This window comes from Bubalus kerabau, chromosome 12 (assembly GCF_029407905.1).
Source record: "Bubalus kerabau isolate K-KA32 ecotype Philippines breed swamp buffalo chromosome 12, PCC_UOA_SB_1v2, whole genome shotgun sequence".
In the NCBI taxonomy this organism is placed as follows: Eukaryota; Metazoa; Chordata; class Mammalia; order Artiodactyla; family Bovidae; genus Bubalus; species Bubalus kerabau.
The window spans coordinates 25,090,205-25,212,100 of NC_073635.1; the positions used below are offsets into that span (position 1 = coordinate 25,090,205).

At 39.3% G+C, this 121,896-nt stretch overlaps 1 long non-coding RNA gene across 3 annotated transcripts; it reads right to left on the minus strand.

The window, feature by feature from the left end:
* Positions 1 to 52,733: 52,733 nt before the first annotated feature.
* On the minus strand, positions 52,734 to 115,903 carry LOC129624421 (uncharacterized). Of its 3 annotated transcripts, XR_008700940.1 has the most exons (5): positions 115,783 to 115,903; positions 80,342 to 80,431; positions 75,197 to 75,302; positions 66,152 to 66,298; positions 52,734 to 53,120 (listed from the first exon to the last, which is right to left on the minus strand). It is a non-coding gene; the product is annotated as an uncharacterized LOC129624421 (long non-coding RNA). The 3 variants fall into 3 exon arrangements; XR_008700941.1 differs by lacking the exon at positions 66,152 to 66,298; XR_008700942.1 differs by lacking the exons at positions 52,734 to 53,120; positions 66,152 to 66,298 and adding an exon at positions 63,003 to 63,481.
* Between the last annotated feature and the right edge of the window lie 5,993 nt (positions 115,904 to 121,896).

The window sequence follows — 121,896 nt, forward strand, 5'->3', positions numbered from 1 at the left end:
TAAAAGAAATTACAAATCTTTATTTCTACAGAAATTATAATATAGTCCTGATTCTTTATTGAAAGATTAATATTATAAAAATACCAGTTCTTCCTAAATTACTTTATAGCTTTAATTTGATCCCAGTAAGAATGCCAAAGTTTTTAGAGAATTTTAATGTGCAAAAAAGGATTTTGAGTTTTATCTGGAAGAATAATCAGACAAAAATAGCAAAGATCCTTTTTTTAAGGAAGCATGAATTCACATGTAGCAGTTACTAAAATTTATTATGAGACTATAGTAATTTTTAAAATGCAGTTCCAACATGAGAATAATTAGGCAAGCCAAATTATTTTATTTATTTATTTAAAAATTTTTATTGTAATATTTACCAATAAAATTTAGCCCACCAGACTCCTCTGTCCTTGGGATTTTCCAGGCAAGGATACTGGAGCGGGTTGCCATTTCCTACTCCAGGGAACCAAGCCATTACTGATTACTGTTTTGTTTTTTTTAACTGTATTTTATTTTACCATGGTTTCCCCTAAGGTTTTCAGCCACCTTGCATAGTGGTAGAGCCATTTGACTAGCTCCAGCCAATGAACAGAAAGCGATAGGAGTCAAGACACACAAGGGTGGGTAGGTGTTCTCACTTAGTCTCATGCCCTGCTCCACCTAGGAGTATACACATTCAAATGGAAACATCCCAAGTTGGAACATCTAAACCAATCATCATATGAAGGATAAAAGATGAAGAGTCATCCCTAGAGAGTTATCTAATTCTCACTGAATGCTGTGTGAGCTAGAAATAAACCATGGTTGTGTTTCATCACTGAGATTTGGGGGTTGACTTGCTATCACAGTATATATAACCTATCCTGACTAATAAAATAAATGGTGAATAATAAAGGTGACTTTCAATTTTAAAAATCTACCTGAGTTGAATACCATGAAACAGTACAAGGGCAATTATGAACAGACCTCCGAAACCTTCAAAATAGAGGATGTGAAGTTGCCTTTAAAAGTTAGCCCAAAGAATTAACACTTCTGGATCTGAGAAAAGACTCTTGAGTCAGAGATGTAAGACATTTTTACTCATGGAAACGGATCTTTATGGTTGAGTCTTTCCCCTTGCTCCTCAAATCCCACGAGGCTGATCCAGTGTAGGCCAGGTGGATACTACACACACCATAAACCAGTGCCACAGCTGAAGTAGGCTGAGGGTAGGTAACCCAAACCTTCTATAATGGGCAGTAAGCAAACCTGCCTGATCTTTGCTCTGGAAGGGGACATTATCTTTATTACACTGAAAAATAAGGACATCTGTGATCTGTTAGAAGGAAAGACAATATCTTCATCTTTCAAAGATATTCTCTGCATGAATATCCTTGAAAATATAATGTGGAATTAAAGGATGTCAATGGCACCCCACTCCAGTACTCTTGCCTGGAAAATCCCATGGACGGAGGAGCCTGGTAGGCTGCAGTCCATGGGGTCGCTAAGAGTCGGACACCACTGAGCAACTTCACTTTCACTTTTCACTTTCATGCATTGGAGAAGGAAATGGCAACCCACTCCAGTATTCTTGCCTGGAGAATCCCAGGGACGGGGGAGCCCAGTGGGCTGCTGTCTATGGGGTTGCACAGAGTCAGACATGACTGAAGCAACTTAGCAGCAGCAGCAACAGCAGTGTCTTGCTCACAAGATGTGCAGACAAAGGAGAGATTCATAGAGTATTGTCTCCCACCAGTCATAATGGTAAATAACCAATCCAATGTCTAAATACCTACTTTGTATGGGTCTATAATAATCTACTCAGCTCTATCTCCAATTTACTTATAAAGAAAATGTAACTGTTTCATCTCCATAAAGAAATGCCTTTGGTTACCTTTCTTTCAGTCAACTTCTGTTATAATGGTATTATGGAAGAGAGGAGAAATTAAGTTCAAATTTAAGTTTTATCACTACCCAAATGCCCTTTTGATCAACTTATTAACCTCTATCTCAAAGATTCTCATATTTCATAGATATATCAACAATTTTGGCAAATTTTCATGTGCAGTATTTCCCTCTTTCCCTTGGGTAAAATTTCCCTTCAGTTGATTTAAATGGGAATAGCAGGGCTTTTTTCCATACTCATAAAATTACAAGAAGCGAGACTACATGCAAATTCCAGCCAATGGCCAAGTGAGTTATCGAGTCGCTGGCAAAGTCATTAAACGAGAACAGCAGCTGTCAGACTGGGCTCAGCAACACCTATGTGTTCAGTAAGAACTTGGCAAACCCCTCAAAGCACTGTGCCTGAGTAGAACTAGAAGCTTGTGAGACAGACTCAAATACAATGGAATAAATGGAGTAATGGTCTACGTACAGAAAACCAAATGTGTGTGTGTCATCTATGATAATGGAAACTCTGAGGATTAGATAGCTACATGATACTCTGACTAATTTGTCAGCATTTCAGTGTATTAAGGGCTTTAAAACTATCTGGGGACTCAAGCCTCAGACACCAGGCAGTCTTTGGTGTAACACAGTTCTGAAGGGCATTGCAATTTAGGCACATTACTGCTTAAAGAGAAATCCTTTTACTTTTTAAAAGGTTTGCTTTAAATTTTATTTTATAGATATCTTAAAAAGTTAAACTTCTCTTTGCTTTAGCCCTGTAGAAAGAAATATCCCTCTACCTCAACAACATGCAGTAAAATAGAGAGTATATTCCCAAATTAAATATAAAAAAATCAAAAGACAGAACAATAGTAGTTAACTCTCCCTTAGCTTTCATAAAGTTGATGGGGAAAAAAATACTTAGAAAAAAGAAAATGAATCAAAATTTAGATAAAAATGTGAATATTTCTTTGACAAAATAAAAAACACTTCTAAAGTAATAAGATAAACAACTTATTAGGGACTATATTTGTAGCAAGTATTTAAGAGTTTAATCACAGAAATGACCTACAAATTGCTAAGAGAAATCCTAAGATGCTTAAAGTTCAACCATTAAAGGACATGAACAAATAACCTGCAAAAGAGAAAATGAACTATAGTTTATATATTAATGGTAGTGGAAAATATTATTATGAGGAAAGTAATTTGGCAACATGTATCAAAATGATAAAATATCCACTAATTTTATAAATCTATCTCAGTGAAATAATGTTAATATCAGAAAAGGCTCATGTACATTATATGTAGCTATTTGGAGACTGTCTAAATGATCAGTGATACATACATGGTTAAGTAAACTATGAACTTGATTACCCAACTATTTTACAGGGTGGCTTAGGAAGTTTATATGACACAAAAAGCAATTATGACTAATTAACAGAAGCTGTTTAGCACTTACGTAATTTGATTGCAATTATGCATAAAAGAAAATGACTAAAAATAAAGATATTCAAGTCACAATCATTTCTTTCACCAGGACCTGTGTATGATTGATATGTATCTTAGGCACTTAATATTTGAATTATTAAACATTTCAATTAAATACATCAAACAGACATTTGGTAGCCTTGTCCATCTATATATTTCTGGGAACAACAGGTTTACAAAAAGTATAGATTGAACTATCAAAGCATAAAGTTATATAAATTAATTGCTTTCTGTATATATATATATATGCATTGGCTCCCTCATAGCTCAGTTGGTAAAGAATCTGCCTGCAATGTAGGAGACCTGGGTTCAATTCCCAGGTTGGGAAGATCCTCTGGAGAAGGAAATGGCAACCCACTCCAGTATTCTTGCCTGGAGAATCCCATGGACAGAGGAGCCTGGCGGGTTACAGTCTATGGGCTCGCAAGAGTTGGACACGACTTAGCGACTAGACTACTGCTACTACTCTCTGGTGGCTCAGATGGTAAAGAATCTGTCTGCAATGCAGGGGACCCAGGTTTGATCCCTGGGTTGGGAAGATCCCTTGGAGTAGGAAATGGCAAACTACTCTAGTGTTCTTGCCTGGGAAATCCCATGGACAGAGGAGCCCAGTGGGCTAAAGTCCATTGAGTCACAAAGAGTCAGACATGACTGAGCAACTAACACATACTATCCATCAAAGCATAAAGTTATATAAATTAATTTCTATGTGGTAATATTATATTCCATCATAATTTATAAATACTGCAGTAGTTCTGGTTTTGTCATTTTAATACCTGATAAGTACTTTTTAAAATCTTTTCCTCTCAAAACTTATGATCTAACACTGAAGTTTAAAGATATTTTGGGGAAAGGTACAAATGTGTTTTTTAATTTTTCTCTTCAAATGATATTACCATGAATAACCATTTAAATATCAGAAAACTTAATGAACACACCCACTCATAGCATTACAAAGTCAAGATTTAAACAGAAAATCCTGCTGCTGATGTTTCAAACACACACACACTTCATGAACAAAGTATAACATTGAAAAAATGACTTCACTATAAAATGGGACAGACAAAAGTAATGTCTAAAAGGTTACAGTGAGGATTAAATGAAATCACATGTCTAAAACATTTGACAATGTGCCTGGTATGTAGTAAACACCCACTACAGATTATAAAGCCCTTGGTCAGGAACAATTTGGGTCATATTACTGCCCTAGTCCTGATCTTGCTCTACTTATGTCAAGCCTGCAGTTTCCAACCTGCATCAACTTTTTTGTTTTTTGCAGGTTTGCTTTCCCCATGCCAATTCCCACTGGGCAGGTCATTTTCCTGATACAAACACTGATATATCAACTGAAGGAAGGAAGAAAGCAAGAAAGAGAAAGAAGAGAGGGAAGGAAGGAAGAGAGAGTATTGTCTTCAATTGCTCAAAAGTATTGTCTGCAATTGCTCAAAGCTCAATTAACAAGACATGACTCCAGTGACTCATCTATATGTAGTCCCTCAAGTGTATTTCCATCACTTGTATGCTAGTATTTATTGTCTCTCTTTCTAGATACTTTTGCACCAATCTGTATAACCCAGGAACTACAGATGTTATAGAGCTCTCCAAAACAAACTGGTGTTTATGAATGCCTTCTGAGGCATGCAGCTGTAAAGCGAGTAACCCTTAGGTGAATACACTCCTGTCCATACAAAAGGATTTCTCTGAGACTCTGCTACATTCTTTTGTTTCATAAAGTTCATTCACTTTTTATTATTTCCTGCCTCTTGATACAAATATTTATATGACTGGGGATTCGTTTTCTCTTGGAACTGAGCCTAGTCTATCTAACACAGGGCTTTTCTATTTAACTGTTTCACATTTAGTACACGTGTGTTTACTTATATTTGTTAGAAAAATTCAACCACTTACCATATTACTGGATAATGGAGTAAAAAACATAAAGCACAGTCAATCCAAATTTAAGACCTAATTACTTGGAAGTATTTATCCATAATTTCGCTCACTGAATCTATGCAAACTGAATTAAATAAATGTCTTCTATGTGTTCTTGTGGAGTTCATAACCCAAAAAAGATGCTGCTAATAGGTTATATTTTTTGAGTGCTTACATACCCCAGGCATTATTCCAAGTGCTTCATATATATCATTTTATTTAAACTCACAAAAACCCTATGACTTTGGTACCATTATTTCACAAATGAGAGAATCATAACTCAGTGAAATTATTTTTTCCAACAGCATAATCAGGAAGAGATCAGCAAGTTTGACCTCAGAGCCCTGGTGCATACTTGCTGTCCGCTACTCCATTATGTAATAATGGTCAACCTTTGCAGAGTACTTACTATCTCTTTACAGTACTACACAGCTACTCTTCTCAGTATCATATAAGTATGACTCCTTTTGTCGTAACCACAATCCTATAGTCATAATATTATAATCTCCATTTTAGAGATGGGGAAAATGAAGACAGAAAAATTAAGTAATCCCACAAGACCATGCGACAGGAACTTTGTTTATTGTTATAAACAATAGTGAAAGAAGTGGAAGTGTTAGTTGTCCAGTCGTCTACAACTCTTTGTGACCCCATGATTGCAGCCTACCATGCTCCTCTATCCACGGAATTCTCCAGGCAAGAATACTAGAGTGGATTGTCATTCCCTTCTCCAGGGGATATTCCCAATCCAGGGATTGAACGCAGCACCCCCTCCCCACACTGCAGGCAGATTCTTATAAACAATGCCTATTATTAAATCCAATAGTACAGAAGCACCCCAAGCACCTGATTCTTGTAAGCAGTGTACTTATGTAGGAAAAATTCCTTTTTCTCCTACCCTTTTGTTATCTATCAGGATGACGAGAAGGAAACTGAATAGTTGTTTTAATTACATTTTTATAAAAATGGAAATTATTTTGGTCAATCAAACTATTTATGCATTTTATTTACAAATACTGAATGTTACCAAAAGAATATGAATTACTGAGATTACAAAATCAAAAGACAAATCTAGCCAAAAATAAAACATCACAAACTGTCCCTGCAAGGAGAAGAAAAGTGTTACCACTGATGATCTAATTATGTTCCTGTTTTCCAGCAAAATTTACCAGGAGTAACAATAAGATTCCAATGCTTCTTTCTAAAATCGAATTCTTCAGCTTCATCATTTAAAACTGTAAATATAAAGATATGCTATATAATGTGTACAAGCCTTAAAAGTATTTTTTCTTTTTTCCTGGTAGAACTGATATTGTGAAATTTTGCAAGCTACCTATGATCAATTTCAGAGTTATTCAGAAAAAGAAGTCACTAAGTTTTATTCGTCTGCTTTAATATTTGTTAAAAAATCTGTTGTTGTTGTTTAAGTCATGTCCGAATAAGTGAATACAAATGGAATTAGGTAGGAAAAAACACAAACTTATGTCCATAAAATATTAAAAATATTAAACACTATACCTATATAAGCTGAAGTCTTACAAATTTAGAACAATATTCTAAGTATGGAAAAGTGCTCAAGAATAAATGGAACTTTAAATTTTCTAAGAAAAAAATTTAAGAGCTAATACTGGCTACCAGTCATATGTATAAATCATCCCAAAAATCTAAAAATAGAAATGTCTTAAACAGAATGCAAGAAGACATACAGAATGGCTCATCAAGCTTTCCCAGCTAGGAAAATGTGGCTTTCCCATACATCATTCAATAAAAAACAGATGGGGAAAATTGGTTGCCAGAAAGAAAGAGAAGATATACAGCATGTTATAATTATGAGCTTCGAATAAACAAAGAGAGGGAGAAAAATATTTCAAGACAAAAATGACAAAGTTTCTTCCATGAAAGTTATCTCTCCTGAGTAGAGCAAACTAAGGATAAAGTGACATCTTCTCAGAAACATTAAATACCCCTGAAGTGGACGTTTTTCAATCATCTAGAGGCCACCCCTCTTCTTTGGTTATAACCAGCAAATGCTCTGTCACTCCTGGTACTTGTGGCTCAGAGGTCCCATCCATGCTCTGGGGACAGACTAAGTGAGTCATGTTGGTTCAGCCCCTCAAGTCTCATGATCAAATCAGGCCACATCAGGGATAGGCATGTCCCTCAAACTGGTCCAATTTAGAGTTAATCTTAGGCTTTGTGCAGAAACTCGGAGGAAGCGGCGCTGTTTTTCACTGGGGTTGAACATAGGAGGCTGTAGATCTAGCATTAGTGACAGCCATACTGACACCGCATGGAAGTAGATTGACACCACCGTGCAGGACAGCAGACTGAAGAGACAGTGAGACCCCATGACAGCACTTCAGCCCCTTGATCAAACGGCTCCTACAGCAGATGCTCCTCTGGAATTCTGAGTCATGTGAGCCAACAAACGTCTCTTTTAGCTTAAGCCAGTTTGGGTTGGATTTTCTCTCCAGTGATCCTAGAAAAGTCCTTAATGGTCAGACTTCACGCTCAGCAAAAATACTGAATAACAAAAACTAGAGTCACTGTGGTTTACATAGCACAGTTTCCACACTTGTCAAATTGTCAATTGTAGCAACACAATTCCCATTTTATAGATAAGGTTAAATGGGGTCTTAGTCTGTGGGAGCTATGAAAAGAGTATACCACTGGGCAGCTTATAAACAACAGGAACTTCTCACAGTTCTGGAGGCTGGAAGTCCAAGATCCAGGCGCCATCATGAGCCCTCTTCTGGGTTGCAGACTTCTTGTTGAATCTTCACTTGAGGGAAGAGGAAAGTAGCAAGCTCTCTGATACCACTTTTATAAGGTGACTCATCCCATTCATGAGAGCAGAACCCTCATGACCTGGTCACTTCCCAAAGGCCCTATTTCATACCATCGTTTCAGGCTTTAGGATTTTGATGTTATGAATTTTGGAAGGACACAAACATTCAGACCTTAGCATATGTCTTGCCCAAGATTATACAGCTGGTAATGAGCAGCACCCAGATCTTTCTCCTTTTCAACTTTCAATTAAGGTTAAAAAGACAAAGGAATGCTCAGTGCTATGTCAGGTGGCACAAAAGACATGGTTTAAGTGTAACTTATCGTTCTAGAATTTCCAGGAACACAGACCTACCAACCAGTTTTAGACTCTGGACCCCAGAATTACAGCATTATAAATTTGTATTGTTTGAAGTCACTAAGTTTGCAGTAATTTGTTACAGTGAAAATAGGAAACTAATACAGGGGAGCTATATTTTCTTATAAAAACATAAAAATACAAACATTGAAATACTGAGTAAAGTAGGAAGAGTCTCCCTTGCATAGGATTTCTGGAAGCCAAATTCTAATCGCCCAGTATCTGTTCTGCATCACCCAGTTCACTTTTTACTAGCCTACTATTAATATTTCCCAGTCAACATTCAAAAACCTGCTTTATTCTGTATGACATGGAAAACTTCAGGTCAGAAAATAAAGTTTTTAAACATACTTTTACAATAGCATCTAAAATATGAAATGTCCAGGAATAAATCCAATAAAATATATAAAAGACTGCACATGAAACCTTAAAACAATATTGAAGGAAATTAAAGAAGACCTATATAAATATATAAATCATAACTGCAGATTAGAATAACCATATTATAATGTATCATTTATCCTCAAATTGATCTAATGCAATCCACATAAAAGTACCAAGGAAATTTATAAGACAAATTTTAAATTTATATGGAAATGCAAAGGGCCAAGAATAGCTAAGACAAACTTAAAGTAGAAGAAAAGGTAGGAAGAGTACTCTACTGAAAATCAAGACTTAGAAATAGAATAAAGGAATAAACAGAGGCCAAGACATGAGCCCATACAAGATGGCCTTTTGGTCCATGACAATAGCAACTTTGCAGAGGCTATCTTTAACAAAAGGACTAGGACAGTTGATTATCCATATGGAAAAGAAAATTAACTTGACCCTTTCCTCATGTCAAACACATAAATCAAAGGAAGTTAGGTTTATATGCTAAGGTAAAAAACAATGGAGGTTTTAGAAAACAATTTAGGATAGTATTTTCATGATCTTGTGCTGAGAAAATTTTATTCATAAAAATTATTTAACAGTAAAAGTTTTTAATAAATTGGGCTAATTATAATTAAGAATCTGGTCATCAAATGATACCACTAAGAAAGCAAAAAGACAAATGATGAGGACTATGTGCCATATAAATAACCAGAAGAAGATTGATTCAAAACACATAAAGAGTATTGAAACTGGAACCTATTATACAGAGTGAAGTAAGCCAGAAAGAAAAACACCAATACAGTATACTAACTAGCATATATATGGAATTTAGAAAGATGGTAACGATAACCCTGTATGCGAGACAGCAGAAGAGACACAGATGTATAGAACAGTCTTTTGAACTCTGTGGGAGAGGGAGAGGGTGGGATGATTTGGGAGAATGGCATTGAAACATGTATAATATCATATTTGAAACGAATCACCAGTACAGGTTCAATGCATGATACAGGATGCTTGGGGCTGGTGCACTGGGATGACCCAGAGGGATGGTACGGGGAGGGAGGAGGGAGGGGGGTTCAGGATGGGGAACACGTGTACACCCGTGGCGGATTCATGTTGATGTATGGCAAAACCAATACAATATTGTAATTAACCTCCAATTAAAATAAATAAATTTATATTAAAAAAACGAGTTGCTTATTAGAATAACTAAGTCATGGGGATCTAATGTACAAGATAGAAGCTATAGTTAATAATGTTAAATTGCATGTCTGAAAGTTGCTAAGAGAGATCTGAAAAGTCCTTATCACAAGAAAAAAATGTAATTATATATGGTGACAGATACAGACTAGACCTATTTTAGTGATTATTTCTCAAAAAACTTGATCCTTGAACAACATGGGTTTGAACAGTGCAGGTATACTTATTCGTGAATATTTTTCAAAAAAATAAACTGTTCACCTTCCAGATCCATAGGTTCCACATCCATGTGCCTCGATTTAAAAAAAGCATTCTTCCAAATCAAAATGTACAGGAGAAACAGTCTAATGAACAAAATGAACAAAAGTCTTGAGCAGGCACTTCACAAAAAAGGAAATTCAAAACCAAATAACATAGGCAAAGGTACTCAACTTTATTATTCAGGAGATCCAAACTAAGCCATTTCACACCCACTAGACTAGCAAACATTTAAAAAGCTAACAATACCAAATATTGGCAGAGATATAGAGTAATAATTTATGTGCGATGCCGGTAGAATCATAAATGGATGCAACCAATTTGGAAAACAGCTTATTATTGAACATACATACATTGAAAATATTCTATGACCAGTAATTCCACTCCTACACATATGACCCATATAAATATGTACATATATGCACCAAGAGATATATAAAAGAATGTTACTAATAACATTATTTTTCAGTGGTCAAAACTGTGAAACAACCTAAATGCCCACTGACAAAAAAATGGGTAAAGCGGGACTTCCCTGGGGGTCTCTTGGTTAAAACTCTGTGCCCACAATGCAGGGAGCCCAGATTTGAACCTTGGTCAGGGAACTAGATACCACATGGTGCAACTGAAGATCCTGCATGCCTCAGTGAAGACCCAGTACAGCCAAATAAATAAATAATAGTTTTTAAGTGGGTAAAGAAACAAATATATTCATGCAATAAAATGTTTCAGTAAAAATTAACAAATATCAGCTACACAAAACAACATGGATGAATCTCACAAATGTAATATCAAGCAAAAGAAGCCAGGCACAAAAGAATGAATATCATATAACACCATTTACATAAAATTCAAAAACAAGCAAGACTAGACGTAGTGTTAATGAATGCATATTAGATGACAAAGCTATAAAACACAGAAGTGATTATTATTATCAACAGAATGTTTATTTTTAAGAATAAGAATGAAAAGTGTGAATAGGTAGGGTAATGAAAATGTTTGCTCTTGATCTGGCTCATTCATTTGTGTCACATTTTTTTTCAAAATTAAATAATTTTTTTAAAGTTATGCAGAAAGGGAAATAATTATATTTTACCATGTGGCTTAGATCTGAATATTATACATACATTATAACATGATAATGTAACATGATAATATTTACCAATATATTAATCTGGAAAAAATTAGAATATAACTCTATGAAGAGAATGGGGGCCAAGAATATGTATTTGTGTGTTCAGGGAAGGGAATTAAAGAAAAGTAAGTCCTTAGCTTCCTTAGTGCAAAATCAACAGATAATACCTAAAATTGAGAAAACCAGAAGTAGCAATACAAGCATGTTATTTAGAGATATGGAGATAAACAAAAAAGATATTCTAGAAAAACAAAAAATTACTACCTCTGGAAGAGAAGAAATTAAGAGCCAGAGACAAGTGTTATAGACCTAATGGACTCTTTAAATTATGTTCATATCAGGCAGAAAAGGCCAGGTTATGATGTGATAACAAGCAATCTTCAACCTTGGACACAGAGCAAAAGCAAGAAGTAAACTTTTTCTGATTAAGGTTATTGAAATATACAAATTTAAGATTATTGACTTATATGAATATCTTTAAACTTAGTTGTATTGTATGTTTCAAGATGGCCACAGCAAGATCTCTCGTTCCACATGTTCTTCTCTTAATGTGATATTGCCACTCTTTCTACAGGGTCTGTGGGCCTCTGTTCCCCTTGATTCTGGGTGAGACTATGACTACAGCCTATAACAACTGGCCAAAACTCACACAAGAAGGAAACAATCTGAATGGGATCACCTAATATTACAGAAATCGAATCAATAATTAGTAACCTTCAACACAGACAGCGGCATGCACAGATGGATACACTGGTGAATTCAATAAAATACATAATTTAGAAATAACCAATTCTCTACAATTTATTCCAGGACAGAGGCAAAGGGAATGCTTTCTGACTTATTTTATGAGACCAGCTCTACCCTTATACCAAAACCACACAGAGATATTACAAGAAAAGAAAACTACAGACCGTTATGTCTTGGAAGCAACATATGGCCTTCATTAGGAGTGGGATAAATGGCCTTCAGTAGGAGTGGGATAAATAAAATGGGGTACATCCAGACAATGGAATATTATTCAGCATTAAAATGAAGTGACCTATCAAGCCATGAAAAGACACAGAAAGGAAGCTTGAATGTATATTACCAAGGGAAAGAAAATAATCAGGATAGGCTAATTACTTACTGTATGATCCCAACTACATGACATTCTGAAAAAGCCTATGGGACAGTAAAATATTCAGCGGTTGCCAGTAACTGGGGGAAAGGGGTGAGGTGAATAGGCAGAGAATTTTTAGGGCAATGAAAAATTGCCCTAAAAAAATTGCCCTATAGCATCTGTATGATGCTATAATGATGGAATCATGTCATTAAACATTTGCCCAAACCCATAGAAAGTACAAAGTACAGGGATTCCCTTGTATCTCAGTCGGTAAAGAACCTACCTGCAATGCAGGAGACCTGGGTTCAATTCCTGGGTTGGGAAAATCCCCTGGAGAAGGAAATGGCAGCCCACTCAAGTATTCTTGCCTAGAAAATTCCATGGGCAGAGGAGCCTGGAGGGGCTACAGGCCATGAGTTTGCAAAGAGTCAGACACAACTTGGCAACTAAACCACCAATAGAAAGTACAACACCAAGAATGAACTTTAATATAAACTGTGGACTTTGGGCAATTATTGTATGTCATGTAGATTCATCAGCTGTAAAAATGTACCACTCTTGTGGGGATGTTGATAATAGGGAGGCTTGGTTTGTGGATAGGCTGAGGTTATGCAGGAAATCTCTTAATTTTGATTAAGAGATTTTAATAAAATCTCTTCCTCTTAATTTTGTTGTGAAATTAAAATGCTCTAAAATAAACAGTCTTTAAAAAAGCAAACAAATATGTCATAAAAGGTAGCTAATTTTAAAGTAATAAATTCATTTATTACAATACAAACCCTCTCTCATGATATTTTAAAATATCTAGTTAGAAGAAACCATTCTAAAACACGGCAAAATTTCTGCCATTCAGTGTTCCTTCTTTAGGTGATAATCCAAACATTATTTTCTGAGAGTTCATTCTTGTCATCCTACTTAGTTATAACTGGATCTGACAAACACTTTAGTCACTCTGAAGATCCCTTGAGTTTCAGGTGTATTCCCAGTAACCCTCATGAAGAAGCTGTGCTCTGCTGTGTGCTTAGTCGCTCAGTCGTGTCCTACTATTTGCAGCCCCATGGACTGTAGCCCACCAGGCTTCTCTGTTCATGGGATTCTCCAGGCAAGAATACTGGAGTGGGCTGCTGCCGGGAGCCGACATATTGCATATTGAGTGCATATTGCATATTGCATATTGAGTGCAGCACTTTCCATAGCATCATCTTTCAGGATCTGGAATAGTTCAACTAGAATTCTATCACTGCCGGGAGCCATCGTGAGGAGCTCCACCCATGACAAAGGTCACGAGGAAGGAGCCTCAGCATACGCAAAGGCGGGATTGAGCCTCAGGAGTCCCCCTGGAAATTCTCGAGCATCTACCCCCCAAAACCAGAGTCTGCCTACTTTCTGCTTTGTGTTTTCACCTACACCTCTGACTTTACGGGGGCTGTCCCCCACTACCTCTCTCTGAAAAAAGAGTTAACTTACAGCTCCAGTTAATAAAGTTCCTGGGTGTGATAGTGTTTCAACCTACAAATTCCTTTGGAAGTCCTCTAGCCTGCCTGAATAGGTTTTTCTGGCCACATGTGATTGCTCAGAGCCTCCCAACTGTGAGAGGCATGAGATGTTCTAAACCGTCTAAAAATTGTATTGGTGAAGGGATTTTCACTTGTTGGGCCAATGTTTGCTGCTAAGTCTCCATATCCCTTACCTGCTGTGTCCCTGGCAGTGTATTGATTAATATAATTGGTGTAAGTAGTAGCTTTAATGTTTGTAACCTGGGACCCTTGAGTTAATTCTTTTTCTTGTTACAGCCCACCACACCTTTGCTCTGTAGGAACGCAACTTTATCTAATGCTTTTGGAGGGTGGCTCCTGACCAATCACCTTTAGAGAAAAATAAGTTTTCTGAAGAAAGGGTCTTAAAATGTTAACAGGCCTCCAGGCCAGAAGATGATGCAAATCACCTAAGCTTTTGCATATGATAAGTTTGCAGGAAGAAAGCCTGGCTTGCTGCATGACTCTACCGCTTCCCCCATTATCCTCTATGCATAACTTAAGGTATAAAAACTACTTTGGAAAATAAAGTGCGGGCCTTGTTCACCAAAACTTGGTCTCCCCATGTCGTTCTTTCTCTCACCTTTTGGCTGAATTATTCAGCCTCTTTTCTCCACTGAATTTCCTCACTGAGCTATCCTTATTCTATTACTCTTTATATCCTTAATTAAAGTTTAATTAAGCAGTTGTTTCCTGATCCTCGCCGACGCCGTCCCCGCTTCGAATTCCCTGGATCCACCGGGGCTGGACCCCAGCAGGCTGCCATTTCCTACTACAGGGGATCTTCCTGACCCAGGGAAGGAACCTGCATCTCTTGCATCTCCTGAGTCTCCTGCATTTGCAGGGAGGTTCTTTACCACTAGCGTCACCTGGAAACCCTCAAGAAGAAATTTCTAAAATCACCTTAATAATCAGGACCAATCTCATCCATGTCACAGGATCAGACTCATCAGAGCTTTGTTTCTCAGGAACAACCTCCAGAATCACATCATAAAATTGACCTGCTAAGAGAGCTGCTTCTACTTCTGTGGAAATGGTTAATCTATTTAAAAAAAAAAAAAAAAACTTTACTAGTTTTCCCTTTCAAATTCTCTCAGATACCTGAGTTCAAAGACTACTAACTCTCCACATTAATGAAAGCTAAGAGAGCTTTGAAAAATTCTTAAGGAGATGGGAATACCAGACCACCTTACCTGCCTCCTAAGAAATCTGTATGCAGGTCAAGAAGCAACAGTTAGAACCGGACATGGAACAACAGACTGGTTGCAAATTGGAAAAGGAGTACGACAAGGCTGTGTATTGTCACCCTGCTTATTTAACTTATATGCAGAGTACATCATGGAAAATACCGGGCTGGATGAAGCACAAGCTGGAATCAAGATTCCTGGGAGAAATATCAATAACCCCAGATGTGCAGATGACACCATCCTTAAGGCAGAAAGCGAAAAAGAACTGAAGAGTCTCTTAATGAAAGTGAAAGAAGAGAGTGAAAAAGCTGGCTTAAAATTCAACATTCAAAAAACAAAGATCATGGCATCTGGGCCCATCACTTCATAGCAAATAGATGGGGAAACAATGGAAAGTGACAGAATTTACTTTGTAGGGCTCCCAAATCGCTGCAGGTGGTGACTGCAGCCATGCAGTTAAAAAATGCTTACTCCTCGGAAGGAAAGCTATGACCAACTTAGAAAGCATATTAAAAAGCAAAGACATTAATTTGCCGACAAAGATCCATCTAGCCCAAGCTATGGTTTTTCCAGTAGCCATGTATGGATGTGAGAGTTGGACCGTAAAGAAAGCTGGAGCACTGAAGAATTGATGCTTTTGAACTGTGGTGTTGGAGAAGACTCTTGAGAGTCCCTTGGACTGCAATAAGATCAAACCAGTCAATCCTAAAGAAAATCAGTCCTGAACATTCATTGGAAGGACTGATGCTGAAGCTGAAGCTCCAATACTTTGGCCATCTGATGCAAAGAACTGACTCCTTAGAAAAGACCCTGATACTGGGAAAGATTGAAGGCAGGAGGAGAAGGGGACAAAAGAGGTTGAACGGCATCATCGACTCGATGGACGTGAGTTTGAGCAAGCTCCAGGAGTTGGTGATGGACAGAGAAGCCTGGCGTGCTGTAATCCATGGGGTTGCAAAGAGTCAGAAATGACTAAGCGACTAAACTGAAGAGAGCTGTATTTGAAATGCTAAACATTAGAGTGAAAAACTTTAGCAATAGAAATAAACTGTGAAAATAAATAAATCAGTCAATAAAGAGAAATAAGTGCATCTGGTTTTTAAGGAGCAATAGCTACCAGCTAGAACATTTACTCAGTAGTCAAATATTCTCCATAGAAAACAGCAAATAAGTAATTGGATTCTGAGTAACTTCACTAAACAATCTATTCTGTCATCACTTGTATGCTAAAGTCAAATGTCTTATTGATTAATACATTATATAAATTTGGCAAATCTCTGTTGTCTATTCTGTTCACATCAAGAGATTACAAATTTTATTAAAAATGTATTTAGCAAGTCATTTCAGGACCTAACAGGATAAAGTGAATAATGTTTCAGAAAAGTTGATACAACAAGCAATGCATTCCTTTATTTTTATATGTCTGGAAACTTTAATCATATACATAAATGGTTTTAAAATCATATTTAAGTTTATGAATCACATGAACTAACTGTTATTATAACTGACATGAGAATTTAAAATGTGAGTTCTTGCAATAACCATAATGGATCAAAAATACATTCTTCCCTTCTGTATTGAATAAGCAATAGCCACACACACACACACAACTCTACTAATCAGCCCAAAAAACATTAATTTTTCTTAAGTTAACAGAGTCGTAGGGAAATTCAATACTTTTTCTTACTTTTTTCCTTTCTCATGTTCTCCCCCTAAAATGAAAATCTATTGTAGTAAGAGTTAAAGAACACTGAAAAAGCAATCTTGACCATAGAATTTGATAGATTAAGTCTGAATTATTACTTAAACTTCCAGTTGTAAAAACAAATCCCTGCTACAAATTTATCTAGGCTTTTTTTATTATGTGTTTCTCCCACTGCAGGCATAAATATCATTTGAGTCTTTCTGCATGTGTGTCCTTCTTTGATAGATGGCTTAGTACCAAAACCTTTTTATTTTTTCAGAGTAAGCACAATTTCCAAATCCTATGTAGTCTGATAAATATGCTATGAAAGATTGGTCAGCACTGATGCAGACAGCCAAGTTCTGCACCGGGAAGAAAGAAAATAAGGTGATGGAGAAAGAATCTGTCCTCTGTCTCTACCCAGAAACACTAGATATTGTGAATTCTAGGGGCCATGAGCAGCAACTTGCAATTTGAGAATTACTCACACCAGTAGAATATCAATGATGCAGAAAACAAACTGCCTTTGGCTCAGGATTCACTTGTTACCACCATCTATTCCCTGACTCCCATAGAGGAGTGGGAGAAATATAGGAGTTAATGTAAACATATGAATCTGAGCCCTATCTGGCTCCATTATACTTTTAACAGCGAGTGGTTGGCTTCCATATGCAATGAATAAAGAGAAGATTAGTAACTCTCATCAATCCAATTCATCTCCTCCATCTACACAAATTCAACCCTCTAGGTGGAGTCCTGAAGCACCACCAGGACCCTCTATTCAGCCAGAGTAAGGCTGTGGGTACTTGATAAAATTCACCTTTAAAAAATCTTTACAAATGCTTTTTGCTCAGGCTTCCTCTCTACACTCCTTATTCTCTCATCCCAGTCTGATTGTCCTGTTTCCTTCCCATTCTCTCTTACTGGACTCTCCACTTGGAGTGTGACCTAGTTGTTTATCTCACCTGGACCTGATTTCACTCCTGTCCCTTTGTTGTTCAGTTGCTAAGTCATGTCCGACTCTTTGCGACCCCATGGACCACAGCACACCAGGCTCCACTGTCCTTCACTATCCCCTGGAGTTTGCTCAGACTCATGTCCATTGAATCAGTGATGCCCTGTCCCTTAGATACAGCTTTTTAGACCACTGACCATGGTTTCTGGGGTCCCTGTTGCCACGCCAAATCCAGTTCCTATAACTATGATGCCCAACACAAGTCTCAAGAAGAGTTTCAATATTTCCTCAAAGAAAGTACAGAGTACAAGGAGAAAGAAGCAGTCTGTTTCCCTAAGTCAAAGCACCCCTGAGTTAATAATAATGAAAAGTGGAGTTAGATGCTTCACATATGACCTTCATCTGTAATAGGTATTTAGCCTCAGAAGCATAAGACTGCAAAGAAAACAAAAGCATCTTTGAATGGAGGAAAAGTAATACAAAATACATTTTCATTAAACCACTGCTCTCACCAGTGGTAACCTTTTATTGGTCCCTTCATAGAAAATGCTCAAAAATTAATCTCTATAATTAAACTTTTAAAATAAATCTATTTAAAGAGATGCATTAAAATTTAAAATTGCACTTTAAGTAACAACCACGTAACAGCTTAAAAGGAGCTGAATTGGAATTCTATGATCTACATCACACCCGAACCTATAGGGGAGATTTAAAATATGTTCCTAAATTGCATCCCAACCTGCCAAATCAAAATCTCCATGGGTCAAGATAAGAAGTCCTTTTAAAAAGTGGTATTAGCAGGCCCTGAAGGAACCTTTGTCAATCCCTGCTCTAAGAGTGATACTGTAGTTCTCCATTTTATCTTGTGCACCTTGCCTCAAAACTGCCAAAAAAACAAGGAATCGAAATGCCAACCCCAAGGAAATCAAAATGAAAGACTTAACATAAAACTACTGATTTTTATTGACTCTAATTGATCAAAATGTTTTTGATACCTATTTCCCATTTTACAACCTTGTTGTAGTACAATACTTAAGAATGTAAAATTGAGATACCAGTGATCTGGTTCCACTTCAGGCTCAGTCACACCCTAGCTCCATGACACTCAGAAATTCCCTCTGTTCTTCATTTTCCTCAGCTGAAAAACCCAAAAATAATGTTAGTATCTGCTTCACAGAGTCACTGACAAGACCAAATTACTACTGCTGCTGCTGCTAAGTCTCTTCAGTCGTGTCCGACTCTGTGCGACCCCATAGACGGCAGCCCACCAGGCTCCCCCATCCCTGGGATTCTCCAGACAAGAACACTGGAGTGGGTTGCCATTTCCTTCTCCAAAGCATGAAAGTGAAAAGTGAAAGTGAAGTCACTCAGTCGTGTCCGACTCTTAGTGACCCCACGAACTGCAGCCCACCAGGCTCCTCGGTCCATGGGGTTTTCCAGCCAAGAGTACTGGAGTGGGGTGCCATTGCCTTCTCCAGACTAAATTACTAAATACATGCGAATTGCTATAAATAATTCCTAGAATATAGAAAGCATTCAAGAATCTGAGTTATAATTAATATTATTTTCATCATAGCATTGGCGTGGGAGTTAAACAGTTGGAAATATATCAGGTTCAAGTTAATGTATATCAGGCTATAAAATACTGCATATTACTGGGACTTCTCTGGTGGTCTCTGTGGGACAGTGGCAAACAAACAGATCCTCAAAAACAGTCCCATTAGAACTTCTTGGTGGTCCAGTAGCTAAAATTTCCCCTTCTAGTGCAGGAGATGAGGGTTCCATCACTGGTTAGGGAGTTAAGAACCCACAAACCTCACAGCCAGAAAACCAAAACACAAAACAGAAGCATTATTGTTACAAATTCAATAAGGACTTTAAAAATGACTCACATCAAAAAATATTTTAAAAAGCCCAAATGTTGCAAATTACTATTTCCTTTCATAGATATTAAAATGTCTTTCTAGTTTATTGAAACCAAAATGTTCACACACAAAAGTAATGAATAATAATGGAGTACAGCATATATCCCACTTCCGACACATTCTTGTTTGGGCTTCTTGGTGGCGCTAGTATAAAAAACCCACCTGCCAGTACAGGAGACATAAGAGATGCAGGTTCAATCCCTGGGTCAGGAAGATCCCTTGAGGGAGGGCATGGCAACCCACTCCAATATTCTTGCCTGGGAAATCCCATGGACAGAGGAGCCTGGCGGGCTATGGTCTATAGGGTCACAATGAGTCAGACATGACTGAAGCAACTTAGAACACACACATAGCATATTGCTAAGTCACTTCAGTCGTGTCCAACTCTGTGTGACCCCATAGACGGCAGCCCAACCGGCTCTGCCGTCCCTGGGATTCTCCAGGCAAGAACACGGGAGTGGGTTGCCATCTCCTTCTCCATTGTGCGAAAGTGAAAAGTGAAAGTGAAGTCGCTCAGTCGCATCTGACTCGTAGCGACCCCATGGACTGCAGCCCACCAGGCTCCTCCATCCATGGGACTCTCCAGGCAAGAGTACTGGAGTGGCCACATAGCATATACATATACATATATATATATGTATATATACACCCTGTATACTTGTATACTTCCAAGACTAGTAAAATTGAGCACATAATTTTTAAAAAGTAGAGAGCGGTTTTGGTGAATTTATTTTCAAATTGTCTGTTTTGCTCTAGAGAATCTTAATCTCTCAAAAGTAATTCTTGCCCAAGTAAATATGCCCCATGACACATGAATGATAAACACATGAATGATAAATGCATACTATGGAAGATTTTCTTTCCAAAAAACAGTTATCAACTGCTTAAATAAAGTCCCACAGGGAGAAGAATACCATATGCGTGGTCAAGTCCTGTGTTTCTCATTTCTGTCATTTAATTGCTCTGTATTTGTATCTGGCTTTACTGCAGGAAAGTTTGATGCATGGAATTTGCCTCAAAGCTGAGGATAATAGACTCTCTTCTTTCAGATTTATTCTATACAGCACAATTTTCTGGGGGAAAAATGTGTAAAACTGCTTTGTGGCAATATATATGGAATCAAGAGTAAAATAATAAAAAGAAAACATTGTCCAAAGGAAATTTCAGTGACTGAGTGAAACCCTCTGTCAGACATATTTAACTTCATTTAAACTCGCCACTTATTATTTATAGTTTTTCAGAGTATAGATGTGAGTCATGAACCAAAAGTGAATTTATTAAGTAGGGATACTTGAAAGTCATGTACACGTGTCAAAAATGTATTGTGTTAAGAATTGAGGAACCCTACTAACTCTCACCCCTTCAAAAAAAGGCAGGCTACCTGCTATTCTTTTATATTCTCGACCAATTTTGTTATTTTACCCTGTACCTTTTTACAAATGCATAAGTTTTTAAACAAAAGATACAGAATTACAGAAATCTTTCCATCTTAGCATGAAAACGTAGGACTAAAACTGCTTCTCAATCCCAAAAGAATTAACATGGAATACTGATTACTACTAATTTATTTTTTATTCATGTCCTCATTTTTTATTTTAAATTTGTCTTAATTACAATATAAAACATGCTAAAAAGAAACAACAGAAGACATATATACACCAAAAGACATTCCAGAATGCTCAAACCAGTGCTACTCAACATAGCACTAAATGAGAAATTATCCAAATCTCTAGAAACAAGAGAATGGATAAATTAATTCTCACATATTCATACACTGAGATACTAAAGATCAATGAAAACAATCAGAAAAATCAAAACATGATGAATGAGTATTACAAACATCATAATAGGAAAACAGACACGAGAGTATAATCTCTATTGTTGTTTTTCTATAGAATACAAAATAAGTTTAATTAATTGATTTTAGAAATCAATTTGGGATGGGGAAATAGTGCTTTTTTTTCGGCGGTAGGTGTATTTATTTTTATTGGAATATAACTGCTTTACAATGTCATTAGTTTTCTGCTGTACAACAATGGTAGATCAGCTATATGCATACATATAACTTCTCCTTCTTAGAACCTCCCTCCCACCCCCTCAGCCCAGTCCCTCCCCTCTAGGCCGTCATAAAGCACCAAGTTGAGCTCCCTGTGCTATCCAGCAGCTAGCTTCCCACTAGCTATCTATTTTGCTACTAATTTAAATCTATTTTGAGGGTTCCTATTCTGACATAGTACCTCCCTAGTTTTTCAAACATCCCCCTCTTTCTTAAAACTCAAGAGCATGTGGGTGCTTGCAAAGATGTCTTGAGGGAACTTGTCCAAGAAAGATGATGCCAAATAGGGAATTCCACTGCAAAATAGGACTGAGTCTGAAAAAACATTACAATAAGTTTGCTATACACTACACCACTTGCCTTAGGGATCAACTGGTGTAGAGGTAGGGGGCGTCAAAATGAGATTGTCTAAGAATAACATTCCAGAAAATTCTCTGGCTGTCCAGTGGTTGGGACTCAAAAGATTTCAATGCAGGGGACATAGATTCGATCCCTGGTTGGGGAATGGAGATCCCAAGCACTGCACACTGCAGCCAAATAAACAAATAAGAAGAATCTTCTAATAACTGAGGAGACAGCATTTAGATTCATGCCCTTCCTTGGTGGCTCAGAGGGTAAAAGCGTCTGCCTATAATGAGACAGACCTGGGTTCAATCCCTGGGTCAGGAAGATCCCCTGGGGAAGGAAACAGCAACCCACTCCAGTACTCTTGCCTGGAAATCCCATGGATGGAGCAGCTGGTAGGCTATATAGTCTATGGGGTCACAAAGAGTCGGACACGACTGAGCGACTTCACTTTCTTTCACCTCATGAAATCTTGACATTTAGCCAGTATGAGCCAAAGAAGAAAGAGCCCCAGCTAAGGAAAACAGGTTCTCCTTTTCCCTCTAACCACCATTCTCTTTGCTTAGACCCTGAACTAACCAGAAGTGGGGTTTTTAGGTATGTGAAGGAACAATTACTAGTAGTCCTTGAGCCCCAGATCTGGCTGGGCAAGCGTGGGAGCTGAGACTGTGAGGAGAGGAAACAATGATTAAGACTCCGAGCTTCCAACACAGGAGGCATGGATTTGATCCTTGGTCAGGGAACTAAGATCCCACATGCTGCACCATGCAGCCAAAAAAAAAAAAAAAAGTCAATTTAAAAACCAGGAAAAAAAAAAAAAGGAGAAACTTTGAATTGAGTATGAGATTAAAACGTCAATGTAATCTGGGCTGGATATATTTTTAGTATTAATATTTTACTTAGTATATATATTGTTAGTATAATACTTTGAAAAAAGAAAATCCTCAAAGCTGAAATTTACTAAAGGTTATAGGATCTTCCCTCCTAGCTCAGTTGGTAAAGAATCTGCCTGCAATGATGGAGACCCAGGTTTGATTCCTGGGTCTGAATAGATCCCCTGGAGAAGGAAATGGCAACCCACTCCAGTATTCTTGCCTAGAAAATCCCATGGACAGAGGAATCTGGTGGGCTACAGTCCATGGGGTCACAAGAGTCAGACACGATTTAATGACTAAACCACCATAGGATCTTCCAGAGCTGCCATCCACAGGCAGCGAGACGTGGTGGAGCATTTTTTAAACTAGGGGAATGTGGGGAGGAGGGTAGAGGATAGTCGTTTCTTAGTTTGTACACCTCTAAGCCCAGGCCATTTAGCAAACAGGTTACATTTAGAATAAACCTTCAATCACTACTGTAAACTGTTTCTTCATGCTGTGAAAGAGCCCAAACAAAACAATTTAGGTATTTTCATTTATACTATCAATTGTGAAATAAATAAGGACACATATATCTTGTTATAGCTTATCTTCCTTTTTTTAAACTTCAAATTCTAAAGCCGTGAAAGATTATTATTGTTATTACATTTTTTGGAGGTGAGGCATGCAAAATAAATTCTAATTTTATTTTTTAAATGATAAAAAGCAATAAGTATAAAAACAGTAAGTATAAAAACCACAGGTATTCTTAGAGCTCACATTTTCCTTATTCAGAAGCTTATCAGAGAACAGGCTTTGTGTTACTATCTATAAGTAAGCACTTACTTCACAGTAAGCAAATACTTCTGTGTTCATTTATCTAGATGAAAGTGTGACTTGACAAAAAAAAAGTTTTTGTTAAGGAAATTTATGTTTAATAAAAGTACACATATTTTCAGTAACTTGAACTAAATTTTTAGTTCTTGTCTTCCATAGCCAACGGAAAAAATTATTTCCTGCACCAACATCAGGCTGTGTCTCACCATGTATTATCAAGGGGATGAAATCTACAGTCTATATACTCAGACATGCAAGTGTATGATTTTCTGTATTTTAAATTACTTACCTCATCTTGGCTCTCGAGCTGCCTTTCCAACTTTGCCAACTAAATGTACCCTGGTGGTTTTATTTGAAAATTGTCTATTTAGAGTAATTACTCATTTCCAGATTTGTGCTTTTCCTGGAAGAGATTTCCAGATTTCTTCTCAACACAGTCTCTAGGCAGGAGAAGAAGGGGATGACAGAGAATGAGATGGTTGGATGGCATCACCAACTCGATGGAGATGAGTTTGGGTAAACTCCAGGAGTTGGTGATGGACAGGGAAGCCTGGCATACTGCAGTCCATGGGGACTGCAGAGAGTCCACAAAGAGTGTGTCCGCAGAGAGTCGGACACAAAACTGAGCTACTAAACAGAGGTATAAGATAAACTTAAATTTCCAATCAGCAAAGGGTAGGAAGTGACTGGTCCTTATGATTTTCTCTGACAGGACAACTCATCCCATTTGGTGAAAGCACTGACCCCTGTTCTCACTGTATCTGATAAGATAAAACTGGTCTGTCTGGTCACTGCTTACCCTAACGTAGCACCCACAGGGAGGTAGTTGCTCCCACTTGGTCTGTTTAGAATTAGGCTCATATGTGCTGCTGAGAAAATCATAGAACTTTGCCTTGCCTCCTGAAATGCCACATACTCTATGGCCTCATTATCCCAACCTCAGGCTTCTTATGACTGATTCTCTCAACACTCCTTTCCCATCCTCAGCCTCTATTTCAATATTCAAGGTTCTTTGTTGTAAACAACAGAAGTAGATTTTCCCTGAATAGGGCAGTGTAGGTGAGGGAGAACAGCTAAAGAATATTTGCATGACTTGAAGAAACACTGAAATGATTATAAGCCAGACTTGAATCTGGGCTTCTAGAAACAGAATCCAAACTATGCCATAGAACTTCTACTTCTGAGTAGAATATACTAGGGATGCAGCAGGTCAACATTCCCATTGAGGCAGCTGAAAAAAAAAAATGAATGAATGAACAAGAATTATACTCTTGGGGGGGGCGTTCCTAAGGTGGCAGAGGACTAGGACGGGGAGACCACTTTCTCCCCCACAAATTCATCAAAAGAACATTTGAACGCTGAGTAAATTCCACAAAACAACTTCTGAATGCTGGCAGAGGACATCAGGCACTAAGAAAAGCAGCCCATTGTCTTCGAAAGGAGGTAGGAAAAAATATAAAAGATAAAAAGAGAGACAAAAGAGGTAGGGATGGATATCCATCCCAGGAAGGGGGTCTTAAAAAAGAGAGAAGTTTCCAAACACCAGGAAATATTCTCACTGGCGAGTCTGTGGCGAGCCTTGGAAACTCAGAGGGCAACATAACTGGGAGGAAAAATAAATAAATAATTAAAACCCACAGATTATGTGCCCAACGGTAACTCCCAGTGGAGAAGCAGTACAGACGCCCGCATCTGCCACTAGCAAGTGGGGACCAGGCAGGGAGGCGCAGGCTGCATTGCTTAGAGTAAGGACCAGGCCTGAATGCTGCGAGGGCAATCTGAGGGAACTAACTTGAGATAGCAAACCAGACTGTGGAATAGCTATCCCGCAAAAAGCCCCAACCTAAGACAACACCAGGCCTGCTCACAGAACAAAGGACTGAGCAGAGCTAGCCGGCTGCAGGCTGGCCCATCCCCCTCTGGAGACAGGCAGGCGAGGGCAGCCAGAGCCAGAAAGGGGGCAACCGTGGCCCCAAAGAGGCATCATCTACCTCAGAGAGGCATCATCTATGGGCAGGCGAGGGCAGCCAGAGCCAGAAGGGGGCAACTGTGGCCCCAGAGAGGCATCATGCTACCTTGGTTAGCAGGCTTCATTGCTAACCAAGACTTCTTGGGATTCCGGATGGTCGACATCCACCGGGAAGGTCACAGCCAGAAATCAGTTCCCCAGAAGAGACACACGGCACACCTGAGAAGGTGCGCCAGTTGTATACCCAGAAAACCGAGCAGCAGGGACGGGGGAGGCAATAAGTCACAGTGACTGTGTTCACCAAGCACCTAGTCACCTGAGCTGCTCAAACCTGGAAAGGGCACAAAACGCAGACCCAACCGAGTCTGCGCTTTTGTGGAGTACCCGAGTACCTGAACCTGAACGGCTTAGACCTGGAAAGTGCATACAAACCAGGGTCGGCCTCAGACAGTTCCTGGCAGAGCAACCTAGAGCCTAAGCAGTGTAGACAGGGAAAGCACACACGCCATGAGCCGGGGCAAACCCAGTGTGGCTGAGACACTGCGAGCACACACCAGTGTTATTTGTTTGCAGTGTTCCTGCCTCCCCACAGCACGACTGAACAAGTGAACCTAAAAAAAAGTGTCCACCACCGCCCCCTTGTGTCAGGGAGGAAATTAGACACTGAAGAGACCAGCAAACAGAAGCTAAAAAAAACAGAGGGAACCGCCTTGGAAGTAACAGGTACAATACATTAAAACCCTATAGTTAGTACCCACTACATAGGAAGGGGCCTGTAGATCTTGAGAAGTATAAGCCGGATCAAGGACTATCTGAAAATGAACTGACCCCACACTCCACAACAACACCAGAGAAAGTCCTAGATATATTTTTACTATTATTATTTTTTTAATTAAAAAATTTTTTTTATTTTTAAGTCCTCTATTACTTCTTTAATTTTCATTTTTATAACCTACTATTACTTTGCAAAAAAAAAGATCCTATTTTTTAAAGCAAACTTCATATATATATATTTTATAATTTTTGTGACTTTGTTGTTTTCTTTAATATTGTATTTTTGAGAATCCATCCTCTACTCTAGATTTTTAATCTTTGATTTTTGGTATTTGTTATCAATTTTGTACCTTTAAGAACCCAATCTTCAGTACTCATTTTTACTTGGGAACAAGATTACTGGCTTGACTGCTCTCTCTCCCTTTGGACTCTCCTTTTTCTCCACCAGGTCACCTCTATCTCCTCCCTCCCCCTTCTCTTCTCTGCCCAACTCTGTGATTCTCTTTGTGTGTTCCGGGCTGTGGAGAACACATAGGTAAATGATTACTGGCTGGATCTGTCTCTCTTCTTTTTATTCCCCCCTTTATCCTCCTGGCCACCTTTGTCTCCTTCCTCCCTCTTCTCTTCTCTGTGTAACTCTGTGAACATCTCTGAGCAGTCCAGACTGTGGAGCGCACATAAGGAAGTGATTACTGGCTAGCTTGCTCTCTCCTCTTTTGATTCCCCCTCTTCTCCTTCTGGCCACCTCTATCTCCCTCCTCCCTCTTCTCTTCTCCATGTAACTCTGTGAACCTTTCTGGGTGTACCTCACTGTGGAGAAACTTTTCATCTTTAACCTAGATATTTTACCAAAGGTGCTGTATAGAAGGAGAAGTCTTGAGACTACTGTAAAAATAAGACTGAAAACCAGAAGCAGGAGGCTTAAGTCCAAATCCTGAGAACACCAGAGAACTCCTGACTCCAGGGAACATTAATCAACGGAGCTCATCAAACGCCTCCATACCTACACTGAAGCCAAGCACCACCCAAGGGCCAACAAGTTCCAGAGCAAGACATACCATGTAAATTCTCCAGCAACACAGGAACAGAGCCCTTAGCTTCAATATACAGGGTGCCCAAAGTCACACCAAACCCACTGACATCTCATAACTCATTACTGGACACTTCATTGTACTCCAGAGAGAAGAAATCCAGCTCCACCCACAAGAACACCGACACAAGCTTCCCTAACCAGGAAACCTTGACAAGCCACCTGTCCAACCCCACCCACAGTGAGGAAACTCCACAATAATGAGAACTCCACAAACTGCCAGAATACGGAAAGGCCACCCCAAACACAGCAATATAAACAAGATGAAAAGGCAGAGAAATACCCAGCAGGTAAAGGAACAGGATAAATGCCCACCAAACCAAACAAAAGAGGAAGAGATAGGGAATCTACCTGATAAAGAATTCCAAATAATGATAGTGAAAATGATCCAAAATCTTGAAAACAAAATGGAGTTACAGATAAATAGCCTGGAGACAAGGATCTAGAAGATGCAAGAAAGGTTTAACAAGAACCTAGAAGAAATAAAAAAGAGTCAATATATAATGAATAATGCAATAAATGAGATCAAAAACACTCTGCAGGGAACCAACAGTAGAATAATGGAGGCAGAAGATAGGATAAGTGAGGTAGAAGATAGAATGGTAGAAATAAATGAAACAGAGAGGAAAAAAGAAAAACGAATTAAAAGAAATGAGGACAATCTCAGAGATCTCTGGGAGAATGTTAAACACCCCAACACTTGAATCATAGGAGTCCCAGAAGAAGAAAACAAAAAGAAAGACCATGAGAAAATACTTGAGGAGATAATAGTTGAAAACTTCCCTAAAATGGGGAAAGAAATAATCACCCAAGTCCAAGAAACCCAGAGAGTCCCAGACAGGACAAACCCAAGGCAAAACACCCCAAGACACATATTAATCAAATTAACAAAGATCAAACACAAAGAACAAATATTAAAAGTAGCAAGGGAAAAACAACAAACAACACACAAGGGGATTCCCATAAGGATAACAGCTGAACTTTCAATAGAAACTCTTCAGGCCAGGAGGGAATGGCAGGACATACTTAAAGTGATGAAAGAAAATAACCTACAGCCCAGATTACTGTACCCAGCAGGATCTCATTCCAATATGAAGAAGAAATCAAAAGCTTTACAGACAAGCAAAAGCTGAGAGAATTCAGCACCACCAAACCAGATCTCCAGCAAATGCAAAAGGATCTTCTCTAGACAGGAAACACAGAATAAACTCGAACCCAAAACAATAAAGTTAATGGCAACGGGATCATACTTATCAATTATTACCTTAAATGTAAATGGGTTGAATGCCCCAACCAAAAGACAAAGACTGGCTGAATGGATACAAAAACAAGACCCCTACATATGTTGTCTACAAGAGACCCACCTTGAAACAAGGGACATATACAGACTGAAAGTGAAGGGCTGGAAAAAGATATTTCACACAAATAGAGACCAAAAGAAAGCAGGAGTAGCAATACTCATATCAGATAAAATAGACTTTAAAACAAAGGCTGTGAAAAGAGACAAAGAAGGACACTAGATTATGATAAATCCAAGATTATGATCAATCCAAGAAGAAGATATAACAATTATAAATATATGTGCACCCAACATAGGAGCACCGCAATATGTAAGACAAATGCTAACAAGTATGAAAGGGGAAATTAACAATAACACAGTAATAGTGGGAGACTTTAATAATCCACTCACACCTATGGATAGATCAACTAAACAGAAAATTAACAAGGAAACACAAACTTTAAATGATACAATAGACCAGTTATACCTAATTGATATCTATAGGACATTTCACCCCAAAACAATGAATTTCACCTTTTTCTCAAGCGCACACAGAACCTTCTCCAGGATAGATCACATCCTGGGTCATAAATCTAGCCTTGGTAAATTCAAAAAAACTGAAATCATTCCAAGCAGTGGAATGATTTCTGACCACAATGCAGTAAGATTAGATCTCAATTACAGGAGAAAAAATATTAAAAATTCCAACATATGGAGGCTGTACAACATGCTACTGAATAACCAACAAATCACAGAAGAAATAAAAAAAATCAAAATATGCATAGAAACAAATGAAAATGAAAACACAACAATCCAAAACCTGTGGGACACTGTAAAAGAAGTGCTAAGGGGAAGGTTCATAGGAATATAGGCATACCTCAAGAAACAAGAAAAAAGTCAAATAAATAACCTAACTCTACACCGAAAGCAACTAGAAAAGGAAGAAATGAAGAACCCCAGGGTTAGTAGAAGGAAAGAAATCTTAAAAATTAGGGCAGAAATAAATGCAAAAGAAACAAAAGAGACCATAGCAAAAATCAACAAAGCAAAAAGCTGGTTCTTTGAGAAGATAAAGAAAATTGACAAGCCATTAACCAGACTCATCAAGAAACAAAGGGAGAAAAATCAAATCAACAAAATTAGAAATGAAAATGGAGAGATCGCAACAGACAACACACAAATACAAAGGATCATAAGAGACTACTATCAGCAACTATATGCCAATAAAATGGACAACTTGGAAATAATGGACAAATTCTTAGAAAAGTACAACTTTCCAAAACTGAACCAGGAAGAAACAGAAAATCTTAACAGACCTATCACAAGCACAGAAATTGAAACAGTAATCAGAAATCTTCCAACAAACAAAAGCCCAGGGCCAGACGGTTTCACAGGTGAATTCTACCAAAAATTTAGAGAAGAGCTAACACTTATTCTACTCAGAAAATTGCAGAGGAAGGTAAACTTCCAAACTAATTCTATGAGGCCACCATCACCCTAATACCAAAATCTGACAAAGATGCCACAAAAAAAAGAAAACTACAGGCCAATATCACTGATGAACATAGATGCAAAAAGCCTTAACAATATTCTAGCAAACAGAATCCAACAACACATTAAAAAGATCATACACCATGACCAAGTGGGCTTTATCCCAGGGATGCAAGGATTCTTCAATATCCACAAATCAATCAATGTAATACACCACAGTAACAAATTGAAAAATAAAAACCATATGATTATCTTAATAGATGCAGAGAAAGCCTTTGACAAAATTCAACATCCATTTACAATAAAAAAAAAAAAAAAACCCTCCAGAAAGCAGGAATAGAAGGAACATACCTCAACATAATAAAAGCTATATATGACAAACTCACAGCAAACATTATCCTCAATGGTGAAAAATTCAAAGCATTTCCTCTAAAGTCAGGAACAAGACAAGGGTGCCCACTCTCACCACTACTATTCAACATAGTTTTGGAAGTTTTGGCCACAGCAGTCAGAGCAGAAAAAGAAATAAAAGGAATCCAAATTGGAAAAGAAGAAGTAAAACTCTCACTGTTTGCAGATGACATGATCCTCTACATAGAAAACCCTAAAGACTCCACCAGAAAATTACTAGAACTAATCAATGAATATAGTAAAGTTGCAGGATATAAAATCAACACACAGAAATCCCTTACATTCCTATACACTAATAATGAGAAAACAGAGAAATTAAGGAAACAACTCCATTCACCATTGCAATGAAAAGAATAAAATACTTAGAAATATATCTATCTAAAGAAACAAAAGACCTATATATAGAAAACTATAAAACACTGATGAAAAAAATCAAAGAGGACACTAATAGATGGAGAAATATACCATGTTCATGGATTGGAAGAATCAATATAGTGAAAATGAGTATACTACCCAAAGCAATCTATAGATTCAATGCAATCCCTATCAAGCTACCAATGGTATTTTTCACAGAACTAGAACAAATAATTTCACAATTTGTATGGAAATACAAAAAAACTCAAATAGCCAAAGCAATCTTGAGAAAGAAGAATGGAACTGGAGGAATCAACCTGCCTGACTTCAGGCTCTACTACAAAGCCACAGTTATCAAGACAGTATGGTACTGGCACAAAGACAGAAATATAGATCAATGGAACAAAATAGAAAGCCCAGAGATAAATCCACGCACCTATGGACACCTTATCTTTGACAAAGGAGGCAAGAATATACAATGGATTAAAGACAATCTCTTTAACAAGTGGTGCTGGGAAAACTGGTCAACCACTTGTAAAAGAATGAAACTAGAACACTTTCTAACACCATGAACAAAAATAAACTCAAAATGGATTAAAGATCTAAATGTAAGACCAGAAACTATAAAACTCCTAGAGGAGAACATAGGCAAAACACTCTCCGACATACATCACAGCAGGATCCTCTATGACCCACCTCCCAGAATATTGGAAATAAGAGCAAAAATCAACAAATGGGACCTAATTAAACTTAAAAGCTTTTGCACAACAAAGGAAACTATAAGCAAGGTGAAAAGACAGCCTTCAGAATGGGAGAAAATAATAGCAAATGAAGCAACTGACAAGGAATTAATCTCAAAAATATACAAGCAACTCCTACAGCTCAATTCCAGAAAAATAAATGACCCAATCAAAAAATGGGCCAAAGAACTAAACAGATATTTCTCCAAAGAAGACATACAGATGGCTAACAAACACATGAAAAGATGCTCAACATCACTCATTATCAGAGAAATGCAAATCAAAAAACCACAATGAGGTACCATTTCACACCAGTCAGAATGGCTGTGATCCAAAAGTCTACAAGCAATAAATGCTGGAGAGGGTGTGGAGAAAAGGGAACCTTCTTACACTGTTGGTGTGAATGCAAACTAGTCCAACCACTATGGAGAACAGTGTAGAGATTCCTTAAAAAACTGGGACTAGAACTGCCTTATGACCCAGCAATCCCACTTCTGGGCATACACACTGAGGAAACCAGAATTGAAAGAGACACGTGTACCCCAGTGTTCATCACAGCTCTGTTTACAATAGCCAGGACATGGAAGCAACCTAGATGTCCATCAGCAGAGGAATGGATAAGAAAGCCATGGTACATATACACAATGGAGTATTACTCAGCCATTAAAAAGAATACATTTGAATCAGTTCTAATGAGGTGGATGACACTGGAGCCTATTATACAGAGTGAAGTAAGCCAGAAAGAAAAACACCAGTACAGTATGCTGCTGCTGCTGATGCTAAGTCGCTTCAGTCACGTCCAACTCTGGGCAACCCCATAGATGGCAGCCCACCAGGCTCCCCCATCCCTGGGATTCTCCAGGCAAGAACACTAGAGTAGGTTGCCATTTTCTTCTCCAGTGCATGAAAGTGAAAAGTGAAAGTGAAGTCGTTCAGTCGTGTTCGACTCTTCAAGACCCCATGGACTGCAGCCTACCAGGCTCCTCTGTCCATGGGATTTTCCAGGCAAGAGTACTGGAGTGGGGTGCCATCGCCTTCTCTGCCAATACAGTATAATAACATGTATATATGGAATTTAGAAAGATGGTTACAATAACCCTGTATGCGAGACAGCAAAAGAGACACAGATGTATGGAACAGTCTTTTGGACTCTGTGAGAGAGGGCAAGGGTGGGATGATTTGGGAGAATGGAATTGAAACATGTATATTATCATATGTGAAACGAATCGCCAGTCCAGTTTCGATGCATGATACAGGATGCTCAGGGCTGGTGCACTGGGATGACCCAGAGGGATGGGATAGGGAGGGAAGTGGGTGGGGGGGTTCAGGATGGGGAACATATGTACACCGGTGGTGGATTCATGTCAATGTATGGCAAAACCAATACAATATTGTAAAGTAGCCTCCTATTAAAATAAATAAATTTATATTTAAAAAAAGAATTATACTCTTAAAAACATTGTAGAGCTATGAAAACAAAGAGCACTAGAAGGACTAAAAGTCTTCCCAAGACTTGAGAAGAACTAAAAGTCCTTCCCAAGTGAGCTGATAATCTTTTTTGTCTCTGGGGGAATCTGTTGATTTTTAAGAGCAGTCCTGAGGATCCAGCTTGAATGAGGTAGAGGTATTCTATGTGGAAAAGAAATATACCAAGCCTTTGAAGTTCACATGGACTAGGATGATATAACAGATGACTAGAGTTGAAATCTGTTATATCATCCTAGTCCATGTGAACTTCAAAGGCTTAGTTTATTTCTTTTCCACATAGAATACCTCTACCTCATTCAAGCTGGATCCTCAGGACTGCTCTTAAAAATCAACAGATTCCCCCAGAGACAAAAAAGATTATCAGCTCTCTTGGGATATAACAGATGACTAGAGTTGAAATCCGGAGAAGGCAATGGCACCCCACTCCAGTACTCTTGTCTGGAAAATCCCATGGACAGAGGAGCCTGGTAGGCTGCGGTCCATGGGGTCACTAAGAGAGCAACTTCACTTTCAGTTTTCACTTTCATGCATTGGAGAAGGAAACGGCAACCCACTCCAGTGTTCTTGCCTGGAGAATCTCAGGGGCGGGGGAGTCTGGTGGGCTGATGTCTATGGGATTGCACAGAGTCGGACACGACTGAAGCGACTTAGCAGCAGCAGCAGCAGCAGAGTTGAAATCATAATCTGTTTCACCCCAAATGATAATTCTTGAGTTCTGGAGTAGCAAAAAAACCAGACGTTCTAGACTGGAAACAAAGTAAAATATAAGTCTACTAGAGAGAGAAAGCCTGCCTCAAACACTCCACTGGTCTCCCCCTCAGGATCTTTGCCTGATTTTGAAACTTGTGATAGGAAATCAAAGAATCAGACTCAAAAAAAATCTGAAAGGCACAACTGAATCTCTAAGTTTCTCAGGGCTGAAAATGTAGAGATTTTCCAGGTTCTCAGTCACAAACTTGGGAGGCAATGCCTAAGTAAGAAAATCAAAACACATATTGGATCAGATCAGATCAGATCAGTCGCTCAGTCGTGTCCGACTCTTTGCGACCCCATGAATCACAGCATGCCAGGCCTCCCTGTCCATCACCATCTCCCGGAGTTCACTCAGACTCACGTCCATCGAGTCAGTGATGCCATCCAGCCATCTCATCCTCTGTCGTCCCCTTCTCCCTCTGCCCCCAATCCCTCCCAGCATCAGAGTCTTTTCCAATGAGTCAACTCTTCACATGAGGTGGTAAAAGTACTGGAGTTTCAGCTTTAGCATCATTCCTTCCAAAGAAATCCCAGGGCTGATCTCCTTCAGAATGGACTGGTTGGATCTCCTTGCAGTCCAAGGGACTCTCAAGAGTCTTCTCCAACACCACAGTTCAAAAGCATCAATTCTTCAGTGCTCAGCCTTCTTCACAGTCCAACTCTCACATCCATACATGACGACAGGAAAAACCATAGCCTTGACTAGACGAACCTTTGTTGGCAAAGTAATGTCTCTGCTTTTGAATATGCTATCTAGGTTGGTCATAACTTTCCTTCCAAGGAGTAAGCGTCTTTTAATTTCATGGCTGCAGTCACCATCTGTCGTGATTTTGGAGCCCAGAAAAATAAAGTCTGACACTGTTTCCACTGTTTCCCCATCTATTTCCCATGAAGTAGTGGGACCGGATGCCATGATCTTCGTTTTCTGAATGTTGAGCTTTAAGCCAACTTTTTCACTCTCCTCCTTCACTTTCATCAAAAGGCTTTTGAGTTCCTCTTCACTTTCTGCCATAAGGGTGGTGTCATCTGCATATCTGAGGTTATTGATATTTCTCCCGGCAATCTTGAGTCCAGCTTGTGTTTCTTCCAGTCCAGCGTTTCTCATGATGTACTCTGCATATAAGTTAAATAAACAGGGTGACAATATACAGCCTTGACAAACTCCTTTTCCTATTTGGAACCAGTATGTTGTTCCATGTCCAGTTTTAACTGTTGCTTCCTGACCTGCATACAAATTTCTCAAGAGGCAGATCAGGTGGTCTGGTATTCCCATCTCTGATAGGTATTCCTAAAACTGCAACCCAAACCAACCAACTGCAATCCTGGACTGGATTGATATAATGATTTATCTTATTATCTGCCTAACAGAGTAAAGGAGATGCTATCTCTGGAAGAAATAACATCATTGAATGGACATTCTGGATCTAAAATATATAATATCAGAAATTAAGATCTAGTGAGAGGTGCTTAACAGCAAAGTAGACACAGCAAAAGGTAGGATTACTGAACTCAAAGGTAGGTCAATAGAAAATCTGCAATTTGAGGGACAGAGTGAGAGACCAAAAAACAAAACAAACAAACCTAAAGGGCATAAGAAACATGTAAGACACTCAAAACCTCTAATGTACATGTAAACTGAAGTTCAAAAATAGAGGGATTGGATAAATTGAGTCAGAAGTAATATTAGAGAAGTAATAGCCAAAACTTCTGCAAAATGCATAAAAGATAGCCACAAAAAGATTCAAGAAGCTAGCAAGCCTACAGCAGAATAAGCCCAAACACATCATGGCTCAAAACAAACTGCTGAAATTCCAAGCCAGAAAAAAAACTTAAAAGCAAGCAGAGGAGAAAAAAAAAAAACAAAAAAAAACCACATTATTTCCAGAAGAGCAACAGCAAGACTAACAGCTAACTTTCCAATGACACTATGGAATCTAGAAGATAATTAAGTGGCATTTTGTAAATGATGAAAGATTAAAAAAAAAAAAAAAGCAGGCTAATTTACAATTCACTATCCAGCAGAAATATCCTCCAAAAATGAAAACCAAAATACAGATATTTTCTATAAAAAATAAGAGAATTTTTCACCAAAAGACCCACCTTAAAAAGACATACTATTATTAAAATAACCTTTTTTTTTCACTTTGCAGTTTGCTAGGAAATCTTTACATTTTTTAATTTATGTTACAAAAGCAGGATCTGAGTTTTATGTTGCCATCAAATACTTCATATGTTCACAAGATAATTTCCCTTCTTGGGTCCCTATCATGTCTTTCTACAAAGATATTGAGTACATAGTACTTAAAAAAAAAAGCTGATATAATGACAACAATTAATTTTGCATTTTGTGTACTGTTGTTCTTGTTTAGCCACTAAGTCATTTCCATCTTTTTTGAGATTCCATGGGCTATAGCCCATCAGGCTCCATCCTGGGATTTCCCAGGCAAGAATACTGTGGTGGGTTGCCATTTCCTTCTCCAGGGGGTCTTCCTGACCCAGGGATCAAACCCATGTCTCCGACATTACAGGCAGATTCTTTACTGTTGAGGCACTGGGGAAGCCCCTAGTAGGCATGCAGTAAATAAATACAGAAATGTATGAGAATTTCTTAGTTTTCAGCCCAGAGGCATTGAAGCAGAAATTAAAGAAAATGCTAACATCTATTTTTAATTGCTTTTTAGAGTTTAAAAATAATTTTCACATACATGATGTCTTTAATGCTTACAAACTTCTAGATAAATTAAGAGTATTCAAATATTATATATAAGAAAAGTGCATCTCCAATGAGTTAAACATGTTGAGTAAAAGTGCATCTTTTCTCAAGCTGGGTGGCAGAAAGTTTGAGAAGAACAAAATAAAGCTAAGCCTCAAAGAGATGAAGTACCCAGCTTTCTTTAGCTAAAATAATCAGTTCTGTCTACTACATGAAGCAAACAACATATGTATGCATATATGGTATGTATATCAGTATATGTATTTTTAAACATAAAAATATAAATATTTATATTCTAAAATCACCATGTATTTAACAAATGCAGTCTTTCAATTAGAGAATAGATAAAAGCAAAACCATACGAATAAAATTTTAACTGTCTAGGAATAGACAGATTTTTGAGTTATTTTAATAATGAAGCTAATGATTCTCCATTATTTTAAAGTACCTAAAGCAGATTTTTCCTTAATTTCAAATTTGAGGTATCTGAAATAGAAAAGTAATACAACAGATATCTGTGTACCCACAATCAAGTTTAAACAGATATTAAAGTTTAATCATTTTTCTTATTTCTTTTTATTTTAAAGAAAAAATAATTCCCCCATGACTCTCCTCATTTCCTCCCCTAAATTAGCCAATATTCTGAAGTTGATATATTTTATACATTGACTGTATATACATGGATCTATGAACAACTAATCCTAGTGTTTTTAAACTTTATATAAAAATAAGCTTTGTGACATATTTAAAACACAGTATGTTGGGTATTTACCCATGTTGCCGGCATGTGAAAGTGAAAGTGAAAGTGAAAGTCACTCAGTCATGTCCGACTCTTTACGACCCCATGGACCATACAGTCCATGGAATTCTCCAGGCCAGAATACTGAGGTGGGTAGCCTTTCCCTTCTCCAGGGGATCTTCCCAACCCAGGGATCAAACCAGGTATCCCGCATTGCAGGCCGATTCTTTATCAGCTGAGCCACAAGGGAAGGCCATGTAGATCTTGTTTACTCACTTCATTTTTTGTGTCATGTTCCACTATAATAATAAACTGCAGTTTACTTAGTTCTTAGACTGATGAACAATTAGATTATTTCCATTTCCTGCTATTGCGAAAGCATTGTATGAATATTTTTGGCATGTCTCTTTTTGCCACATTTGAGAGTTCTCCAGGGTAGATATACCTGGGGAGATGCCCTTGCTGAATGGAAGGTATGTTCATCTTTAATTTTATTAGATATTGATTAATGGCTCTCCAATTGTGTTATATTAATCCATACTCTCAGTTGTAATATTATTAACCAAGCCCCTTTCTTACATCCTCAACAACTCCTAGGTTTACCTGACAATATAATATTTACCATTCTGTGTGCATGCTAAGTCATTTCAGTTGTGCCTGACTCTGTGACCCTGTGGACTGTAGCCCACCAAGCTCTTCTGTCCATCAGATTCTCCAGGCAAGAATACTGGAATGGGTAGCTATGCCCTCCTCCAGGGTATCTTCCCAACCCAAGGATGGTACCCAGGTCTCTTATTCTCCTGCATTAGCAGGCAGGTTCTTTACCACTAGCACCAGCCCCAGGAAGCCATCTACCATTCTAGAGGATGTGAAAGATAATCTCACTATTCTTACAGTTTTAATACACTTGTTTGCATCTCCTTGTCTGTAAATTGTCCCTATATGCCCTTAAGTCATTTTTCCTTTAGGTTGTTGGCCTTTTCTTTATCAATATGTAGAAATTCTTCTAGAGAATTAGTCCAAAATTAATCTAGAAAATGGTCCTTTTTATTTGTACTATAAACATTTTCTCCCAATCAGAATAAATAAATAATATGCCACAGGTCTGGGCCAATGAGAAAAACTTTACCTTCCACTAAGCAATAGATCCTACAATTTTCACTGCTCTAATTTCTCTGCCAGGAATACAGGTGTATTCCACGTGCTAATATGACCAGCACCCCCATACTAGAAATTTAACCTGATAATCATTTCTAATGTCTCTTTTAAGAAAAAGAAAGAGTTCACTTCTCTCTTTGCCCTCTACATCCCTTGGTGTAGCCATCCTTTGATGGCTTTTGTGTGATGATGAAGCTACAAAATAAAGTGAATATCTAGCATTTTCAGCTTTTTCTAGGCAAGACCATCTTTATTTCACTAAAAAAGAGAAGGCTCTCCCAAGCATAAAATAGTTTAGATGCTGTATGGACTAAACAAGTAACAAAGATCCACCTCATTGTCCTTTATTAGCATTAATACTTAAAAGTATCCTACAAGCAAGTGAAACTGATTCTAGCCCTGCTTTCTTGGAGTTTTTGATCTAGAATAATTATTATTTTTATTGCAGCAAAGATAAATAAAATAATTTTCTATGTTTACAATGAATCTTCCAAAGAGAAGAGATAAGGTCTTCATATTCCACTAAGATGAGCTATAGATCATCCATAAACTTATAACTACAATAAATTTTTCAGAGCGCACTCAGGACCAAACACAGCACAGAGTTAACTATTCTTTACATAACTAAGACACACTGATAGATTCCCTCTTAGCATCGACCATCTGCTAATCATATCCTTGTATTTCTGACTCAGAAAGCCCAATAAAGAAGAAAATAGAACTTCTAAAAATAAGAAACATTGGTTAAACACAAATCTCAGTTTAAATCTTACTTAATTTTTATTGGCCTTGACTTTGGAAAAAATGGTTTAATCACTCCAATCTTTCATTTTTTATATTAAAATAAGATTATGAATATGTACATTGCAGTATATTTTAAAGATTCAAAATTACATATCCTAAGATGCCAATTATATTTTTTAAAAAAAAGCTTTTAAAATACAACATTAAGGAGCTAAAATATCTTCAATGAAATTTAGAAAGCTACATTTTTTTTCCCTTGGAGAGTGGAAGGAAAAACAGGTTAATAAATGCCATCATGGAATTATGCATACCTAGGAATAAATACAAGGAGATGTTTCTTTCCTCTCAGTAATTCCACAGACAATTTGAAAACATGTTAAGAATACTAACACATATATATGGAATTTAGAAAGATGGTATTGATAACCTTGTATGCGAGACAGCAAAAGAGACACAGATGTATAGAACAGTCTTTTGGACTCTGTAGGAGAGGGAGAGGGTGGGATGATTTGGGAGAATGGCATTGTAACATGTATAATATCATTTATGAAACGAATTGCCAGTCCAGGTTCGATGCAGGATACAGGATGCTTGGGGCTGGTGCACTGGGATGACCCAGAGGGATGGTACGGAGAGGGAGGTGGGAGGGGGGTTCAGGATGGGGAATATGTGTACACCCGTGGCAGATTCATGTTGATATGTGGCAAAACCAATACAATATTGTAAAGTAATTAGCCTCCAATTAAAATAAATAAATTTATTAAAAAAAAAAGAATCTAACAAATTCAACTTTTAGAACAAGAAACTAAACAGAAAATAAATGACTTGTTTGATTTCTTATAGTTAAACAATAAAGACTAGATCTTTGAAATATTTCTTTCATGTTTGTATAAAATGTATTTGGGCTTCATTAAAAAATATTCTCTACCCCTCTGCCTCTGCCCAAGCCTGCCCTGGCCCAGCCCCAGGATGCCTCACACCTGAGCAGTCCCCAGACGACCACCTCCAACCTTGTCCCTGGCAGCACCGAGGCCCAGGGGGTGTCTGGTCCAGCAGCTGAGATCCCAGGGAGTGGTGGCCATGGGACCAAGAGCAAGGACAGCGGTGAGCTAAGCTCCTTCCCGCTGGGCCTGGCAGCGCTGGACACCCGGCCACTGCAGTCCTCTGCCCTGTTGGACAGCAGCAGCAGCAGCAATGGCAGTTCATCTGGACCCAACCCTTCTACCTCCTTTGAGTCCATCACGGCAGACCCCACAGGTGTTTTGGAACGTCCCAAAGAGCTCTCGAAGAATTGATGCTTTTGAACTGTGGTATTGGGAGAAGACTCTTGAGAGTCCCTTGGACTGCAAGGAGATCCAACCAGTCCATCCTAAAGGAGATCAGTCCTGAGTGTTCATTGGAAGGACTGCTGTTGAAGCTGAAACTCCAATACTTTGGCCACCTCACGCAAAGAGTTGACTCATTGGAAAAGACCCTGATGCTGGGAGGGATTGGGGGCAGGAGGAGAAGGGGATGACAGAGGATGAGATGGCTGAATGGCATCACCAACTCGATGGACATGAGTTTGAGTGAACTCCGGGAGATGGTGATGGACAGGGAGGCCTGACATGCTGCGATTCATGGGGTCGCAAAGAGTTGGACACGACTGAGCGACTGAACTGAACTGAACTGAAAGAGCTGTCAGAAATCTTTGATCCCCCTCAAGAATGCATAAGCTCAGAGCTCTTGGAGGAGCTGATGTCCTCAGAAGTGTTTGCACCCCTCCTCTGCCTTTCTTCACCCCCTGGACACTACGATTACATCTACAACCTGATTGAGACTGAAGGTGTCTGTGGCCTCTTAGAGGCACCTGTTCTCAACCTCTGACTGACAGGGGCATACCTTTCTGGCTGGGACACAGACTGTCTGACCTGGGGGCTGTCTGGGGACCTCTCCCCGCCCCACTCCCCCATAGCTTGAGATCCGCAGACTCCTGGCTTCCCCCAGCCTTTCCTCACTGCACACTTCTGGCCTCAAGTCCCGCTCCTGCACCAACACCTGTTCTGTGCTGGGAGAGCCAGGGAAAGGAGCGTAGCCCCCTCTACCATGGAGCCAAGTGTTTGCCTCTCCTTTTGGGGGGCCTTACCCTACCTCCTCGAGCCCTCCCAGAGTTCAGGTTCACTGCCACCCAGTGGCACAGAACCAAGGACCCTCCATCACCCTCACAGGGCCACTTGTCCAGCCCCACTGCCCTGTACCTGCCAATCCCTGTCCCTTCCAGGAGGAAGTCTAGGGTGGGGATGGGCCCATGCCAGCACCACCCCTGGCCTCCTTAACTTTCCCCATGCCCGATCACACACCTCCTTTTGTGTGCCTCCTCTTCTGCTGGGCCCTTGGCCCTGAGAACCTGTTGAGGTGAGGGTGCTAACAGGAAGGAATGGAGATTTCTAGCTAAGAATATTGGCAGCTGAGCCCCTAAGGATTGGCCCAGCCTCCCTCTTCCCCATAGGCCCCCTCCTGTTTATTCATTTACCCTCATTTAGAGCCATTTGCAGAGATTTCAAAAAATTTGCAGTAATGGATGGATTACTATATAAAGATTACTTTTATGCTTTTTGCAACAAAGGGAAAATTGTAATATTTGTACAGTGTCCAAGTGAATAAAGACCATGCCTAAGGTTAAAATATATATATATTTAATATAAAATAATATATATTATATTATATTAACCCTTAACTATTTTATACTTATATTTTAACCCTTAATTATTTTATATTAAATATATATTATATATATTTAATATATAAAATTTTTTTTCAACTATCTTCAAGAATCTATAGAGTCTACTCTCAAAACCATATTTTCTGGGGAAAAAAGTGGCCTGGTTAAGAGAAATTATTTTTAATGTGAAAACAGCTTCCATGTCCCTGTCTGTTTCAGGTACTTCCCAGTTGAAGACAATTGACTGAGCGACTTAGCACACACACACACAGATTTGAATCCTACCTGTGACATTAAAACATGTAGGCAACTCAAAACATTTTAAGAAATTGACTTCACCAGGAAGCCATGATTTGTAAGTGCAGTTAAGTACGAGACAGATACATCTGACTACATTATGTGTTCACACAGAGGCCAAAATATCACTTCAATTTCTTTATTCTTAAGCATCAAGAAACAAGAGTAAAATGTGTCTTTCATGTAGATAACATTATGAGGCATTTGGTCAGTAAAAAGTGAAAAAAAAAAAAGCAAAATGGAAAAGTATGTAAATATAAACTTTCAAAGTGCCTAAGCTTTCTACCTTCTACATTTGTACACGTATATATTTACAAACTATACTAGCAAGAAAACAAGAAGTAGCAGTTGAAGGACTTGAGGAACTGTCTAGTTTTCTAAGACATATTTTTCTTTTTGCTTCAGCAATATGAGTCATATTCAAGTGTTCTGTTAAAGGCCTAGAAACAGGAAATTATTTTACAGTATCAATTAAACTTTTTATACTATTAAAAACTTATGGGAAATACTTTCCACACACACACTGAAATTTCTTTAACATAGAATATATACTGAAAATTCTCGAAAAAAAATTTACCACTTTTATAACAAAGGTGATTATACCCAAAAATTGACTAAAACAGAACTTTAAAAAATACATTTTTCCCTCTAGTTCTTTATGGAGTATTTTGCCATAACAAATCCAGAAAGACTGGAATTGGTTACTTAAGCTATTAAGGAATATTCTTCATCTATCAAAGAGATCCAACCAGTCCATTCTAAAGGAGATCAGCCCTGGGTGTTCTTTGGAAGGACTGATGCTAAAGCTGAAACTCCAGTACTTTGGCCACCTCATGCAAAGAGTTGACTCATTGGAAAAGACTCTGATGTTGGGAGGGATTGAGGGCAGGAGGAAAAGGGGACGACAGAGGATGAAATGGCTGGATGGCATCACCAACTCGATGGACGTGAGTTTGAGTGAATTTCAGGAGATGGTGATGGACAGGGAGGCCTGGCATGCTGCGATTCATGGGGTCACAAAGAGTCGGACAGGACTGAGCGACTGAACTGAACTGAACTGAAAGTCTAAAACCAATGGGAAAACAAAGGGACAAGTGACCTGATCAGGACTGAGTGGAAGAAATGAACCAAAGTTAGAAGCTGATAGCCTCCTGGCATCAGCTGGCAGCCTGATGCTGTTACATCTACAAAACACTCCCTCCCAGTGGTTGGAAAAGTGGCAAGGAACAGCTGCATACTTTCATATATCATGATTCCCAGTCAGCAACAGAATGACACACTAGATTTTAGTAACAAGTCTCACGTTCATTTATTCAAAGATATTTTCAATATCTCCCCTATGCCAGGTACTATGATAGGCATTGCATATATATTATATATAATTGTTGTCATCAGTACTCAGTCACTAATTCATGTGCAATTCTTTTGCATGGATTGTAGTCTGCCAAGTTTCCTCTGTCCATGGGATTTCCCAGGCAAGAATATTGGAGGGGGTTGCCATTTCCTTCTCCAGGAGATTTTCCTGATCCGGGGATCAAACCCACGTCTCCTGCATAGGCAGGTGAGTTCTTTTGGTTATATAGTAGCATCAGCCATATTCTCATAAAGCTTTGTGTGCAGTATGGGTGAACATTTTTAACTCAGGAACCACACCGCGTATCACTGTAAATGCTGAAAATGCTGTGATAGAATAACAAGAAAGGATGTACTCTAGATTTGGTAGTCTCTATGTGAAGTGATAGTTAAATCAACACCAAAATTATTAATAGAGTTTATTCAGTTTAAGAAGGAAGAGAGAATTTCTGACAGAAGTAACAAATTCAGGGCCAAAGTGAAGAAACAACTTAGCATATTTACAATATGGAAAAGCAGTGTGTAAGGCAGGAGCCATATTTAATGAATAGAAATGTCTCAAGCAACCACGGATCTGTTTTTGTGTATTTGCCTATCCTGGGCTTTTCCTGTAAATGGAACCCTAGAATATGTGTCATTTGTGACTGACTTCTTTCACTTAGTATAAGGTTTCAAGGTTCATCCATGTCATGCCATGTATCAGTACTTCATTACTTTGTAGTGCTTATAAGCATCATATTAATACTCATGCAGTCTGCATTTCTTTTTAGGTGACGAAAGTGTTCTAAACTGAGGTTTTGTTGATGGCTGCACAATGCTGTGAATATAACAAAAACCACTGAATTGTATGAGTTTAAAGTGGTGAATTTAATGGTATCGATATTACATCTCAATAAAGATTTTTTTTAAATAAAAGAGAAGAAAAAGAATGCACTGCACCAAGTAAATGCTGGAGATATGAAGCAGAACAGTGGTAGAGGGTATGGGAAGAAATGCATATAAGTGATAGATCTGCTACAGAGGAGAGGGAGAGAGGGGCATGAGAGAGGGCTTCCTCCTTCTGGCGTGACCACCCAGGTGAATAGGAACACCATGGGCTGAGATGGGGAGACCTGGGAGGAAAGCCACTGGGAATGTGGAAGGAGAAATTATCATAAGATCTGTTTGCTATATCTCAGTTTACAGGCATCTAGGAGACAAGACTTGTGGAAACAAGTATGTGGTAGGAACTGGGTAGTGTCCAGCAGGCTTCCCTGGTGGCTCAGACTATAAAGAATCCGCCTGCAATGCAGGAGACCTGGGTTTGATCCCTGGGTCAGGAAGAGACCCTAGAGAAGGGAATGGCAACTCACTCCAGTATTCTTGCCTGGAGAATCCCATGGACAGAGGAGACTGGAGGGCGACCATGGGGTTGCAAAGAGTCGGACACGACTGGGTGACTTTCACATTCACAGCAGATAAATAAAAAAGCTTTGAAGAAAATAAGATCTACCAAGGCAAGGTTGTAGACAGAGAGATGAAAATGGTTCAGAACAGAGCCTTGAGGAGCTCCAAAATGTGTAAGATAAATACGTGTGATAATGATTTAATGCCTAAAACAGGGCATTTCAGTGTTTCTGGTAGCCCATGCGCGTATAATATAGACGCTGCATTCTCCTCTGAACCAGATGAGATATATTGCAGATTTCTTCACTGAATAAATTATCTTCACTGAAGATATTATTTAGTGAACTAAAAAATATCTCTGACATGTGTTTTTTTAATATTTATATGAAAATCATAGTTTTACCTTTTTAAACAATTAACTTGCAAATGGACAACACATTACTTAAAATCCTCCCAGGAAAAAATAAATAAATAAAATAAAATCCTCCTATGGTTTCACACTGCCCTTCCAGTAAGAAACCAAAATCCTTAAATAAGCCAGCCATGTGCTGCATGATCTGCCCATCTCTCCTGCCTCACCTCCATCAACTTCTTTGCTTTTGCTCTCGCTTCTCCAGTTATTTCTGGCCTTTAGTTCTTCCATTCCCCATGCCCTTTCCCCCTCAGATTGTTTACCTCTGCCTGCAGTGCTTTGCTTTCTCTGGCTTTCTCTTTACTATTACTATTTTCATCTCTACAGCATCCAATAAGTATCTCCTAGCCATCACCTCTGGGCTTCCCAGGTGCCTCAGTGATAAAGAATCCGCCTGCCAATGCAGGAGACACGATCCCTGGATCCCTGGATCGGGAAGATCTCCTGCAGGAGGAAAAGGCAACTCACTCTCGTGTTCTTGCCTAGAGAATCGCATGGACAGAGGAGCCTGGCAAACTACAGTCCACAGGCTCACAAAGACTTGGCCACAACTGAGCAATGAAGCATGCATTCAGGCATGCACAACCATCATTTGTATGATGTCTCACAATTATTTCTGTGCAAGCCAGGGTCCTTCTTTCTATGTTCTGTGCTTACAGCCCCGGGAAACAGCGTATTTTAACTCATAGGGAATGTTTAATATTTGTTGAATAAATCGATGAGTGAATGGATGTTACGTAAGTCCAGCTCTGATGGTTCTGATTTGTTGCTTGTGTTCCTAAAATTCAAGGAAAGTATTCAGGGGCATCTGTTAATGATTTAACAGAGCCAGATGTAAGCTGTGAAATAGACCTTTTTCCTCTAAATTCAATTGTTCCTGTAAATGGCCAAAGCAAATTTCACCCACAGTAGGCATAGTGCCATACAGAACTGCAAAGTCAAGTTTCCACTGCCTGTTTATCAACTTCACTCAGTCCCTCCGAAACTAGACTTGTGTTTCTCTGTCTGAGGGGGAAAAAATGGCAAAGGCAATGTGATCCATGCCTCTGAGGACTCAGTGAGCCCCCAGGGTTTCTCCTAGAAAGGAGGTTCTCCCCACACACGACCTGTGTTCCTGACAGGGGCCCTGCCTCTGCAGGTCACGAAGTTAGTTCTGGCACATCATCAGTCTCACCACTACACATCCGTGTGGACATGTTACTAAAAGGCAAAAGCAGAATCACAGCACAGTTTCTGCCATAAGAAAAGGGCTTTTTCAGACTAAAGCGCCTGTCATCTTGCTGAGGCTTCAGAGCACATCTCCCTGCAAGTGGTTCGTCTTTTAATAATTTTATCTATTAACTTATTTTTGGCTGTGCTGGGTCTTGGTTGCTGCGTGGGCTTTTCTCTAGTTGCAGCGAGCGGGGCTACTCTTGCTGTGAAGCCTAGGCTCCAGGGCACATGGGCTCAGTGGTTGCGCTTCCCAGGCTCTGAAGCACAAGCTCAATAGTTACGGCGCATCAGCTGAGTTGTTACGCAGCAGGTGGGATCTTCCCAACCTGGAATAGAACCCATGTCTCCTTCATTGGAAGGCGGATTCTTTACCACTGAGCCTCCAGGGAAGCCCCGTTATCTTTTATACCCTCTCTACTTCCATGCTGGGATGGGAGGGCGGAAGTGGGAGATCAACTCAGTCAACAAAATGCAAATATGGCATATAAAAGGAACTTCAAAATATGCCTAAAGATTGATTTTCTCCAGTGCTTTGTCTGGGTATAAATATCTATTGATCATAAGGCAGTTCTATTTCCAGTTTTTTAAGGAATCTCCACACTGTTCTCCATAGTGGCTGTACTAGTTTGCAATCCCACCAACAGTATAAGAGGGTTCCCTTTTCTCCACACCCTCTCCAGCATTTATTACTTGTAGACTTTTGGATCCCACTGCTGGGCATACACACTGAGGAAACCAGAAGGGAAAGAGACACGTGTACCCCAATGTTCATCGCAGCACTGTTTATAATAGCCAGGACATGGAAGCAACCTAGATTTCCATCAGAAGATGAATGGATAAGAAAGCTGTGGTACATATACACAATGGAGTATTACCCAGCCATTAAAAAGAATACATTTGCATCAGTTCTAATGAGGTGGATGAAACTGGAGCCTATTATACAGAGTGAAATAAGCCAGAAAGAAAAACACCAATACAATATACTAACACATATATATGGAATTTAGAAAGATGGTAACAATAACCCTGTGTACGAGACAGCAAAAGAGACACTGATGTATAGAACAGTCTTATGGACTCTGTGGGAGAGGGAGAGGGTGGGAAGATTTGGGAGAATGGCATTGAAACATGTAAAATATCATGTATGAAACGAGTTGCCAGTCCAGGTTCGATGCACGATACTGGATGCTTGGGGCTAGTGCACTGGGACGACCCAGAGGGATGGTATGGGGAGGGAGGAGGGAGGAGGGTTCAGGATGGGGAACACATGTATACCTGTGGCAGATTCATTTTGATATTTGGCAAAACTAATACAATTTTGTAAAGTATGAAAATAAAATAAAATTCATAAAGCAGTTTCTCAAAAAAAAAAAATAAAGCTGATGGAGCATTTACCCTATAAAAAATAAATAAATAAATAAATAAATATTGACTTATGTATTCACTTTTAATTCAATCATATTGTTGTTTTTCTGTTTTCTGAGGCTTCACTTGTCACAAAAGGAGGAAGCACTATAATGCAATGCCCATCCCCTCATTGGAGGGAGAGATGGATCTGCCAACTTATCTGGGGGGAGACTGCAAAGTTATATCCTAAATATCACCATCACACTGTTGTTCACTTACATTGATACAAATAGAAGTTAATGGTAATAGTCGACTGAATGACCTGCAGCGGCCCCAGTGTGGCCCTGACTCTATGAAGCAGCGGTGCCTCCTTCCCCAGTCTTGCGTTGTCCCTCCCATTCCCTCCCACTCCTAGTCTCTTTGCTTATTATGAATTGAAAGAGGCTGTATTGGGGAAGTATAAGAGTTTGGACCCATAAACCCACCCATAAACCTCTGATATCTGAGCCACATTTGGGAAGGTGGGGGGCATGAGGAATTGCTGTGAGTTCTGAAATTCAAGTCTTGTTTCAATTCAATGGGTCCTGTTGAGACCTAACAGGATCAGGTGGTCAGATTCAACAGGAATCTGCTTTTACGCACTCCTCCTGCCCAGGCATCCTCAAAACATCTAGCAAAAGAACCATGCATAAGTCAAGAAGAGTACAACAGAAGTTAGAACTATTAATATTTTCATCTTGTGCATTCTTTACAAGCTGATGGAAAGTTAAGCGTGTGCATTAATTCACCTTTCCTGATTCCCACTTTCTCCCATGCAGCATTATTTTCTCCTTCATGTAGGTTCTTAGAGCTCTTTGTCTTCATTACAATATTTGCTGATCACATCCTAGTGAGGTTGGTTGTACATGACTTTCTATCTAGATTATGATTCTTTGAAAGATAAGAAATAAGTATTATTTTTCTTGGTATTCTCAAGGCAAAGCCCAGGACTTAGCATGCAGTAAATAGACTACGAATGGGTTCAGAATGGATGCAGAAATTAGTTCTTTCAGCCCAGGAGCAACTTGGCAAATTATTAAAGCCGATAATTTGGGCCAGAGAGCTGACATCAGACATTACTTTAATTTCTCCTTTGACTCCACTATTTGCGCAGATCAGCCAGATCCCTGGTCTGATATTTAGGTATCCATGAGATATCAGAGTTCTACTCAGTCAAATAGGTATTCTTTATATCAAAGTACCCAAGTTCAATCCCTGGGTCAGAAAGACCCCATGGAGAAGGGCATGGCAACACACTCCAATATTCTTGCCTGGAGAATTCCATGGACAAAGGAGCCTGGAGGGCTACAGCCAATGGGGTTGCAAAGAGTCAGACATGAATAAGTGACTGACACTTTCACTTTCACTTCAGTTACAAATGCCTGCTTGATTATCAATGCTGGTGAAAAAGCCTGGACTGGGTAGAAATCTCAAGGCTAACCCTCCTGGTACTCTCTTACAACCCTGGCCAATCCAGGCTGTAGGAGGCATATTTATGCAAAGCAGCAAATACCTATCAAGTGTCTTCTATTAGATCTCAGCCTCATCCTGAGCCTTATCCTCTTTTCTCAACCTCAAGTCCTTCAGTTCTCCAAAGATGTAGGCCTTTCTCAAGCAAAGATATTTCTGGTCCTAAATTTTACCCTCAGGAAAAGAAATTAAAAAATAAATAAGAGAATAACTTCTGTTTCACCTTTACATTTCTTTCACTGTAACCATTTACTCCTATCACTGGGCATTCCTGGTGGTTCAGATGATAAAGAATCTGCCTGCAATGCAGGAGACCTGGGTTTAATCCCTGAATCAGGAAGATCCCCTAGAGATTGTCTACCCACTCCAGTATTCTTTCATGGACAAGAATCCATGGACAGAGGAACCTGGAGAGCTACAGTCCATGGGGTTGCAAAGAGTCAGACACGACTGAGCAACACACACACATGCACACACACACACACACACACACAAATACTTTAAGTTTTGTAATGATATCACTTATAATGATACTTTAATTCCTATAAATTTTTCATGCACTATTTTAGGAATATTGAGCACTTACTGTATGTCTGGCACTGTTCAAACAATGGAGGATACAGCAATGAACAAGAGTCTACTGATTTCATGTCCACAGTCTAGTAGCCAGTGACAGAAAAGATAATCAGATTTAATAAGAAAAGATACTTATAAAAATGTGACTAATTATTGTGGACTCTGAAGTGGCAATTTAAAACAATACATAAGATTTAACTGAACATTGCAGCTTGGCCATACCACATTGCACTAGAAATTCTTAAAAGAAATGTCTGTATTACTTTTGGTTCTTATGGTAAAATATAAAGCTTATTTTCAATGTTTTTGTTATAGGAAAGACTGGAATCATGGGTTGGAATGAATTTTTTATTTCTGGCTGATTATTCCAATAAAAGCATATGGTTTTATACAGAATAAGAAGAGGATCCTTGCTGTTTGAAAACTAATTGATGACAGGATTATAAAAAGTTTTGTCTGAGAATGGTTTTCAGTAATTTGGTGAGGAATTTCCTGTAAAGTCTGGAGTAGAAAGACTGGGATGATACCCTGGTCTTCACAGGCAAGGTATCCTTTTGCTATTACTAAAAAATACTCCTGCTTTATATAAACAGTGTATAATGTTCCTATTATAATATGTTTTATTATATATATATGTATATAAGTAGTCTATGCAAATGGGAATTAATAGCTAGGTATCAGAGGCATAGAGTTACATTAGTGTGTCAATGAATCATTGTGTTGTCAGCCCAACATCTATACTCTAAACACAGCAATCACTCTTGTAACCTCAATTAACATGTCCATACAGTGATCTCCCATGAGTCATGCTTGTACACTGACCACTGTTGGTTGGAGCTGGCTTGTCCATCTGATCCAATCTGGGACAATTAGTTAAGATAGGGGCTGAAAGAAGGAAGCTAACCCTTCTTGTAACTGGACCACAAACAAGAGAAGCTTGGGTTCTGTGGCTTGGCATCTTCTACATTGCTTAAGCAAAGCATAAAATCCATTCTTCAAAGAGAGAGAAAGAACAAAGGAACAAATCAGAATTGATTCTAGGCTGTTGCTCATCCAGTGTCACATTCCTTCTGTGTGGTCTGGACCAATCTATAGAAAACACGTTGCTAAATAGAGATGAATGATGTCTCTTTCCTCTGTATCTTCTGAGCATTCTCTCTCCATTCCATGCCTCATGAATTTTAAGGTCTCTTCTGTAAAACTTTACTTAGGTTTCTAGCTGACACTATAACTCATGATGGCACTTCCCCAATGGCTCAAGCGGTATAGAACCTGCCTGCAATGCAGGAGACCCAGGAAACACAGGCTTGATCCCGTATCGGGAAGATTGCCAGGAGAAGGAAATGGCAACCCACTCCAGTATTCTTGCCTGGAAAATCCCACGGGGAGAGGAGCCTGGTAGGCTACAGTCCATGGGGTCACAAAGAGTCAGACATGACTGAGCATGCATGCACAGGTACATAGCTCATGACAGATATATTTCTTTGTGACACCAGCAGAGGACTTGATACACTGTACAATGTAGTTTGTACAAACCTCTTGTGAAGTGAAGTGAAGTGAAGTCACTCAGTCGTGTCTGACTCTGCAACCCCATGGACTATAGCCTACCACGCTCCTCCATCCATGGGATTTTCCAGGCAAGAGTACTGGAGTGGATTGCCATTTCCTTCTCCAGAGGACCTTCCCAATCCCAGAGACCCAAGGACAACCTGGGTCTCCTGGATTGTAGGCAGACGCTTTACCGTCTGATAGAAGCCCCTAGAGGCCAAAGACAATACATTATGTTCAGCTCTTTAATGCCTAGAAATATCTCTTTAAATACTAAATACATTCTTATTAATAAATCAAATTATTAAGTAGTTAGTCTGCAAGTTAAAAAATGTCACTTCTATTTCCCATTACTTCCATGGAAATAGTTCCATTTTTAAAGTAACAACCCAACAAAGTCACTTATTCATTCAATAAATGATTCATCTCACTCCTCAAACACATCTTATTTTGTAATGCAATTGTGCAGAAATATCTTCAAAGTCTTTAATATAATGATTTTTATTTAAATATTGAACAAAAATTCCAGAGTTGGCAGTAGTCAACAGTCCTAGGCAAATATTCCTATTCAAATTGATATTGCAATATAATAAGCAAAATAACAATTCTGGTAGTTTTTATTTTTATTTATTTATTTATTTATTTTTAATTTTATTTTATTTTTAAACCTGAAACACTGTATTAGTTTTGCCAAACATCAAAACGAATCCACCACAGGTAGTTTTTAAATAGTTGCATTTTATTTTAAAATACACAGATTTCATAAACAAACCAGAAATGAAATGTCTGATACATTTAAAATCCAAAAAAGTATTAGCTTATTACAAAGCATAAAATTCAAACATAAATTTATCTTAAAATGTTTATTATTAGATAAAATTTAAAAATTATTACTAAAAATATGATAGACACTACATTAAGGTAAAGAAAAATCAATCATAAAATTTTTGCTATCAAGTAGTCTAAAAAATTAAAATATTCATATTGTAAACAAATCACACAGCATAGTCTAGAAAAAATCAAAACAGTGAAAAAGGCTAACTCCAAAATAATTCTCTTTTCTAAAGAGAGGGGTGCAAGACTGAGGGAAAAACCTAAGACAACAGATTTTATACCCAAATGATTTTCCACTTGGAGAAATTTCACCTACTCCAATTTTGTGATTTGTTGTGTTCTTCCAGTTGCCTCCGAGGTCCAAGCTGTCTGGAATAATATTCTGAATGTTAGCACTTGCATGAAGTTAGTATAGCTTTAATGTTTCTGCCAAATGTCATTACCTCATTTCTCAAACTGAACTGTGGAAATAACTGGAATCATCTCATACAGACCTTTGATTAGTTGAAATGAAAAAATGAGAAAAGCAAGGACATGATAGCTAGTGAAACTCTTCTACGCTTTGTGATTCAAATTGCATCAATATGACTTACCAACTCTACCAACATTTTCTTAATTTGAGATGTGAGGCTAGACCACGGAAAAGTAAATGATTAGATGTTTATATGATTCAGATTCTGTGCCTGTTAGCCAATGGATTGATTCATTTTGATCCACAAAAAGTCAGCCAGCCACATAGACAACGTCAAGAACATAAGCCAAAGATCTAAAAACAATCAAAGAATCTTGGTAGCTTCCAATTTAGGACAGAGTGAAAAAAGGTCAGAGACAATGTCTGGTACCTTACTGATACCCCTTCCCCTCAGTTCTGCCCTCCAAGAATGGCATATGATTGTATGTGTGGGTATGTGTGCAATTATATTCTCATACATTCAAATCTCACTCTTCACAGGTACCATAATTGTGAATTCACCTACTTTCTAAAATTTATAACCCCCCAATCAATATCACACTAAAAATCACTTTTGTGATAATTCATGAACATGCAGGAAAAAAAAAATTGAGTTGTCCAAAGTATTCGTTTTCAGCTGCGGTTAGGCAAGGAGACACTCTGGTTTCTTGCTTCAGTCTAACACAGACACGACCAGAGGATCGAGATCACGGGAGCAGTGGTGAAGCTCCAGCAATGGGATCGGGGGTTTGAATTCTAATTCTGCCACCTATTAGTGCGGCAGCCCCAAGCAAGTCACTTAACATTTCTGAACTTTATTTTCTCTTTTGTAAAAATAAGGAGAATAGAATATACTATGGTGAGTTGTTTTAAGGATTGAAAATTATACACTGTGTGAGATATGCATACCCCCTAGGAGCTGATCTGATGGTTACCACAACTTTATAGAACACGTAGCTACTACGAATATCAAGAATCCACTGTATCTAGACACTGGTGATAAGATTCTGAGGCATCACAGAGACTTACATTTGCACTCTAAAATGCCTGGAAGATAGCATTCTTACCCCAGACCTTATGTTCCCTTATTTTTACATACACCTCGGTGTTATTACATTTTAACTACAGGAATTTATGTGCTATCTAGCTTTCTACAATCAATCTTTGCTATATGAGACTGAATAGCAAATAAAAGGAAAGTGCTATTTTTAAGTTGGTAGATGACAGAAAACATGTTCTATTAACTAATGCACGTGTGCTAATCACTTCAGTCATATTCAATTCCTTGTGACCCCATGGACTGTAGCCTGCCAGCCTCCTCTGTCAATGGGATTCTCCTGGTGAGAATACCGGAGTGGGTTGCCATGCCCTCCTCCAGGGGATTTTCCTGACCCAGGGATTGAACTCGTGTCTCTTATGTCCCCTGCATTGTCAGGCAGCTTCTTCACCATTAGTGTCACCTGGGAAGCTCCCTATTAACTAATGGCTAATACCTAAAGCAGTCTTATGAGGTGTAGATTTATGTGCTTATATTTAGCCTGAAATATCTTCCTAGGAGTTATTATGTTGCTTATCTTTTCAGTTACTAAATCAGTTCAGTTCAGTCGCTCAGTCATGTCCAACTCTGCGACCCCATGGACTGCAGCACGCCAGGCTTCCCTGTCTATCACCAACTCCCAGAGCTTACTCAAAGTCATGTCCATTGAGTCAGTGATGCCATCCAACTATCTCATCCTCTGTTGTCCCCTTCTCCTCCCGCCTTCAGTCTTTTCCAGCATCAAAGTCTTTTCCAATGAGTCAATTCTTTGCATCAGGTGACCAAAGTATTGGAGTTTTAGCTTCAGCACCAGTCCTTCCAATGACAGGACTCATTTCCTTTACCATGGACTGGTTGGATCTCCTTGCAGTCCAAAGGACTCTCAAGAGTCTTCTCCAACACCACAGTTCAAAAGCATCAATTCTTCGGCGTTCAGCTTTCTTTATAGTCCAACTCTCACATCCATACATGACTACTGGAAAAATCATAGCTTTGACTAGACGCACCTTTGTCAGCAAAGTAATATCTCTGCTTTTTAATATGCTGTCTAGGTTGGTCATAGCTTTTCTTCCAAGGAGCAAGCATCTTTTAATTTCATGGCTTCAGTTACCATCTGCAGTGATTTTGGAGCCCATAAAAATAAAGTTTCTCACTGTTTCTTTGTTTCCCCATCTATTTGCCATGAAGTGGTAGGACCAGATGTCATGATCTTACTTTTCTGAATGCTGAGTTTTAAGTCAAAATTTTCACTCTCCTCTTTCACTTTCATCAAGAGGCTCTTTAGTTCATCTTCACTTTCTGCCATAAGGGTGGTGTCATCTGCGTATCTGAGGCTATTGATATTTTCCCAGCAGTCTTGATTTCATCTTATGCTTCATCCAGCCTGGCATTTTGCATGATATGCTCTGCATAGAAGTTAAATAAGCAGGGTGACAACATACAGCTGTGACATACTCCTTTCCTGATTTGGAATCAGTCTGTTGTTCCATGTTCAACTGGCCAAGTGCAAAGTGTGTGGGGCTGTAACCTGGGCTTGCAGTTTGCCTAGTGGTCCTTACCCTGCTTCTCCTTCCTGGATCATCTTTTTTTTTTTTTTTTTTTTTTTGTCACCCAGCGAGGCTTATGGGCTCTTAGTTCCCTAACCACAGATGGACCTCAGCCTTGTCTAACTCAATGAACTATGAGCCATGTCATGTAGGGCCACCCAAGACGGATGGGTCATGGTGGAGAGTTCTGACAAAACATGGTCCACTGGAGAAGGGAATGGCAAACCACTTCAGTATTCTTGCCTTGCGAACCCCATGAACAGTTCCTAAATACCTAGTTTTATCAAACACTGATCTGTAACTTCAGAGTACACTATTAGCCCACATCTTTCTTCCTCCTGGTTGTGATTCATTTATAAAAGCTTCTTTAACTTCCATCTCCACCTAAAGTTCATCTTTCTACCCTCTGAAACCTTCCAGAAAAATTCAGAACACAGGAAAAACCAACTAGGATGGGATACAACACCTGAGTTAATTATCTAAACACTAGAATAGAATCTCTTGAACTCCGTGTGTAGGAAGACAGATTCCTCCCATTCTCTGACAATGTGTTCCTCCATGGATCAGTATTACAGACAGTATCGTATGCTTCTTAAAATGGCAGAGCAAAAAAACGTTTACTGAAATCTACAAGGTGCCTCTGTTGTCATAGAAACTATAAAATGTAGTTGTCCATTTTGCTTGTTCTACCACAAAAATGGGAAAAGAACTAAGAAACTCTGTTCAAAAATGGACCTACTAGACCGAGACAAACACTTAACTTATTATTAAAAACATTGCCGCTGCTGCTGCTAAGTCACTTCAGTCGTGTCCGACTCTGTGTGACCCCATAGACGGCAGCCCACGAGGCTCCCCTGTCCCTGGGATTCTCCAGGCAAGAACACTAGAGTGGGTTGCCATTTCCTTCTCCAGTGCATGAAAGTGAAAAGTGAAAGGGAAGTCACTCAGTTATGTCTGACTCTCAGCGACCCCATGGACTACAGCCTACTAGGTTCCTCCATCCATGGGATTTTCCAGGCAAGAGTACTGGAGTGGGGTGCTATTAAATCTAAAATTTCACAAGTTCAGGAGCTCTTGATATCATTCTGGATTTAATTTTAGGAAATACATGGCCCTCATAAGATCAGCAAACAATATGCATTTTCAAGGAGCCTCTGATTACGAGGGTTTAATTTGGCTAGGCTCAAGTTTAGAAGGGAAAAACTGAGTCACAGTTTTTTTTCCTATAACTATATACTCTAACTAGACCACTTTTTCAATGGCCAAGTACAAGTTGCATTTGGAGTCACTCCAAGGGGGAAATACAGCCCTGCATGCGTCATTTGAGTTTGGTGCTTCTTCACCACCCCGTTGTGCATCTGTATGCCCGCAACCACATCACCCCACAAACCTGACAGCTCTATTTGTCAGGGAGGTTTTGTTGCAGCAGCTTTTACGCTTGTAACATTTGGTTTCCATCCATTCTGTATGTGGTTTTGGAACTAATATTCCAGAGTCCCACTTAGTTAGGTAATAGAAGAGGTGACCACGCTTGAAATAATTTAGCAAGAGTTACAAAAAAGCTAAAGCACTGCATCCAGAGGTTTCATCAGACCACACTTTCAAGCAAGATTTCTGGAACTGTACTTCCTGTTTATTCCCAGTCAGAACTATTGGGAAGCTCTCCATTCTTGTGGTAACAGTACTTGAGATTCAATAGTAACTAAAAACCAGAAACCATGACATAATCTGAGATCACTCTGAGTTTGGGGGAAAGCTACTGTTTCTTTCCATTTCTCCAATTGAATTTCTGCATTTTTTTAAATAACAGTTAGAAAATATATCTGACCCACTTAAATTATTTTACAGCTATTTCATATAACTCTAAAACATGCAGAGAGTACAGTCTAGTACCCTGTGATAGTGTTACTTGCTCCTTCGTGTTCAACTCTTTGTGACCCTATGGATTGTAGCCCATTAAACTCCTCTGTCCATAGAATTCTCCAAGCAAGAATACTGGAGTGGGTTGCTCTTCTCCAGGGGATCCTCCCAACCCAAGAAGCAAACCTGGGTCTCCTGCACTACAGGCAGATTCTTTACCATCTGAGCCACCAGAGAAATCCACAGTCTAGTAGTAGAAGAGACAATACATAAACATCAAAGTTCAAAATACCACCCAACATATCATATGACATATAAATAACAAAATACATTTTTAACTACAAATGTACCTAAAATAAGTGTAATTGGTAGCAGAGGACAAGGGTCCCTCCTGAGTGAGGTAGAGGACAGGGTGCTTAAGAAAGTGTTCCAAGATGATCAGATGTTTTATGCTGAAGACCTTCGGTTAAATGGGGGAGGAGGGAATGCATGGCGGGGTTAAAGAAAACAATGTAAATAGGACTATGCAGACCAAAAATCCAGTGTATACATATGAGAATTATGAATAAGACAGATGAGCCATTACCCCGGTTTCATGTTAGATATTTGTGGAAGTTAAAAGAAGTTGAAGGTCAGAGAGTTGAGTTAGTGAGAGAGAGCGAAGTTAATGAGTCTGAGCTTCACTCAGTCACTTGAACAGAAGGCATTTCAGTGTGTGATTAAGCCTAGGCACTGTTCCCTCTTCTCCACACGTCCAACCACATCCACATCTGGGGTTTGACTCTTGACCTTGGGTCTTGCAAGTTATCCGATCTTCGGTGAGCTGCTGAACTCTTTGAGCTGTTAAACAATAATACTAGTCATTTCAAAGGATTCTTGTGTCGATTAATTAAGTCTACCCACATAAACTACTTAGAACTGTGCCTACCACAAAGTAAACTCCCCAGTATTGCTATTATAATTGAGCTTAAAATATTATAAATCAAAGATTTAGGAAAGTGTCTAAATATACTGGAGAAGGGTGACTGTAAGAAATAAGAGCACTGAGGAGAATACCACCAATTTCTTAAATATGTGATGATTAAGGGCTAATAAGGTAGTAACAGTGGGAAAATACAGGAAGGAAAAGATGTCAGAAATATTCCAAAGGCAAATTTGTCAGGATTTAGGGACTGGTTATCTTTGGGAGGTGCTAAAAAGGAATGAATCGAGGAGGCTCCAAGATTTTGTTACTCTTCCTTTATAAATATTAGGAAATAAATTAAGAGTGTGAGAGAGAATTTGAATGAAAAGATCATGAATTCTGTCTTAAATATGATGAGTCTCAAGTGCTTATAAGACATTGAGGTGGAGATATCTGTGAGACCCCTGACCAAGTAGAACTAGAGTTTATGAGAGAGAGGTCTGGAGGGAAGTGAAAAACATGAGCTAAAGGTAATAAGATAGAATCTGGATGAAAAAGAAAAGAGAGGAACAAGGATATTAGTTTGGAGAACACCAATCTTTGCAGGGAGGAAAAAGAGTAACTAAGATTTTTAAAGAAGAAACAATCTGATGTAAGAGATTGTTATATCTGGAAGATGGCCATTTTCAGAGGCCAAAGAATGAAAATTTCCAAAAAGTGTGAATTAGTTATCAAGATGTAATGCTACCGAAGTAAAAGAAGTTCATTATTAACAAAAAGTTGTTACATTTATCCCCCGGAAGCTCATTGGTGATTCTTGAGAACAGATTCAAAAAATGGAAAAGGGGGAAGGCAGACTGCAAGGGCAAAAGAAATAAGTCATGGAGGCATCAAGTGTAGACCATACTTTGAAAACCAACTCTTTTGTGGTTGAACACAAAAGACATTGGACAGTAGTCTTAGAAATAAACAGAAGGTTCAAGAGGTGATTAATTTTTGTATGAATTTTTGATTATATGTTTTAAAAGAGGTAAAGGGGTAATATGCTAAGGTGCCTCCCAGTGGGAACAGAAGCTTCACCAATCAGAGGAGATGCTGGCTGGCAGGTCACACCAGTGCAGAAAAGTTGAATGAGTCCGGTTCTATAGGAGGAAGAGAAAGAGGCAGAGAGACGTTCACATCAGAGACAGAGGAGGTCATTCGCTGAAGAATTTTATGGAAAGGGTTAAAAAATCATGGCCTAAAGAGTACAAATGACAATCGAGTGATGGAAAAAGAAGAAAAGCATTTTCCCCCTATAGCAGAGAGTAAAAGAGGTGAAGATAAAGAGGCATTATGAGATTATCAGGAAAGAGTGACAATACAAACATCTGAGGGCAAGGGGAGTCAAGTTGCCGGGGGTCGTCTGATGACATGTCCAAGAGGAGCAAGGGTCATCGCTTAGAGTAAGGGAGATGTCAGAGGACTGGAAGCTGAAACATGTAGAAAATCGAAAACAGCTGCCGTGAGGAATGCAATAAGAATTTAACAAGCAAAGGATAAAGAATGTTGCATTCTTTATTGACAAGAAGCATTAAAAGCCCAAATGAGGTTACATAGCATGAATTTGCAGTGAACAAAGTCTGCACAGCTTCGTGACTTTCTGTAACATCAAACAGGTTACCTCATCTTATCGCCTCATCAGTTGTTCCTCAACGAATACTCTCCTTTTCAATTTTTCCAATATACTTTTAAATGAATCCAGAAATGAGTTAAAAATACACAATATTTGATGAAAATCTATATATCATAATACAAGAAAGACAAAGTTATATTTAATTCAATACAGCAGCAGCAGCATGTTCAATTTGCCTTTAACTACAATTCTTATCCTCACAATATTATGTTAGTGAATGATTAAATATTCTTGCCTTAGTCAAGTAATATTATACAAAATATGCTCTTATAATTACCACAGTAAATCAAAATTAATATCCAGTTGTTAATATTTTATTCCAAGGATTGGCAACTATAAACTGCAAGCTAAATCCAGCCCACCATCTGTTTTGTACATCCTGAGCTAAGAATGATTTTTACATTCATAAATGGTTGAAAAATTTAAAAAGAGTGTTTTACGATATGAAAAATGATATGTTATTAAAATTTCAGTGTTCGTAAATAATTGCATTGAAACAGAGCCATGCTCATTATTTATATATTGTCTGTGGCTGCTTCCAGACCACAAGAGCAGCATTGAGTAGCTGCAACAGACTCCATGTGGCCCACAAAGCCTAAGTCATTCACTATCTGGCCCTCCGCAGGAAAAGTCTGAGGATTCCCTTTCTATATGCTTAAAAAAATATTTATTGAGCACTTATTATGTATTGGGCTTCTGTGGTGGAACAGTGGTAAAGAATCTGCCTGCCAATGCAGAAAGCAAGAGAGGCTTTTGATTCCTGCATCAGAAGGATGCCCTGGAGGAGGAAATGGCAACCCACTCCAGTATTCTTGCCTGGGAAATCCCTTGGACAGAGGAACCTGGACGGCTTCCATCCGTGGGGTCTCAAGAGTTGGACACGACTGAGCACATACATATGGTGATAAATTAATGTCACCTGAATGATGTTTGAAGGATATCAAACCTGATTAATGCTGCACACACAGGATCCCCTCACACTGCATCACCCCTATGTATTTTTCAGAAGAGAAAACTAGAATTTCACGTGCATAAGTGGCCTCATAAGTAATAAAGTGGAAGCCAGAACTCAAGCCTTGTGATCCTCGCCCATTGCACCACCTCACATCCCTCATACCAGTAAAAATGGGGATGATTATTAAATCATAAGGTCTATGTGAGAACTGATCATGTGAATAACCTTTTAAATGTGTTAACTTTTAAAGCTATCAAAACTATGCAAATGCTAGAAAGCATTATCATTACAAAGTAATGGGAAGAAGGATATATAAGCAATGAATAAAAGATAGAATGTGAAAAGTGTCACCACAGAATACAAATAAATTGCTACAGTGGTTCATTTCAGTAAATGCCAAGGTTCAATGAGGGTATCAAGGAAGACTTCATGAAGAGGACAGCACTTATGCTCTGCCCAGAGGTATGAGCTAGCAAGGCTTCAATCAAGGATAGGGCTTCTCTGGTGGCTCAGATGGTAAAGAATCTGCCTGCAATGCAGGAGACCCAGGTTCAATCCCTGGGTCAGGAAGCTCTACTAGAAAAAGGAATGGCAATCCACGCCAGTATTCTTGCGTGGAGAATTCCATGGACAGAGCCTGGCGGGGCTACACTCCATGGGGTTACAAAGAATCAGACACCCTCAGTAAGGGATAATGAAAATAATATTGTGCTTACAATTTCATTTATCAAAATACTGCGGTTATTCATTCATCAAAATCATTCTCCGCACTCTGTTTGGTTGGGGTTTACCTAAGAATCATACCAAAATTAAAATTTGTGCACCTGCATACCATCTCTGTTAATACTGAGGGGTCAGAGGAGACAGGCTGACACTCTGTCCCCTGACACACAGGGGCCACTAATCACTTGATTCCAGTACATTTTCCTACTGGCCTGGAAATCATTCTCCCCACAACTCTTTAAGAAGTACCACATAAGTTCAAACCTGTCTGAAATTAAGTGGTTAACACCATATTGGATTTCAGAAGGTTTTGCTGAAAAAAAAATTACTGAATTCAATTGCTCTGGGGAATGTACTAATTTGGTTTATTTTGATCTACTTATAAGAGGTGAAATTATTTCCAACTGAATACATGTACTCCTAACTAGAAGTGAAACTTACAATTATTCAGATACTAAGGCATTATCTGAGAGCAACTTCATGTATATGCAGACTTGGAACATATTACATGATTATAACTATTCTGTATCTGAAGATAAATTTAGAGAACTGCTTATCATTCTTCTCTCTGACCATCCTTGGGCTTATTGCTCCTTTCCATGTCTTCATCAGTCATTGGTATTTTTAACACTAATCAGGATATTTTGACTCTTTTTGACTTGGATCCTATTGAAGTAGCACATTCCTTATTTTTCTAACCCTATGTGACTAAGTAGAGTAGGAAAAAGAGTCCAGATTTAGGAATGACTCATTATTACCAACCTAATAAAAATGAGAATGATGCTATGATCTAAAATCTTAACAAGTTCAGGGACTCCCCTGGTGGTCCAGTGGCTAAGACCCCATGCTCACAATAGAGGGGCTCTGGTTTGACCCCTGGTCAGGAAACCAGACCCCACATCCTGCAACTCAAGAACCCGTGTGAGACAACTAAGACCTGGCAAAGCTGGTAAAATAAATAAATAAATATTTTTAAAAAGGAGTGGGAAACCATATTTTTCAAAAAAAATAAAATTTTAATAAGTTCAAACATTCCATAGACTCTTTCCTTTACCCCTAAAAGGAAGTAAATTCAAGTGACAGATCATACTTTCTTTAGCATCATGAAATATTTAATAAAATAACTGAAAATGAAGATTCACGTTCAATGCAAGTATATCTCTATTATCAACTTATAATCTAATTCGAGATTGCTGGTACTGGGTGTCAGTTACTTAATTGCTGAAGAAAATACCAATCTTCTCCAGTCTTACCTTTCACTGCACACACCTCATGTGCAGTGAACATTTTTTTTTTATTTTTCCACTATATAAAACCTACACTTTTGCAAATAATAAAGATAAGTCTATTTTCTATCAAGTTCCAAAAGTTATATGACATGTTACCCAACAAATATTAAAATTCTTTTAGTAAGTTACTATGATACTTATTCTATTATCTGGAATACTCACCACATATCTATTCAAGTTTATTAAGTAATGGATAAGTCTACAGCAACATTCCTTCCTTTTAACTCATTCTCCCTATGTTCTGTGCTCTTCTGGAATCAAAGCAGTGTGTGAGGTCTCTATTCGATTGCCTGGAATGTAAATGTATAATATAAAAGTTTAAATGCCTGTGGTGTTAGAGAAGACTCTTGAGAGTCCCTTGGACTGCAAGGAGATCCAACCAGTCCATCCTAAAGGAGATCAGTCCTGAGTGTTCACTGGAAGGACTGATGTTGAAGCTGAAACTCCAATACTTTGGCCACCTGATGCAAAGAATGGAAAAGACCCTAATGCTGGGAAAGATGGAAAGCAGGAGGAGAAGGGGACGACAGAGGATGAGATGGTTGGATGGCATCACCGATTCAATGGACATGGGTTTGGATGGACTCTGGGAGTTGGTGATAGACAGGGAAGTCTGGTGTGCTGCAGTCCATGGGGTCGTAAAGAGTCGGATACGACTGAGTGACTGAACCGAACTGAATCAGTCAATAGTAATAATAATGATCAGAGATCCTGAGAATTGCTTTTTTAAAAAGGAAAGTGAGGCACTCGGACCACCTTAAGAAAAACGGAGTTTATCATAAGGATAGATAAGATCTAGAACTACAACTGTTAACTGACAAGCAGTTGGAACTGATAAATCTCTAGAAGCAATATCTCTGTCTCAGGTTCTCTCTCCTCTGGCTTTCAGTTTGCTGAGTTCTCTCCCACTAGACCAATGGCTTATCTTTTCCTTCATTTTGAATTCTTTTTACTACTTCATAGGTCCATTTTTTTTCATCATCCCTGTCATTGTGATATCTTTGATCTTAAATCTTTCTGTATCTTATGGATGAATAGATGATGATGAAGGTGGTGGTGAAGAAGAGGAAGAGAAGGAAGCAATGAAGAAGAGGAGGAGAAGGAAGGAAAGGAAGAGAGATTAGATAATAGATACACACACAGACAGGTACATAGATACCTATCTAGTTCTAGATAGATATCATAGATTTTCATTCATTTTTATATTTCCCATGTCCTTCAATTGAGTTTTAAGATTTTTCTTTTGTTCATTCTTTCTTAGGTTAATTCCTACATAATATAGAATTGCTTTCTTTTTACAAATAACATTCTATTCTATTGTATTTCTTGCTGGGTTTTGTTAGTCTAGAAAGAGAATATTGACTTTTATAAGTTGAACTAAATTTTTATTTCTGAGCTAATCCTTATTGTGTTCCCCTGGATAATTCCTCTTATAAGATATATTCTCTGTCTCTATTCTGTTTTGTTTTGTTCCCCTTTTATTGCAGTCTTTATGCTAGTTCATTTTATATTATCATTTCTCTCTGAAAGTGGTCAGCCATTGGAGAAAAAGAAAAATAGAGAGGCTTTCATTTGAGTTTTCTGCTAACCAAATATGCTTTTTGCTTAGCACAAATATTTGGTATTAAAAAGTTTTATGTGACTCACAGAATTGTCGATAAGTCCCAACTCTGTGCTGTGATCCACACCCTCTCTTTCCTTACTTGACCTCTGGAAATCTTACTCAACTAGGCAAAAGCATTGTAGATAATCTAAAATGTCATATCATTGAACTTCTGGGCAAAATGGTTATCTAAACAGATACAGTCTCCCTCCCAGCATCATCTGACAACTAGAAATCTGGAGTCAATGTGTTTTAATTCAAATTACATGCATCTTTTCTAATATAGTATTCTAATTTTACATCATAAGTGTGATTTTGTCTAGGAACAAAAACAGTGCCAAGAAATCAACTTTTTTTCTTGTTAGGTTTATTGTTAGCAAGCTTTGTATTATAGTTTGTAATTATTCTCTGTATATTGATCAAATAAAATATAAGTAATTATATAAGGTTTTAGGAACTGTCTTATTTTAAATTGTCCCAGAAGCAGGGCTTGAGACAGGAATTCAAGTGAGAGCCGTTGGAAAGCACAAGTAACACCAGTGAGGAATGGGAAATTAATATGGGGAAAAGAAGGCATCCCATAATGGCTATGCTACTACACCACCTACAACAGTAAGCAACTAAAGTTTAATCTCACAGAGGAACTTTGAGGATGCATGCAAAATATATATCTCAGAATTGTCCAACACCTGCTTATAAGAGTCATTGACTGAGGGTTGCCCTCCAGGGACTGTGGGTTCACTGGTATTTTCAGTCTGTCACGTGTACAGGCATCTCTCCACAGTTGCAGGAAAAAGAGCCTTAGTCACAGATGCAGACACCAGCAGTTGTCAATGAGCAGGATTTCCCACAGTTATGAATAGGGAACTGACCGTATTCGCCAGTTTATCCCTTGCACCAATTAGATGTACTCTGTCCCCATACTAACTTGTATCTTTTTTTTTTAATTGAGGTAAAACTGACATGCTTCCCTGGTGGCTCAGTAGTAAAGGCCAATGCAGGAGACATGGGTTTGATTTCTGGGTTCAATCCATGGCTTACAGTCTACGGGGTCACAAAAGAGTCAGACATGATTTAGTGACTAAACAACAACAACTAATTAACATATAACATTATGTTAGTTTCAGGTGTACAGCATAATGCTTCAATATTTACATATATTACAAAATGATCACCCTCACAAGTCTAGTTAACAGTCATCACCATACACATTAATATTATAGCTACAAAAGATTTTTTATGATAATTTCACTTCATCTAGTTACTGTTTCTGGTAGACAGTCACAATATTGATTAAAAAAGAAAACTACTTGGGTATAATTACTTAATTGGTATAATTACTTTAGTGTATAGTTACCCTGGCAAGCGGCCATATATCTCTTCAGGAAAAGATTGTGGACATCACTACTGCCTGTGCTTGCTGAGGCTGCAAAGTTCTTCATCGGGATGGCCCATCTTTCTCTTGGATAAATTCTGGGTCTGAGAACTGCTTCAGATCTGGACACTGGATGAGGGATCATGATTTTTGTTTGTTGTTGTTGGCACCTGACATCAATACCTGTTCTTGACCTTTTCACTTACAGAGGTACAACAAAACTTTCACTGGGTGCCCCTCTACCTCTCTGTATTTATAAAAACTCTGAGAATTGAAGTGTTTTATTTCTTTGTTTAAAAAAAAATAATCCCTACCAGGCTTCCCTGGTGGCTCAGTGGTAAAGGATCTCAGCCTGCCAATGCAGAAGACAGGGGTTCCATCCCTGATCCAGGAAGATCTCACCAAAGAAAAAAGATGAAAAAAATAACCTATCAAGAATAGTTTGAACAGTGCTTGCCTTAAGATATAAATCAAGGATCTTTCCATGCCTTGGCAAATTGTCATACAACATTTGAATCGGCTTCCAATATTTTATCCTTCCCACTTTCAGTGTGGTGAAATATCTCTGAGCGTTCCATGAATGTGAAGTTTTTCACTGGCATCTCTTTCTCTGAGATATCTTCAACCTGTCATGACCATTTTTCTCATTTATGCTGATAAGGCTGCCCTCACTGAGTTCCTCTGATCACATGTCTGGCATCTCTTAGAGGCAGTGTCCACATTTCCATGGTCAGCTATTTCTTCTTTAACCTCATTTATATTTGATCAGAATTTCACTTCTAGCATTCTCATTTTTCTTTTCTCTAATTGATTTTTGATAGCCAATTCCTTCTTTCAATTGTCCATTTCAGTAAAAGGTTACATGGCTTTGTCCCTGGGTGATAGACAATGCAGCTCTACTCTTCCATCCGTGTGGGAACTGAGTAACAGATGCGCAGTGACCAATTACCCACCCACTTTGAAAAAAGTGACACAACTGGTCACTGATCATAATGTGCCTCTGTTATTTACATAGTGATTTCTGCATTGAAGAGCTAGCAGCAAAGTTTATGCTTTATGCAATTACTTACAGTTAATATATCTTAGTAACTGCAATTTGAACTATGTCGTTGGAACTCTGGTAGTTTTTAACTGAACTGCAGCAACTGAAATCCATGTATATCAGAACCATGCAAAGCAAGGACTGCAAATCTATTCTAACAGGCTCACCTCTCTGAGCCTTTTGACTCCTTCAATCTCTGCCATGGTAGTTTCAGCATCTCCACCATTCAAGCAGAATATTATAACTGACTCCTGGTATCCTCATCAGGATACTAAATTCTGAGTCAAGTGAGAGTACTCCTATTGGTCAACTCTCCTTTATCCAGCCTTATTTTGTAATTTCTCATACAGCATTCTCAAAATTTGTTTCTAGGCACATTTTTCTGGTTCCTGACAATACATTTTAGCCTGGTCCTGCAACTCATCTGGTGAATGATTCCTTTCCTCCCAAAGCAGAGATAGTACTTCCCCTGAGGTTATGCTGAGGCTGATCTTAGATACCATAGTGGCAGTTGGAGCAGATCTAGAGGTAAGTATACTTGCAAGCATTGTTGTTGCTGTTGTTTAGTCACTACGTCATGTCTGACTCTTTTGCGACCCCATGGACTGTAGCCCACCAGGCTTCTCTGTGCATGACATTTCCCAGGTAAGAATACTGGAGTGGGTTGCCATTTCCTTCTCCAGGGTATCTTCCCAGCTCAGGGATCAAACCTGAATCTCCTTGTCTCCTGCACTGGCAAGAAGATTCTTTACCATTGGGCCCACCTAGGAAGACACTTGTAAGCATATTATCCAGCAAAACATCTGCCTCAGGTAAGGACTGTCTCTCAGTGATGTCCAGGCAAAGAAGGATTGAGAAAGGTAAAGGACTTAGCAATTTCTACAGGCCCAGCAATTTAAGGAGATTTTGGAGGAATTCTGTAGGCTACCTTTATAAGTCCAAGAGCTCACAGAGCTCTTGAAAGAGTTTAAGATTCTCAAGTCAATCCATTCTAGATAGAAGGGTCCCACTCTTTTCAGTTCCCTAATTTTCAGAAGGAGACTTGCCAGAGCTGTTATTCAGTCTCTTTTGTAATTCTGCTACTCTCACAACCAGATACTGGACCTAATTTTCAACACAACCTGTCCTCCACCTTTAGAAGACTGGAGCTTCCTCAAATACTGTCAAAGTGATTGTCTGGCTTTCACACAGTTCCCATGGCTCATGACTGACTAGTTTGAGTGTGTGGTTTTCTTCCTTTCTTCATATGTTAAATGACATGCTAAGTGAAACAAGTCAGACAGAGAAAGTCAAATACCATATGATCTCACTTTTATATGGAATCTTAAAAAAAAAATGAAAAAAACTCACAGATACAGAGAATAGAATGGGGGTTGCCAGAGCAAGGGGTGAGGTTTGGGTGAAAGGGTGAAGGTGGTCAAAAGTTACAAACAACTTCCAGTTAAAAGCAAGTCTGGGGTTTAAATGTATAACATGGTGACAATAGTTAATAACACTGTAGTATACATTTAAACGGAGAAGGCAATGGCACCCCGCTCCAGTACTCTTGCCTGGACAATCCCATGGACAGAGGAGCCTGGTAGGCTGTAGTCCATGGGGTCGCTGAGTCAGACACGACTGAGCAACTTCACTTTCACTTTTCACTTTCATGCACTGGAGAAGGAAATGGCAACCCACTCCAGTGTTCTTGCCTGGAGAATCCCAGGGACGGGGGAGCCTGGTGGGCTGCCGTCTATGGGGTCTCACAGAATTGGACACGAGTGAAGCAACTTAGCAGCAGCAGCAGCATACATTTAAAAGTTGCTAAGAGAGTAAATCTCAAAAGTTGTCATCACAAGAAAAAAAATTATGTTATATAACTGACACTAATATTTGTCAATTATATCTAATAAAAAATGTAAATAAAAATTTTAAAATAAAATGTATACATTAAAAGAAATTAGCACACAATAAGGAGAGAGAGAAAAATTTCAGAATGGCAAGAGAAAATACAGAAAAGTACAGGCAAGAGAAAGTACAGGAAGTTGGGAACTGGTTCAGAAATCACTCTCCAAACTACATATACCCCAGGACAGTTCGCTTCTGGTGGTCTAACATGGTTTCCCCAGTCCGAGGAGGAACTTCAAAGAGTAAAGTCCTTACAGAAGGGATGGACTCTCAGTGAAGATAACTTCACTCACTTCATATCTTGTCCCAGGGCTTGTGTTAATCAATGGGTAATGTTCTGATTTTCACAAATTCTATTATTCTAGGTCTTAAAGATAAACACCTAGAATTAGATTCCAAATTAAACTCATAAAGTACAAAAAGATTTATATATGCAAGTCACACACATATATACACACACAGAACATATATATATATATATGATACTAAGAACTATTATATCAATTACCAGTATATGTGTAGCATATAGTCTTAAGAAAATAAAATTCTGGCCAGTAATGAGTTATGATCATTTAGGATTTAGAAACAGAGTTATTTTTTCCATAGCATCTCTCTGTTTTTTCTAAACATCTGAAGCATTATCTAAGCACAAATATGAAATGTCTGATGGAAAAAAAACAGCCTTTGACTATTCAAAATGCCTTCTGGAGCACAGATTGATTTTTCTGATGCATCAAAGATTGAAACAGATGAACCTGCTGATAGTACTTTTCCTTTAATAACATGCTCCAAGGTTATATATGTTTTCCCAACTTGAGTTCTAAGCAAACATTCCTTTTCACAGTTGCTCTTCCAAAAACAATCCGTTCGAAACTTTTACATTATAAAGATCCAGTCTGCATCTTAACTTTATAAATCATATTCATGCATACACATATTAAATTTTATCAACAGATAAATTATAATGGCAAAGGAAGAACTGTCATTATTTGGGATGAAAATTTAAAACTGAGGCTATCTATTACTTATATGGACATCAAGGGCCCCTGATGATTTTTTAATAACAGCTGTTTATTCTTATTTCCATTTATTGCCAGATTTTTCGCAACTAACCAGTAAACTAGGGGCAAGTTTATTTCCCCAGAGGTATGATTACATTAGTCACTCAGTAAACCTTGAATCAATTTAGTTCCAAGGTTTTCTACGGAACTCATTAGGTAATCTCTGGATCTAGGGAAATTAGTCACAGGGCCTAAAGGAATTCACCTTCGCTGAACCAAAAGGACAAAAAAAAATCAGTAGCAGCAAATATGCTGAAAAAATCTTAACCAAAAGGCTCCCCAATTCTTAACAAGTATGAATTCATGATACATTGAGTATTTTTACTACAAAGTAAATAATCGAAATCTATATTTATAGCATCATAGGCTAAATGGTCTGTAAATGTCAAGATCTGGTGTAAACTGGTGATTTAGTTGGGCTTCCCTGATGGATTAGAGGGTAAAGCGTCTGCCCGCAATGCAGGACACCTGGGTTCGATCCCTGGGTCGGGAAGATCCCCTGGAGAAGGAAAAGCCAATCCACTCCAGTGATTTAGTTGCAGCAGCAGAGTTCTAGGTCTAGCAGCTGTTGGAGTGGTTCTTCAAAAAGGGACAGTTTAATAAATGCACAGACTTGAACTAATGTTCTGAGGTGTCACTGACAAATCTCTACGCTGCTGGAAAAAATGTCTTTCAAGGACTGGATGAAACTGTAGTTCTCTCACGAACACCCTGCATTCACAAGGGTGAATTACGTTTGAATCACACTGAGGAGATAAGTAGAGCCACGTTGTCAAATATTCAATTAGCTTCATCCCAGCCAGCCCTCTCAGTGGCACACTCTCTCTAGATTACTTGCCCCAGAGAGCACACCGGCAGGAAAAGCAAATAAGCTATAATTAGACTCCAATCCAGAGAAACACATCATCCCTACCCACCCCTCTATTCGGTGTGTGATGCTAGAAATTCCATCTAGCATCATACACTAAGTAGCTCTGGAACCAGTTCACTCACTGCATTTCCAGATCGATTTTCTATCATATAAATTGTCTTTCATAAAATTCCAAAATGGCCTTAGAAGGAAGGTACCAATTACTTCCTTCCTTTAACTGCCTGGAAATAAACTCCAAACATCATAAAAACAAAACTTTGCTTCATAAATAAACAAGACTGATCCTGTCCACAGTTTTTATATTTATCTGCAGCAAGTTAAGAACAAAAGGCCCCATGGGAAATTAAAGTGCTATTAAAGGCAAGTCAAAGCAAGTATCAAAAAATTCACTCTCAAGTCATGTTACTAATTAGCAGTAAAGAGTCAATGGAATTCAGAAAAATCCTTGTAACTGTGGGCTCTTTTCATCACTGTGCTATGTAAGAGAAGGTTGTTTTTCACTGAGTTATGTCCTCACTAGAATTTAATTTCTTCAGCAGTGCTAAGTGACAATCAAAATCTAAGCCCTGCCTCTGAAGCCTCTTAACAGCCAGTTTTCACTGGAATATAAAAATCTTATGATATAAAGTGTATTACAGTGAATAAAGTGTATTCCAGCTGGCCTTGGTCACCTTAAAAACCAGAACAGCTGTGTGAACCCCTTCATAAATTTGCCCCTTCAATGAAAGGAGAGGTTACAGGCTACAATAAACAATGCCGGGGTGCTGGGGAGGCCAAAGGAATTCTGCTCCACGCAGGAAACACCCAGGCCCAGATGCTCAGTTGCCCATAACCTGTAAGCTCTCACATATTCTCAGTTTTTACAAAGACTTTGCTGTTACAGCCTATATCCATCTTGAAAACAAACACATGAGAAAAAAAAAAAAAAAAGGAAGGATAAACGGAAGGGGAAGAAGGAGAAGAGAGGAGAAGGATCTTTTCAAGACTGATCCTTTTCAAGATTTGAGAGCTTGATAACTAAGGGCAATTTGCCCAAAGAACAAAAACATCTTTGTATTTATGTTATGGAATAACATATTTAGATAATTAGGGAATGAATAAAATGCTAGGACCATAATTTTTTTCCCGTGGAAAAATATAAAGTCTGTTTTTATAGCCCAACTGTTGCCCTTTCTCATATCTTTTCAAGTATTTTGCTTACGATGAGTTTTCCCCAAAGAATTACTTATCTGAGCAAAGCATCTGAATTCCATGAGTCAGGCCAGCCCCAACAAAGATCAGTTCTGATATCAGTGAGTTGCTATGAAGCAAAGGGAATAAAATTCACCATCACCCACCAAATCATAATATACATCCATTACATACTGTTTAAATTGAGCACTGCAAGAGAAGTTTAAAGAGTAACATTTTATGAGAAATATAGTCTGTTAATCCACTTTTTAATCTTCTGAAGCATATATATTACAGGAGATTCAATGGAGAAATAAACACCTGACAAATAAAATTTCCATTCCTGGCATTTATAGATCTATAAATTAAAACTGGTTATCAAAAGGTTCTTTTTCAACCTATGTAGAATTTATCTGTCTGATAATTTATGAACACCTGTTACTCAGATTTTAGGGCTTTCTGAATCAACAGCAGACTCACAACAACCAAAGGCCTCTGTGAACCCTTTTTTCTCAATATTCTACACTAGGTGTTCACAAATTATGACCCCCCTCTCCAGCCCACTTTTGTAAATAAAGTTTTATTGGAACACAGCCATGCTCATTCATTTACATATTTTTCTATGGCTGCTTTTGAGCAGAGTTTAAAAGTTGCAGCAGAGTCTATATGGTCCACAAAGCCTGAACTTTGTGGTATTCTAACAAAAATGGCGTTTTAACAAAAAGTTTTCTGAACAGTGTTCATTATCCCCATCTACCTATCTTTACTTTCCCAATTTTACTCTCTTTCCAACTGAAATACACATTTCTAAGTCCTAATTTATTATAAACCTTAAGGATCATTCACCATACTTTCAGTATTTGGCTTGAAAAACACTTATAAGTAAAATTTAGTTCTTTCCAAGGAAATAAGAATTGCTGTCACCTTTCATAACATAAGCCCTACTCTTTATCCCCTGCTTGTTCTACATTTACTGGCGGCACACTTACCAGGCAGGCCACACACAGTTGTGCAGGTTGCTCTCTACACAAAAGGGCCCAGCAAAGGGGATGAGCTGAGGCTGGACGCAACCCACACACCCCCTTTCTAGCCATAAACCTTGACACAATGCTATGTCCTTCCAGAAGAAAGGTCAGCTTTATTCTAAATTGCATGAAGTTCTCTTCTGCTCATGAAGCTTTGCACCTACGTGGTTGATGACGCCAGTGTGCACAAAGGTATCACCTGATCCAGCAGAACACTATGTTCTCTTGTTCTTTTTCTGTAGATCTCTGACAGGACCACAGAAAATGCAGGTAAAATTCCTAAGTAACATTCTGAATGTCCCAACTTTTGCATAGCCTAGCTCTGGTATTATGCACAGATATTCAGCAATTTATACTGATGAAGTAGAAACTAGAAGTTGAGAGAGAAGATAAAGGTAGGCTGATAAACAGGATGTATTTATCATTTATGTTGAGGAAGCGAGAGGAAAGAGGCTTTACTTGTATAAGTCACATCCTGGCCCAATTTCTGTGTGGAATTCATACATTTCTAGAGTTGAGCAATTATTTCATTAAAAAAAAAAGAGAGATGAGGAAAGAGATTAATTTCTGGGGGGGGGGTGGGCAGTAGTAATGAAAAAAATGGTCTATGAGAGAAGAGGTTGAAAGGTATGTAAAGTAATGGTTAAAAGGAGGAAGCAAGATTCTCATGGAAAATTCAGATGATGAAAGGTCAAGGATGAGAATTAAAGGGGAAAAGATGACTGGACATGAAGAGAAGGGTCTGAGTATGGAGTATGAGAGGAGGTTCTGAGATAAGGAATCTGAGTTACAGAGAGAAGAAAAAGAAGAACCACGGCTGCGGCTCTAATCTTCTAGCTAATAAGTAATTTTAAAAGATCATTGATCTATTTTACCTTAATACAATATGCAATTATCCTAAAAATATAATGCATAATGGACTTCTTTGGTAGCTCAGAGGGTAAAAAATCTACCTGCAATGCAGGAGATCTGAGTTTGATCTCTGGATTGGGAAGATCCCTTGGAGAATGGAATGGCAACCCACTCCAGTATTCTTGCCTGGAGAATTCCATGGACAGAGGAGCCTGCTGGGCTTCAGTCCATGGGGTCACAAAGAGTCAGACATGGCTGAGTGACTAACACTTTCACTTTCGTATAATGCATGATAGTAGAGCTGAAAGAATTTCTGAAGAGATCAGTGTTAGAACTTCAAGGAATTAAATATTCAAACATTTTATACTAGGGAAAGAAGATAAAGAACAATGCATAATGTTAGATTTGCATTTTTATATTTTTCTCAAGAAGTTTCTAACTTCACACCTTTGGATTCTTTATTCAGTCTAACTCTCTTGAAATAAATATATTATAATTCTGATTATTCAAACTATTATATTGTACTTGTGAAAAGCTTCTGAAGATGATGTATGGCTTACCAGTTAGAAAGTGAATTAATTCTCAAAAAAAGAATTAGCCCCCAGCCACTCTAAACTGAAGATTACAATGTGATCATCTGAGTCACATACTTGAGTTTGAAATATTATCAAATTCTGAACTAACAAATCAGATGACAATCCTAAGCTCTATGTTCATAGATATATTAATGATTAAAAAAATGGTGACCCAAATATACCTACACACCTTCAGAAAGTTTATAGGGAAAATACACTTTTAAACTTGTTCCTAGATTTTACAAGGATTGAAGTGGACCTCTCCAGAAGGAACCACCTTTCCATTTTGGGAGGTCTTCTTCCAGCTGCGTCACCTCACCATTGAGATCATACCTTTCTGTATGTGACCTAAATAGAGCAATGGCACCACAAGACCAATTTCAGCAAAATATCACATCCAAAACAAACAAAGAAACAAAAATTGGATAAAAGTTGTTTTGTTTTCCTTTTTGTCTAAGTTTTCTTTTCTCTGTTTGTTGCACAACAAAGTACCACAAATTTACCACAAAGTACCACAAAAAACAAAAATTCTAAATTCACTCACAATTCCGTAATTCTGACATCCAGCGTGGTATGACTGGGTCCTCAACTCAGTGCATCATGAGGCAGAAATGAAGGTGTCAGCTGAGCTGAGTTTTCATCTGGAGGCTCTGAAAAAAGAAAATCCACTTCTAAGCTCATTCTATTGTTGATAGAATTTAGTTCCTGAAGGTTTTATGACTGAAATCCCTGTTTCCTTGTTGGCTGCAGACCAGGGCATGTGTAACTTGTAGAGACCTCTCACTGTTCCCTGACAAGCGGCCCTTTCCATAGCGAGGCACTGGTTTCTTTAAGACCAGCAGAAGTATGTCTCTATTGCTTTGAAACGCTGTGTTCTGAAACCAGCTGGAGAAAACTCTCTGCTCTTAAAGGGCTTCCCTGATTAGTCCAGGCCCACCCAAGATAATCTTTCTTTTGCCATACATATAATCACCTCATCATGTTCACAGGTGCACCCTTACCCCCAGGGGAGGGTATTATATATGGGTGAGGGTCATTAGGAATTATCTTAGAAATCTACCTGCCAATTTTGTTTTAATTTTATTCACACTACAGAGTTGGTGGTGCTGTCATGATACATGCACTGTCATATGGCCAAAAACTAGCCTCCCAGAAACTTCTCAACATAATAATCCTCCATCAAACATGGCAGTAATTGTTCTGAAAACACAGTAGCTGGCAAGACATCAGCTGGTAAAATCAGGATCTTACAAAAGAAAAGGCGATTGGGGGAACTATGAAAAAGTCATTAAGTGTGTTAGGGTCAGTGTATTCTTTATTAAGGCATTTGCTTCCTAAACAAACTATATTAGTTGACATTGCTGCTGCTGCTACTAAGTCACTTCATTCGTGTCCAACTCTGTGCGACCCCATAGATGGCAGCCCACCAGGCTCCCCAGTGCCTGGGATTCTCCAGGCAAGAACACTGGAGTGGGTTGCCATTTCCTTCTCCAATGCATGAAAGTGAAAAGTGAAAGTGAAGTCGCTCAGTTGTGCCCGACTCTCAGCGACTCCACAGACTACAGCCTACCAGGCTTGGCCGTCCATGGGATTTTCCAGGCAAGAGTACTGAAATGGAGTGCCATTGCCTTCTCCAATTAGTTGACATTAAGCTGTTTGAATAAACAGTTGTTCTGACTCATCTTTGATTATTCAGGGAACAAGTCTGCATACATCATGATTTGCTAAGATCTGTAAACTTTGGTTGGTTTAATTTACTTATAAAATTTTATGCTTTTATAAAGTTTTTAAAATCAACACTTACAATCTTATAAATCTAGTATCTTTTGCACTTGCAATTTCCTTTACTTATTTTCACAAGTTACAACAAAGTGCTTGTGTTGCTCCTTAGCTTAACACATTTTTTTCGGGTCTGGATCTGATCTTGTATCAATATCACTGCATTAGTCTCAGTGCCCGTATCTTCAATAAACGCTTGTTGAAAGACTGACTGAATGAATGAATGAATACTGAGAGGGCACAGCATAAAGAGATGTCTCTGCTGCTGCCGCTGCTGCTGCTGCTGCTAAGTCGCTTCAGTTGTGTCCGACTCTGTGCGACCCCATAGACGGCAGCCCACCAGGCTCCCCCATCCCTGGGACTCTCCAAGCAAGAACACTGGAGTGGGTTGCCATTTCCTCCTCCAATGCGTGAAAGTGAAAAGTGAAAGTGAAGTCGCTCAGTCGTGTCAGACTCTTCACGACCCCATGGACCACAGCCTACCAGGCTCCTCTATCCATGGGATTCTCCAGGCAAGAGTTCTGGAGTGGGGTGCCATTGCCTTCTCCAGAGATGTCTCTACTCTTTCCTAAATCTAAAGGAGAGGGGAAAAATAATTATCACACTCTGTTTTAAAAGAGTTGGACTGAACTGTTTATACATATATAAAAACAGATCATGAATTTTTAATTTGGGGCATATTTTTGTTTATTTCAGAACAGCATCTAAGAGTAGTGGAACTCCTCAGGTATAAATGAAGAAAGGGACGTGTGATGTTAATTTTTTGTGTCAACTTGGCTGGGCCACACTGTCCAGATGTTTGGTCAAGGGTGTTTCTGATGAGCTTGACATTCACATCAGTGGACTATAAGTAAAGGAGACTGCCCTCCACAACGTGGGTGGGTTTCATCCAATTAGATGAAGATCTGAATAGAACAATATCTGACCTCCCCTCAGCAAGAGGGAATTCTGCCAGCTCTCTCCTGGGTCTCCAAGCCAATAGCCCACCCTGCAGATTTTAGATTTGCCAGTCTCCATGATCACACAGGCCGATTCCTTAAAATAAATCTGTCTCCGTTTCTGCACACACATGCACACTCATATCCCTACTGGTTCTGTCTCTCCAGAGAACCCTGGCTACTACAAGAAGCCTCAAGGAGGCACACCCACACTCTCAAAGTGGGAGCCTGCTCCTGTTCTCCAGGAACCCTGCCTCCCTCTCCGCCTCTGGGGCTGTGCTGCTGACCCACAGTCACCATCTAGGCTGGACTGTCCCTTTGTCAACGTGACATCACAGCCATCCTCTCCAGAAGTCTCTTCTGCATCCACAGAAGAGAAACTGGGAACTACATTGCCAGACTCCACTTCCTTGTATAATTACAAGTTAAGAGTCTACCAGCAACAGGCATTAGCATGAGCTCTAGGGGACAGAAGAGATGGAGAGGCTGTTACCCTCTGGAGGCAGCTGCAGATAGACACGTCAGCTGACATGAGGATCAAAGTCACTTGAGCTTCTTTCAGAATCGTGGAAATCACTTCTGCGGGATGAGATCATCTGTCCAGCTTTCCTGCCCTTTGCCCCCGCAGTGCTTCAACAGTTACATAAGCCTCTATTTCCCTGTATTGAAACTCTTCCTATTCAGAACACATACAATGACTCTGTGTTCTGACCAGACCCAGACCCCATCATTGACACATTCTTTGGAATTAGAAGGGGAGGAAGCTCTTCATTGTCCCATTATCCTAATGTATCAGATGGAGTATAATCACACTGAACTCCAAGAACAATCATAACCCTCTTCCACCCAGAAATTCCCATGACTCCTATGAAAGTGGTTCAACTCTTCATCCTCCTGTCTAAATCCATGGGCCTGAGATCCCTGGGCAGAAGCAGCAGAGCAAAAATGAGGTGATTCCCCTGGAAACATACTTTCCATTACACATCCCTTGGGACAGCAGTTTCAACCTGTCCTCTATGACCGTGATTGAGACACTAAAACAGTTCTTCCCAGAACGAAGAAGATGAACTCATAGTTCCACCTTTAAAAATAAAATGTCTGACAATATTAGAAGAGTTTATCCTTCTTAAATATCTGTGTGCATTGTGTCTGATTTCTTCAGTTCCACCTCACAGGCATCCTCTTACAACAGGATAAACCTTAAACTCTTAACCTAGCTATGACAACCCAGTCCATCCGGCCTCTGCATGCCATCTCAAACTTCCTTCACTCGCTCTGAATTCAGGCCTCATTAGCCTCTTTAAAAGTCAATCCCACTCCTTTTGGTCTTAGGGCCTTTGTACATTCCATTCTCTCTGCCTGAAAAAACTCCCATGGAGTCCTAACCTCACACCCTTTGTCTCATAATTTCTACTCACTCTCCAGATCTCCTTTTAAACATCACTTCCACAGGCAGGGTACCTCATCCTGTTATTTACACATATATTATCCACTTTGCAGTGCTTGTTACAACTATAATTGACTAATTTTAAAATCTTTCCTCCCTTCTAGACTAGAGCTTCCTTGTGTGGTGTTTTCACCATGGTATCCTTGGCACCTGATGTGTGTTAAGCAAATAGACCTTAAATATGTGTTGAATAAAAGAAAAAAGAAAGAGAGGGAGAGAACAAGTATGAAAGAAACGAAAGAACAAACGAAGGAAAGGAAGGAGGAGATGTGATGAAATTCACCATAAATCAGTGACATTTCAGGTAGAACTGTAGAAAAAGGAATCTATGGATTGACTCAGTTCAGTTCAGTTCAGTCGCTCAGTCATGTCCGACTCTTTGCGACCCAATGAACCGCAGCACGTCAGGCCTCCCTGTCCATCACCAACTGCCGGAGTCCACCCAAACCCATGTCCATTGAGTCGGTGATGCCATTCAACCATCTCATTCCCTATCATCCCCTTCTCCTCCTACCCTCAATCTTTCCCAGCATCAGGGTCTTTCCCAATGAGTCAGCTCTTCGCATCAGGTGGCCAAAGTATTGGAGTTTCAGCTTCAACATCAGTTCTTCCAATGAACACCCAGGACTGATCTCCTGTAGGATGGACTGGTTGGATCTCCTTGCAGTCCAAGGGACTCTCAAGAGTCTTCTCCAACACCACAGTTCAAAAGCATCAATTCTTAGGCGCTCAGCTTTCTTTATAGTCCAACTCTCATATCCATGCATGACCATTGGAAAAAACATAGCCTTGACTAGACGGACCTTTGTTGACAAAGTAATATCTCTGCTTTTTAATATGCTGTCTAGGTTGGTCATAACTTCCCTTCCATGGAGCAAGCATCTTTTAATTTCATGGCTGCAATCACCACCTGCAGTGATTTTGGAGCCCCGAAAAATAAAGTCAGCCACTCTTTCCACTGTTTCCCCATCTATTTGCCATGAAGTGATGGGACCAGATGCCATGATCTTCATTTTCTGAATGTTGAGCTTTAAGCCAACTTGTTCACTCTCCTCTTTCACTTTCATCAAGAGGCTCTTTAGTTCTTCACTTTCTGCCATAAGGGTGGTGTCATCTGCATATCTGAGGTTATTGATATTTCTCCCAGCAATCTTGATTCCAGCTTGTGCTTCTTCAACCCCAGCGTTTCTCATGATGTACTCTGCATATAAGTTAAATAAACAGGGTGACAATATACAGCCTTGACGTACTCTTTTTCCTCTTACTCTGTTGTTCCATGTCCAGTTCTAACTGTTGCTTCCTGACCTGCATATGGATTGACTGGAGAGGAAAAAAAGACCTTCACAGAAGGATACAAAGTGTTCTTTCTGGCAAAAAATTAATGTTGTGCTGGATCACTGAAAGAAACCATGTTCTTTTAAGATGGTGATGATGACAGAAACTAGTTCCGTTCGCAGTCTGGGGAAGGTAACTAAGTTTTTAAGGAAAGTAGGCGGACATGGTGGGCCAGCGGAAACTGCACTACCTCCATTTGTGGAAGCATTTGGCCGCAACTGTTCCCAACGGAACTCCGTGGACTGTGTCAGCGCACAATGGCTCCAGGCTTTTCTGGTTCCTGGCAATATAAAATAGCCTGAATCAAAGAACAGGAAACAAAGCAGACTGGACTGTTCTCCCCTGTGCACAGAAGTAGCCACTTGCCGCATGAAAAGGAAAGAAATGGATACATTATGACGCCCACTCAGAACATAATGAGAGGAGCTCCTTATTTGAATCAATTTGTTCAGCAACATCTACTGAAGTCCTATACAGTTCCTCTCCAACTTCTTTATTCTACCTTTATAACCCCCCCTCCCCCACTAAGAGTCAACATAGTAACTTTTCCCAGGGATTTGTGTGCATGTGTGTGGGGTGGGACACACATACAGGCAGAACAGTCACAATGAGATAAAGTCAAATGAGGTCAAAGAGAAAGGTCAGGTCAAGAGGAAATGGGAGATACACAGTGAAGGGTTCATTTCTTTGGAACTAGATTTATGGATGCTTGCCAGGGCTGCACAACTGCTTATTGTGTGGAAGAAAGGCAAAATGTGACAGCAAGACATTTCCACAAGTAAGACAATAAGAGAGTCTCCCTCTTTGAAGGCTTAATGCACTGAAAAATAAAAACAAATTCGGTTTTACAGCTCTAAATTATAGGAAAGACAACTGAGTGAAAAAAAGAGAAATAAAGTTTAAAAATGATGTGTACCGAGGAAAAAACATCCAATACATGCTACATAGAACAAACATGCCGCACCCAAGGCATTGTAATGTTCTAAAGTGCAAAGCTTTTAAATCTTTCCAAGTTTCTGGAGATGAAAGAATCAAACATACACATATGGATACACAAATACACATTGATTATTTTTGTTGCTGTTCATCATGAGCTTTTTTGCATCAATTTTTATTTTCAGTTATTTCTTGGCCACACCGCCAGGCATGTGGGATCTTAGTTCCTCGATCAGGAATCAAACCCATGCTCCCTGCAGGGCAGGCAGAGTCTTACCCACTCTACCACCAGGGAAATCTCACAAATACACATTGATGTCACAAGAAAAATAAGGGGAAACTCAGCTACATGAGGATTTTTATGAGAATTCTTGACCATCAGACTACATTTCAGCTTTCAGAACTGTATTCTCAAATTGATTGCTCTTTCCTAATTTTCTTACATGACTCTGTTAATTCAGGGCATCATCTGAGTCTTGATCACCTTCTTTCCTAAATCTGTACAACCTTCCAAGATATTTTCTCTGCTAGGAACCGTTTTCCTTTCTTTATAGTAACTGCCAATATCTAATCTATTTCTTTATATGTTTCAGTTCCTTAATATTCCCCAAGCCATGATAAGTCATCTTTCAGAAAGACTAAGGGGAAAAAAACATTTAAAAATTTTCTTTAAATATATATTTATTCCATGTTACCTGTACATCATTTGGAAATTTTGTCCAGAAGTTCCACTTATAGTAATTATTCTTTTTTTTCCCCCTCAAACCATAAAGTCTGGCTTTGTCTGTAGTTCAGTGTGCTGTTGCCTCTGATGCAATATTTTCCAGATTGATTAGGCAGAATGATTGATCCTTTCCTAATTTTCACCCATTGTAATAAATAACTTTTCGGTTTCAGTCAGTGGGCTAGTAGAAATACATGGAGGAAATATAATTGCACATTTTTTTCTTCTATCAATCACAGCTTTTCCCACGTTTTTGGTTACAGATGATTTTGAAAAACGGACACTGAAACACACTGTTCCCAACCTCTGGCGCAACTTTACACTATTTTTTTAAAAAGCCCTGGAGGAATTATTCAAAGAATTAATGCATCACTGTATGTTAATAGCAGTTGCTCAATAAATATGAATAAACATGTCATGAACAGATTAATAAATTAAGATAGAGAGAGAGAGAGAGAGAGAGAGTGTGTGTGTGTGTGTGTGCATGTGTCTTTGTCTGTTTGGCAGCTAAAACAAAATACTATAAGCTGGGTAGCTTATGAACAACAAACATTTTTTTTTTCTTATGGTTGTAGAAACTGAAAAGCCAAAAGTCATGGTGCCTGCAGATTTAGCATCTGATCAGAGCTCATTTCCTAGATGATCATTTTTGCAATAAACTTACAGAACAGGAAAGGGGCAGGGAAGCTTCCTAAGGCCAATTTTAAGACCACTAATTCCATTCTTGAGGGCTCTGCTTTCATGACTGTATCAACTTCCAAAGGCCCCTACCTAATACCATCACCTTCTTGGGTTAGGATTTCAACACATGAATTTGGGGCGGGGGGCCACTGTGGGGGACACAAATGTTTGATCTAAGGTAGACAGATAAATTAATTACACAAAGAGCTACATAACAGATGATAGATGGATAGGTAGATGGATAAGATTTGCTAAAAATCCAAATGCCTGGGACAAACTTATGGAAATAGTGATTAGGTAGGTGAACCCGAGAATCCACTGACTCTGATGACCCTTCTGGTCAAAGATAGATAGATATAGGGAGGGAACCACTCTCTTTGGTAAAGTCTCTGAATACACACATCTAACTTTAAGGGCAAAAGAACCATGAAAGTGAAAGTCACTCGGTTGTGTCCAACTCTTTACAACCCTGTGGACTATACAGTCCATGGAATTCTCCAGGCCAGAATACTGGAGTGGGTAGCCTTTCCCTTCTCCAGGGGAATCTTCCCAACCCAGGGATAGAACCCAGGCTTCCCGCATTGCAGGCAGATTCTTTCACCTGCTGAGCCACAAGGGAAGCCCAAGAATACTGGAGTGGGTAGCTGATCCCTTCTCCAGCGGATCTTCCAGACCCAGGAATTGAACCAGGGTCTCCTGCATTGTAGGCAGATTCTTTACCAACTGAGCTATTGCGGAAGCCCCAAAAGAACCATAAGCAGTAAGAAAAAGCGGCTTCCCTCAGAATACATTCAGTTCAGTTCAGTCTCAGTCAGGTCCAACTCTTTGTGACCCCATGGACTGCAGCACGCCAGGCCTCCCTGTCCATCACCAACTCCTGGAGTTTACTCAAACTCATGTCCATTTAGTCAGTGAAGCAACCCAACCATCTCATCCTCTGTCATCCCCTTCTCCTGCCTTCAATCTTTCCCAGCATCAGGGGCTTTTCAAATGAATCAGTTCTTCCAATCAGGTGGCCAAAGTACTGTAGTTTCAGTTTCAACATCAGTCCTTCCAATGAATATTCAGGACTTATTTCCTTTAGGATGGACTGGTTGGATCTCTTTGCAGTCCAAGGGACTCTCAAGAGTCTCCTCCAACACCACTGTTCGAAAGCATCAATTCTTAGGCGCTCAGCTTTCTTTATAGTGCAACTCTCACATCCATACATGACTATTGGAAAAACCATAGCCTTGACTAGATGGACCTTTGTTGGCAAAGTAATGTCTCTGCTTTTGAATATGCTGTCTAGGTTGGTCATAACTTTTCTCCCAAGGAGCAAGCATCTTTTAATTTCATGGCTGTAGTCACCATCTGCAGTGATTTGGGAGCCCAAAAAAATAAAGTCTGACACTGTTTCCACTGTTTCCCCATCTATTTGCCATGAAGTGATGGGACCAGATGCTATGAGCTTCGTTTTCTGAATGTTGAGCTTTAAGCCAACTTGTTCACTCTCCTCTTTCACTTTCATCAAGAGGCTCTTTAGTTCCTCTTCACTTTCTGCCATAAGGGTGGTGTCATCTGCATATCTGAGGTTATTGATATTTCTCCCAGCAATCTTGATTCCAGTTTGTGTTTCTTCCAGTCCAGCGTTTCTCATGATGTACTCTGCATATAAGTTAAATAAGCAGGGTGACAATATACAGCCTTGACAAACTCCTTTCCCGATTTGGAATCAGTCTATTGTTCCACTGCAGTTCTAACTGTTGCTTCCTGACCTGCATACAGATTTCTCAAGAGGCAGGTCAGGTGGTCTGGTATTCCCTTCTCTTTCAGAATTTGCCACAGTTTGTGGTGATCCACACAGTCAAAGGCTTTGCCATAGTCAATAAGGCAAAGATAGATGTTGTTCTGGAACTCTCTTGCTTTTTTAATGACCCAACGGATGTTGGCAATTTGATCTCTGGTTCCTCTGCCTTTCCTAAAATCAGCTTGAACATCTGGAAGTTCACAGTTCATGTATTGCTGAAGCTTGGCTTGGAGAATTTTGAGCATTACTTTACTAGCATGTGAGATACCTTGGTATCGCTCATTTTCTTGAAGAGATCTCTATTCTTTCCCATTCTATTGTTTTCCTCTATTTCTTTGCAGTGATCACTGAGGAAAGCTGTCTTATCTCTCCTTGTATTCTTTGGAACTCTGCATTCAAATGGGTGTATCTTTCCTTTTTTCCTTTGCTTTTCACTTCTCTTCTTTTACAACTATTTGTAAGGCCTCCTCAGACAGCCATTTTGCTTTTTTTGCATTTCTTTTTCTTGGAGATGGTCTTGCTCCTTGTCTCCTGTACAATGTCATGAATCTCCAGCCATAGTTCATCATTCACTCTATCAGATCTAGTCCCTTAAATCTATTTCTCACTTCCACTGTATAATCATAAGGGATTTGATTTAGGTCATACCTGAATGGTCTAGTGGTTTTCCCTACTTTCTTCAATTTCAGTCTGAATTTGGCAATAAGGAGTTCATGATCTGAGCTACAGTCAGCTCCTGGTCTTGTTTATGCTAACTGTATAGAGCTTCTCCATCTTTGGCTGCAAAGAATACAATCAATCTGATTTTGGTATTGACCATCTGGTGATGTCCATGTGTAGAGTCTTCTCTTGTGTTGTTGGAAGAGAGTGTTTGCTGTGACCAGTGCATTCTCTTGGCAAAACTCTATTAGCCTTTTCCCTGCTTCATTCTGTACTCCAAGGCCAAATTTGCCTGTTACCCCAGGTGTTTCCTGACTTCCTACTTTTGCATCCAGTCCCCTATAATGAAAAGGACATCTTTTTTGGATGTTAGTTCTAGAAGGTCTTGTACATTGGGGGCCTAAGAAAATCAGCTCTATGAGCCCTCCAACAGATCCTAATACAAAAGGAGAGAGAGTCCTTAATCATCTCAGCCCGAGAGCTCTGGGCCATGGTCTATGGAAAAAAACTAGACTCAGGAGCACATTCTTCCTGGCGTGAGGAAATCACTGCCAAGTCAGTGGGGTTTGGGGAGCAGCCCCAGCAGCCACCACATTCACCAAGGACAGATTTAGGTACACAGTGGAGTGGCACAAGGTTGTAAAACATTGCCCAGCTCCTGGAAACACTCCCTGGGGAGTCACAGGAAGGCTTAGGAGGACTGTCCTGGGGTTTGAGTACCTCTTTTGAGCAGAGGGGGGATAGGACTGGAGTGATAAATTCTATACGTGCTCAAGAAAAGAATCTGTGAAATATTTCTCTGAAGAAAGTCCTTACTTTTACTCCTATCCCATACATAAGAAAATAACAGTTTTTAGAAGTAGTATATCAGAGTCAGATAGATAGATAATCCATCTTTGCATTAGGATCATGCAAAAATAGCTCCTCTCCTTTTTATAAAAGACATTGTTCATCTGGATAATAAATAAGACAAATAAAAGACTTTTCTTTTCAAGTAAAATGTAAAGTAGCATGTCAGAAAAGATTTTCTTAGTTAAAAACCAGATGAACCTATGACTCCCTGGTCTGAATAATTCAAGAGGAAAATTACCTTATATTTATCTCCTTTTCAATTTCAGTTTTATAATCTAAGTTGTCCACAAGCCAACTATTTTGGTTATGTTTGCTTTTAATAAAGCACCGGAGAAGGCAATGGCACCCCACTCCAGTACTCTTGCCTGGAAAATCTCATGGACGGAGGAGCCTGGTAGGCTGCAGTCCATGGGGTCGCTGAGTCGGACACGACTGAGTGACTTCACTTTCACTTTTCACTTTCATGCAGTGGAGAAGGAAATGGCAACCCACTCCAGTGTTCTTGCCTGGAGAATCCCAGGGACGGGAGAGCCTGGTGGGCTGCCGTCTATGGGGTCGCACAGAGTCGGACACGACTGAAGCGACTTAGCAGCAGCAGCAGCAACATTCATTTGTCATTTCTCTAATGTTTCAGAATATAGTTCACACCACTTAAAGGTGAAGGGGGACATTTAAAGCATTGATGTGGGGGGTGCTATTTCTAGTTCTCTTCCTCACACTCAGGCCCACCATTTCAACCAACCTTGCTCCACTCCAGCTAGTCCGTATCTCTGGCCTCACCTTCAAAGCTACACTTCTTGAAAGCGCTGTGAACACTATCGCCTTCATTTCCTCACCCTTCATTCACTCCTCAACCCACTCCAGTCTGGCTTCTCCTACCAAAACCACCCTCCCAAAGATCATCAATTATCTCCCACCTCCGATGACACCATTTCTCTGAAGAATTTTAGAACGCTGACCCACGCTGACCCCTTCTGTCTCTGCTGCTTGTATGGCTCCACCCTTTTTCCTCCCCAGCCACTCCTTTCCTACCTCAGCTCCAGAGTTCCCATCTACCAGCCTTTACTTGTTGGATTTCCTCCAGCTTTTAGTCATAGGCCCCTTCCTCCTCCCACCCTAGAGCAGTGGCTACACTCCCAGATGCCTCGAGAGTGAGGCAGGTAACGGAATCCGGTGAAACAGATCAGGAAAAGCCCTCCAGTGAAGGAAAACTACCATCTGAAAGGGAAACCCAGCCCCAGTTTATCATGGACTTGCAGGAATGTGACGGAAATGTGGCTTCCTAGCTTCAGTTACTAAAGAAACATCAACTCCTAATTACTTATCGCTAGTGTAGACTTCCTTTCAAAACTCTAGCATCAGAGATAGTTACTCAGTCATGTCCAACTCTTTGCAATCCCAGGGGCTTTAGCCCACCAGGCTGCTTTGTCCATGGAACTTCCCGGCAAGAATACCGGAGTGGGTTGCCACTTCCTTCTCCACAAAACTCTAGATAGATACATTCAAACACCTACCAACTGTTTTCTTCCAGATGTCTCAAAAGGGTTTCATACCCAACACGTCCAAACCAGAATTCATGATTTCCCAATGCAGTTCTCTTGGACAGCAGACTCGTTTTACTCTCTAATGGGCATCATTATGGTTACTAAAAGCTACATGCTGAGTACAGTGGGGCATCATTGAGCCAATTGTTAACAACATATTCTCAGATCACTCAAAGTACATGTTTTCAGAATATACTATATATTACATATGCACATGAATATGTGCATAAATATAAATTAGAGCCTTGCATGTATGTTATTAAGTATCAATGTATTACAATTATTAATATTTATATTAATGATTATATTAATGTATTGATAATTAATGTTATAGTAGTGGTTAATAATACATTAATACTGTAAATATATCAATATATTGATGGTTATAACTTACCATATAATATTGTTATTAACATAATGATTGATATATTAATATTAATATATAACACATATATAAATCGCTTATATATGTAAAATATACACATCAGTATTACAGAACAAGTGCTTCCAGAATATAGTAAAGAATTATGTAAGACAATATTGGTAAGACTTGGAGTTGACTCTGAGGAGAGTAACTTACACAACAGTCACAGTGAGAAAGGTTTCCACCCAATAGAGGGCCGAATGTTTTACCTACAGGGCTCATCTGATAGAAGCAGTGATGCCCAGCTGCCCCTTGGTGAAGGTAAGACTTCTTCCCTTTAGTTGCAGGAGTAGATGACCTTCAGTTCTTAACTCTTTTTGAGGACTGCCTCAGTCTAAAACAACTGCCTCACCCAAGATCCAGTGATTGGTCAACACAAGAACATCAAAGTCCAGCCCTCTGGCCCAAACTTGTGACCACTCTCGTGGTCTGCTGCAGCCCAGGCTGGCCCTGGGTTGCTGGGAAGCATTCACGGGGACTGCACGACAGCTTGACTTCTCTCTCTGCCCCGTCCTGCCTCGCCTCTCCCTCCCTCAGGTACTGGTGTGAAGACCACCCTCTGATAAATGACCGTCACCCTAATTCCTTCTCTGAGTTTGCATGTGAGGAACCTGACCTGCGATACTTGCCAAATACAGAATGACCTGCTTCCTAAAGAATATGGGCCCATTGCCGGAAATGTCCATAAATGGGACAATTATTTTTAAATGCTACAGAAAAGGTGCATCAAGTGAATGTTGTCTATACATAATTTTATCTTCTAAGTTTTGCACATCAGAAACCATACAGCTAATATACTTTGTATGTACAGTATTTTACAGCTTGTATATTACTTCATTCAAGCACAAAAACCAAATAAAGTAGGGAGAGTATCAGCTCCATTTTACAGAAGAAGAAACTGAGGTTCAGAAATATTATTTGGCCCAAGGTCATATATTCATCAAATAAATGATCTAGTGCTTGAACTGCGTTTTTCTCAGTTCTCAACTTACAACCAAGGTTTCTTTCACTGTATTAATTATGAGAAAGAACTATGGGTTTTCATAAAAAGTACTGTCTAACCAAAAATTATATTAACTTTTTAATTTGCTCTGCTATTGCCAGTGTTTTAATGAGTATTTTTTTTTAATCATTGAAAATGCAGCTGTGTTTCTACTTGCCAGGTATAAGTAATTCCTTCCAAGAATTTTGATGGGATCTTTGAGACTTATAGGAGTCCTTTATTATTTCATTTGGTTCCACATGAGAGCCTGCCTTTCTGCCCAGTTGTATAGGCATGTCCTATGACATACCTGGCAGCACACATTTCACAGCCTCCAGACTGCCAAGACCAAAGCCAGAGGTCTTGGAGCACAATTTTGGATGTTCATAAGAACATTACAATAGCAGATGAGGGAAGCTTTGTACCAAATATTTCTGAAATTAAAAGTTAGCATATAGACTCGATCCTAGCATCCTCCACGCTGGACAAAGAAAAGACTAGCCCTTTGGGTTGTTGGAACTTAACACTGCGTGGTCGAAAGACACTTGAACAAAGACTGGCAAAGGCCACAATCATCTTGAGAGTTACATTAGAGTCCCGGAATGGTCAAAGCATTGGACTGCACTCTGAAGAGAGGCAATAACATCTTTCTCTAGCTTCAAATTATGTCCTTTGAAACAATGGTATAATCCAAATTAATCTGTGTGCATGCATGATGTCACTTCAGTCATGTCTGACTCTTTGCGACCCCGTGGACTACAGCCTGCCAGGCTCCTCTGTCCATGGGATTCTCCAGGCAAGAATACTGGAGTGGGTTGCCATGCTCCAGGGGAGCTTCCCAATCCAGGGATAGAGCCTGCACCTCTTACGTCTCCTGCGCTGACAGGTCGGTTCTTTACCACTAGTATCACCCCCAGGAAGCCATTTACCATTCTAGAGGATGTGAAAGATAATCTCACTATTCTTACAGTTTTAATAGATTTGTTTGTGTCTCCTTGCCTGTAAATTGTCTCTATATGCCCTTAAGTCATTAATAGGGTGATGGTGGTGATGATATAATGACAAAACCTACTGGGTGGGATTTGGAGCAGACACTCTCAGCTGAAGTAGACTAATTCATTCAGCATGTATTGTCTCAATGTCCACTCTAAGCCAAGCTAGTTACAGTCTCTGGACATGAGTGTAACAAGGTACTATAAACTCTACGAGTAAAAACAAACAAACAAACAAAAACTCTATGGGGTGCTTTTGGGGGTACAGAGGGTGACCAGTAGTATATCCAGAGAGGAGGAAGAAGTTTTATAATCCAAGTGTATATTTATAGTCAAAGTATACATTGCTACAGTTTAAGCCAAGTTAAGGGCTTTGCAGGCATTATTTCAATTATCCTAGCTGAAATTTTGTCTGGTAGTATTACCTCCTCTATGCAAATGAAAAAAGTGAAGTTCATTTTTTCTAGGATCACTTGGCTTTTAGGTGTCTGAGCCAGTACTTGAGCTTCTAGACCCAGAATCTGGGCTCTTAAATGATGCTTGACCTGCTATTTCTAAGATCTATACAATGAAAAATATTCCATTGGAAGTCATCTGAGAGCTTCACAAATTGTACAAAAACCAATCTGTGAACTATGAAAATGGAGCAAATCTCATCTAGCATAGCAGCAGTAACTCTAGCTGAAAAGAATTGGAGGATTCTTATAATGTACTATGTATATGGCAACCTGTGCTATAGAGGAGAGGGACTGTGTCTGAAACTTTACCCTAGAGTGGGCTTGCCTACTAAGGAGTCAAAGGAGATAACCTCATTGACTATAATTTTGAGTTTCCTTGAAGAGCAAAAGAGAGTAATAGTTTAAGGGGCCAAGAATCATAACTGCTAAAGAAGTTGTGGTAATAATCAAAATGCACATTTTCCAAACATACCAGAGTCCAGAGGCTTAGGAAAATAAGCAAGTCAAACATTAGTAATCAACATTATTCTAAATTCATTTAATGCAAACGATTTGTCAAATAAAGTGAAAATAGTCTAGCTGTGCATAGCTTACCATCTCTTGAGGAAACCAGAGAAAGAAAGCCAGGAAGACTTTCCCAGAAATAAATCAAAGCTTTAGCAATGATATTCACTACTGAAATATGGGACAGAAGTACGAGGCCAAAGAAGAGGCAGAACTATTAAATGGTTTCTGTCAGGAGCCAGAGTTATTGTAAATAGATTTGAAACGGAGAATTAAAAGGCTATTACAGAAACATATGGCTTATAATACCACATGCTATTCAAGGGAAATAGAAATAAATAAAGCAGTTCAATGCTCTGTGCAATATAAAATATTTCTGTAGGTGGAGTAAAAGAATGAGGTATGATTATACTACTAATTCCTTCCAGTTCCATAAGGCACTCCACCTCTATTGCAAACCACCAGGCAGAGGCTGCAGTAATTACAACTGCTTGTCAGTTATCTACCTACCCCCAAGAGTCACTGAAAACCATGACATGATTAGAAACACAATTTTTTAACAAGTGCTGATATATGAGAGAAAATGTTATATATGAAAGATGAGCCCAGATCTTGAGAATAGTGGAGCTATTCTGTATGAAACTATCATGGGGCATACATGTCATTTTACATTTGTCAAAACCCATATAATATACAGCACTAAGTTGTGGCTCAGTCACTCAGCTGTGTCCGAGTCCTTGCGACACTTGGACTGCAGCCCACAGGCTCCTCTGTAGAGTTTTCAGGCAGGCAAGAATGCTGGAGAGGGCTGCTATTTCCTCTTCCAGGGGATCTTCCCGACCCAGGGATCAAACCTGAGTCTCCTGTGTTTCCTGCAATGGCAGACGGATTCTTTACCTGGTGTGCCATCAGAGGGGGATGGGGTGAAGCTCATACAAGTTTGCAGGTTCATCAATTGTAAACTATGGACTTTGCAGGTTCATCGATTGTAACAAGTGAACCAGTCTAGTGGAGGATGTCCCTAGTAGGGGAGGTTGTGCATGTAGGAGCAGGGGTTATATTGAGTTGGCCAAAAAGTTCATTCAGGTTTTTCCATAAGATGTTATGGAAAAAACACAAAAGAACTTTTTGGCCAATCCAATATATGGGAACTCTCTATACTTGCCACTCAGCTTTTCTGCAGTGAATCTAAAACTGCTACAAAAATTAGCCTTAAAAAAAGATTAAGAAGAAGGCTAACTCACTGGTCACTGATGCACGCACAGAGTCCATAGACAACACCTTAAAGAAAAAGGAGGATGAACAAAACAAATTCTGCAGCTCCACCCTACTGCACTGGAGTTGTTTGTTCTGTTACGCCAAGATAGTGGAATACCTCCACCTGCCTGCTCCTTCTACTCCTCATGCTATTTGCACAGTTATTCGTTTTTGAAAACATATCATCAGTGTGTCCATTTCAAAAGGAAATATTTATAGAATAACAAGTTAGTAAAAGCCATTATTAAAAAAGTTTAATTACAAATTTGAAACTTATCAGTATTTACCCTACCAAAGTCAGTCTATAACTATGTCCCTTTTGTAGTGAAGATGAGCATGGCAAGCAGAAATTTTAGCATTCACAGAAAAAGCTCAAAGCCGTGTGATGGGGACATACATGAAGGATCATGATATTATTATTTACTTTTGTATCTGTCTGAAAGTCACCTTAATATAAACTGTTTTTGTAAAGGTTCAACTAGAAAGGTAAAATATATACCTGCTTAATGGACCAATAACTCTACATAGGGCCATTTGATTGCTATCAGATTGCATTATTATAGTTGCAGAAAAAATATTTTATATTATATAGCATCAACATTTGAAAATTTAGCCTAGTGTTTAAGGATATGAATCCAGAAATGAGATTGTCTTCAGGTGCATTCCACCTGTTCTGCTGCTTAGCTGTTGTAACCTTGGAAAAGGAATGTATTCTACTTATATTCCAATCTCCCCATTCAGAAATGGGGATAATACTACCATGGGTGATTGCAGAATTAAATGACATTAAAAAGTACCAAATCGGCACAGCATCGAGCTGATAATAGGTGCTCAATTAGCTATTATTAACATTCCAAAGTTCTCTATTGATATTAATGATATCTAACACTGACAGAAACACTAAAGGTAACCAAGAATCCTATTTTGCAGGTGGGGGAAGAGATATAAGAGATTCACAACTCAGCTTAAAAAACTCTTCCCTAGTCTAGTGTATTTCTAGGTTAAATATTTAGAAATTACAGAATTTACAGACATAGAAGACATTATATAATCCTATCTTGGCCTTTGAAAGTGAAAGTGAAGTCGCTCAGTCGTGTCCGACTCTGCGGACACGACGGTAACCCCATGGACAGTAACCTACCGGGCTCCGTGGTCCATGGGATTTTCCAGGCAAGAATACGGGAGTGGGCTGCCATTTCCTTCTCCAGGGGATCTTCCCAACCCAGGGATCGAACCCAGGTCTCCTGCATTGCAGACAGATGCTTTACCGTCTGAGCCACTAGGGTAACCTAAAGAAAGTTTTGCCACTGGATTAATCAATCAGTTTTTAAGACCTCCCTGGCTTTTACCTCCCACCATGCCTTCTACACTGGAGAAGGAAATGACAATGCACTCCTATATTCTTGCCTGGACAAGTCCATGAACAGAGGAACCTAACAGGCTACAGTCCATGAGGTCACAAAGAGTCAGACATGACTGAGTTGACCATCACTCACACCCACTCAGGCCTTCTGCACAGGTGTATGGTCTCACACGTATCCAGGGATATATGGATCTAGGGGGCTTCTCCAGTCTCTCCTGAGTGGATATGTGGAGAGGTTTTCAAGACCTTCTATGGCTATCTCGGAGAAGGCAATGGCAAGCCATGCCAGTACTCTTGCCTAGAAAATCCCATGGATGAAGGAGCCTGGTAGGCTGCAGTCCACGGGGTCGCTACGAGTTGGACGCGACTGGGTGACTTCACTTTCACTTTTCACTTTCACGCAATGGAGAAGGAAATGGCAACCCACTCCAGTGTTCTTGCCTGGAGAATCCCAGGGACAGCAGAGCCGGGTGGGCTGCCGTCTATGGGGTCGCACAGAGTCGGACACGAATGAAGTGACTTAGCAGCATCATGGCTATCTCATTTCCCAGATCTCCCAGTTAAATTCCAGGCTAGTCCACCAGTCCACCAATTTGTTTCAAGCTGTGCTACTGCCTTAGTCTACCTGAGCCATTGGTCGCCCCTATTCCTTTGCCTCCGAAATTAAGACTTCACTGACAACACTTCTGGATGTGAGGCTTTCCACCCTCAGCTCCAAGCCAAGTGAGCCCCCTCTGGCAAAGAAGCTTCTGCTGTTCTGGTTCTGCAGAGCCCTCTTCATTTCTGCTGAGATTTACCTTGTGGGTAGGAGTGGATGAGAGAAGCCCCATGCAAGAATGCCAGAGACTCCCACCATTCACAGCTGACATATGATATTTTTGTCATGAATAAATTTCATCTCAATTTGTTGTATGCCTTCGGTCAATCTTAAGAGCCCCAAAATGGTGATTTTTTTAATCATTTTGTCTAGTTTTATTGTTGTATTATGCTTTATCCAAAAACACAATCAGAATATACCTTGTTTTATCACAAAAAGTAAATAGTAGGGAGTGACCTAAATTGTCAAACTGGTACGATCATTATTCACATTTTGTTTTGGGGATCACAAAAAATATATGCAAAATAAAATGTTCATCTAATCTCAATAAAATATTTGCCCTTTTCTATATAATGTTTATAATGTTCATATTTTTTCTATAGAAAGTATATGGGGGCCCATGTCTATATAACATTTCTATTTAATACCTATATTTTTATGTTTCCATATTATCTTTATGATTCAATAGAATGTTAATGTTCATCTAATCTCAATAAAAAATTAGCCCTTTCTTATATAATATTATGTGAGAGTTGGACTGTGAAGAAGGCTGAGCGCCAAAGAATTGATGCTTTTGAACTGTGGTGTTGGAGAAGACTCTTGAGAGTCCCTTGGACTGCAAGAAGATCCAACCAGTCCATTCTGAAGGAGATCAGCCCTGGGATTTCTTTGGAAGGAATGATGCTAAAGCTGAAACTCCAATACTTTGGCCACCTCATGCGAAGAGTTAACTCATTGGAAAAGACTCTGATGCTGGGAGGGATTAGGGGCAGGAGGAGAAGGGGATGACAGAGGATGAGATGGCTGGATGGCATCACTGACTCGATGGACCTGAGTCTGAGTGAACTCCGGGAGCTGGTGATGGATAGGGAGGCCTGGTGTGCTGCGATTCATGGGGTCGCAGAGTCAGACATGACTGAGCGACTGAACTGAACTGACTGAACTGAATAGTTAAATTATTTCAGCTCTTCAAAAAGCAAGGATTCTGAAAGCTGGAAATGAACAATAATCCATTTTTCTGAAATTCTCTTTCATCTAAAGACAAGTCCTTTCTAAAGGATGATTAGAATCTGTTTTTTAAGCAGGATTTTAGAAATGTACTTTGGGAGTTGGGTAAGATGAAAAGTCTCTTAACATAATGATATTATTACATTATAATAACCAGGTTGAGACTCCGAAAACAGGTATATTTGACTACAGAACCCATAATTATCAAAGGTACTTGTGGTCTGCAAGAGACACTCTCACCTAAACAATAGTGTTAAAAAGAAACTCACTAGGATTAAGTGCAAACCCATGTCTATCTATTCAGAGTGTACTGAACTGTAGTTTGACCAGTTCTCTTATTTTCTGTGCCATTATCCTTCCTGACCATAGTCAAACCAATAGCAAGATGAACCCATAGAATAATTAAGGAAGGCTTAATTAACGTCACCTGTACTCAACCCCATTCCTTTTGAACATCTGACATAGCTATAATCTACAACTTTTCTTTTCTTTTAATTATGGGAAATAACTTTGTTAGACCTTGAGGACAATTAGCTGAAAGGCAACTGAATTATATTATGTTATGAACACTTGCCATGCAATTTTTCTCATCTGTGAATAAAGTAAAATAACTTGCCTGAATGTGTTTTCATAATAATCTGCTAACAAATTGAATGGTCTTAATAAAAACAGTAATAGCCTGAAAGAAAAAGCAAAAGAGAGTATACAATTCTTCACGGCTTGTAGACGAAAGTGAAGAAAGATGTCAAAATTTCAACATCTTCACAGGAACCAAGCAGAAACATAATGGCTTTTAGGGCTTAAATTGCACTCTACATTCCCAATCTAGTAAAACTGGTATTAAAAAAATTTTTTTCCCACATAAACATACTGCAGGTTTCAAAATGAGAACAGATGCAGAGCAATGGAGAGAAAAATTATTTCATTAAGAAAGAAAAATCTAGCACATTGCAATGAGGCCCTCTGCTGCCATTTTTTTCAAACTACACTGCTGCTGCTGCTGCTGCTAAGTCGCTTCAGTCGTGTCCGACTCTGTGCAGCCCCATAGACGGCGGCCCACCAGGCTCCACTAAAAAGCCTAATTTCCGGTGGTATCTCATTATTGTCTTTGCAGGAGCCAATACTTCAACAAAGCTTGAAGGAAAAAATGACTTAACTTCTTCAGCAAACTTAGTCATTCCCAAGATTTTTAAAAATGAAAGTGACAATTCTAGGTAATGCTATTCTGAACATAGTGTCAGCCACATAAACCTCAGCTAAATCCCTTAGTGACAACATTATTTACTTAAGAACCGATTTTCACTACTTCTTTTGTATTCTATTTAAACATTTCCAAAATGAAATTATGTTCATGCCAAATGGCTTCTATGAAGACAGTAGTCTAACCAATGCTATGGCCAAAACAAATTTTTTTATAATTATAAAGAAATCCTTGTATTTGAAAAGGCTATTCCCTAGTAAAATATCTCCATTTGTTGAGAAAGAGTACCAGGAAGTCCAAAAATTAACTCAAAAACTTATATGAGACTAAAATCAATTGCATTTGACTGTAGTTTTTGAATTGCCAGGACCAGAAGTGGACTTACGGGAAATGAACAAAGCCTCGTGTGCAGGGTCACCGTGAGTGTTGGGTGAGGCCAGGAGTTATGAAGCGCCCTGGGTGAGTGGGGAGGAGAAGCCCAGTGATCAGATGGCAATAAGGAAGCACGTTTGTAAGCATTTCTGCTACACTGCCTCAGATAGATTAGAAAAATAGCAGTTGAACCTCCAACACTCAAGTAAACTATCTTGATTTCTTTTCCTACACTAAATATGTCATGCTTATTTTTATGTTTATCTTCATTTTCTTAAAGAAAGCCAAAAAGGTCTGTAAGCTCAGGACCCAAAAAACCTGAATCTACCCTAGGCAGTACAATTTACTCAATACAGCCCACCCAGAAAATGTTATTTCACCTTTAATGGGATCATCTTGGATTCATATGGACCAAAAAAAAAGTTTTAATGACAATTTTTAAACTAAGACTAATAGGAGTTTAAAAAGGCATTGGTGAAATACTTCATACAATTTTTTAAAGAAAAGAAATAAAATTAATAGCTGCCCAACAGTGAAGCCACCTAGCATTCAGGAACCTCTAGCTATTGATATCTATATAATGATTAAGTGTACTGGTTGTGGAGTTGAGCAGTTCTGGACTTCAACCCTGAATCAGTCGGTCTACATAGCCATGTCACCTTTAGCGAGTCAATTGTGTCTTGCAATGAAAGGTGTTGAATAACTACTTGTTGAAGAAACAAGAACACACATCAACTCCATACACTGTCCAGAAGACTTTCAATTTAGCAAATGTAACAATTTTTAAAACTATTTGTTGCACATCTCTTAGAGGAAAGGTATTGGGCAAAAGAGTCAGTTCAGTTCAGTCGCTTAGTTGTATCTGACTCTTTGCGACCCCCATGGACTGCAGCACGTCAAGATTTCCTGTCCATCACCAACTCCCGTAGCTTGCTCAAACTCAAGTCCATCGAGTCAGTGATGCCATCCAACCATCTCATCCTCTGTCGTCCCCCTTTTCTCCTGCCTTCAACCTTTCCCAGCATCAGGGTCTTTTCCATTCTTTGCATCAGGTGGCCAAATTATTGGAGTTTCAGCTTCAGCATCAGTCCTTCCAATGAATATTCAGGACTGATTTCCTTTAGGATGGACTGGTTTGATCTCCTTGCAGTCCAAGGGACTCTCAAGAGTCTTCTCCAACACCACAGTTCAAAAGCATCAATTCTGCAGTGCTTAGCTTTCTTTATAGTCCAACTCTCACATCCATACATGACTACTGGAAAAACCATAGATTTAAGTAGACATACCTTTGTTGGCAAAGTAATATCTCTGCTTTTTAATATGCTGTCTAGGTTTGTCATAGTTTAGTAAGAAGGAATACTGGAGTTTACGCAAAGAATTGTTTGGATTTTTTTTACTGGGCTGTGTACTTGTATTTGGTGAGATTGGGAAAGTCCTGCCTGGAGCAGAAAGCATTTAAGGATAGAGCCTGAAAAATTATCAAGATTGGACCTGGGTGATGGAGAAGGTGGAGCAGGCTGGAAGCATTTCAGGCTGAGAGAACAATAGACTAAGCCAAGACCAGAGACAAGAAAATGCAGAATCTAAGGCTTCTGGGAAAAGTCAGCAGCCCTGATGCCTTAAAATTTAGAGAACTTGTGGGAGGCTGGAAACAATTAAGGGTCATATCACCACTTTCATTAACAAAGCACCTCAATCTGGAGATGCTTGCAAAATTCCTATTCACTAAAAATCCACACAACCATCACTATAAATTATATTTGGCTTTAACTGATACAATGTCTTTAATTGATGCAAAGAAATTTGAGATTTAGGATTGCTAAAGGAAAATTAAGTTAATCTAGTTCCAGTGTTGAAAAGGGATTTTATTTTTTAATTTAAGCCTTCATCCAAGAATGGACTATCGGTAACTTACAAAATATTTCTCTCACGTGGAACACATTTGCATTTCAAAGCCATTTTAAAGCTGTTTATTGGAGAATTGAAAGGGAAGGAAGCTTAATGGGCACTGGGTTAACTACTTTCCTAGGAAGTCATTACGAGGAAAACTGTTCTCAAGACAAACAGCAACAAAGATGGATGAGTAAATGAAGTGGCCATTTTTATTGCTATAATACAAAAAAAGTAATGGCCTTGGGTCAAAATTTGAGATTCCAAGTTGGCTTCTGCCAGTTGTCAGTGGTGTGAACTTGGGCAGTTTAACCTCTCTAAGCACTGGTTTCCACCTCTGTAAAATAAGAAGCACAATCACAATAATAAACTTTCCAGTGGTGTGCTGCGTTATTATTGTACACTTTCAACATGGGGTTCCCTGATAGCTCAGTTGATAAAGAATTTGCCTATAATGCCAGAGCCCCTGGTTCAGTTCCTGGGTCAGGAAGATCTGCTGGAGAAGGAACAGGCCATCCACTCCAGTATTCTCGGGCTTCCCTTGTGGTTCAGCTGGTAAAGAATCTGCCCGCAATGCGGGAGACCCAGGTTCGATCCCTGGGTTGGGAAGATTGCCTGGAGAAGGGAACGGCTACCCACTCCAGTATTCTGGCCTGGAGAATACCATGGATTGTGTAGTCTGTGGGGTCGTAGAGAGTCAGACATGACTTAATGACGTTCACTTTCACTTTCTGTCACTTTCAACCCACTGTCTTTGGATCTGATCATATGATGTGTCCACTGGAATATGATGCTTGTCCCATCTCTTTGTTATTACAACAGTGTGCCTGTGAGGAAGCTGCTCTTTCAGCTGGAATTCTAAAATGACGAGGACATGGGAAGCAGAGATGCAGCTGATCTACAGCCTACACTAAATGTAAATGTTCAATCAACTTTGTTGCTGTTAAGTCACTCGGATTTGAGGGTAAGCCAAGTAATATGCTGTGCTACCCACTTCACACACGTGCTATAAAGATTGAATAAAATAATATATTTTAAAGCACCTTGCAACTTTCTGTGCCCACTCATACCTCAAACTATCTCCTTCTCTCCCCTCAGGTTGTTGCGGATCAGAGACTTGTGATGTGACAGAATAAGGAAGAATGGGATACCAACTGTCAAAGCTGCACCTCCCTCTCCTGCCTCTCTGCCACTGCCTCCTGAAATTCAATGCTACTGCCCCATTAGCAGTATACTCAAATCCTGTCCCATCTTCTTACCATACTTCATAAAACAAAAGAATCTTGGGTTTGTTTTTTTTTTTTTTTTTTTAGTTTTGATGTGAATTCCCATGAGAATAATGAAGCGGGGATATCTTTCAAATGATATAGCCTTTCATGCTAGTGCTTGCCCCAATTCTTCTGAGAAAATGTTCAGAATCACTTAAGTCTGGTTTCCCTTTGAATTTTGGCAAACTCTTATGCAATTCTTTGTTTAGCCAGAGTTTTATCAGAACTTCTCTATGGAACCCTGTTTAATTTGAAGGATCCCATGGCGGCGGGGTGGGGGAAGGGGCATTTAAAAGATAGCTTAAAAAAAAAAAAAAAGACATTTCAATTTCAAGTTAACTAGCAGTTTAAAAAAAAAAAAAAACTTTGAGTAAATTCAACAAGGAAGTAATAAAAGAGATGGCAGAGAAAAAACCCAAGAGATGGTACCATGATTCTCAATAAACCAGGAAAAGATGAGGGCTAGGGAAGTTGGTGAGTTCATGACTGGGCAAGAAAACAAGAAAATCTTTTTTTTTTTTTTTTCCCCAAGCCCCTGGGACTCCCATTTCTGTGTGAGGAAGTTGAAAGAACACAAAGTTCAGAGTTATACAAGCCTCGGTCACACAGCTCAGTTACACAGCTGTGTACACAGCTCATTCACAATCTCTGTACAACTTTAGGCTAGTTATGCAGTTTGAGACTTACCCTCCTTATCCAGTAAGTTAAGGGAAATAACAGCTATTGGATAAGATTGCTGTTAAGTAATAAATGGATTAAGGTGAGTGGAGCACTAAAACAGCATTTGGACAGTAACAGCTTCTCAAAAAATTCCCATTCTTGGCTCTTTGACATTAACTCTTCTCTCCATACCCTGAATCAATCTTCAACAATCCATGTGCAAGTCCCTTTGTGTCCAGGTTGGGAGTCTCTTATAGAGTACTAAGCGGAAGTTGCTCAGTTGTATCCAACTTTTTGCAATCCCATGGACTATATAGGCCATGGAATTCTCCAGGCCAGAATAGTGGAGTGGGTAGCCTTTCCCTTCTCCAAAAGAGTAGTAAAAATGACTTTAATCTACCACATAAAGATGGATGATAATGAAACATTTTATGTTTTAAAGTTCACAGCATTTTTTTAAGTATGCACACATTTATATGTAGATATTTTTCTTAACATATTGATACCTTTACACGGGTCACCAAAAAAGCACTTATCTGAAATATGTAGAAATAAAATTACACATTTTCCAAAGGCATATCATCAGTTGTCTGTTTATTTGACTTTCAACTCTGAAATCCCCAGGAACTAGAAAAGTGAGAGAGGGAGCCCTCACTCATCAAGAGGTCATACTGAGTGATTCCAAGGAACAGCAGAAAACCTATACTGAATCCAAGTTTTTAACTGCCAGGTTTCTAACTCCTGACTACAGTTCCCAAGTATGATATAATTTAGAAACTTGGCGTAGGCACAGGATAATCATGGAATTTAGAAGTGTCCCTCAACATGTAAAATTTTAATGAAAAACCCAGAAAAGTCATAAATTATCATAAAGAAATTCCGAAACAAACAAAAAATTTACAAAATGCTAGGGGGAACTTTTTAAACCTAAAAAGAGGAAGAAAGGAAGGCTAGCTGTTTGATTCATGTGTAGGTTGAATGGACGGCTTCCCAGGTGGCTCAGTGGTAAAGAACTCACCTGCTAATGCAGGAGACATTAGTTCGATCCCTGGATCAGGAAGATCCTCTGGAGTAGGAAATGGCAACCCACTCCAATATGAGAAATCTCATGAACAAAGGATACTGGCAGGCTACAGTCCAGGGGGCCACAAAAGAGTCGGACACAGCTTAGTGACTAAACAACAAGTTGAATGGAATCTTCCTTGTCCCTTCACCCTCTTCCTGTTCTCCAGGCATCTCCTGCACCAGTGATTCCTGAGGGCCATTATGCCACCTACTATGAAGATGGAACAGCCAAGAATGGTGCTATATTTCCAACCCAAGTTGATCACAGAAGTTTGAAAATACACATTTTTCACCCCAATCCTACAGTACAAGCATGACTACCCACAACAGTTGCACACATAAGGACTTGTTCATATAAATCCTGGGGAAAAAATCCCAAAGCCTTCCTGCTGTATTTCTTTGAACCCATTTGTTGACTCTTAGTCTGATATTTGACTTGAAAATTGTAGATAAAATTAATTTTTACTGCAAGTCTCATATTTACCCCTCAAATCCCTTATGGTCAATCTCAGTTATCCTTGTCACAGAAAGGAGAATGCACACAGGAGAATCTATCAATTCAGACAAAATAGTTTTCCTCTACTCCTATTAACATTTAACCTTAGACATATTCTGATAGATAAACACCTATCTGGGCATGAGTGTTGTTCTCCATGGTCAGGGAAATAGTTCCAGAATTAAACAGTGGAGAGAAGAGGACACAGTCATGTTCCAGCACAGTTCATTCACATCTTCATTTATTCATTCAGTATTCATTTATTGAGCACCCACTACAGGCCAAATAATGTTCTGGTTGCTAGGGTCGTATCAGTGAACAAAAAGACAAAAATCCCTACTGTCACAGAATCTGTACTCTAGTGGGGGCAAATAAATAAAAGAAACAAGTAAATTAAATTACTTATAATTGTGATGAAAAATAACATAGTGGAGGGGATAAGGAGTATTGTACACAGTTACAGACATAAATGCATTGGAAAAGGAAATGGCAACCCACTCCAGTGTTCTTGCCTGGAGAATCCCAGGGACAGAGGAGCCTGGTGGGCTGCCGTCTACGGGGTCGCACAGAGTCGGACACGACTGAAGCGACTTAGCAGCAGCAGCACAGACATAAATAGGGTAGTCATGAATACCTCACTTAGAAAATTCCATTTGAGCAAAGACATGGAGCTGAAGGAGCATTTCAATAAGTGCGAAAGTTCTGAAGCAGGCACAGGCCAAGAGTATCTGAGAAATGGCAGGGCTTCCCAGGTGGTGCTAGTGGTAAAGAATCCACCTACCAATGCAGGGGATGCAAGAGACACAGGTTGGATCCTTGGATTGGGAAGATCCCCTGGAATAGGCACCCCACTCCAATATTCTTGTCTGGAAAATTCCATGGGCAGAGGAGCCTGGCAGGCTACAGTCCATAGGCCACAGAGTCAAACACAACAGAGCAACTGAGCATAAGAAGGCTGCTAAGGCTAGAAAGTAGAGCAACAGAGGATAAGGTCAGAGAACTGGAAGTAGAGGAGAGGAGGTGAAGAATGAGATGAAGAAAGGTTACAGGGTTTTAGGCAGAGGAGTGGCATGACCTGATGAAGGTTTAATGGAATCAGTTTGGTGTGTGGAAAAGAGCTTGAAGGAAGGATGGCAAGCTTGGAAGCAGAAATCCCATTCAGTTTCTACCACAAAAATCTAGGTACTCAGGTGACCGTGGTTAGGATCAGGCTAAGAAAGAATAAGAAGTTATTGGATTCTGGATGTACTTGAAAAGTAGAGCCAATGGTGTTCTTTATCCATATGGGGAAAAAAAAGACAAAGATGACTTACTGATGTTTGGACTGAGTAACTAGCAGAAGACAGTTACTGTAAACTGAGATGGAGAAGACCTTGGCAGGGTGTATTAGGGGCAGGGCAAGATCGGGAATTCAGTTTTGTGTGTTGTTATATGTTTGAGATTACTGTGAGATATAGATACCTAATGAAGGCTGCCGACTGCTAATACCTACGGGGATACCTAACAGGCAGCAGTCAATACGGCTGACTCTTCCTCTACAGCGATGTAGCTTTTCTACCTCCAGGGGTCCTTGATGGTCTCCCTAAATACTTTTACCTTTTCTCACTTAGGGGATTGAGACAGCACAGAATTTTTCATTGCTGATTCCATCCGAGAGTCAAGATTTCCTTTATGTTTTGCTTAGGCAATACTGTGAAAGATAAAACACAGTAAGGGGCAAGCAGGAAATTCAATTATCCTGGAAATAAGTCAGAATTCTATAATCACATGCAAAAAAAAAAAACAAAACCCTAAAAGTACATTGAGAAACCAGCTATAGCTGAAACATGGTGACCATTAAGGCCACTGTTCAGTGTGAGATATTTGCATAACTGATACTTTATAAGATCAAACTTTTCCCTGCCTTTATTATTAAATTAATGCATTTCAGCTGCTGTGTCCTGTGGTTTACAAATCATCAGGAGCTTGGAAAATTCATGGTCATATGAAGAGCCGAAAAACATGACATTTCGCAAATTAAAAACTGATCTTAATAGGAACAAACATAAATATGATGAGCAAAGAAGCAAACCACAAACACAGGTTTACTGCAGATCTGTAAACTTTCCACTAGGGCCAAGTTCCAACAGGGTGATGCTCTAAATTAGATGACAATTCTAACATTTGAGTGGGTAAAGATTTGTTCTAACATTGAGTATTTAAAGACACAGTGTGCCATTGTTAACTGACTATATTCCAATACAAAATTTTAAAAATTTAATAGGAAAAAAAAGATATACAGTGTGGACCCTGCCTGCTAGTAGAGTACATTCTAAATCTTAAGAGTAAAGACATATATAAGTATATATATCTTATATAATATATACTTTGTTGTTCAGTCACTCAGTCGTATCTGACCCTTTGCGACCACACAGACGGCCCCACACCAGGCTTCTCTGTCCTTCACAATCTCCCAGAGTTTGCTCAAACTCATGTCCATTGAGTCGATGATGCCATCTAGCTATCTCATCCTCTATCGTCCCCTTCTCCTCCTCCCTTCAATCTGCTTTCCCAGCATCAGGGTCTTTTCCAATGAGTCAGCTCTTTGCATCAGGTGGCTGAACTATTGGAGCTTCAGCTTTAGCATCAGTCCATCCAATGAATATTCATGGTTGATTTCCTTTAGAATTGATACATAACATATATATCACATATAACATATCTCATATGTATAATATATATATCATGTATAACAATATATATATAGAGAGAATTCTTGAGCACTGTCATTCTATCTCAAGATAAGCAAAAGTCTATCTTTCCCATACCTATTAACACTTCTGAATAAGTGATACAGAGCTACTTCCATTCAGGTTTCAAGTAGATTCTTTCCATTCCTTTGCTCGTTTATTTGAAGAAACTCCCATCTGAACAAGATTACCCACTCTTTCCATTGTGCAGTTATATTACTTAAGACAGAACTAATTACAGGTTAATGTAAGCAGTTTTTACAATTAGTCTCATGTCTGAAAAGGCAAATCTTGGAGTCTGAGCAATTTGTTGCAGATTCCCAGACGATTATTATCTCCAGACAACCTTACTACTTGTGGTTAATGAGTCTGTTTTATTCACTTCAAAATAAATGTGGATCACAATTGCCATTTTAATAGCTCTACAGAAGCTAAGAGTTCAATCTCTGAGGCAGTAGCCCCATTCCAGGCCCAGTTCTGACTCTTCTGACCTGGGAGACGTTTGACAAAGTTACTTAACATCTCCGTGTTTCAAGTTTTATTGTGTGTAAATTGAGGTCAGCAATAGGACCTATCAGTTGGCTAGTATGCGGATCATATGATAAATGACGCTTAGCACTGTGACAGGCAAATAATAAATGCTTGGTAAAAAGCCCACCCCTAATTTCTGTGGATGTGAGAGTTAGACAATAAAGAAGGCTGAGAGCTAAAGAATTGATGCTTTCAAATTGTAGTGCTGGAGAACATTCTTGAGAATCCCTTGGATTACAAGAAGATCAAACCAGTCAATCCTAAAGGAAATCAACTCTGAATATTCATTGGAAAGACTGATGCTGAAGCTGAAGCTACAACACTTTGGCCACCTGATATGAAGAGCCGACTTACTGATGCTGGGAAAGACCGAAGGCAAAAGGAGAATAGGGCGACAGAGGATGAGATGGTTGGATGGCATCACCAGCTTCAATGGACATGAACTTGAGCAAACTCTGGGACATAGTGAAGGACAGGGAAAACTGGTGTGCTGCAGCCTATGGGGTCACAAACAGTTGGATATGACTTAGTGACTGAGCAACAACAACAAGATCTGTGGAGTCTGGAGAGGACTATAAATGAAGATTCTTAAAACTGTCAAAGAGACCTGAAGCCAAATACTGATCAAGTTGGTGAAGTAGGATTTTATTCAGAAACTATTATAATCAAGGAAAAGGAGACTTCAGTATAAGAAGGATATGCAGTAATTTATAGCCAAAGAACAAGATGAGGAGGTCAGTCGATGAAAGTTACTATGAGGAAACAGACATCAGGAGTAGGGGGATTCTTGTTAAATCAATGTAACAGGATTCTTGCCAAAGGCAAGCCAGGGAGATCATATATGAAAGGTAGGGAAATTCTCTATAAACTGACTTAGAAAGATTCTTCTTGTCTTTGTGTGCTTAGCTTATTTTACTTAACATAATGCTTTCTAGATGCAACTGTGTTGTCCCAAATGGCAGGATATCCTTCTTTTTTAAGGTCAGATGTATACCACATTGGAATATATTTCCATTGTGTTTACATATACCACATTTTCTTATTCATTCATTCATCAATGGACACTCAGTCTGTTTACATGCCTTTGCTATTGTGAATAAGGCTGCAATGCACATGGGAATGCAGAAGAACGAAAATTCAGAATCCTCCTATATTGCTATCCTGGTGATGTCTTTTCTAAAAGGTTGGTAGTTGCCCAAGTTAGAATTAAGTAGGGTTATTCATTCCCGCCTCCTCAATCTTACTACCAGGTAGCATGTTACAATGAAAACAAGTCCCCAGGTGAATTAAACCATCCTCTCCAGATTCAGAATTGATCAAGAAATATAGAAAAAATATAGAAATCAAAATATAGTCTTTATTATTATTGGAAAAACAAGATTGGGACTTCAAGCAGTACTGTGTAAGAATGAGGTTTGACATTTTATTTTAACTCGACAACCAGCAGGAAGAAATATCTAGGCAAAGAGTTTCAAATATATTCCTCTCTAAAGAGAATTTACAAAGTTTAAATACAGAGAGGGTCAATTTTATTAAGATCAATGAGGTCACAGTCAGTGGGTTAATTATCACAAAGCTGGTGAGCAAATTCAATTTCCTAGGACAAACATAGCTTACAACTTTAGTGAGCGAACACAATTTCCTATAGCAAACATTTGAATAAGCTTTGAGATTAACATGGTCTTAACATTATAGGTTCAACATGAGATCAACAATAAAATTCTGTCCTTCCTTAATCATTCTTATCTGAAGTGAAACAGTAAACATCGTAAACTTACACTTTGAATTCTTAAAGCACTTATGTCAACAATGTTTATTCTGATGCTGTTTCTTCCATATTAAACAAAGCTGAATTTACCTGCTCAATTTGGACCATCCCTAATATGCTTACTTTCAAGGAAAGAATATCACAGAAGACTTGGAAAGAGAAGGTGAAAAGAACAGGAATGGGTAAGAAGGAAAGAGACAGAGAAACAGAGAGAGGGAGAACTCTAGCAATCCAAAAGCTACGTTTACACCCAGAGTCCCCTTTTCCCAATGTCATCAAAAAGTAAAGTCATTTCCACTTCTAGGCATAAAAGTAGTTTGGAGGAATGGAGAAGATGGAAGCTTGCTTCCAAATGAGTGCTTCTGTGTGTGTGAAAGTGTTGGTGGAAGTTCCTGTTTATGACCCAAAGGAACTTCGGGAAAGGAAAGAATAGTTTCCCTGGTGATAATATTTCTCAGGCAGAGTATGGCAAATGGGAAGAGGAAACCCATGATGGAATCTCAGGGAAAATAAAGAATGGAGAAGCAGCAAAGGTAAGGAGCAGCCAGAAAGATAAATCGAGAAATGAGGGTGGTGTCCCAGAAATGTAAATCATACAAACATGGACTAGAGAAAGTTTGGACAAGAAGAAAAAAATGTTCAAGCTACCAATAAAGACCATGTGTTGTGAGTCCCTACGTATCAGGCACAGTGGGACATGTGCACCTCAGCCAATCCTCCAAATAAGAGGTCGTCCTGCTTCACAGAGAAGAAAAGTAAGGCTAAGACAACTTCAGTAACTCTTAACAAAGTTGGGCTTTGAACTTCTTTCTGACCATGGGGTCTATTGGGTCTTCACCATGTTGTAAAGCCTCTAAGAATGGGAAATTTGGCAAATTCATCATCTTCATCTTATGCATCTCCTTGGGGGTCTACTGTGGAGAAGGCAATGGCACCCCACTCCAGTACTCTTGCCTGGAAATTCCATGGACGGAGGAGCCTGGTAGGCTACAGTCCATGGGGTCGCTAAGAGTCAGACACGACTGAGCGACTTGACTTTCACTTTTCACTTTCATGCATTGGAGAAGGAAATGGCAACCCACTCCAGTGTTCTTGCCTGGAGAATCCCAGGGACGGGGGAGCCTGGCGGGCTGTCATCTCTGGGGTCACACAGAGTCGGACATGACTGAAGCGACTTAGCAGCAGCAGCAGGGGGTCTACTGAGACTCTCTAGTGCTTGCTCCTTCCCAGTTATCCTACAGCTGTTCCTGTCATGACCTGGCCTATCAACTCCACTGGGCTTCCCATTAGTCCCACTGCCTGGTGTTGATGTGTTGCTTGCCCAGCGTACCGGCTATTTATTGCCACATAGAGAATAGCTTTTAATTTTATAGTTTCTATGGGTCAGGAGTCTGGGCTTTCTCTGGCTTCAGAACTCTCCAAGGGCTGAAATTAAAGTGTTGCATTTTTCTTAAATTCCTCTGTAATTGATGAGCATTTATTGGATGTCTCTCCTCCCCCCATCTTCCAGACACCTTTTTTTTTTTTTTTTTTTTGCTTTAATGTTTCTATCCTACCAATAACTTTAAGCCCACCTGAGGTTGCTTTCAGCCTCTCATCATTTTCTCTCAGGAGCCCCATTTCCTCCATTCCATGGGATGCCATGGGGGCTGCTAATCATCAGACATCACCTCTCTCATCCCGGGAATATGGACAAGATCAGACCTGTCAATCAGAGACACTCCTGCTCCCTAAGACTCAATGACTGGTGTACTTAACTTCAGGGAAGATCACTTGGAGCCTTCTTTGTCTTTAAGGGACTGATTTGTTGTTGTTCACTCAGTTGTGTCCGACTCTGTGACCCCATGGACTGTAGCACACCAGGCTTCCCTGTCCTCACTATCTATCTCCCAGAGTTTGCTCATGTCCACTGAGTTGGTGATGTTATCTAACCATCTCATCCTCTGCCACTCCCTTCTCCTTTGGGCTTCAATCTTTCCCAGCATGAGGGAATGAGTCAGTTCTTCCATCAGGTGGCCAAATGGACTCATAAAAAGTAGAATACTCCAGGGTAGAGTTATAAGAGCTATTTTGATCCAAATATATGTGAAACCATCTTTCCTATCATTTGAAAGAGAACCTGACACAGAAATACAGCCAACAGAAAGAAAATAGAGCCAAGAGATGTAAAAAATAAACACGCCTGACAACATTATTTAAGTAACTGGGGACTGTCATGTCTGAAGAAGTGAATCCCTGAACTTTTCAAGTTATATGAACCAATAAATTATCTTCTTTTCCCTAAGATGGTTCAAGTTAGATTTCTGTCACTTGTAAGAAAAACAACCAAACCAATTTATCTCCATTTCCACAGAGCAACTCCACAGTCACTTTTAGGGAAGGGAAAATATTTTACTACCATTATGTGGCTCAGTGGTAAAAGAATCTGCCTGCTAATGTAGGAAACATGGGACATATGAGTTTGATCTCTAGGTTGGGAAGATCTCCTGGAGTAGGAAATGGCAACCTGCTCCAGTCTTCTTGCCTGGAAAATCCCCTAGACAGAGGAGCCTGGTGGGCTGCAGTCCACAGGGTCACAAAGATTCGGACACGACTGAGCGCACACACCACCATATATTTTACAGTGTCACAGAAACTATGTTCTTCCTTTTTGAACCTCAACCAGCTAAATAACTGTGATGAGCTTCCCACTGGTGGCTCAGAGGTTAAAGCGTCTGCCTGGAATGCAGGAGACCCGGGTTCAGTCCCTGGGTTGGGAAGATCCCCTGGAGAAGGAAATGGCAACCCACTCCAGTACTCTTGCCTGGAGAATCCCATGGAGGGAGGAGCCTGGTAGGCTACAGTCCATGGGGTCACAAAGAGTCAGACACGACTGAGCAACTTCACTTTCACTTTTTCACTTTATTTTATTTTTAAACCTACACTGCCTTCAGGTATCTGTGGAGAGGTGTGGTCACACAGGTGCAGAGCGACTGGCTTGTTCCCAGCACAGAGGTAAGACCACCTTCTATCTGTCAGCACGGCCATTCTCACTCTTTCATGGTTAGGCCGTGACACACACACAAAACCTGTATATTAGTGGCCTGAAACTTAGAGGAGAACAACACGCCACCAATCTCAACTAATAATCATCCCTTCCCAATTTCCTCATTCCTATCAAAGTTACCCTTTCTCCTTTGCCAGCTACCTTTGATCTATTATTATGTCCTGTTGCTTCTTTTTTCATGAGGCCTCTCAGGTGTGATGCTGTCTTTTTATATTCACAGTCACATCCTTTTAGGGTCTGGTTATAAGCACCCTCAGTCACCCTTCATTGCATGGGTCCTGGGAATGTGCTAAAATGTGTTCCCAAATCCACTGCCACTGTATTCCATCCAGGCTCCTCACCACTTAGCACTTCCTCCTTCTCCTCTCACCTACTTCCAATCTCTCATCTCCATTCTCTTTTTTGATCCTCTTCTATTTTTTAAATATCCATTTATGTCACTATCCTATGTGGGGTCTTCCCTGTCAAAATCTGTTTTTTAATTTTTCAAAAAGAAAATCATGTTTAGAAAATGCAGATGTTATATTAATTACACAATTCCTAGGAGCAATTTTATGCTGAGTGAAAAGGAAAAAAACTGTGTGGTTTGATATTTTAACTTGATAAAAAAAAAAAGCGCTTTCTAGGTTTCACTGTTCCAATGTATTAGTTAAATAATACACTAAGTGCTTCCATATGACAATGACCTCATTTCTGTGAAGAAATAAACTGACCTAAATACATGCCAAGAGAGCTTGCTCAACTAATCCATGAACGCTGGATCCCAAAATATAATGAAACTCTAGCCAAGAAGAGTAGATGCTGAGAATATAAAATACTGTATATAGTTCAGGTCAAATATAAATGTGGTTTATTATTTCTAAATCCTCTTTAAACAGTTAAAAAATTAAAAAAAACAGGAGTGTGCTCCTGCGAGAGTCATCAACTGAAAGGTGTTTTTCCCATGTTTTAAGTCCTTCAAGTTCATTCTATCTGAAGAAGTAGTTGTTTTGAACAGATACCCTTAAAAACTCTTGCCAGAAGTCTCACCAAAAAATAGTTAAGATACATAAATTACCCTACATGTATTAGCCACCAAACTCTAAGAATAGCTATTTGCTGAATCCTGAGATTCTGATTTTACAGTCTTCTTATGAACTTATTTTAAATGGCATCTCCCCATTGAAACAAAAAAAGAATACTGAATTAACTGCAAAGGCTAAATTTCAGACTATGAACAATTTACAAGGTCAACAATATGACTTGCAAGGTAATCACCAAGCAAATAATTTGAGTTCACAGTCTACAGAGTTAAGATTATTGAGGTTCATTTTATTAACTCAAATCAGATCTGAACATGAGGATATTTACAGTCTTTGTTGTTTTTATTTACCCACTTATTGTGAAATATTAATGGGGAGTACTACCTCAATGAAGAGGAAAGATTCTAAGTTCTAAAACAATCTGGCTCCAAGGGTTCTGGAAGAGGAATGGGGACCTATCCTTTTATTTTGAAATACTGGAAAAGTTGATCCTGTTTCTCCATTGTGTGTAGACTTTAGAAACTAGATTTAGCATCAGTATCTTCAATAGAAAATTCCATAAGTGATGAGATAATAGCCATTTTCTCACCTCCCTCATTACCAAATATTATTTATTACTGACCAGCTTCTCTAAAAAGAGCACTGTTTCAGGCATTGAGGTAACAAAGAGGGAAAAGGCATGATCCCAGATGCTCACAAACTAGTTGGGGAGTTATGGGACATGTATTTTTTTTTAAAATCCATCAAATCTGTAAGTAAATTATTTAGGATTTCCAAGGAAAAAATGGTCACTCAAGCCTTTAATCTCCTGGGGACTCTATGAAAGAAGTGAGATTCATGCTGGAGCTGGAAGGATACATAAGAATTATTCAAATGGAAAAGAGAAAGTGCATTCCAAAATAAGAGAAATGGTATAAACACAAGAAATTGGAATGTGTGGGGCCAGTTCTGAGAACAATGAGATGACCAATTTAGGTAGAATGGAAGAGAGAGGGGATTTATTTAATACGTCTCTTTTTTTTTTTTTTTTTTTTTTTTTGCCAGCACTCAACTAGAAACATGAAATACAACTGATAAATAAGAGAGTGTCTATGCTCTAGAAGAGCTATAATATAGAAAAATCTATATAAAAAATTTGTCCTAAAATTTTATACATTTGTGGTGATAGTGTGACATGACCATACACAGAAAGAAATAATCAAATCTTTGTAGATGGCTAAGGAAAGGCTTCTTAGTGATGGTACTGATAGAACTGGGTCATAGGAAATATACTAGGATAACCACACGTGCAAAGTCAGAGGCTGTTCTAAAACTTTCTTTACTTAAATGGATCTATGTTGTATGTTTAAAGCTCTCAAAACATAAAAATTCTGCAACTTCTTTTTATAGTCCATTCTAGCATTCAATAGCCTTACAATATTCTTGCTTACAAAATTCTTTTTGCTCACTGTGTTGACGCCTCTCCTCTGATACAGCTCACCCTGGAGTATTTTATAACTTCTGGTTTATGTGTCTCCCATTCATAGTAACCTTTTCTGTATGGGACAGTTAAGCAGAAAGATAAATTGCTTAAAGCCCAAGACAGACAACATTAAGTCTGTGACTTTGATACAGAAAAATATCTGATTTAGCATCAAAATACTGGAAATCTACCTTCGTTTGGCTTCCATGGGCTGCTATACAAATATGGAGAACATTACTGCTTTGGGAAATAGGATTAACTAAAATTCAGGTGCTTACATACTCCCCAGTGCAAATATAAACAGCCGGAGGAGTTGTTTATCCACCAATCATTCCAAGCACTCTTCACAGGCTATTTTATGTCCCACTTTAGTTTACTCTTCGTAATCCCTTCTGAACATACTCAGACACCCCATTAAACAATAACAAAGATTTTTCTCTTTCTGGTAGATGGAATCTCTCTCTTTCCATTGGTGGACTACAAACATACACAAATCCCTTTAAATTTTAAGATAATCTTATTGCTTAAGAGTCAACCTCCCCCAACTATCTTCTTAATAGACTTGGTGTATTTTTTTTAATACTTGGTCCATGAGCCCCCAATTTTCTTACAGTAATCACACTCCTGGTTTTCATGTACTCAGAGAAAGAACGTTCCCATATTTTCCAAAGAAAACATCTTCTTTTTTGTTCACATCCCCAGATGAATGGATCCATTCTATTATATATATTTAGATTTTTATCATAGCTGATTCTTCAAAACAAAAGATCCCCTTTTCATTCTTATGCCTACAGTACAACTTCTGGTACATAATGCTGCTGCTGCTGCTGCTAAGTCGCTTCAGTCGTGTCCGACTCTGTGCGACCACAGAGACGGCAGCCCACTAGGCTCCTCTGTCCCTGGGATTCTCCAGGCAAGAATACTGGAGTGGGTTGCCATTTCCTTCTCCAATGCATGAAAGTAAAAATTGAAAGTGAAATCGCTCAGTCGTGCCCGACTCTTAGCGACCCCATGGACTGCAGCCTACCAGGCTCCTCCGTCCATGCAAAAGTCCTGGAGTGGGGTGCCGTTGTACATAATAGTGCTGTCTAAATAGTTGTTCACTGAATTAATTATAGAAATAAAATTAATGAACTTACATTGTTATGTGTAACACTATTTTAAACCTATAGCACAAATATTAAAATTAAAAGCTCAATATTTTATAAATTTCAAAACCATTAACAAACTATATCTAGAATTTTGAGCTTTTTTGTGAAAAAGTTACTTGAAAGAGAAAATACCAGTTTAGTTTTACTTTCTGGGAACTAGGAACCCTGCAGCAATGGAGGGGGAAAAGTCTGTGCACATTGAGTGATCTGGTATCTCCCTACCTTCAGTGTTCCAGGAACTGTTTTTATCTCAAAACCAAATAACTTTTTTGACAAATTTATAACTATTAGCTTATCTGTCACTAATCAAAATGTGCCAAGGAGTACGGATAAGATGTTTTGGGACAGAGCTGCTTTCCCAAGAGACCTGGCAAGAAGGATGGTACTGACGAATCTATCTGCAGGGCAGCAATGGAGATGCAGACATAGAGAACGGGCTGTGGACACAGTAGGGGAAGGAGCGAGCGGGTGGGACGATAAAAGTAAGTAGCATGGAGACATACACATCACCATATGGAAAATGGATTGCCATTAGGAATGTGCTGTATGACGCAGGGAACTCGAATCCTGTGCTCTGTGACAACCTAGAAGGGTGGGATGGGCGGAAGGTGGAAGGGAGGTTCAAGAAGGAGGGGGACGTGTATATTCCTATGGCTGAATCATGTTAATATATAACAAAAACCAACACAATACTGTAAAGCAACTATCCTCCAACTAAAAATAAATAAATTTAAATTAAAAAAATTTTTTTTAATAGAGGAGCCTCAGGGCAGTTTTCTGTGCTGCTAATCTTTCCTGTTTCTAGAAGCCAACTCTAGAAATGCTATTTTCTTCCCAGCATTTACAACTCCTGTACTGGCTCCATAGTTCCTGACTCAAGCTCATTTCATTATTTTCCTAGGAGTTAGGTGCACTCAGTAACTTTGGTTCTAGGTTTCTGCCACCCAGATTATTGTCTATTTTAGTTCATTATGTGTGCTGTGCTTAGTCGCTCAGTGGTGTCTAACTCTTTTCGACACCATGGACTGTTTGTAGTCTGCCAGGTTCCTCTGTCCACGGGGATTCTCCAGGCAAGAACACTGGAGTGGGTTGCCATGCCCCACCCCAGGGGCTCTTCCCAACCCAGGGATCAAACCCAGGTCTCCTGCATTGCAGGTGGGGTCTTTACCATCTGAGCCACCCCCTGCTTCTAATCTGGTGGAGCCATGTACCGTGCTGTGGTTGAAATTGCTCTATGGGAGTAGAATGCAAATTTAGGTTAGTGAAGAGAACTCAGTATGACAGATTCCTTCCAGAACCGACGATAACATATTTTCTGAGAACTTTACTATTAACAAAGCATTTTCAGAAACAGATACCTAATTCAACGCTTTTTTTTTTTTAGAGATGTGCCTTCATCATGTCTTTCCAAAGATCTATCTATTTTTCAGAAAAATAACTTTTCCTACTCTTTATTTCATGCATTACACAATACCTAACTAAATTATATCACTGCAATCACAAATACAAGGACAAAAAAGACTGATTCACGGTAAGAGCATCACTTGTCTTAGTCACCTTGTGAAGTGAAGGTTGCTCAGTTGAGTACAGCTCTTTGCAACCCCATGGACTATACAGTCGATGGAATTCTCCAGGCCAGAATACTGGAGTAGGTAGTCTTTCCCTTCTCCAGGGGATCTTCCCAACCCAGGGATTGAACCCAGGTCTCCTGCACTGCAGGCAGATTCTTTACCAGCTGAGCCACAAGGGAAGCATTAGTCACCTTGGGATGCCATAAAAATACCACAGATTCAGTGGTTTAAACAATAGAAATTAAAAATAAACTTTTAAAAGGCAACGGAATCAGGATGGGGAACACATGTATACCTGTGGCAGATTCATTTTGATATTTGGCAAAACTAATACAATTATGTAAAGTTTAAAAATAAAATAAAATCTAAAAAAAAATAATAAAAGGCAACAGAAGTCTATTTTCTCACAGTTCTGGATGCTAGGAAGTTCAAGATCAAGGCACAGCCAATTCAGTTTCTGGATACAGCTCTCCTCTCACTTACAGATGGACAACTTCTCCCTGGGTCTTCATAGGTGAGAGGAAATGTGAAGAGAGAGCTCCCTGGTGACTCCTCTTATAAGAACATAAATCCTATCAGATCAGGGCTCCACCATAGCCTAACATAACCTTAATTACTTCCTCACTCCAAATCTAGCCACAATGAGGGGGCTTCAACATATGAATCTGGCATTCCCTAAAGAATCTGCCCACAATGTGGGAGACCTGGGTTTTATTCCTGGGTGGGGAAGATCCCTTGGAGAAGGGAATGGCAACCCACTCCAGTATTCTTGCCTGGAGAATTCCATAGACAGAGGAGCCTGGTGGACTACAGTTCCTGGGGTCTCGATGAGTAAACATGACTGAGTGACTAACACTTACTTACTTAAAGAGGTTAAATACAGAGTTATCAAATGACTTAATAATCCTATCCCTGGATAAATCCCCAAAGAGGCGGGGGAAACATGTGCACCATAAAACTTATACATAAGTGTTTATAACAACATTCATCAGAATAACCAAAACATGAAAACAAACCAAATTGCCCTGAACTGGTTAATAAATAAATGTAATAGATCCATAAGATGGAATATTCAACAATAAAAAGAAACGAGGGAACTTCCCTGGCAGTCCAGTGATTAAGACTCTGCGCTTCCACTGCAGCAGGAAGCACTAAGATCCCCCTGCGGTGTGACCACAAAAAAAAGAAAGAAATAGGGCTGGGCCTCTGCAAGGATCCAGCAAGGGAAATTAAACAGAAGCAACCAATGAAATAAGACGAAAACCCAGTCCTTGCAACCACCCAGGCAGCTCTAGGTCTCATTGGTCCTGCTCTACATACAGGTAAATGGAAGCTCAACAGAGAAGGCAATGGCACCCCACTCCAGTATTCTTGCCTGGAGAATCCCAGGGACGGGGAAGCCTGGTGGGCTGCCGTCTATGGGGTCGCACAGAGTCGGACACGACTGAAGCGACTTAGCAGCAGCAGCAAACAGAAGCTCAAAGTGGTCATGGTACAAGATGCCATAATGAAAAAGAGCCAGAATCTAAACCCTGAGCTCTCCAGGTTAGTCCATGCTTTTCTACCCCTATAAGATTGTTCATTGGAGAAAAGATGTGATTCTAACAATGTACTGCTATTATCATACTCATCTATTGTTTTGGTGTAAGGTTTGGGGCCAGTAATTTATCATAACAGTTACACTGCTGAGTTAAATTTCTCCCACTTGTGAAAAACCCAGACAATGCATAGCAGCAATCCCATACAAAACTCTTAAAATGATTAGACTGAGGAACGTCTTTGGACCCACAAGGCTACCCATAGCAGGGCATGTTTCATACATAGTGCTGGAGATAGCACCGGGAAGCAGCCTGTCCCAGAGAGGAAGCCGTCTTGGGCTGCCATTGCAGCCACGGATAACATAAATTTACTTCTTCCTCTCCTTCACAGCTCAGTGCTTTTTATTCCACATTTGGTTTCACCAGTACTTTCCCTTCTGTCCTATGTTTCCTGTTTTTCCATTTTATCCAGAGTACTATATTGAGTTAAAGCAGCATGTAAAGTGACTTGAACTTCTAGGGTAAAGGAGTATTTAAATCTAAGAAACAAAATTTTAGCATAGTAATAATGGTCAAATATAGAAAAATTACATTGCAAAAAAAAAGTATTCAACCTTTCAAGTGACATTTATATTTCAGTCAGAAAATTTACCTATAAATTCCTAAAGATGACACCTTATAAACATAATTTTTTTTACTCTTTTATAAAACTTCAGTCTAGATCCTTCATGAAGCACTTATTTTTAAAATAAAGTCCTGACCTCTAGTGGCTAAACTGAATTAATTCAATACCCAAATCTACTGAACAATCTTGACATCAGGAAGAGAGACAGCTGGACATTATAGCCTCTCATTAATGTAATGTAACAGGCAAAATACAAACACATCCATGAAATAGTTGTGAAAAAACTCAAACTTGAATCTGATCTAGACTCAGATCTAATCTAATAGCCAGGCTAGGGGAAATAAACAGAAGATAAACATGTTAAACAATATTAATCTAGAAACAGAAATTGTACCTCGCAAAAGGCCCGTTTTCTTTTTTTTAAAAACAAAGAACATGAAAAAAAAGAGAACTTCATAGAGAGAGGAGCAACCCCACGTCCAAGGAGCAGTGGCTGCGCAGGCGCAGGAGGGCCTAGAGGAGCTACTCCATGTTCAAGGTCAGGAGGGGCAGCTGTGAGGAGATACTCCTCGTCCAAGGTAAGGAGCAGCAGCTGCGCTTTGCTGGAGCAGCCGTGAAGAGATATCCCACGTCCAAAGTAAGAGAAACCCAAGTAAGATGGTAGGTGTTGTGAGAGGCATCAGAGGGCAGACACACAAACCATAATCACAGAAAACTAGTCAATCTAATCACATGGACCACAGCCTGGTCTAACTCAATGAAACTAAGCCATGCCCCGTGGGGCCACCCAAGACAGGCGGGTCATGGTGGAGAGGTCTGACAGAATGTGGTCCACTGGAGAAGGGAATGGCAAACCACTTCAGTATTCTTGCCTTGAGAACCCCATGAACAGTATGAAAAGGCAAAATGATAGGATACTGAAAGAGGAACTCCCCAGGTCAGTAGGTGCCCAATATGCTACTGGAGATCAGTGGAGAAATAACTCCAGAAAGAATGAAGGGATGGAGCCAAAGCAAAAACAATACTCAGTTGTGGATGTGACTGGTGATAGAAGCAAGGTCCGATGCTGTAAAGAGCAATATTGCGTACGAACCTGGAATGTTAGGTTCATGAATCAAGGCAAATTGGAAGTGGTCAAACAGGAAGATGGCAAGAGTGAATGTCAACATTCTAGGAATCAGCAAACTAAAATGGACTGGAATGGGTGAATTTAACTCAGATGACCATTATATCTACTACTGCAGACAGGAATCCCTTAGAAGAAATGGAGTAGCCATCATGGTCAACAAAAGAGTCCGAAATGCTGTACTTGGATGCAATCTCAAAAACGACAGAATGATCTCTGTTCGTTTCCAAGACAAACCATTCAGTATCACAGTAATCCAAGTCTATGCCCCAACCAGTAACGCTGAAGAAGCTGAAGTTGAAAGATTCTATGAAGACCTACAAGACCTTTTAACTAATACCCAAAAAAGATGTCCTTTTCATTATAGGGGACTGGAATGCAAAAGTAGGAAGTCAAGAAACACCTGGAGTAACAGACAAATTTGGCCTTGGAGTACAGAATGAAGCAGGGCAAAGACTAATAGAGTTTTGCCAAGAGAACGCACTGGTCATAGCAAACACCCTCTTCCAACAACACAAGAGAAGACTCTACACATGGACATTACCAGATGGTCAACACTTAAATCAGATTGATTATATTCTTTGCAGCCAAAGATGGACAAGCTCTATACAGTCAGCCAAAACAAGACTGGGAACTGACTGTGGCTCAGATCATGAACTCCTTATTGCCAAATTCAGACTGAAATTGAAGAAAGTAGGGAAAACCACTAGACCATTCAGGTATGACCTAAATCAAATTCCTTATGATTATACAGTGGAAGTTAGAAATAGATTTAAGGGATTAGATCTGATAGAGTGCCTGATGAAATATAGATGGTGGTTCGTGACATTGTACAGGAGACAGGGATCAAGACCATCCCTACGGAAAAGAAATGCAAAAAAGCAAAATGGCTGTCTGGGGAGGCCTTACAAATAGCTGTGAAAAGAAGAGAAGCGAAAAGCAAAGGAGAAAAGCAAAGATATAAGCATCTGAATGCAGAGTTCCAAAGAATAGCAAGAAGAGATAAGAAAGCCTTCCTCAGCGATCAATGCAAAGAAATAGAGGAGAACAACAGAATGGGAAAAACTAGAGATCTCTTCAAGAAAATTAGAGATACCAAGGGAACATTTCATGCAAAGATGGGCTCGATAAAGGACAGAAATGGTATGGACCTAACAGAGGCAGAAGATATTAAGAAGAGGTGGCAAGAATACACAGAACTGTACAGAAAAGATCTTCATGACCAAGATAATCACGATGGTGTGATCACTCACCTAGAGCCAGACATCCTGAAATGTGAAGTCAAGTGGGCCTTAGAAAGCATCACTACGAACAAAGCTAGTGGAGGTGATGGAATTCCAGTTGAGCTATTTCAAATCCTGAAAGATGATGCTGTAAAAGTGCTGCACTCAAGATGCCAACAAATTTGGAACACTCAGCAGTGACCACAGGACTGGAAAAGGTCCGTTTTCATTCCAATCCCAAAGAAAGGCAATGCCAAAGAATACTCAAACTACCACACAATTGCACTCATCGCACATGCTAGTAAGGTAATGCTCAAAATTCTCCAAGCCAGGTTTCAGCAATAGGTGAACCGTGAACTTCCAGATGTTCAAGCTGGTTTTAGAAAAGGCAGAGGAACCAGAGATCAAATTGCCAAAATCCGCTGGATCACCAAAAAAGCCATAGAGTTTCAGAAAAATATCTATTTCTGCTTTATTGACTATGTTCAGAGTTAAGACTGGTTCAAATATGCTTGTCTGAGGAAAGGAAGAGAGGGGCAGAGACAGAAAGTCAAATTCTACACTGGGGACTGCTGTGTAACTCTTCTTTCCATTCTTGCTTTTTTTTTTTTTCCTTTGCTTTCTTTCCTTATCAGGGTCATCCTTGGGAGAAAGTCAGACACAGTGCCAGGTAAAAACAACCAGGTACCTCAGTGCCAGGTAAAAAAAACTATGGTTTTTCCTGTGCCAATGAGAACTGAACATGCTATGCAATCTTCATGCCAAATCCATAAAGTGTAGTCTTTATGGCCTCACTGAGATAATAATTAAAGAATGAGAGTCATTCATTGTAATTTAGAAACCCTTCTAATGCTTCTCAAGTTTCATGGCATGTAAGAATCCACTGAGGAGTTAGAAAAAGAGACTGCTTTTAATCAAAACAAAATTTACCAAGTTTATAATAAAATAAGTACCTTGAGTTTAAAGGCCTAAAAGATCTAAGTTGAATATTCATTAAAACACTGGCAACTGTAAATAGTTTTTTCAAGCACAAAATCTTCCCTCAAGACAATTAGCAAGCCTTGTGCGTCTGCAGCCAATACACATACCTCTCCTTTTCCTTGGTTTCAACCATCACCTTATGTCAATTATTAATAAATTAATCATTATTACTTAGAGACTCGCTTAAAAATGTGATGACTTTCCCTACCTAGTTGGGGCTGTGGAACTGTCCCAGGTAGGCTCCAGCCACGGAACAAAAGCCTCCTTTAGCAATACCATTATCCTTTTACCCCAAATGCACAATGCTTATTTGGGGTAAACTTTTTAAAAGATATATAAGATCCAGATTTTTTAAAAGAGAACAACTTTAGAAAAATACTGATAGAGTATTCACAATTCCATTTGTTGCCACAAGATGTCACCTGTATACAAGAAAACTCTCCTTGTACACCAGAAACAATTTAAATTGTATTCAGAAAAATGTTCTGAGGCTCTAATTTGCAAGGACACCAGAATGTGCCTTCTGGATGATGAAAACATGAACACAGCATGGTTCCAGACCTCAAGGGGCTTAAAATGCCACATAGAAACAGATGTGTGCTCAAACAACTACACACAATGCAAGGAACATACAAGGCAATGCCAGAACTACCAACTGTCAAAGCAAAACCGCCCCCAACAAAGCTAAAAAGGTTAGGAAGACTTCACTCAAGGCTGTTTAAATAGTTACAAGAGATCAGAACACAGTCTGAACTCATCTCTACTGAAACAAAGAATCGGAGAGTTGTTTGGGTGGCTTTTAAACATTTTTCATTATACTAAAATACACATAACTTTTACTACTGTGACCTATTTTAAATATATAATTCAGTGGCACTGAGTACATTCACAGTTGTCGTGCATCAGAATTATCTATTTCTAGAACCTTTTCATCCTCCAGAATGAAACTCAATACCCATTAAACAATAATTTCCCATTCCTTCCATCCCAAAGTCCCTGATAAACTGTTTTATTTTCTGTCTCTATACA